General features: G+C 47.4%; 1 protein-coding gene across 5 annotated transcripts; it reads left to right on the forward strand.

Annotated features, from left to right (window-relative positions):
- Positions 1 to 538: 538 nt before the first annotated feature.
- LOC308061731 (solute carrier family 12 member 7-like) lies at positions 539 to 78,679 on the forward strand. Of its 5 annotated transcripts, none has more exons than XM_080382122.1 (25): positions 587 to 834; positions 18,188 to 18,282; positions 23,223 to 23,345; positions 32,401 to 32,547; positions 33,282 to 33,336; positions 37,212 to 37,342; positions 40,880 to 41,121; positions 43,544 to 43,755; positions 45,271 to 45,438; positions 46,824 to 46,922; positions 47,632 to 47,689; positions 50,144 to 50,318; positions 53,570 to 53,688; positions 54,858 to 54,956; positions 57,182 to 57,301; positions 59,307 to 59,411; positions 61,657 to 61,825; positions 64,688 to 64,883; positions 65,197 to 65,366; positions 65,517 to 65,648; positions 67,367 to 67,474; positions 70,456 to 70,572; positions 72,786 to 72,967; positions 77,096 to 77,229; positions 77,688 to 78,679. In XM_080382122.1, exons 1-25 carry the CDS (start codon positions 711 to 713, stop codon positions 77,777 to 77,779), a joined length of 3,372 nt encoding a protein of 1,123 aa, XP_080238248.1. In that variant the 5' UTR covers positions 587 to 710; the 3' UTR covers positions 77,780 to 78,679. The 5 variants fall into 5 exon arrangements, with proteins under 5 accessions (XP_080238252.1, XP_080238248.1, XP_080238250.1 ...); XM_080382125.1 differs by lacking the exon at positions 587 to 834 and adding an exon at positions 1,686 to 4,712; XM_080382123.1 differs by lacking the exon at positions 587 to 834 and adding an exon at positions 10,674 to 10,815.
- Positions 78,680 to 142,902: the final 64,223 nt, after the last annotated feature.

Below are 142,902 nucleotides of genomic sequence, written 5' to 3' on the forward strand. Positions count from 1 at the left end.
TTCTGGGAACCGTCAGCATCTCCCGGTGGTCCCAAGGCGCAGGCGGGCCTTCTCCGCCACCTGTCCGAAAAGCGACCCACACAGCTCCTGCTCGGGCCTTCCGCCCGCTGCCATCGCCTCAGGGCCGGGGGTCAGGGCCCCGCAGCCCGGTCTGGTTGCCTTTGGCAGGCTGTCGGCTGGGACGCCCGGCGCAGCCGCCCGGTGCTGCCAGCCTACCTACAAGGCACGGTTTGAGAGGAGAGGCGGCATTTTCTGTGCCCCACAGCCGCAGCTGGAAGCCGACAGCACAGCCCCGGGCGGCTCGGGCCCCCTCGCCCCCCGCCCCGCGGCAGCCTGACCCGCGGCCGAGGCTTCTCCCCGCCGGAGCCCGCCGCTCCCCTGCGCGGCAGCGCGAACCCTCCCGCCCACTCGCCGCGGCTCCGAGCGGGCAAGTTGCGTGTATGTAAACACGAGCTCCCCGCAGCACCCCCTTCCCCTTCCTCCTCGGCCCCGAGGGGGCCCCGCCGCGACCCGGCCCCCGCCTCCCCCCGGAGCAGCGGCAGCGCCGTCAGTCAGGCGGCGAGGGGCGGGGGCGGGCGGGGGCTCGGTGCCGGCCGCCGCCCCCCGCTGCGTGAGGAAATGGCTCTCACGTGAGGCAGGCGGCAGCGCCCGCCGTACCCTGCCTGCTGCCCGGGGAGGAGGCGCCAGCGGGTCCCGGGGCCGGCTGCGCCATGCCGACCAGCTTCACCGTGGTGCCGGTAGAGGCGCAGGGCGAGGAGCGAGGGCCGGCGGAGCGGGATGGGCAGCGGCAGGAGGAGGAGGAGGAGGAGGAAGACGAGAGGGACCGGGGCTCCGGTGAGCGAGGCGGGGAAGTGCTGGGGGGCAGCGCCCGAGGGCAGCGCCGGCGCTCGTTGCGCGGGGGAGCGGGGCGGGCCGGCCGGCCGCCGGTGGGCCCCCGGAGCCTCCGGGGGGATCGCGCCGCTTCCCCGCGGCGGGCGGTGCCGGCGCCACCTGCCCAAGTGGAGAAGTGCGCTGGGGAAGAGGGCGAAGGTCTGGCGCCCGCGGTGGCCGGGAGCTTGTTTCTCTTTGTTTCCACAAGCGCTCGCCGCTGGCCCAGAGGAGGAAGTGCTCGCGGGCGGCGGAGCGAGGCAGCCCGAGGGCGGCGTGGGGCGACCCGGCCGCCTCCCGCCTGCCGGAGCGAGCCGGGCCGGTCGGTGCCGCTGCCCGCGCAGGTCGGGAAAGACCTCCGAGTTCGTCAGGTCCAGCCGTTAAGCGCTGTTTAGAAGCCCCGTCCCGCTGGCGCTCACTAGAGAGGCGGGAGGCCAGCGCGGACTGCCCCGGGTCCCTGTGCTCTCGCACCGGCGGCCGTGCGCCGGGCGGGGTGGGCGCTCGGTACCTGGCGGAGCGCTGGGAGCCGCGCCTCCTGCCAGGCCTTGCCCCTGGGGCCGCCGCGGGGGCAGAGCGGAGCCCGCGGTGGAGCTGGGTGGGGGCCTGGCTGGAGGAGCCCCCTGTAGCGGGGTGCCGGGCTCTGCCCGCCCGCTGGGGGGCGGGAGCGGCGGTGCCGCGGTGCCGGGGCGCTCCCGGGAAGCGGCGGCTTGAGCTCAGCAGCCCCCGCGCTCCCCCGCCGGCAGCGGGGGCGGGGCAGGGGGCGTGGCTTCCGCGGCGGCGGGCGCGTCCTGCGCGGCGGGTCGGGCGCTGTTACAGGCGGCGCTCCCAGGGGTTTGGGGTGTTTCTTAGGTGATCGCAGGGGAAAATGGGATTTTGCAAAAGGCGACTCCTTGTAATGATGGCTTCTTTTTGTGGTATAGATCACAGATAAGTAAGGGTAATACCATGTGATGTAGGGTGTGAATGTAAAGTGATGAAAACGGGTGTTTGACGAACAATATATTTACGTTATTTTAACTTCATTTTGCGTAAAGACTCCTTGGGAAGATGGTCCAGTAAAGCACCAAGCTGACAAAGTTAGGTTGTTTTCTCCCCCCAGACCCCTATCTACCTATGAAAGATATATACACTGTGTAGTTGCATTTCCTTTGGTGTATTCAAGCAGTGAGCGAGTGTCCTAATAGCTGCCACTTTTTTCTTTCAAACTAAATGAAATAGAAAAAAACCAAAATAGTATAAACTGTGGCAACAGTTTGTTTCGTGTGCTGGATGGATGACTGCAGCGCAGTGTGAATCTGTTTGGGCAGCCACCCTCATGTTAGAAGAGCTGGTCAGAAAGGCGTGGATTGCGGTGTTTGCTCAGATGACATCTCAAAATACAGGCGTAGTTAGACAGGAGTTGTTAGAACCTGTGTGTATATCAAGCATTTGGAAATCTTGGGAGACTGAGGGTAAGAGTGGTACTGGCACTCTTATAGTGGCTTATTTCTAACCTTTAGAGTGGTGGTTAAATAAAGAAAAAATTCTTCATGCAGTCAAGTAGAATTTGTGTGGACTAGCAGTTACATTTGTACAATATATTTGAATTATCTCCTGTTCTGGATCTGTATCATGTGAATGGATGTATTTATGTATGACTTCCTGTTAATGTGCCTGTAAAACAGGGAGTAGAGAGGAAGATCTGAAAGAGAGAAGGCATCAGCTTGTAGACAAGATACAGTCAGAGAGCTCTGCCTTCATTACGAGATTAAATGCTATACTCAGATGCAGAGGTTTAGGACATACTGAATGTTGCCTTGGGTATTATATGGATGTTTGTGGTATGTAAACCTGTAATACATAATATTGTGAAGGTAATGCTGTGTAATCAAATAATTCTCCTTGACTCATTCTTCTGAAAACTGTAAAGGATCCTAAAATATTAGTATAGCTAAAACCAGTTGCAGTTAAGCTCATCTGAAAGCCTGCTGCTTGGAGAAGGAGTATTTGCCTTTCTCCTTGCTCCAGCCTTAAGGAAAACGCAAGGGAGTAAATCACTTCCTTCCCAGGGTGCCCTTCCTTTTTCCTACATTTGACCTTGGTGCTCATCAGACACTTTGCTGGGCTGGTTCAACGTGCTAAACTGGCAGAAAACTAAACTGCAGAGGGAAAGACATGCTTCCCCTGTTCGGGAGTTGAGGTGAGCGAGCACTGCAGAAAGTCTGTGAATGGCTGGACTTGTGTCAAGGTGGGAGGCAGGTAAGGCTGAGAGCAGAGGTGGAGATAAAAAGGAGGGAGAATGGGAACATCCCCTTTGGCTCATCCTTTGCCTGTATAGCGCAGTGTACAATTTTGTTCCAGTTGTTCAGGAATCTAGAATTTTGTCCGTTTTGATTGAATTGTCTGGCTTAAAACCCAAGTAGTTCTGGAATTCATTTGACTGCACTAGTACCTTGTTTAAAAAAAAAAAAATAATCTACAAAGCCAACCAACCAAAACCCTAAACCAACCAAAACCCAACAACAAAAAAACACAGCAGGTTGTGTATGTTGTTTAACCATTAGATCACCAGTAAAGTAGCTCTGGTATCTTACCATTCCATGCATTTATCCCCTTTCACATGTTCTTATCTGATACTTACCTCTTACCTATGTGATAATGGAGTAAATTGGGATGTTCTTACTCTATGCTCTTCACTCCTTCATAACCAAAAAAATAGAAGGCTATAGAATTTGAGATGATTATGTGACACCCTCACATGTGTGAAGGAGGGGAAGACATGGGTGAGTGGCTCTTTGGCTGGTTATAGCACTGGCCAGAGTAGTACTTCGGAATAGTAGGGAGGTAGAGTGTTATGCTTGGACTGAACCATGTCATTGAGTGTTGGAGCCTGCTGACTCAAATATGCACAAAATTTCAGAAGGCATATGTGCCTGTGCAGAACCATATGTACCTGTGTCTTTTCATGTGTTTAAAACACACTCCCAGGGAAGGGTATTCAGGAAATAGTAACTGGCTGAAGAGGAGAAGGAAACAGGTGGTAGGTGATAATGGATGAACTTTTGTGAGAAATTCTGGCTTTAATTTGTGTTGAGTTTTTTGTTTGTTTTCTTCTCATGTGTCAGTAACGACTATTGGATAACTGGCAAAGCTTTGTAAAGTTAATCAAATCTGTCTTTCACTAGCAGGTCTGCATGTCAGCTGTTTCAAAGCATAACTAGTATTTTTAGAATCTCATAGTATTATTTACCTAGCCACAGCAGTGTCTGTTTTAGAAACCAATAAGAGAACTAACTCCTGCAAACTCTTTTAAATTGAAGACCCTCGAATACAAAGCATATCAGTGATTAACCTGTTCATCTACCAAGAAGTCATCACGTAACTAAAGTAGCATGAATGCTGTGAATTCCTGTAAAATGCTAATTCCTGGAAAACCAGAAAATGGTTGAGGCAGGTGTATATGCAACAGAGGGAAGACAAGCTAATCTCACTGAGATATCCAGTATACTCTGTTGGCTTCTGCTCAAACATAGAACCAGTCTGTAGTTCAGAACTTCATCTGTACAGAAAAATAGGGTTTTACATGTTTCCCTTCATCCCATTGCAGTTTGTCCAGTTTTCTGTACCCTGAAAAAATGCAAACTGATGTCTTCACTTTTTTCTTCTTTAATCTCTCCCCAGGTTAGTTATCCCTCTCTGCCTTGCTCATCTGCTTAGCCAGCTAAAGGTTCAGGTCTAGGGATATGCATGCAAGCATGAGTTGGCAAATATGATACTGTTTTCCACACGTTCTTCCAGGCTTTAACAACTTGTGGGCCAGAAAAAGATGATCCTTCAATGAAACTGGATTTGTTTCTCATTTTTTGGTGAGTTTAGAGTGTGTTCTAAGTGTTTGTATTCTAAACACAGTCAGTGAATTTTTCTTACGTTGTCTATGTAGTCGGGAATTAACATATGTTTTTGGCACTTGAGAAACTGTGGCAGTAAGATCTGCTGCTTAAAGGCAAGTTACCTCTTGTTTGTTTTCTGATCCAGTCATCAGATTAAGGGCATCAAATCACGTTAATACTTGTCAGGTCCCTCTCCAGATCACTCAAGATTATTAACCTTGTCCCATCTTAACACTATTATCATTTTTCCAAACTGAAGACTTTTTATTTGATCATTCTTTGCATGGAAGCTATTCCATACTTAATTGTTCTACTTTCTGTCTTCCTCTGAACTTTTTCTCACTTCTGTTCATTTTGAAATGGGGGAGGTTCCAGAATTGTGCATGGTAATCAAGTTGTGAACAAGCAGTGATACATTTTTTTTTTTATTATTTCCTCTCCACATCTTTGTCTAACATGGACTTTTCCCTCATTTCATTCCCAATGTTCAGACTGTGGTTTGAAAAGTGATTATTGAACTAGTGTTTTTATGAAACAATCACAATGAGACTATCTCATTCATGAGAGGTAACAGTCAGTTGGAGCCCAGCTGGTTTAGGATTGCATTCCTTCACATATGCATATATCTACTCTTAAATTTCTGCATCAGATTTTGCCTGTTGGTTTAACAGTCATTTAGTCTTGGAGATCTGCACCTCTCCACAGTCAGCCTGTACCTTGACTATCCTAAATAACTTGAAATGGTTTCACTGTCACATCTCTGGCACCTCATGTTTTTTTATTTTTGTTACTGTTTTTTATTAATGTGTGGAACGGCATGTGTCCCAGCACAACTTCAGTGACCATCTCCCATCTCTGAGAGTAGACCATATTTGTCTTCTATTTTCTTACTCGGTTATTTACCTCTGCCTTATCTTATATCTTCTCTCTTATTCTATGGCTGCTCTATTGCCCTGAGTATGTTCAGAGAAGGACTTAATCAGATGTCTTCTGGAGATCTTGGCAAACTGTATAAATTAGGTTTCCATTATCCATGTGCTCGTGGATTCTTTCAAAGAACTCTCTTAGACATGTGAGATGGAATCTCCCTTTACGGAAGCTCTGTTGGGTGTCCTTCCTCACCACCCTGGTGTCATCTTGTGTAATACAATGTTGGAATGGAAAATATTCCTGTTGCAGATAAACGCACGGCTGACATTTGATCACAGGCATGGGAGTTATACATAGGGATTTTCTTGGCTTTGAGGGGCATTGCCTGTTCTGATGTATGCCCAGCTCTGCCAGGGTGCTGTAGTTGATCCTTTCACTGTTGAATACAGCTGTATATATCATCGTGAATATAAGTGTTTCTGTTAGCTATTGATAGCCTGAAGGGAAATGGGGGCAAATAAAGGAGGCAGAATTAACTAACATCGCTGTGGAGTAAGTGGTCACTTAGCATTTTGTAACTGGTCAAACACTTGTTTTAGACCATTGCAGTTTTGACAGTTTTTTTGTGAAGTAGGGGATCTTAATAACTGAAACGGAATAAAAATAATGATTTATATCTCTTGTGTTAATTTTTTGTGAGTGAAATGCTCATGTTCTTTTACTGTACTTATTGCTTAAAGAGCTAAATGTAAATAATTCTAGTCATAAAGTAACTTTAAAATAGTATATTCCAGGAGAAAGGAACATCAAATATAGTGATGTCAACCCTCATAATTTTAAGTTCTCTGATCCTGTAATGAAAATATTATTACTGTGATCTCTTATTGCTGACTTCTCTTTTGGTGATAATACTTTTGCAGCCATCAGAATGTGGTGAGTAAACGTCTTCTGGTGTAACTGGTTTTTACTGGTTTTCATAACAGAACTTTGCTTGTAATGTGGTGTTAAAATTGTGACGTGACCCTGTGAAATGCTCACAGGTAGTGTTGTAAAGGTTGCTTTTGGTAAGGGGTGTAGTTTGTTACTGCGTAGCAGCAGATTTTATTAGCTGCTGCTGGGGAGAAAAAGTATTTCTAGTCCCTCTAGTGCTACTGCTTGTGAACTGTTTTAGGGAGCCAAATTGGCAAAAAACTAGCTAATGACAGAAAACCAGTTGGTTTTGAAAAGATGTTTGAAGAGGCTTTATTTCCTTCAATCAGCTCATTGCAAAAAACCAGTATTGTTTCAGCCCAGCCCAACACAGAAGAACACTCTTTTGGCAGCACTGTCCTGAGTAATTTTTCCTGCATCTTTGAACTCTGTTGTTGCTTTACATAAAAATAGATACTAAAGCATGGGGAATGAAACAATTAGCACTATTTTTACTTGCTCTCCAGACTAATGAACTATAGAATGTTATCACAGGGGACATATTTTCTGAATCTGAGTAGAAATATTAAAGCTTGAGTGTTCCATTCTGCTCTACCCCCGCAATGCGTTGCTTGGTTAAAATGAATTCTGCCAATTTAAATGGTTTCTCCTACCCGTTTTTCTTTTTGTACACTCCAGACATCCCCCCCTGCTTCCTCCTTCCCCCAGCTTTGTGCTGAGCATGGTGTCCTATGCGACAGACCCTATGCATGGGTCTGCTGGGGGCAGCTGTCCCAGCCGTGCCCCTCCCAGCCCCTTGTGCCCCCCAGCCTGCTCGCTGCGGGTGGGGTGAGAGGCAGAACAGCCCTCGGCTCTGTGCAGGCACCCTCAGCAGTAATGAAAACATCTCTGCCTTATCAACGCTGTTCCCAGCACAGATCCAAAACATAGCCCCGTAGTAGCTGCTGCGAGGAAAATTAACTCTGTCCCAGCCACAACCAGCCCAGGCAGCAAAGACAAATTCCATGGAGAAGGTGTCATTGCTCCTGGCAGTGGTTATGAGCATTCTTTCCTTCCCTGCTGAAACAAAAATACATGGTGAAGTGCATTGGGTAGCGGGGGGGCTACAGGGGTGGTTTCTGTGAGAAGATGCCAGAAGCTTGCCCCCATGTCACACAGTCAGTTTTGCTGGCTGCCAAGAGGGGCCTGCCACCAGCCAAAGCTGAGCCCATTGGTGATGTTGGTAAGAAAAGGTAAAAAAAAAAAAAAAAAGCTGCACAACAGCATCTAAGAGAGAAGAGTAATATGTGAGAGAAAGTCCCCTGCAGACACCAAGGTCAGTGTAGGAGGAGGCAGGAAGTGCACCAGGTGCCAGAGCAGAAGAGATTCCCCTGCAGGCCATGGTGAAGGACCATGGCGGTATGATGCAGGTTGTCCCCAGCAGTCCATGGAGGCCCACGGTAGAGCAGATATCCCCCCTGCAGCCCACGGAGGACCCTACACTACAGCAGGTGGATGTGCCCTGAAGGAGGCTGGAGCAGGCTTCTGGCAGGAGCTGTTGGCTGTGGAGAGGAGCCCATGCCAGAGCAGGTTTGCTGGCAGGACCTGTGACCCCAGGGGGGACCCACGCTGGAGCAGTCTGTTCCTGAAGGACTGGTGACCCTATGGAAAGGACCCGTGCTGGAGCAGTACTTGAAGAACTACAGCTTGTAGGAAGGACCCTATACTGGAGAAGGTCATGGAGATCTGTCACACCAAGGGTGAGCAGGGGAAGAGCGTGAGGAGGAAAGAGCGGCAGAGATCCCGTGTAATGAACTGACTGCAATGCCTGTTTCCTGACCCCTGGTGCTGCGCAGGGGGAGGAGGGAGAGAAATCGGGAGTGAAGTTGAGCCTGGGAAGAAGGGAGGGGTGAGGGGAAGGTGTTTCTAGGTTTGTTCTTATTTCTCATTACCCTGCTCTCTTATTAATTGACAGTAAATTAAATTCATTTCCCCAAGTCAATCTGTTTTGCCCATGACTGTAATTGCTGAGTGATCTCCCTGTCCTTGTCTTGACCCACGAACTTTTTAATCTTATTTTCTCCTCCTGCCTTGCTGAGGCGGGGGGTGGGGATGGGTGATGGAGCAGCGTGGTGGGTGCCTGGCGACTAGCCAAGGTCAACCTATGCATGAAGTCTATGAAAACTGCAGTCTCTGATTTGATATGCAATTTTTCAATAGTTGCAAAACTGGACAAAGTTTTGATGCATTAGGTTGTGCGACACTAGGTTCTTGCTATGCTGCCCTGACCCTGCTTTGCAGGAGGTGTAACTGTTTCTTTGGCAGCTTTTCAACCTTCAAAATTGCCATCCTTGAGTTTTAGGGCATCAGAAGTGTTACCTACTTATTTTTCAAGGTCTGACGGTAATCATCAGAAATGGATTAATGAGCAGTTAACAGTATATGAACTTAAAAGGTGGTCCCTGAATCACAGAAATGATTGCCCTAGAATCACAGCTATAGGAAAGTGTGGCTTAATAATGTTTGTGTCAATTGGACAGTATTTATTATCTGCTTCTTGATTTCAGCAGCTAGCATTCTTAGTCAGGTACCCTAATTAGCTGTATCCTTTAGCTAACCCATAGCAGCCAAAAATAAGCAGCATTCAACCTGTTTAGGAGGTCATTCTGGGAGTTTTTTGGAGGCAAGATGTTGAGTGGTAACTGCTGTGCAAAAATTATTATTAATTGTTTTTAAACTTTTATCTTCTGAAAAAAATCCTTTCCCTTTCAAAGAAGAAATTGAAAACTTGTCAGAAGGCAAGAAATAGAACAAGGGACACGCAAGTTTGAAACTTTTAAAAATTAAAAGCATCTTCCTACAAACTTATTTTATGAAGAGAATAAAACCTTTAGGAGATTAATTCCAGTCCTGAAGGATAGGAAGCTTGCATGTTTTTCTTCTAGCTTCAGAAAGGAAAGTTTAGAACATCCTTGAAAATACATCAGAACTTCGCTTTGTTACCTGTAGAAATGTCCTGATAGAAACTTCCCAGGACATGAAGATAAACAACCAGATAGCTTGCTGCCATCGATTAGTGACCAGTCCCATCTCTATCCCTTTACTGGCCTTTCTTGCTTTGTGGAACATCTGCTGAGGAGTTGCACAGGCCACTATATTTTTCTTAGTGAGGGACAAGAAGCATTCCCGGGGTGGGGGGTGGGATCCAAAAAATCAAGATGGGAGGTACATGGAGGCAGGCTTCTGCAGCATTGGTGAGTTAAAGCAGCTCTCTTAGAGGCTCAGCAAGCACCAGAGCTGGTTCTAGGATGGAGGAACTTTGGAAAGTGGGCTTGGAAGGAGCCTTCAACCCTTTCAGCCTTTCCACAGTTGACCATGCTTGTGGCATAGGGTGTTAGGATCACAGAGAAAAGCAGATTTTGGATGTAATTCAAAGATTTGCCTACAGGAACTAGCCTGTTCTAAGCAGTAACGTCCCTTTAATAGAATCAAAACAGGTTGTATGATATTGTTTAAGTCTGGTATAGAATGTGTGAAATAGATTAATGCATAAACTGGAAAATGGGGATATGTCTGATTTGAAAGAGAATTAACAAATTACGCAGCCAGTCTTAAAGAGGACCCTTTATAATATCAAAGTACTTGATTTTAAAAAGAATGCTTACAGAGTTGCTAGAATTATAAAGTGCTTTTTATATGCTACATCTTAATTGCAATTAATGCAGGCTCTTTCCTACATAAAATCAATGTTTAGCAGCTATATTTACAGTTAACTTGCTTAAGATTTGGCAGTATATACTTGATGAATAAAATGGGCTTTTTTAATAGTAGATAGATCTTTCAAATAGGTTAATACTACTTATTGCTAATGTGTCTTGATCTGTTTAGTGGAAGTATTTTGAAGTGAATTTATTTGATAGAAAGAAAACTTTAAATGTATTTAATATTAGGTGAAGACGTGGGATGTTTTAGTAACTTGATCCTGCCCGTTTTACTAAGCATAGTGTTTATTCCTGACGGAAATCCTCCAGCTTAATTCTCTTTAGAGAGTTCTGTGACTGTCATGTAGTTCTGTGTCATGTGCATGCTTCACGCTGCGTAAAGCCTTAATGACTTGTTTCAGGATTAATCCAATACTAGTAAGAAACAGGATTTAAGGTCTTACACAAAGCTGAGAGGAAGCAACTGTCAGTTCCCTGTTTCAATTCTTGATACGTGAAGAATCAGCAGAGGGGAATGACTTGATTTTTTTCCTTAATCATGAGTGAACAAGACTATGAAGAAAGTGGGCCAAATCCAAGTGAGTCTCTTTTTAAAAGACAATACCACAGTTCTAATGACTCTTCTTCTGAAATAGCAGGGTTTGTACTTCCAGCTATATTAGAAAGAATTTATAAAGAGCTTTTTCAGTATGTTTTCATTAGAAATAGGCTGTGCTTGATTATAGTAGTAGCCTAAGTAAAGGAAAGCTAAATTTTAGTGATGTTGATAAGGTAGGTGATGGATGTAATATTAGAATCCTCCATTATGTAAAAGGGTTTATAAGGAGCTTAAGTACACCTTGTTCTGCTTTTCAGGATAACTTACATAAATTGCACTCGTCATTGATAAAAATAATACAAGAAATTGGTGATATAGTAAACATATTTAGACATTTCTTTACTGAAAAACCCAGATAACCTACAACTTTGAAGTAGATTGCACTGAATTCTTAAACTCATCTGATACAAAAATTCAGAGGTAAGATTTGTTCAAAGTTATTCCTGCCTTTTCATAATTTGAATTAAAGCGAGGTCAAGTTGGAAAATTTGAGTTTATGTTAAAGCTCTAACGAATACTTCTATATATGTTTGGATTAGGAGTGGTAGAAAGTTACATTTTCAGGATTGTGTGAGTTCTCTTTAGTTGCCTGCCAATCAAAAATTTGGGCATATAGGAAATATGCATGATAGAGAGCATGGAATTACAGTTTTTGCCACAGGCAGCTTTCTTGGACGTGACGCTTCTATATGTCAGTTTTAGTGACTTGTAAGTTAGGTGCTTTTTACTTTAAAAAGTTTATTTACATTAATGGTAAATGCTTGTTTACTCTTGCGCGGACCGGATCTCATGTTCATATTCTTGGTCTGTAGTGTATTCTAATGTGACCAAATACTAACTTAATGAAAATGCTACCATATTTTTTATTAACTGTTATTTTTCATCTGTATCTGGCTAATCAGAAACCAGAAACTACTTCAAGGTACATTGAGTGTAATTGAGTTGCTCTTTAGAAACTATGAAAGGTTATGACTTTTCTGCGAAGTAGTATTCTTCAACTGTGTTCTGCTTTAGACAACAGCATATAAAGCTAGAAATTTCTAGTGGAAAGCAAAGCTTTTTAGTTTTACACGTGTGCTTGTTTAGAAAACAGTTACACCTTATCTTAGCCAAGCTATCTTATTTCAGGCCATGTGGTTCAAAAGTTTAAGATCCCTCTTTCTTCTTTGAATACCACCTGTAATCTTTTGTCATATAAAACAAATTCGCTTTTATTTTTCAGATGTTGAATTCTTACAGCATGACAAGAGACAGATGCTTGCTTTTTTGAACAGAATGTGTTTGAATGCAAAGGGAAATAGGAGCACTTATTGAATGTGAACAGTAATGACAGCTACAGTGTGGGACAGTGAGGAAGCAGTGAATCTGGGAAGGATTTAGGGGTCAGACTGGAATAGAATAGCATGAGCTTGGTTTAATACTGTGGTAAGGAGGGCTAGCTGATCCTTGGGAGTAGAGAGGTGATGATTATACTTCTGTAAATAGCATGATTGAGACTAGTGTTAGAAGGCTGTGTTTTGACTTCTGAAGTTTGAATTTTATTTTATTTTTTTGCTTAACTTAAAAACTGGAGAGATTGCTGCCAAAAATTATTGAAGGTTAGGAAAATGTTTTATGCACAGAAGTGTTTCAGTTTTTCAAAAGGAACCTCAAAGTGATTTGATAAGTATTGTTAGTTTCACAGATAGAAAATATTAAGTGCGAGTGGTTAAAATTTGGAAGGTGTACTAGGATGTTATAGTTACAAGTTTGAAAAAAGCAAAATTTAAATAGAAATAAGGAACAACTTGTTTGAAATTTTTCAAGTAATTAAGAAAACCTTAATCTTTATAAAGATAAATTGATAGATTTTTTTCCTTCTTATTTCAGTTCTGGAAGCATCAAGAGATACACTGGTCAGTTTTCAGTATTTTTTTTTCACAGTTATAGAGCCTAATGCAGAAATTAAATTCTGCGACCAGTGGAAAGACAGGAAATCAGATTAGATGGTCTAACATTTTTGTCCTTAATCTCTTGAACAGGCATCCTAATGCAAATTTAGGATCACTTGATCATTTCCTTCTTTTACGCCAAGGCCTGCTCCACTTCTCTTTAGACACCTTGTAACTATTTATTTATTTATTTATTTCATACTCTACCTCCTTTGATTCAGGGGCCTGGGGAGGAGTGGGAAAGGGAGAAACCCAACCACTATAGTTCTGTGATTTAGTAATATTGGTATCAATGCTAAGGAAGTAGCAGCAAGAATAAAACCAAAAGCAAAGCAACTCCCTCCCAACTCAGCATTAAGAACACACCACTGTTGCACTTAGAATGAATAGTTCTGTTTGTGTGAGGAAGTGTGATACGGGGATGCAAATGGGTGAGTAGGAAGTGAGAGGGCCGCCTCTTTGGCAAAGGTGGCTTCTGCCTGTTTAAGCTGTATTGTTGGGTTCCGTCCTACACTGTATAAAATGCATCAGTTTGGATCAGCTTAGCAACTGTTAACATAACTCCAAGTATTCTACCTGTCAGTGTTTGTGAGGATCATTGCTCTGAAACTTCTTGAGGAATTTGAACGAAGTGCTGTCTTCTGCCTGTTTGACCAACACTTTGAACTGTGACACACAGACATATTTCTGACGTAAGTTTTGTTTGGTATGTGGACATGTTAAGGAGAAACCATCTAATGGCATTGGCAGTTCTAAACTTGCAGCTAGTGTGAGACTAGGGTGATAGCTTGTGTGGGTTACGGTTCATCAGCAGTCGGGGGGCTAGGGTATGTGGGAGTGAACGTTGTGATCATCTACATGAACATTCTGAATATTACCTCCCAAACAAGACGTATCTCCTGCCTTCTCTGCTTACAGCTGTGTATCTCATGTAGCAAATAGAATATTGCAGCTAATTTCTATGTAAATATAGTTACACTGGTGGCAGTGTTTGAGTGTCTCTAGAAATCAAGAGTAGGAGTTTTTGCGTGTCCCATCAATACAGAAAATGCCAGACAGGCTTCTAGGAAAAGTACACTAGTTATGACTTTACTTTGTCTGCTGGTCCATCAGTAAGCACAGGGGTTGTGTTACAGTATGTGAACATACCATAGCAGATTAAGAAATAGTAATAATAATTTTTAAGTATGTATTTCGGGGGGGACGGGACACAGATTTATTTCTGGAGCTTAGGCTTTGGTCACCTTACGTTGGGTGGAATGGAGTGGCACATCAACAGGTGTGGGTTTTGTGTGTTGTAAGACAGAGGAGACATACCATAATCAAGCCCATGGAAGACTGTTGTTGTTTTAATTTGCCTTTCTTATGAATCTCTTGATACCAGTGGTGGTCCCAGATGAGTGGCTCAGATGGGCTGGTAATCTAATTCAGATTTAAGATTTCTGCCTGTAAACCCTCATAACATGAATTACTTTCAGTAATCAAGCAACAGTAAGTATAGATTTTTTTGGAGTGCTTTAATTGCAGAAGGTGTAGTTGGATTCCAGAAGATGCATGCATCTTAGAGGAACGTCTAAAGCTACATTGGAAGTTACAATTTTTTTTGTATGTTTAACTCGCCTCCATGCCTGAGAAGAGTTTAAGTTGGCGCAATTTCAAAGAAGCCTGTGGGAAGGATGATTTGCTTGTCAGGCATTGAAACCGGCTGCCCAGGAAAGTGGTTGGGTCACCATCCTTGGAGGTATTTTAAAGGATCTATAGGTGTGGTGCTTAGGGGCATGGTTTATTGGTGGACTTGGTAGTGTTAGGTTAATTGTTGGACTCTGATCTTAAGGGTCTTTTCCAACCTTAATGATTCTATGGTTTGATTGTCTTTAAGCTTCCACGCAGAACTTGAGGGAGTAGGGTTAAAACATAAAGCTATAAATGGCTTGAGACTGGCTAGTGGAATGAAATACGTATTTCTATATTCCATGTTACCTCTGTGGAAGCAACCAAAACAGTTTTTTCTGTTTGTTCATTTCCACTTGATGCACCAGAGGTGATGTTTACCGCATTTGTGGAAACTGTAAATCCTGCCATTTTTTTTTTTTTTTTTTAGTTCTGGTTTTCAAATGAATCCCTTCTTTTGAAGAAGGGATGACCTGAAGATTGGGATAGCTTATTTTGTTAACTTCAATATATTGTTGACTTTGTGTTGAGGTCCTAAAACTAGTTCTTTTTACTGGATGGTGTAATACATCGCTGTTTGAGTTACATGTTTTTAAGGCTCACTGTATGTCTAAGCATATTAAATAAATGTGCTCCCAAAGGTAGTGTTTGTTTTAATTTACAGTCAAATATGATTTTGTTGACAACAATGCTGAAAACTCAAAGGAGCTTGTTCATAGGTGTTCATAATTGTAGGATTAGTCAGCCAACTGCACATGAGAGAGTACTTGTCAGTACATTTTTGTGGTTGCTTTTCCAGTATTGATCCTCTTTCAAATAGCTGTACCAAACATTCACAAAATACAAAAAGAGACAACTGTAATAAATAATCAGAAGACTTCTCCAGAGCCTGGTGGTGACATGCTATTTTGAAGACTAGCATTAGAAAGCTTTAAAATAGGTAGAACGTTGGTGGGAAACACTGGAAAAGGATTTGAAGAATTTGAAACCTGAGTTCTGTGGCTTTTCCATGTGAAGTCTTAGGTGCATTTGACAAGACTTGTTTGTTAAGAGACCTTGTGCTCTGAGCTCTTTCGTATTGGAGCAAAGCCAAGTAACTGTTTCAAAAAACCAAGCATATAAGACTTCACTATTCTACCTACAATTTAAAATGCTTAAAAATTAGCATCTCGGTACTGTGCCTCCAGAAAGTGTATTCTTTAACCTCAGAATTGTGAATACTCATTCGCATTATTCATTTGCCTACCCTTCTGATGTTTTAGATACCTGCTGGAGGAGTAACTTTAGTGACATTACACTCTGTATGAGAGAAAAACAATACTTGAAATTCCCCAGCTCACTTATTGAAGCGTAATCCTTTCTGAAGGGGTTGGAAGTACCCCAAAAGGAGTACAAATATTTAATAAGTACAGCTACTGGCTGTCAATAGGTGAGAAAGTCAATAGAAGTGTAGTCTTAGCAGGACAAATATCAAGCAACCTTATTTTTATTTTAACTTGGAATGTGCTTTTTAATGAATGTTTTCTGAAAACTTCAACAAAAATAAGGCAGATTCAAGGAATGGAGCTAAAAGAAATACATTGTTCCAAAAATCTTGGGAAGAAACTGCAGTGTCTTAACTAGGAAGTTCTAGTGCTCGTACACATTAGCAAAATGATGAGAGGAATCTGTATGTATTTGCTTGGGTACAGAGCTATTTTTTGTTGCCTATGGAAAACCTAACAACCTTCTGAGTACAGTGGAGCTGATTAAAGGAGAAATACCAATTTCTCGGGTAATCTCGTGCCAAACCAGCATGTTTCATGCACTGTGAAACATCTCAAGGTGCTGGTCTGTGAGGGAGATTCTTCTGTGTTCACAGTGTTCCTTCTTCTGGCCTTGTATTAAGCATTGTTGGAGGAGGGGGACCTACCCAGGCTGTAGGACTCAAAGCAATGGGAAACCAATTAATGAACTGTAGAGAAACAGAAAAATGAAAGCTGAAAGCTATGTGTGGGAGGAGATACATTGGATAAGAACAGTAGCTGTGAATGAATTCATCAACAGTTCTTCTCTGGATCATGGAATTAATTCTAGAGCCCTAATAGACAATAGCTGTCTCTTGAGTCTTTTATGATAGTGTGCGGCAGCTTTGTCATGATACCAGTAAGTATAGTGATACTATGGAGAGTCTATTGGACAAGGGAGTTACGGAGAGTGGTAGGAAATCTGTTGGGGATCTAGTCACTTATCTGCTCGAGGGACTGAGATCTATTTCTGTCTTTATTAGAAGATAATACTTTGTGCTGAGACTTGTGTCCATGTTTGCGAGAGCTTTGTTCTGGGACTTCATGTGGGGGGAAGTGTCCTGGAGGGGGCAGAGTGGGGGACACAGGGAAAAGAGTACAGCTTGTCCTGCGGTTTCTTAATTCTATAGTGAAGAGGTTGTGTAGGTGCTATTGATGTAACTTGTGAATATAAGGGCAAAAGCAGCCAGGTGAAGTGGCGTAGGCAAGCACTTGAGACTGCTTGGAAATGCCAATGTTGTAACAGCATTGGCATGTAACAGCTTTTGTATTACGTGGGCTGGAAGGCAGTGAAAGTGTGCTGTGTTTTGTGTGTGGCTTTGGTTTTTTGTTTGTTTTTTTTTTTTTGTTTTTTGTTTGTTTGTTTGTTTTTTCCCAGAGGTGTGCCAAAGCAGGTCAGGTTTGCTGCAGCTTAATGAGATTGATATTTCAATAAGGAATAGAAAAAAATGTGTCCTGGTTTCATCTGGAATAGAGTTAATTTTCTTCCTAGTAGCTGGTACAGTGCTGTGTTTTGGATTTAATATGAGAATATGTTGATAACACACTGATGCTTCAATTGTTGCTAAGTTGTGCTTATTCTAGATCAAGGACTTTTCAAGTTTCCCATGCTCTGCCACTGAGCAGGTGCACGAGAAGCTGGGAGGGAGCAGAGCTTGGGCAGCTGACCTGAACTAGGCAAAGGGATATTCCATACCATAGAACCATGCTCAGTGTGTAACTGGGGGGAGGGTTGGCTGGGGTGGGCTGATCGCTGCTCAGGGTCTGGCTGAGCATCGGTCAGCAGGTGGTGAGCAACTGAGTTGTGCATCACTTGTTTTTTCATGGGTTTTATTTTCTCACACACACCCTTATTTTTTTATTTCAATTATCAAATTGTTCTTATCTCAACCCATGAGTTTCACCTTTTTCTGATTCTCTTCCCCGTCCCAGAAGATTGTGTGTGTGTAGGGTGCGTGAGTGAGCAACTGCGTGGTACTTAATTGCTGGCTGGGGTTAAATCATAACAATATTAGCACATCATGGAGAGTCCCCACAAGCTTTACAAAAGAATTCCTTTTACATGATTTTTAAAATAAATCCTGGCTCAACTACTGGAGCTTGTTTTGAGAGAGTCAGCAGTAATGAAAAGGTAGGTTGTTCTTGCTGCCCAGAAAGATTATGTGAAGTTCTGTTATCAAGTGCTTTTATTTTAAGCAACCTAGAAAGGTGGGAGAGGGGAGATACCAGTATATGTATTGAGGAGTAGTAAGTAATATTTAAAAGGCAGAACACTATACAGTGATCAGACTGGTAAACTTATTTTCCTTAAATGAGGACACTGAGCCCATGTGTCTGGGCTGAAGACATAGTGTTTGGCAGCCACCTCCAGTATTAGATAGAATAAGTTCTTACTATTCCTTTTATGGTATACCTCGTGTTTTTTCTTTTCCTTTTGTTTCTGATTGTTGCGCTCTTCCACCAGGGGATGGGATTGCCAGGGAAAGTAGTCCGTTTATTAACAATGCAGAGATGGACAGAGAAAACATGTATGAAGGAAAGAATATGGCTCTCTTTGAGGTAAGTTAAATATCCCCAAAACATATTTCACCTTAGATTGAGGTTCTGCTAGTAAGATGAAAAAATGCAACACTGTTTTCTTTCTCTTCTGAAATTTAGTGGGGGGAAAATCATTTGAATAACATTTCAGTAGTTTGGTAACATTGCTTTTCAGTGAATTTGCGTGATGTAATGATGTGCTAAGATATTTTTTTTTCTTCCTTCTATGTTTTAGTTTATCGGTATAGGCAAGTACAATAATTTTGATATGCATTAATGTGAAGATAAGCATTTCTATGGTAGGATCTAGAAACTGTTATTGGAGAAGGTTGCTGAAGCTTAAATGTAGTGTGTTTAACAAAGCAGTATCCAGTTTTAAAAGGCATATCAAAGATATTATATTGAACAGCGGTAAATAAAGACTTTTCTTAAAGCTGCAAAACTATAAACCAAACTGGAACTGCAATAGGCCATGACTTAGTTGTATTGTCCAGTTACAGTGTAGAGCATACCACAGCTATTTCTACTTTCTAATAGAAACATCTGCCTTATCATGCAAGCTTAATACATGTTTAATTCACTGAATGATTGCAATCATTTACATGAAAAAAAAATCGATATGGTATATTTAAGTGCAACACTTGCAATGAAATAGTACTTTTAGTGAAGTTTAACTCAAGTTGATCTGCTCTAGCAACATCAGCTGGTCTTGCTTTGATGCTTGCTATTAACAGTAAACAAGGTCCTTCCAACTTGGTTTGCTTAGCCATCCTGCTGTTGTATTCTGCCCACTGTTTTCTTGTAGACCTCTTCATAGAATGGTCAAGGTTGGGAGGGACCTATGGAGACCCATCTAGTCCAACCCCTGCTAAAGCAGGTTCATCTAGAGCAGGTTGCACGGAAACGGAACCAGGTGGGCTTTGAATGCCTCCATTCACTCTGAGGAGGAGACTCCACAGCTTCTCTGGGCAGCCTGTGCCAGTGCTCTGTCACCCTCACAGTGGTTTTCCTCATATTGAGATGGAACTTGCTGTGTTGCAGTTTGTGCCCACTGCCCGTTGTCCTGTCACTGGGCACCACTGAAAACAGCCTGGCCCCATCCTCTTGACACCTACCCTTAGGGTATTTGTCGGCATTGATTAGCCTGGAGAAGAGAAGACAGAGGGATCTTAAGACGCTCAGGTCTTTCAGCCTTTCCTCACAAGGGAGATGCTCCAGTCCCCTCATCCTCTTTGTAGTCATCCACTGGACCCTCTCTAGTAGATCCCTGTCTCTCTGGAACTGGGGAGTCCAAAGTGGGACATAGAACTCCAGATGTGGCCTCATCACGGCAGAGTATAGCGGGAGGATAACCTCCCTTGACCTGCTGGCTGTGGTCCTCCTCATGCACCCCAGGGTGCCATTGGCCTTCTTGGCCACCAGGGCACACTGCTGGCTCGAGGGCACCTTGCTGCCCACCAGAACTCCCAGGCCCTTCTCCGCAGAGCTGCCTTCCAGCCCAGGACAGCCCCAGCCTGTACTGGTGCAGGGGCTGTTCCTCCCCAGGGGCAGGACCTTGCACTTGCCTTTGTTGAACTCCATTAGGTTCCTCTCTGCCCAGCTCTCCAGCCTGTCCATGTCTCGCTGAATGGCAGCGAAGCCTCCTGGTGCATCAGCCACTCCTCCCAGTTTTGTATCATCCACAGACTTGCTGAGGGTGCACACTGGCCCCTCATCCAGGTCACTGATGAGTAAGTTGAACAGGACTGGACCCAGCACTGACTGCTGGGGAACACCACTGGCTACAGGCCACCAGACAGACTGTGCCACTGATCACAACCCTGTGAGCTCTGCCCTTCAGCCAGTTCTCAGCCCGCCTCACTGTCCACTCATCTACCACACTTTCTGAGCTTCTCTACGCTATGAGGATGTTATGGGAGATAGTGTCAGAAGCCTTGCTGAGGCCAAAGTGAACAACCTCTACCACTCTCCTCTCATCTACTCAGCCAGTTATTCCATCATAGAAGGCTATCAGGTTGGTCAGGCATGATACCCCCTTGGTGAATGCATGTTGACTACTCCTGGTGATCTGCTTTTCGCCACATGCTTTGAGATGACCTCCAGGGATGGAAGTGGAGTTGATTGGTCTGTAGTTTCCTGGGTCCTTCTCCTTGCCCTTTTTGAAGACATGAGTGACACTGGCTTTCCTCCAGTCCCCAGGCACCCCTCCTGTCTGCCATGACATTTCAAAGATGGAGTGGCTTGGCAGTAACATCTGCCAGCTCCCGCAGCAGTTGGGGGTGCATCCTATTGGGAGCCATGGATTTGTGGGTGTCAGGTTTGCTTAAGTGATCTCTAATGTCATTCTCCTCAATCAAGGGAAAGTCTTCGTTTCTCCAGACTTCCTCTCTTGCCTCCAGGCTCTGGGAAAGCAGAGCACCAAACTGGATAGTGAAGACTGAAGCAAAGACGACATTCAGTAGCTCTGGCTTCTCTGTGTCCTTTGTCACCAGGGCACCCACCTCATTGAGCAGCAAGCTCGCGTTTCTCCAATCACCCTTGCGCTGCTGATGTTCTTGCAGAAGCCCTTCTTGCTGTCCTTGAGATCCCTCTACAGATTTAATTCCAAACAGACCTTAGCCTTCCTTGTCGCTTCCCTGCATGTGCTGACAGCATCCCTATATTCCACCCAAGTGCCCTGTCCCTTTTTCCACATACTGTAAACTTCCTTTTTCTCTTTGTGCTTTGCCACTAGCTCCTTCCTCTTCCATGCAGGCCTCCTGCCACCTTTGCTCCATTTCCTGCTCATGGGGTTGCAGCTATATTGAACTTGGGGGAAGTGTGCTTGAATATTAGGTAGCTCTCTTGGACCCTGCTACCTTGTAGAACCCTAATGCATGGGCTTCCTCCAAGCAGGTCCTTGAAGAGGCCAAAGTTAGCTCTCCTGAAGTCCAGGGTTGCAGTCCTATTTATTGCCCTACTTCCTCCATGCAGGATTCTGAACTCCATTGTCTCGTGGTCACTGCAGCCAAGTCTGCCCCTGACCTTCACATCCCCAAGCAGTCCCTCTTTCTTTGTGAACATGAGGTCTAAGAGCACACCTCACCTCTTTCGTTCCCTCACCACCCGTGTCAAAACATTACCAGCAGTGCTCTGCAGAAACCTCCTGGGCTGCAAGAACCTAGCAGTGTTGTCTTTCTGAGCAGGTATCGGGGAGGTTGAGGTCCCCCATGAGAACGAGGGGCTACCTCCAGTTGTTTGTAGAAGGTCTCATCAACTTGCTTTTCCTGATCAGGTGGCCTGCAGCAAACGCGCACAACAGTGTTCCCCGTGTCTGCCAGCCCCTTAATCTTTAGCCATAAGGTCTTGACTCATTGTGAATCCACCCCCAAGGAAAGCTCAATACAGTCCAGTTGCTTCTTCACATAAAGAGCAACTCCACCCCCTCTTCTTGCTGGCCTGTGTCCTAAAAAGTATGTAGCAATCCGGTCATGAGCTATCCCACCGTGTCTCTGTAATAGCAGTGAGATCATGGCACTGTGACCCTTTATGCTGTTTTCTTCTTCTTTTTACGTATCTTTGCACAGAAGACGTGATCTTTCAGTTCCTTCTTTCTGCGTGACCCAAATAAAGTAGTCTCACCATTTCTCACCAAGTCTTAGAGAAGATTGTGCTAAGGGTCAAAGTCATGTTGGTCATTAATTTTCTTTATTTGTCACGTATGCAATTTCTTACTATTTCTGACAGAAACCATGGTAGTGGAGTTTTGTCACTGAATTTCTCTCATTCAGGCTGTACTCTGTAAAGCAATGTCCAAAACCTGTTGTTCAAATTAGCTGCTGTGTTCCTCAGTGTTGATTAAATTGTTATAGCTGCTTTTTGTCTTTAATCTCCTTTGAATATATGCTTGCATCAGCTCTTTTGAATAGCGGCTGGTATTAAATCCTCAGCTGATGGTATAACAATGACTATCTTTTGCATATCTCAGACAGTTACAGTGTTGCCTTCAAAGCCTTCTGGTGACTTAATCACCATTGCCGTAGTAGTGGTAAATATTTTTTGGTAGTACATATGTTTCACAGTGGTTTTCCTGCATTCTTATTCTTCTCATGTTTTCAGCTAACCTATGTTTTGAACTTTTGTATGAATGTTACAAAGAAGTTTGGTTATTACAAACATGATTATCATGACCTAATGCCTCAGACAGAGATACCCTGGTTCTTGTCTTTCTGTTTGCAGCCCTGATCTCTTACCTTCCTTCCAACATTTGATCTTGTGTGCTTGGTTAATTCTTCGGTTCCACTTTTCTTGGAATAGTTTTATTGTATATGCTTCCTCTGGATTTATTATTTGTTTTAGCATGTTTTTGTTTTGTAGCAGAGGCTTGGCTAAAGAAAGATGGGCTGATTTCTGTGTCAAGTAATATTATATACATGCAATTATATATGATATGTATATGTACCAGTATTTTCAAACAGTGAATACTTTGGAAGTAGTATGCGTGGTTTAAGGTAAAATATATATAAGTCTGCAACAGCAGGTTTGAGAGTGATCCTTAAGTATCTTGCTGCTAGAGAGAATCATTTGAGGACACTCTCTAGACATAAGCAAGATGCTGGAAAAACACTCTGACTCAACCCTGCCAGTACAATCCCCTAAAAACTGTATTGTGATAGGAATAGATTTTTACAATTAACAATGGCTCTTCTCTAGATTTGCCTTATATTCCAGCTGTACAAGCTACACATTGTAAGACAGTGTAAAAAAGTGAAAGAAATGTTGCAAGATAGCCATGTAGCGTTAGACTTCTAGAAAGATTTAGAACTCTTGTGGGTTGAAAGCTGATGGTATTTTGTCATGCTAATTTTTTATTTAGGTGAATCAGGGTTGACCTGTTAAGTATGTGTTTGAAGTATTATCATAAAATTATGATGATTAAAAAAACCTATTTAATAAATGCAGTATTCTTAAAATCCCAACAGGAAGAAATGGATAGTAATCCCATGGTGTCATCTCTTCTTAATAAACTAGCAAACTACACAAATCTAACTCAAGGTGTGGTGGAACATGAAGCAGATGAAGACAGCAAGCGAAAGGAAGTCAAGGTATTTAAACTTCTAATGTGTTATTGAGACAAAGGTGTCCACAAATATGAGCATTTTACAACCTAAAAGGAAAATATGTGGATGCCTAAAACAGGAGTAAGGTTTTTAATACTGTATTTAAAATTGAAGTGTTTGGAGTAAAGCTTGTGTTAAATCAGTGTTCTTGTTAGCATGTTTTTAGCAAGACCTTGCTGCAAAAGCCCTAGCTAAAATGTGTGCAGAGCTAGGATCTGAAACATGGAGTGCACCCAGTTTCATCTTCCTTTCTTTTTTTCTTCCTTCTGCCCTTGTATGAGCATCAGTACCTTCTGTCTACTTCTAGTGTGGATACAGTATGATATTTTTTTTACTTAAAAAATATTTATTTTATTTAATGAATTGGATTTTTACCTAAAGGTGGGATTTAAGAAAAACTTGAGATGAAGCAAATCACACTCTTAAATCAGTGGGCATATTTGCTCCTGTTCGCACGATAGCAGTTTTTTCTGAGTAGCTCTCTGGTTTCTGTGTGTCAGACTAAGTATTTTTAAAACTTAATGGACACATTCCAAGAAAACATTTGTTGCATACTTCAAAAATATGACACTTGTTGGGTGTGTGTGGCAGCAGTGGCAGGCAAAGGCTGTGTTTGGTACGTACCTAAATTCACTTGCTAGAAGACAGCAAGTGTATTCTTCAAGGGTTGTCTACTGGATACAGAAAGTACCTATCTAGGCCTCTACAGAAATGGAATGTATGCATCAGACTCTGCAATGAGATGTTGGATTGATTCCCTCTGAGCCGGGAGTTGTTTTGGAAGGAGAAAGCCTGAATCAAAAACATATGATCTGACAGAGTACAAAAACCTCCAGGCAAGGAGGAATGATGAGCTGGAATTGACTGGATGAACATGGTAACTGAAACTAAGAAACGTAGGGTAGATGGTAGGAAAAGGAGGGTGCTGGGAGCCCGTGTGTTTTTGTGTAGGAGAGGAGGGGTGCTGCTGCTGAGCTTGTATGCTGAGCTATGGAGAAAGGAGAAGCACATAAGCATGAATATAAGGAAATGAACACGTAGCAGAAGAGTGATACGGAAAGGTACTTTTGAAAATAACTTTAGAACTGGAGCTCATTCGACTGGAAGAGAGATTTATGGTGTAGTACCTGAATATTTGCAGTAGAACTGTTTGTATTAGGACTTTTCTAGTGTAGGAAGTTGGTACCAGGACAGTGAGCAAGGGCAAGGAATAAAGTCCTGCTGTTTTAGCTTTTTGCTTAACCCCACACACAAATAGACACAGGATGCTTTTCGTTTGTCTCATTGTGCTTGTTCTGTATTTCTTATCTGAAGATACAGCTTGAGAGATGAGAAGACAAACGCTGATGAACTCACACTTTTCTTAGTGCAATCCATGTCCTCTGTTCAGCGGCTGTGCAGTGCATTTTACTAGCGCAGCACAGTGTTAGTCTCCCTAGAACAGACTAGCCAAATGAACGCTCCTGTGCTCACTTGCACTTGATCTTATTTGAGCACTGTATGGTGGACTGAAAATGTGATTCCTATGTATGTCTCTCTTTTAGTTCCATGTCTGAAATCAAGTGATGGTTAACTAGTAACCTTAGTAACCTGGAAAAGTAGCGTTTTAATGGCGTAATTGAGGCAGTAGCATCGATATCCCTTATGGATATTGCCCAAGATGTTAAAAACAAAAATTATAGTCTAAATGGCAATCCATGGTTCTTTATAACTACTTTGAAACCCGGTGTTTTCTTAGCAATTCTGCTAACTCTATCCCAGCCAAAACCAGGACAATGAGTTAATTTTCTTCTTAGTAGCTGGTACAATTCTGTGTGTTGAATTTAATATGAGAATATATTGATAACATGCTGATGTTTCAGTTGTTGCTAAGTTGTGCTTATTCTAGATAAGGACTTCTCAAATTTCCCATGCTCTACCACTGAGCAGGTGCACAAGAAGCTGGGAGGCAGCAGAACCTGGGCAGCTGACCCGAACTAGGCAAAGGGATATTCCATGCTATAGAACATCGTGCTCAGTATATAGCTGGGGGAGCTGATTGCTGCTCAGGATCTGGCTGGGCATCGATCAGCCGGTGGCGAGGAACTGAATTGTGTATCACTTGATCATTTTGGTTTCCCTCCCACCGCCCTTGGGTTTAATTCCCCTCTCTTTATTTCTCATTCCTTTTCATTACAATAGTTGTTGTTGTTACTGTGTTTTCCTTTATTTCAGTTATTAACTTGTTCTTGTCTCAACCCACAAGTTTCACCTATCACTGATTTTCTTTCCCATCTCCCACTGGGGCAGGGAAAGGAGTGAGCAAGCAACAGCATGGTACTTAGTTGCTGGCTGCAACAATGCTTTTTGGCACCTGACATGGTTCTCGAAGGATTGAGATAATGACAGATCTGACCGGAGTATGTTAAAACAAATTTGATAAAAGCATTCTTTGTATTGGTTTAATAGTCACTGGTAGTAATGTTTATTTGTTTGCTCTGAGTTGTTAAGCTTGGTCTCATATTTGTATTATGTTAGCAAACATATGCTGCAATTAAGCTGTTGATTTGGTATTTATCACCCCTGGGGCCTGGTTTTCATCTTTTTTTACTTTGTGATACTGGCATGTGATCTGCTGTGATCTCTGATCATGAAACTATTCTGGTGGGAGGACTCGGTATTGTCCTCACTTCTGTACTTCGGGAGCCATCTAGTGGAAACAGTTAGTGATTACACCTTTTGATTTTTCTCGGAGAGCCAACCTATGGGGGAGACATCTTTCTACATTTCCCCCTCCTCCAGGCTAATTACAGAAGCATTTAAGAAATCTGAAAGTCTTGGGAACATCCTTGGGATGTTGAAAACACCCTGTTTCTGGTCCTGATCCTATTGCTAGGAATGCTGAATGTGGTGGTTCCAATCTTGTTTAGAGTTAAGCAACTAGCTGCAGCTGCTTAGGTCTCTGTGACTGGCATGGCAACTACTCAGGCCCTTGGTGATGAGTGATGCAGAGAACCAACCTGTATTGGTGTAATTTGCCCCTACATGCAAGAAGAACTGGACATGAAAATAGACTCATTCAGTAAAGGACAGAGCAGGGCCACCACAGGAACAAGAGGAAGAGACAGATCACTATCCCTGAATGAGTCACAAAATATGCAAAAAGATTTTAGCTGTCAAGCAGGTGAGCGTGTTATCACCTGGCTGTTCCAATGCTGGGATAATGGGGCTAGTAGCTTTGAATTAAGACAGTGAACCCAAGCAGCTGGGATCACTTTCTAGGGAAGGGGGCATTGACAAGGCAATTGGAAGAGGGATATAATCCTCAGTCTCTGGAGACAACTCCTGTCAAGCATGACGGAAAGATATCCATCACTTCAAGGAGGATATTACATGGGGCCCAGGCAAATCTACTGAAATAGAGAGAGGTATCATGTTACTGAGGGAATTACTCATACTAGAGATGATTTATCATGACCTGAACAATGCATAGTTATCCACAGATTCAGATGAAGTCAAATGCCCGTGACCCATGTGGTGGAAATTTGTATGGAGCACACCAGCATCATATGTCAACTTATTGGCAGTAATGAGCTGGAGAGACAAAGTGGCATCAATGGTGGATGAAGTGGCTCGCCAGCTATGCGAATATGAAGACAACATCTCTTCCTCCCTCATCTTGACTGTGGAGAAAGAGGTCCAGCAACTCAGAGGATAGTTCTTACCTCCTCACCTGTACAGACCCTTGTCTTTTGGCTGTTAACAGTAAGTGTCCTGCTCAAGAGGGAGAGTACAGGAGATGGACACCCTGGGGTTTTACCTGTGGAACCATAGAGATTACGTGAGGAAGTGGGATGGAAAATCTGCCTTGACCCTGGAGGCATGAGTACATGAATTGCAAGGAAAAACAATCACAGCTGGGGGTTCTTTCATGAAGGTTGCTGCTCCAGTCTCTAGTGGACATTTTCCTAGGGAGATTGGAAGGGCTGATCTTACTCCAGAGCCTATAGAAAGGAATTCTAATCCATTTTTGCAAGACTGTTCCACGTTACAGCTGCTCTGCACCACTTGCTGCCCTGGTGGAGAATCCTATGACCAGAACTACAGGGGCCCTGCCCCCAGCAGGGTAGAGGGCAGGGACAACTGAGTTTACTGAACTGTGTGGATCCAATGGCCTGGCATGTCAGACTGACAGCAGTGTAAGGTTCTAGTAGATACTGGTGCACCGCATACCCTAATGCCATCAAGCTATGAAGGGGCAGAACACATTAGTATTTCTGGAGTGACAGGGGAGTTCAACAGCTAACTGTTGGAGGCTGAAGTGAGCCTGACTGGGAACGAGTGGCAAAAGGCCCCATTGTGACTGGCCCAGAGGCTCCATGTATCTTTGGCATAGACTATCTTAGGAGAGGGTGTTCTAAGGACCCAAAAAGGTACCATTTGGCTTTCTGTATAGCAGCTGTCTTGGAAATGGACAAAATTAGGCAGCTGTCTACCTTGCCTGATCTCTTGGAGGATCCTTTTGTTGTGGGGGTTGCTGAAGGTCAGAGAACAACAGGTGCTGATCGCTACACCAGCGGTGCACTGATGGCAGTATCACACTAGCTGAGACTCCCTGATTCCCATCCATAAGCCGAGTTGTTGACTGGAGAGCTAAGCAATGATCAGCAGGACTTGCTCCCCCTTTACTAGCCTCATATGGCCAGTGCAGAAGTCTAATGGAGAATAGAGACTAGCAATAGATTGTCGTGGCCTGAATGAAGTTATGCTGCTGTACCAAACATGCTAGAACTTCAGTGTGAACTGGAGTCAAAGGCAGCCAAATAATATGCCACTGTTGATTTCACAAACACATTTTTCTTAATCCCTTTGGCAGAAGAGTGCAGGCACAGTTTGCTTTGACTTGGAGGGGTGTCCAACACACCTGGAATCAACTGCCTCAGGGATGGAAGCACAGCTCTGCCATCTGCTATGAACTGATCCAGACTGCACTGGAACAAAGTGAAGGTCCAGAACACCTGCAATACATTGATTAAACCATCATATGGGGCAATAGGGCAGAAGGAGGCTTTTGAGAAAGGGAAGAAAATAGTACAAATCCTCCTGAAAGCAGGTTTTGCCATAAAGCAAAGTAAGATCAAGGAACCTGCACAGCAGATTCAGTTTTGGGGAATAAAATGGCAAGATGTACATAGTGAGATCCCAGTGGATGTGATCAACAAAATACTAGTTGGTGGAGACATAACAGTTAAGAAAGAAACAGAAGCTTTCTTAGGCATTTTGGGTTTTTTGTGAATGCACATTCCAAACTACAGTCTGATTGTAAGCCCTCTTTTTCAAGTGACCCAGAAGAAGAACTATTTCAAATGGGGCCCTGAACAATGGCAAGCCTTTGATGAAACAGGAGATAGTTCAAGCAGTGGCCCTTGGGCCAGGCTGAACACAGGGCAAGATGTAAAAAATGTGCTCTACACCACAGCTGGGGAGAATGGCCCTACCTGGAGCCTCTGGCAGAAAGCACCAGGGGAGACTCAAGGCTGACCCTTGGGCTTTTGGAGTAAGGGATACAGAGGACCAGAGGCCCGCTATACTCCAAATGAAAGAAATGTTGGCAGCTTATGAAGGGGCTTGCGCTGCTTTAGAAGTGACTGGCACGGAAGCCCAGCTCCTCCTGGTACCCTGGTTGCCAGTGCTGGCCTGTGCATTTAAAGGGAGGATTTCTTCTACACATCATGCAACTGATGCTATGTGCAGTAAGTGGGTTGTGCTGATCACACAACAAGCTCAGATAGGAAATCCCAGTCATCCAGGAATCTTGGAAATGATTATGGACTGGCCAGAAGGTAAACAGAATATCACCAGAGGAGTAGGTGTCACATGCTGAAGAAGCCCCATTGTACAATAAATTGCTGGAACATGACAAGCAATATGCCATGCTTACTGATGGGTCCTGCCATATTGTAGAAAAGCGTAGGAGATGGAAAGTGACTGTATGGAGTCCCCTACAACAAGTAGCAGAAACTGCTGAAGGAGAAGGTGAGTCCAGTTGGTTTGCAGAGGTGAAAGCTATCCAGCTGGCCTTAGATGCTGCTGATTGAGGAAAATGGCCAATACTTTACCTCTATACTGACTCATGGGTGGTAGCAAATGCTTTGTGGGGGTGGCTGCAGCAATGGAAACAGAGCAACTGGCAAACAGAGGTAGATCCATGTGGGCTGCCACATTGCGGCAAGATACTGCTGCCTGGGTGGAGAACCTGGCTGTAAAAGCATGTCACGTAGATGCTCGTGCACCCAACAGTCGGGCCACTGAGGATCATCCAAACAACCAGCAGGTAGATCAGTCAGCCAAGATTGAAGTGGCTCAGGTAGATTTGGATTGGCAACATGAAGTTGGATTATTTATAGCTCGGTGGGCTCATGACACTTCATGTCATCAAGGAAGAGATGCAACACATGGCCTGAGACCGAGGGGTGGACTTAACCATGGATGCTATTGCAGAGGTGATCCATGAATGTGAAATGTGGTGCAATTAAGCAAGCCAAGCAATTAAAGCCTCTTTGGGTTGGAGGACAATGGATGAAATATAAATATGGGGAGTCTTGGCAGACTGACTGTATCACACTCCCACAGACTACCAAGGCAAGCACCAATGTGCTTACAGTGGTGGAAGCGACCACTGGATGGCTGGAAACATATCTGGTGTCCCATGCCACCACCTGCAACACTGTCCTGGTCCTTGAAAGACTGGTCTTGTGGTGACATGGCATCCCAGAAAGAACAGAGTCGGACAATGGGACTCATCTCCAAAACAATGTCATAGACACGGGCCAAAGAGCATGGCATTGAGTGGGTATATCACATCCCTTATCATGCACCAGTCTGAGAAAATGGAATGATACAATGGTCTGTTAAAGACTATGCTGAGAGCAGTGGGTGATGGGACCTTCAAACATTAGGGTACGCATTTAGCAAAAGCCACCTGGTTAGTCAACATTAGGGGATCTGCTAATTGAGCTACCCTGCCCAATCAAAGCTTTTACGTACTGTAGAAGGAGCTAAAATCCCTGTAGTGCACCTTTAAAAATACACTGGGGAAAACAGTCTGGGTCATTCCTGCCTCGGCCAAAGGCAAACCCATTTGTGAGGTTAGTTTTACTTGAGGACCTAGGTGCACTTGGTGGATAATGTGGGCGGTCAGGGAATTCAGATACATGCCTTGAGGACTTGATTTTGGGTGGAAATACCCGATAAAGTAAGTCGTGTGATGTTAATTGCTATACATTGCTGTATATATAAGTTATCATTTCTATATGCCCATCGGTGTGCAGGGTACATCATGGTGGCCATCTCTGCTGCTCTGGGTTTGGAGAGCTGAACCTGACTCCCTCCCAGCTGCCACATTAATGAAGAATGAACCTTGATGAGACAGGACCAGCGCAGTGGTGATGGAATCAGAACTGGCTTCAACATGCAGCAATCCAACACCTCATACCATCTTTCTTGCCTTGAAAGACTGTTACAACAGATGGAGCTCACCTTGTGGACAAATGAATTTAATGAATTTATAGAGGGGTGGTCCACAGACTAAGGGACCGATATCTCTGTGTTTATATCAAAAGACAGGAAAGTGTGGCATGACATACATAAATAGTATGAAGTAAGGGAAAGCTACTGTCCTGGTTTTGGCTGGGATAGAGTTAATTTTCTTCCTAGTAACTGGTGTAGTGCTGTGTTTTGGATTTAGTATGAGAATAATGTTGATAACACACTGATGTTTCAGTTGTTGCCAAGTAGTGCTTACTCTAAATCAAGGACTTCTCATGTGTGCACCTGCTCAGTTGCAGAGCATGGGAAAAGAAGCCAAAGGGATACTCCATACCATAGAATGTGATGCTCAGTATATAAACTGGGGTGAGCTGGCCAGGAGGGGCCTATCACTGCTAGGGCACTGGCTGAGCATCAGTCAGCAGGTGGTGGGCAATTGTATTGTGCATCACTTGTGGGTTGCTTTTTTTTTGTGTGTGTGTGGTCTGTTCCCCCCCCCCGCCATGAGTTTAATGCTTTTGTCCCTTTCTCGCTCCTTTTCATTACAGTTGTTGTTCTTATTTTAAGCATATGTTACTTTATTTCAATTATTGAGTTGTTCTTACCTCAACCTACAAGTTTTACCTATCTCTGATTCTCCCCACCCCATGCCACTGCCGTGGTCAGGGGGAGGGAGGGAGGGAGCGGCTGTGTGATACTTAGTTGCTGTCTGGTGTTAAATCAGGGCACTTAGAGAGCACCAATACTTGCTGCTTTATTTAAATTGAATGCCTTTTTCACAGCCTGAGTTGTGATCTAAGAAGAACTTCTTTATCTGGAAACCTACTGTGTATAACTGTTGTTTCTAAGCTGAATATTTCAGGGCCTGATTTCTTCGTAAGTGTAGAAGGCTGGAATTTCAATGAGGCATGAATATTTTTGTGTGTGTCTTGACCCATGATAATCACCAGCAGATAAAAACTACAAACAAATATACTATGTTCTGGCAGGTTTTACAGCTTTTGAGGAAACAAATTGTAGTCAGCTCTGCATTTCTCCTGGCCTTGTCATAATACTTTGTTTGTAATTTTTTTAAAAATCGAGAACATGTATCTTGGAATTATCATTTTGTGGGCCAGCTACAGGGCAATGGATGGTCACGTTTTTGCAGAACATACTTGATACTTTGATTGTGGCAGTAACTTCTCTTCAATGGTAGTCGGTAACTGGTATTTTAGAAAACGGTTTGTAAAGCTTTGTAATCAACAGATAAAGGGGCATCCTATCCTTATCAGGGTTTTATCCTAATTCCTGTGGAACAAGAGAGTTTGCTATCACAAGTAGTTTTCTGTTTTTTCAGGGATCTTTCTGCATAAGTAGCCTTAGAATACTTGTAAAGCTGGACGCTCTGAAGCTACCAATTTCACTTGGCATTTGTTCATGGAGCATTTGTGATAAGTGCTTGTGGAATAAAGTACTTATGGGTTTAAAGTGTTCAGTGCAAAGGAATTAAACGTTCTGATTTCATTTTCAGGTTCCACGTATGGGCACTTTTATTGGTGTGTACCTGCCCTGCTTGCAAAACATCTTGGGAGTCATCCTTTTCTTACGTTTAACATGGATTGTGGGAACAGCTGGAGTTCTAGAGTCTTTCATCATCGTGTTCATGTGTTGTGCTTGTGTAAGTTAACTTTTTTAAAAAAATATGGGCCAAATTCTCTGTTACAAGAGTACTGCTGTCCTCTAATGTATGAACAGCAAAGAAAGGTTTCTCCATATCTGTTAAATATCAGTGCAATTGAGTCACATGGGGTGTGTGTCGGTGAGTGTGTATTTATCTGTATCTGCACCGAGTGTCATGTCATTCTAGCCTGTGTGAAGCCTACATCTTCTGAGTTGGAGTAAGCTTTTTCCTGAAGTGTTACATGGATTTTATTAAACTTGATTTTAGCAAGTATTTCATGATTTACATTGAGATTTGAACTGTTCTGCTTTTCGCAGAACAAACTGGAATATAAACTAGAAATCAATCCACAGCTTTACATCTATAAACTAATATTTTGAAATGTGAGACCTAGTAGATGATATTGTCATAACAGTGACACTTGGTCAGGTTTTCACTACTACTTAATCGGAATAATGAACATCTTATTTCAAGTACATTCTGTGACCTGTATTCTTCAAGTTCTTGCAAAAAACTGTCTCAAACATCTAAACTAACCGAATCTTCTACTGAAAAACTTAGTATTTAATTTATCTGGATATCCCTAACCAAAGTTATGATTATTTTTAGTTGCTGTGACATCTTATGTAAAAAAAAAAAAACCCACCTTTTTTCATTTGATCACTTTCTCTTGCCCCATCTTTCAAAAAACTTTCAGTATTTTAAATTTCCTCTATTTCATCTTTCCACAGACTATGCTAACTGCAATTTCAATGAGCGCAATAGCAACAAATGGTGTAGTTCCAGGTAATGAAGAATTTTATCTGAAATAGTGAATGATCAAATGATGGAAGTTTAAAGCTGGGATAAGAAATTACTGTAGTCTGAGATATCAAGAGTAATGCCTTTGTGTCAAGTGCATATTTTCTTTTAACTGATTTAGAAATTACTTTTTAAGGTGAGATGCAATCTTTTAACTGGACTTTCTGGGAATTATGAGCTGTAGCACACATTTGTCATCAATCACTTAATTCTGTTTGAATGAAAGATAAGATGTTATAACTTGAACTCACGGAGACTTGTCTTCATGCAAAGCAGATTTCTTCACACTTACAAGTAAGGCTGCTGTTGTTTCTTCCCCTGCCCCCAAATTTGCCTGGACTCCATTTCTAAACACTGGAGCTACTTATGTTGTTTCCTGCAAGAATAGCAGCCAGTCTTAACAGCAGAAATCTTTGTCTATATAAGCACTCTAGGTTATGCTTATCTCCTTAAATTTTCAGGATAAATACATAAACCTGTTTCTCTTCAGTTATGAAGCTGATATGTTTTTTTTAGATGTAAAATCAGTTAGCCTTTGAAACTCTTGCCCTTTTCAGTTTCTCAATATGCTTATTGGTAATACTGGTGTTCAGGCATTGTTATGAACTCTGTACAGCTCAGTAAGGGGTTCCAGAACAGATATGTAAGTTGTTGAGCAAAAGCAAATGCTATAACTTGTACAGGGTGTAGAATAATTGTATTTCATGGATACAGTGTCATATAGGAAATATAAGTACAATAAAAATGTTTCAAATACTTAAACTACACTTCATTATTAGTTTTATTCTAATCAGTATCCAGATAATGAAAATGTACTGCTCTTTTCTCCCCCCCCCCCCCCCCATATTTTTAAAGTTCATAGTAAAAGCTTTGCTTAATATCTGAGTGTCACAGGACTCTTTGAAGTTTGCAGGTCTTAAACTAGACGGGTCTTAATTTTCACTTTTTTGTTGGTGGTGGTGGTGCCAGTTTCAGAGAAACGCTGCTTCTGCTGGAATATATAGAGGAGGCAGAGAGCACAGACAGGAACCTAGGATTGAAAGAGACCTTCTGAGCAGCAGGATCTTGTCTCTTACTGTTCATATGACAGCATTATATTTAGCAAAAGGATTGGTGATGGATCATAAACTTTTTTTTTGTCTCGTTTGTTCATATTGAAGCATGGAATCATTTAGTTTGGAAAAGATTCTTAAGATCAGAGTCCAACCATTAGCCTAACACTACTAAATCCACAACTAAACCACGGCCCTAAGTGCCAAGTCTATGCGGGTTTTTTAAACCCTAGGGATGGTGACTCTGCTGCTTCCCTGGGCAACCTGTTCCAATGCCTGACCACCCTGTCAGTGAAGATTATTTTTTTTCCTCGTATCCAATCTCTGGTACAGGTTGAGGCCGTTCCCTCTTGTGCTGTCGCTTGTTACCTGAGAGAATAGACTGACTCCCCCTGTCTACAGCCTCCTGTCAGGTAGTTGTAGAGAACAGTAAAGTTCCCCCTGAGTTTCCTCCTCTCGAGGCTAAACAGCCCCAGTTCCCTCAGCCATGCCCCATCAGACTGGTGCCCCAGTCTCTGGACAGGTGCCAGCATCTCTGTGTCACTGTTGAAGTGAGTGTCACAAAGCTGAACGCAATATTTGAGGTGCAGCCTCACCAGCGCCCAGTGCAGGGGGCCGATCACTGCCGTGGCCCTGCTGGCCACACGGTTTCTCATACGAGCCGTGATGCTGTTGGTCACCCGGGCACACTGCTGGCCCATGCCCATCCACCTGTCAGCCACCCCCGCCCCAGGCCTTCCCTGCTGGGCAGCTCCCCAGCCCCCTGCCCCAGCCCACAGCTGCCGGGGGCTGCGGTGCCCCCCAGACAGGGCCCGGCACAGAGCCGTGTTGCACCTCGATCACTTGGCCTTGGCCCATGGGCCCGGCGTGCCCAGACGCCCCTGCAGAGCCCTCTGCCCCCCAGCACATCCACACTCCCCCCCCAGCTCGCCGTCGCCCACAAACTGATGCGTTCAATCCCCTTGTCCAGGTTGTCAGTAAAGATACTAAACAGGACGGGGCCCAGCATGGAGCCCTGGGGACACTGTGACCGGCTGCTGATTGATGTAACTCTGTTCACCAGCACTCTTTAGGCTCAGCTGTCCAGCCATCTTGAAAAGCAGTTTCAGACTTTGCCCTTTGATTATAAGTGTATATCTTATTTGCAGACTAATTTTATACAAGGCTGGTGTATATTTGTTTAAAATCATAGAATAGTTTGTGTGGAAGGGACCTTAAAGATAGCCTAGTTCCTGCCCCCCCTGCCCCAGGCGGGGACACCTCCCACCAGCCCAGGCTGCTCCCAGCCCCGTCCAGCCTGGCCTTGGGCACTGCCAGGGATGGGGCACCCACAGCTGCTCTGGGCAGCCTGTGCCAGCGCCTTGCCACCCTCAGAGTGAAGAATTTCTTCTCAATATTTAATTTAAATCTGCCCTCTTTCAGTTTAAAACCATTCCCCCTTGTCCTGTTGCTACAGGACCTACTAAAAAGTCCCTCTCCAACTTTCTCGTTGGCCCCTTTAGGTACTGGAAGGTGCTCTGATGTCTTCCTGGAGCCTTCTCTTCTCCAGGCTGAACAACCCCAGCTCTCTCAGCCTGTCTCCATAGGAGAGGTGCTACAGTCCTCTGAGCATCCTTGTAGCCTTCTGTGGACTCATTCCAACAGGTCCACATCCTTCTCGTGTTGGGGACTCCAGAGCTCAAAACAGCACTCCGACTGGGGTCTCACAAGAGTAGAGCAGTGGGGGAGAATTGCCTCCCTTGACCTGCTGGCCATACTTCTCTTGATGCAGCTCAGGATTCGGTTGGCTTTCTGGGCTGCAAGCATATGTTGCTGGGCCATGTTGAGCTTTCTGTCCACCAGCACCCCAAGTCCTGCTCCTTGGGACTACTCTCAGTCCATTCTTTGCCCAGCTTGCGTTGATGCTGGGGGTTGCCCTGACCCATGTGCAGGACCTTGCACTGGGCCTTGTTGAGCTAAATGAGGCTCGCCACAGGCCTGCTTCAAGCCTGTCAAGGTCCATCACTTCTTTTCTTTGTCTCCTCTTTCATCCTCAATTGTCCTGAGTTGTACAAACATCATGAATTCAAGAGGAGATAGAGGAGAGCGTGCCTTGAGGGGGTTGGAGGGAAGTCAAAATAAAGAGCTTGAAACCTAGAGCCTTATTGAAAGTGCAATGGTACAATGGAAATAAGACTTGTAGTTTATGACTTAAAAGAAAGATGATGCACGTATATGGGAAGTATGAGTGAGAATAATTGAAAAAATCAGGGACAAAATGAATAGTATATGAGTAGACAAGAAAAAGTAATCCCTACCTAGCACTTTGAAATGGTAGTGAAATTAATGCCTGTATTAAATGTGTTAATGGTTTCACATACAGAAAAGAAAAATAACGTACGGTAGTAAGACAAATTCGAATTTGTCCTTATCTTGTAAAGAAATTATTCTGGAAGTTTATTGTTTGTTTGTGAACAGCTTGAGGTTAACAACTAAAGATTGATTGGCATCTATTTATACCTGTATATCCTGTTGTTAATTTACTTTTTGATTGTTTTACTTGTGGATTTGTTCTTTTTTTTTTTTTTTTTCCCTTGGTGTTTACTTCATTTCCCCAGAAAATGCACATAAAATGTATGTTTCAAAGTGAATCTCCCTAACTGCCTAGTTGGTATAGAGATTGAATAGTTTTGCTATGAACTTTTCAATGGAGATGCATGCAGTAGTTATCTTGATTAGGTTGATTGAATTATTCAAACTTTTGCTGTGTACTGCTGTCCTTAATCTGAAGGGCTGGAGTCTTTTTTTTTGTTGTTGTTAAATTCACAGCTGGAGGCTCTTACTACATGATTTCAAGATCTTTAGGGCCAGAATTTGGTGGAGCAGTGGGACTTTGTTTCTACTTGGGTACAACCTTTGCAGGAGCAATGTACATTCTTGGTACCATTGAAATTTTATTGGTAAGTACTAGTTTCTCTTAAGATTAAATGTATTTGAACTGTTTGGGGAGGTTGTGGAGGAATGTATTTGGCCTAAAATGCATCCTAGTTTGGTGATTTTTAATGTTTTGATACTGTTGTTTCCAGTATGTCAATTTATTCTTACTTTATTTTTGACTGTTAGAAGTCCAACAAATTCTGATCAGCAATACAAAAACAAATAAAGGGCTGTCTGATATAAGTTTGTTCTACTTAAAGTAGGAACCAAACAGAATTCGGTAACTGATAATTACTAATTTGTGCTAGGTGCAATATATATGTTTTCTCCTCTTCATAACATGTTCAAATAGCAAATGTCCCATAAATAATGCCTGTGCTACTGTATGCCTACAGAATTGCAAGGAAAACTATTAATTTTAGTAAGGCATGCCTAAAATTCCAAAACTAAAGGTATAGAACTAAACTAGACCTAAAAAACTGGAGACGAAAAATAAATATTTCAGAAGGTTTTGTGGAAAACAACATCAGATCGACAGGTAAAATTTGGAAACGTGTTGAGACAATTTGGTGATTTTGATACTAACTTAAAACTATGACTTTGGTATCAAATGACAGTGCCACAAGAATTAATGCAGTCCCACAGTAGGTTGCATGTGAAATTATAGTTGACAGTGCTTGTTTTCAGGGCCTCTGAAATGTCATTTGAGTTTAGTAATGCCAAGTTATTTTAGGTTTTTTTTAAAATAGTGTGTTTATAAGTGTGAAGGAATTAATTTCTTCTTTAAACATTTATCTGCATATGTTCACGGTGCACCACAGCAAACTTACAAAAGGTTTGGTCCATGTGTTATGCTGCTTTTGTGTTGTATGTCCTCCTCTCTTTCTAAACAAAAATACAGTTGCACATAACGCTTTCTTTAGGTCATCTTAGACTTGGAGTTGAAAAGCTAAAGATTCTGTCTTGAGAGTCAGTTTATCTTTTTCCCTTTGGACTCTTCCTTTATTTTGACTCTGAATGAAGTCTTACTCATTTTTCTTCTTTCATCTAACATGAGAGGGTTTTGGTTCCTTTCCTTGTGACTCACAAATTTTAACAAAGGTGTGGATTTCATGGTATTACCCCTCCTTTGTCTTTTCAACAGCTTTTTTCTTTTTTTTTTTCTTTCTTTTTTCTTTTTTTTTTTTTGTTTTGCTGTAACTTCTCAACATATATCTTATTTCACTTTTCCCAGGCTGTATACCTCTGAGCCCTGAATCCTGTAACGAGCTCTTCAGGGGAGCTTCCACTTATTTTGTATCTACTGGAATTAATTTTACATTTTACTATTCTGGTTTTCAGATCATGACTGTAAGACTTTAAATCTGGCACCTACTTACAGTAAACAGTCAACACACCTAGTTTGCTCTATGTTTCTATTAAAAGAGCTGTTTACTCTAGGTAATTAAAGTGTAAGTCCTTTTTTAAGCCATGTTTTCTTAAGGTCTAGGACTCCCCTCCTCCTTCCAAATCAAAGTCTGTGGGCCTGGCATCAGGCGGCATTGCCAGGATAACTCACAGGAGCTTTTCAGCTTCTGCAGTGCTCGGCAGTGCCATGTGCACTGGGGAAAGCTGCTGCCCAGTGAAAGGTTATTGAGAACATGAAAGGCACATTTATGAGGCAGGAATTAAGAATCTATTCCTCCTTTTCAGAATACTGGCTTTGAAATTCCATATTCCTGTAAAGGTGCTTGTGGAAGACTGCCTGTACGGCAGTGGCCCAGCTGCTGTGGCTTTGCTTCATCCAGGAGCGGCCAGACAGCTAGTGGTCATCATACCAGAGACTGTGTGGGTATGCACAGGAGGTACTTCAGGATTCCTCCTTCTTGTTACTTACTATGACCAATGTCATAAATTCAAAAAAGCCTGGATTTGAAATTAAAGAGATACTGCGCACTCGCTACCACTAGCTTCTGAGCTATGAGCTGCATTAACACCACTAGCACTGTGTCAAGTGGTGAATTGGATTTGGTGCACTGCTCTCTCTACGTAAATGCTTACTTTACGTATTGCTAATAAACAGGTAGGGTATGAAATTTGAAGTGAAAAGTCTCCTAGGATGTCATAGCTGGCAGAAGACCTCAGAACAGGCCCCTGTCATAGCCACAAAGCACCAAGTACTGATTTTGATTTTTTTCTCCACTGAAACACGGGTTATTTGGAGGGGCAGAAATCAGTCAACTGCCTATGACTTTGCTCAGCAAAAGCTGTGAACAGCAGGGCAACAAAGCACATGAGAAAACCTTCTGGAGTACCTCCATACAGAGCCTGATAGTTCTGCAACATTACAATGTAGGATTTTCTATCAATATGGAAATACTCTATCTGTAATCAGGTTTTCATTTTGCTTTTTTTTATTTCATGGTGACATGACAGTTTTAATTCCTTCTAGCATTCTAGTAAGTATCAATTTGCTAGATTTAAATTTAATTTAAAATTAATTTAATTAAATTTCAAGAAAATTCTAGCAAAGAATTGCCTAAGTCTGTCTTTGTATTTTGGTTCTGGACATATCAGGATAGCTTCCTGCTCAAAGTTTCTTCCTGCCTGTAGAAGTTAGTTTTAAAATGGGTAATTTAACAGTTGTTTTGAAGGAGTGGAGTTGCCTCAAGCCCCAGTGCTCCCCTGACAGCTGAGCAGACTAACATTTTTTTATGTAAAGGTGTTAGTAGAAGCAATAAAGATACCTTTATCATGCAGTGTTGTACACAAACATCTCAGAACTATAGGTCAGATTTTGTCTTTTCATTTGTGTTTATCGGTATAAGTCCTATAAGATGTGCTTCCAACTTCTTTTTGGGTAGAACCCAGAAAAAAATTACATGAAATAGAGATCTGTAAGTGAATCCTATCTGAAATTACAGTTGCTTAAATTGTCTGTTTTAGCACGGGACTGAGCTTTGTCACATTGATCTTAAATTGTGCTGTTGCAACTTCAGATTAAAAGTTAAAAACACTTATCAAGGTATGATGCTTAAGATATCTTTCTTTGAATTTTACGAAATGTAGTGCAGGGGTGATAGTACTGAAAATGTTTTCAGGTGTTTTTATGGTTTTGATTGACTTCATATTTGGTCTCCGTCAATGGAATTATTAATCGGCAAATGCTTCAGATGAATCTGAGGATATATCTGGTTTGAGATAGTGTATATGGTTTATAGTTTTGGCTTTTTCATCCCAATTTTGTTGCTAGTTCCCCAGCCACCCCAACCCATCCCCCTGTCCTTAGTGGTTTTTCCTGTTTAGCAGAGGCATGGATTTAAGGAGTGGGAACTTACAAAGAGGAGAGAAGAAGCTGGATCAAAAGCATACCTCATTCTCAAAACACATTTTTCTTCATCTCGGTCTCTCCCTTCCTTTTACTTCTATGTTTTCTAAATGCCCATGGCATCTGGTTGAACTGGTTTGTGAGAGAATAAAACTGATATTGTAACAGAAGTTTAGATTTTGAAGTTCAAGTAAATTGTTCCTTAAAAAGTTTTTGCTATTATATGTGTGATAGTGTGCCATATCTCTTGCAGACCTACATTTCTCCAAGTGCTGCAATATTCAAAGCAGAAGAGGTTGGTGACGAAACAGAAGCTATGCTGAACAACATGAGAGTTTATGGAACGTGTATTATCACTTTGATGGCCATAGTAGTTTTTGTGGGAGTAAAGTATGTCAACAAACTTGCACTGGTATTCCTTGCCTGTGTGATTCTTTCCATCATTGCCATATATGCTGGAGTTATTAAGACTGCTTTTGACCCACCTGACTTTCCGTAAGTGCAGTATCTTTAAGTAGAGCGGGGTATTTAAAAAAAAACAAAAACAACGGGGGAAGGGGAATAGCTACTGTAATAATTTCACCTTTTAAGCTAAAATTCAATATACAAGCACATTGGCTTCACTAGTAGGTTTTTTGTGTTTTAGGCAATTATGTGCTCATTTGTTACTTTGAAATACCTATCTGAATCTTTCTTGTGTTGTTCATAAGACATGATACTCTGGAAAATTTTCTTTGGTACTTAGTTACTGGCTGTTATTCCATCCACCCCTAAGGAACAGGAAGGTATTTTTTGCTGACAGTAAATATGTCTGCTTTATCTAAAGAATTAAACTCAAAATGTGTAAGGTGAAAACTTCAAGAAAACTGTAGCTATGAACCATAGTTATGAAAGAAATATACTTTAAAACTTTTTGTCATGAGGAAATCTTTGAAACTTCCGTTTCTCCCTACTTAAAATGGAGACATTGCAGTGTTAAATTCATTTGTGTTTATGAAGGCTTTCTGCCCTCTTGTTAATCAAATTTTATTATTGTCACACGTGGCATATTGCTTCTCATTGCTTCTAACTTGTACTTGTTTTAGCTCATTATTAGCCCACTAAGAATTATTTCTTTTGCCCAGTTATCAGTATATGGGTTGGTTTTGTACATCATTTTCTGTTTGGAGAGAAGACAAAATGATACTGCTCAACACATTGGCAGAATAGCCTGGTAACTTTTGTTACGAAGTGCCATCTGTTAATGCAGGACTAAAGCTGTCCCTTGCTGTAGGATTGTTACAGATTCCATGTTTGAAGTGTTGCTGATGACATTATGAATTGAGCATTAAAGCAGTATTTGATGACTGTACTGTAAAATGATAACAGGTCTTCCATTGGAAAAAATAAAACTATATTCAAAACTGTCATTTTTTCTAAAGAAAACTTGAATTTCTAAGAAACTAACTTCTAATAGGAAAATACTTGCTTTAGTCACCTGTATAGGTAAAAGAGGGCTTATCTGGATATATAGCATGGGTAAGACTTACTACCAAGTTCCTGGCAACCTTATTTATAGCAGCTACTGTGCTGTATTATTGTTTGAGCTAAACAAAAGGTTATTTTCCAATAAAAGTTCACATGTTGACCAGTCTGCCTCAACATGAGAAACTCAATTGTGGTTTTATATTATGGTAAAGCTGATCTGGTGGTGAGCTGGTCACCAAAAAGACCAGCTTCCACTTAAGTGGTTGGTTAGTTGGCATCACTAAACCTCCATTAGGTTTGACCATTGTGCAAGTGATAAAATAAGTTTACCTCATGATCTCCCAGTTGAATCAAACTGGACGAAGTTTCTATGCATTCAATCAATTCACCCTGCTGCTATAGGGTCACCAAATCAATAGCAATTACAAAAGAAAATGAACAAGGCAAGTAGCAAGATGATCTTTTTAGCAGCAGCTTTGTGTTAAATCTGCTCAGCTTCCCTGTGATGCTGTACCCTGAAGCTGTACTGGTGTCCTGGCATCTACTCCTAACTGCTGTCACAAACAGGACATTGTACTAGGTCTGTACTTTGCTTGGCTTGGTATACTTTTAATGACAGGTGATATGTTTACTGTTGTTATCAGCTTCTTAACTGAGCTCCTTCAGAATGTCAGATATGTGCTATGCGTTCTTTGACTTACCTAACACAAATGTTGTATTTGCTGTTCAGTCTTTTGTCTTCATAGGTATTCTGTATCATTTCATTATTAAGGAAGCCTGGAATGAATATCTCCTGAACTTTTTTTTTCTGATGTAGCTTAGTAAAAGTATGTTCCTAGATCCTTAATATTCTTTGCTGTTAGGAATTTGCTTTCTGGAAACTTCTGAGTTTTAAATCTTGTATTTCTGAGTGTTCTAATTGCTTCCAGCTTCATGATTCTTGAATTTGTACTCCAATCAGTGGTTTTAAATTTCCCTGGTTTTAAATCTTGGCTTATTTTCTACCTTTTGGATTTTAGTATTTTTGAGGACCATCTGAAATATTTATGCTAGAAAAAGGCATGACATACTTGCTTAATCTTACTTTTGTATTTTCTTGGTCAGGTTCCTCATTATATTAAATATTACTTAATTTTACTACTTTCTTGTAGGACTGAATGAATCATGATCTCTGTTATTTAGTGGCCAAGCTGCTTGAGTTGATTGTGTTTTCCAAAGAATTAATCAGAAGGCAAAATAGATAGTAATACCTTAAAGTAGAAATGCTTGATTGGTGTTTCAAAGATTATTTATTATTTTATATGCAGAAACTATATAGTGTTTTAGTAAATGCAGTGCAGGGAGTAAGATAAGTACTATAACAGGTTTCTGAAGAAGTCGAATGGACAAAAAATAGTTTAATGCACAGCACTGTATTGAAGGACCGCTGTTTTTATTTTCCTGTTTATAGTATCTGTCTCCTTGGAAACCGTACATTGTCAAAACGCACCTTTGATGTCTGTGCCAAATTTACTGAAAGCAATAATGAAACAAAGACTACAACTCTGTGGCACCTATTTTGTGATAGTCCTTTTCTTAATGCTACATGTGACGACTACTTTAGTCTCAATAATGTGACAGAAATTCAAGGAATTCCAGGAATAATGAGTGGAGTTCTAACAGGTAAGTTGGAAAGCACTGTGATTTAAAAATTTTTGGATGTTATTGATTTGGTCTATACTGTTCAGTAATGTACTGGTCTAGCCTGTCAGTACTGCTTTAGCTCTAATCTGTTTGTGTGAAAGATTGCTACCTGGAGCATGCTTCCTCCTATAAAGTTTGCATCTGATTTTAGAATTTTAGTATCAAATTTTAATTGGAGTTTTATAGGCACTCTTTCAGAAGCTATTGTTCTATTAAAAAAAAGTGATTTTCACAGCTAATGTGGTGCTGTGTTTTTTTAAAGTGTTTAGCTCTTTTGTATGCCAAAGGCTTATTTCAACCCTAGTCGTTCATAATACATTCTTAAACTCTCCTGAGGGAGAACCTGTTTCCAATTTACAGGTGGTGTGTTGAGGAATGAGGTCCTGTGGCTTGTTCAGTGTGATACAGAAAGTTAGTGATGTGTTTGGAGAAAAGCAGTCTTTCTAGCTTCCAATCTAGTATTTGGGCAGGAGATACATCTAAAAAATGTATAGATTTACTTCTGTTTACATTTTTGTATGGTTGTGGCAGCTTGGGATTCCAATTGCATTGGGTAACAAGATTAATTTTGAACATGTAATAGATTGGATTGTATACAAATAAAGAATATTTCTGGGGATGACATGGATGTTCTGATACCTCTTCCCTGCTTCCCCTTAAAATAAGGTTTGATGTATATAAATATGCAACTCTTCATAGGGACACTAGGTAATCACTGCTGCCATAGTAATTAAGACATGAAATATAAAGTCACAAATACTATGTGTTTAGTATTTGTAACTTAGTATTTTAGTATATTAGTATTTTAGTACTTACAAAGGTACTAAATGAAGCATAGGTTTCTGTGAATCTAAACTTGTATGTTTAAAAAACTAACTTAATTTCCGTAATGAAAAACTAATCTTTTTCAATTGAAATGTTTGTAACAAGAAATGTGATTTAGGATTTGTTGTATGCAGGTGCATTTCCTTGTTCTCCTGTCACTGTTGTCCAGGGTTAGTCTGTACAGTGGGTCTCAAAGAAGTCAAGTTACTACTAAGCCGCATTTCTTTTTTGACCTGCACCTCAAAATATAAGAACAGGAAATAGAAATGTATGCTAAGATTGCCTGAACCTGGAGATAATAGTTTCATTATTTTTTCACAATGCATCCCGATAATACATCTACATGTCTGTGCAGTGTAAGTGGTCATTCTACAAGTATATTAGAATTGAATTCTATAACTATTTTTTTCTTTAATAGAAGAGAAAACCTTGCATGATGCATCCCATACGCTGCTGCACTTCCACTGGCATACAGTGGTAATGCCCACCAGTTACAATTGGTATTGATCATATTGCTGCTGCATTATTGGCTTTATAAGGAAACGTTGGGAATTGTCATGATTTTTGTGTAAGAGAAGCCATCTGATTCATAAGATTATTGCGTTCCCACTACTTTAGTATCCTGAAATGGAGAAATTACACTGGCACTTGTTTTTTCTCCCCTTGTAGATAATCTGTGGAGTAGCTATTCAGAAAAAGGATCAATAGTTGAGAAAAAAGATCAGCCATCAGTTGCTGGATCAGAAGAGACAAAAATGAGTGGTCTCCCTTATGTTTTTACAGACATCATGACCTACTTCACAATGCTTGTGGGGATTTATTTCCCATCTGTGACAGGTAGATACAGCTATTTTTCGTGACTGAGTATGTGTAGTTACAGCTGAAAAAAAGATTGTGTGCGTGTGTGTGAATGTTTGTTGCTGACAATGATACTGCTGGTGTTGTCCCAGGGTTTACATACCTGAAAAATTCTGGTGCTACAGACATAGCCGGTGGTTGGTTATTTTAGGGGGTTATAAGACTTAAACAGGGAATAATTTTAAGTGCTATTTTGTTTTCTGGGAAGAAAACAAAAGCTCCACGTGTTGTTAAATGCTTATTCAAATTAAGATGCATAACTTTATAATGTTTTAATCTTCAAATGCATGAGAGAACAGTTTAGTATTAAGGTAATGTTTTCAGGTATTCAAGCTGTGAACTGCCTGTGATTTGTTTAAATGTCCAATATTTTTTGCAACAGTAACTAGTCGAGACTTTTGGTTCAAGCTTAAAGGTTAGGTTAGATGTATATAGCTTTCCTCAGGTCACATTTGACTGAAATATCCAGAGAGATTTTCCTTCCTAAGTTCCCAGCTCAGTAATTGCAATATCAAGTAACAAAACAGAAATCGGGTCAGAAGTTATTTACTAGTAGGATACCGGGCTGGGGTGTTCCTTTGCATTCTTGTCCCCTGCTGTTCCCATTTCTCTACTTCAGGCTCTTTTTATCAACGTCTCATCGTATCAGAGCCTGTGGTTAGGGTTTCTTGCATTGTGTGGAGTTTGCCCATGCTTTTGCACTGGAACGTCTTGACATTTAACTTCCATGTTTTTGCCTCCAACAGTGGTCAGGGCAATTCTAGGAAAGATGGCAGAATAAGTTACTATATGATTTTTTAATTTATTTTTTTTTGTCCTTCCTGTCACAGTATGTGATAGAAAATATTTTTGTTCTCCTGTTAAATTAAACCAGGGATGTGTACATGTGATTTCCTAATCATTCTTCTTGTATTTCCTGCCTACTCTTTTTTTTTTTTTTTAATTCTCTATTATTTAGTTTATTGATTTGTTTGCATATCTTATTATCTACTGTCTATTTAATAGAAAGTTAGTGCATTTGGTCACGCTGGCTAAAATTGCTAAATTCCCATTAGTTTGTAACATCCATCCCCAACATTTTGCTATTTCTGTGTATTTCCCCATTTCAAAAACAATTCTGAAGTTATACTTGCGAAATATTTTTTTTTTTATCTGTCTCTTTCCCGAGTTTCTGGAATTTGTTCAGTCAACAAAGGATGGTAACACAGATTTCTGAATGTAGTTATGAATGAAAGTATAGATTGAGGATTTTTGCGGGGTTATATGTTAAATAACACTTAAATTTTAATGTTCCTATTCTATTAGTTATTTACAAGGAGTTAGTTTTAATTGGTTTTGACATATAAATTTAATCTCTTTTTAAGGTATTATGGCAGGTTCAAACAGATCTGGAGATCTTAAGGATGCTCAGAAATCTATTCCTACTGGAACAATTTTGGCTATTTCAACGACGTCTTTTATTTGTATCCTTTATGCTGTGACTCCTTTGTTTTTTTTCCCTAGTGTGCATTCTGTAGGTATAATAGCATAGTTTTTTCATTGAGATGTCATTAGTTACCCGAGTATAAAATGAATTAAATCTAAACTGAAAATAAATATTTTGTATTTGTCTAAAATACAAATAATACTTATAAATACTGTTTAAAATCTGATTTTATTTTTATATATAAATATTTATATATACATTTTATATTCCAGCAGTACTTCAAATTCCAAGATATAATTGATGTTTTTAGTGATGGGATGTAGCTGTTTTTAGCTTCATGCATCAGCTGGAAGATTGCTTTGTTGTTATGCTCAGCATAACCACTGAAAAAACTTAAAACTACCAGCAATAGAAATTGTTGGTCGTTCAATACCTAGAAAACACAAATGCTTATTTGTATGAGAGAAGTATCTATTCTGTTGCATGATGCATGAACCGGCTGCTTCCAATACTTCACAAATCAATTGTATATCAAATGCAGTTGTAGAGAACATAAACTAAAAAAATTGCAGCAGGGAAGTTTTAAAAAAAACAAACCACAGAACAAACAAAATGACAACCACACACACTAAAAAAACCCAAACGTTTAATTGTCATGGACACTTTCATCCCTAGGTGAAAAATTGAATGTTTTCACTCTCTATGTATATGATTATAGTGTAATCTTCCTTCAGTCTCAGTAATAGATCTCTCCTGTATAGTGTTGTTTGGTGCCTGTATAGAAGGTGTGATATTAAGAGATAAGTAAGTTGTATTCAGCTTCTAATTTTACAGGGAAATGTTTATGTTAATAGGACTTTTATTAATGGCTCTTCTAGGAAATATCTGTGAAACATTTTTCCCTTAGGTTAAAACCTATTTTTTAGGAAAATCTATTTGTGAATCTGAGATGACTACAAAAATGGTCAGGTTATTAGGCTGTATCCCTTCAAGAAGTAGAAACAGAATTTAAGATAAATGTTTGAAGTGGAACTGGCTGTAATAAAACATGCTTAAGAAAGGAAATCATAGTTACTACTTGTGGAGCTGATGGATGGGGGTAAGGGGCATGGCATTACTTGGTAGAAGTAATATACTACTGAGGAACAAAAACAGAAACAGATTGACACTTACATGACAAGGAAAGTTCATGAGAGAGACTGCAATGCATCATCAGGACTAAGATTTCCACTGGATTTATGACTTTGTTGTAAAGCTTCAGTTGTAGATCAGGAGTCATGTCAGTTTTCACCCATGTAATATTTGTGGATATTTGAGGTGCAATATGAAGCATGATGGGAATAAATGTAATGGAGATAAGCATGAACAGAATTTCCTGATCTTGATAAATTACCACCTTGGGAGAAGCTGAGTTGACAAGATGAAGCTGTTGGCAGGTTTCACGTTTGTTTCCCTGCTGGTATCAGGTTCTCTTTTCTACTGAGGCCCGGTTTGCTCTTGGTGATAAAGCAGTGGCATTGAAGTATTGTTTGGAAAGTGATGGAGGTGATGTTGAGACAACTTATTTGAAAACACAGTCTTTTACTCTAGAAGGAAAACCATAAGTTAAAAGCTGGATTCTGATTAAAGCTAATACAAGAAGCAGCGGGGAATAATTTTTACTTTAAAATGGTATTGCTGCATATGGGAAAATCTCAGATTTCCTTTTCTTCAAAGTAAATGCGCAAACCAAATCAAACTGATGCTTATGAAATAATAAATTAATTATAAATTGTAAATTAATTCAGAAGCAATACCTCATTAACTCACATTTTCCAATGTAACATATTTGAAATTTACTGGGGAGGGGTGGGAGTGGAATTTTGCATGCTCTGAGTACAGATGATCTGTCAGTAGAGCAGGATGCAGTGGAGCAGGGGCATTGAATCAGTGTTCTTCCCTTTCTACTTCTGCCAGTTCTGTTAGGTTGGATTTCAGCCAAACAAGTAAAATGTATCTATCTTGGTCTGATTTGAAGACCAGGGGGTTTAGGTTTTTTTCTTCTCATTATGGATTGTCACCTCTGCCATGGGAAAAAGTAGGTTGTACATCTTTCTGTCTTTCATCTTTTCAAGTTGGTCCTACCCTCTGTTTAATTAAAACACAGACATTATAATTTTAATTAATAAAGAATCAATGTGCAGCTGTATAAGTGTCGTCATAGAAGCATAGTATGTTTTTTCCCCTGCATTTCCAAAGAGTTTGGTTTGCTCTTTTTCTGTTTGTTGAAAATAGCATGTAGTCATGCATCCAAGCTTGGGCATATGCAAAAATCTGAACATTGGCTTATTATATTAACCTGATTTTTAAATTTCTTGACCCTGCTTAAGAGCAGATCTGAACAGTCATAACACATGCAACTTTTCTTAGTCTGTAACCTTCTATTTTCTCTGGGATTTATTTTGAAGAAACTGAAAACACTGCAGGGGGAGAGGCAGGGGGGATCTATGCTATCACAGTGTAGATAGTCTTAAAATAGATTTTTGGCTGCTTACTAATAAAACTAAGATGAACTACAGGAAGATTACCCGCTTTTAAAATAAACATCAGTTTGAGGGGAAGGCAGAACGGAGGGGAGAACCTTTTCATAGTTTACCCAAGATGTCCATACATGAGCATGAAGTTAATTACCAAAAAAAAAAAAAGGCAGTGTCATTGGATGGAACATTCAAGACTGTAATTAAAGCACCTTTTCCTGACTTCCATCTGCTTTTTGCCATAGTCATAAAACAGTGCATCACGTAGCTTGACAGTCAGAAGGCAAGTGGATAACCTGAGGTGGTCGTGTCTAGCAGTTTCTCCTTTACAAAAGGAAAGGCTGATACTTTGATTTGCCAGTCTCCTGCTTATGCCCCAGGGTATACCTGTATTACTTGCAGAACAGACTTCTGCAGTCACAAGGATTTAAAGGATGCATGTGTAAATACTTTTGATATTGCTGTTAGTTCTGTGAAGTTTGCCAAGATACCTGTAAACTGTTATGTGTCTACTTAGAAGCAGTACTTATAATGAATCAATTACAGTATGTTTACTTTAAAACAGCACAATAAATAGAAATTGTTGGGAAACCCTCTAATGCATACTGTGACATGGTGTTTATTCTTGAAAAGTGCTGCTGTTCAAAAAAAATGGAAATGTGGGTGTTGAAGCTATATTAAAAGTCATTTTAATGCTTACTGATTTTTATATTTTTTTTTTTATTCCTCCCCCTTCCCTAAGGTTTGGAGAAGCAGTTAATGGAAATCTAGTGGTCGGTACATTGGCTTGGCCGTCTCCATGGGTTATTGTAATTGGTTCATTCTTTTCAACGTGTGGTGCTGGTCTCCAGAGTCTCACTGGTGCACCCCGTCTGTTGCAGGCCATTGCAAGAGATGGCATTGTACCATTTATTCAAGTAAGAATTATTTTTTTTCTTTACTGTGCTTCAAATATGGCTTATGTTTTCACAAACACAATGAGGCATTGTTTCTGCTATTCCTGTTGAACTGTGGGGAAAAGATTTGGAGCTCAGTTCTAATTGTGTATAATAATAGATCAAGCTATTGTAGGACAGAGTTGGAATGTGTTTATTTCTGTGCAATGCAATTTAATTATTTTTGTTCTTGCACGTAGAAGGTAGTGGCTCAAAGCTGAGAATATAAGTCTTCTATAAATGGAAATGAATGAAGTAAGAAGCAACTAACTACTGAACTTCTTGACTCCAGGCTGTGTTTACAACTTGTATTTGTGTATTTGTGAGCAAAGTTGATTTAATCTCACTATGGAACTCATATCGTAGAGATACAATTCTAATTCTTACTCATTTTTGTAAGCTAAATGAAGTCAACAAAGGTGTAACAATAGCGTTCTATCCCTTGACTCTGAACATTAAGATTGCTCTGACATCCCTGTGCATGTTTTAAAAACAGTTCCTTTGAGAAAAAATTAAGGGAGCTAGCAAACAAAGATTAAGGGAGCTAGCAAACAAAGATGACAAGAGGAGTCTTGTTGGAAGTTATTTAACACAATTTCTGGGCTGCATCTGCAAAAACTAGACAACTAGACTTGAGTAAAAAAAAACAAACCAAAATTCCAAAAGTTGATAATGTCTAAACAACACTGTGGTTTCAGTGCTGAAGTTTGGCATTTGAAAGCTTATCTCAAACTGCCAAGAACAGCCAACAGTTGCACAGCACAACGATAACCTGCCAAGAACAGATTCAAATGCCAAGAACAGATCAAAAGAAAAGGATTATGTCTGAGTAACTATGAGTATTTTGGGAACAGAGTTAGGGGACCATTGTCAAATTTGGCACAGAGAAAGAAATTGACACTGAAGGTAGCTAGGGCTGAATTTAGGAGAATAGGGTGTTCTGTGTGGAGAGGGTCCTGAGGAGGATTTGGAGTACTGCTTTGTTTTTGTGTATCTCTTTGGGAGGTTTATATCATTATTTTGATACCTAAGTTATGTGACCAAACCTATAAGTATTCCCTACTTCACCACACTTACCTCTAGAGGCTTGATCAGAAGTGTGCTCTAGGTCACAGTCTGACATCTGAGGTCGGTGTAGTATGTTATGTTAAAATGGGCTATTACTTGGTGCGTAACTTAAGACTCCATTCAGAGATACCTATAATCTGTCTCCAGTGAGGGCTAGCTATGGAATAGCAGCAGCTTGGTTTGATTCCTGAGTTGCCTACAATGAGTCAGCACATTGATGTGTGACTTGAGGAGAAGATTCCTCAGCGAGGACGTGCCTCGGACTATTAGGAATGCTGGATTAGCTGGAGAATTTGAGTGGGGTTGGGGGGAAACATCAGGGAAGGGGTATGTGCAGAATATGTGGGAATGGGAAAATGACGAGAGGGGACTTGTGAAGAGGAGGAAGGAGTACATAGGGAATGGGTTAGAGGAGATGGTTGGAAAAGTCGAGAAGCAAAGCAAAATGGAAGAGGTAATGCTTTGCAGAGGGGTTGTTTTTTGTTGGTTTTTCTAAAGGCAGATCGTACTGCTGTTGCCAGCTTTTCTCCTCGGTCTTTAATCACTTGGTTCCATGCCACTGCTTCCCTGGTCTTTCTGCTAGTGCCTAGTCTCGGTAGGGCTGTATCCTTGGTATTTTCTCTTAGGTCTTTTTCTCGTCTTGGGCTGGAGGGCAGAATGGTCACTGGAAACATATGCTAGTATGGCTGCAGGAGCCCAGGAGCGTTAGTGAATCTAGAAGTAGACAAAAAGACAACAGCTGCTGCTTCTGTAGCCTCTCTGCTGCCTGAATGTTCTGCGAGCAGCACTGTAGCAGTGCTACTGCTAGTGGGAAATGCAACTGCTGCATCCTCAGCTTGACTGGCTGGGGCTGCTCTGCACGTACAGTATTGGCAGCTTGTTCATTGAGAAAGTTCTATCACTGTTCCCTTGGTTTAAGAGCACCTTTTCTACCAGGGGTGGAAAAGATGTTGAGGATGTGCCAGAATATTAAACATGATGATGCTTTGTTTCACAGTTGAGAGCAGTGGCATGTTCTCTGACTTGCAAGATGTATCTGTAACTGGAATACACTAAGTATGCTGGGGTGGGGGGACAGAATCATGATGGAGTTTGACTTGTGAGTGGGAAGGGACTGTAATGCAATAAATTGTAAATGCTGGGTTGTGTTGAGAGACAAACAAAAAATTTCACTTTTGAAGTAAAAATTTGGTATTTGGTTAAAGGGTGACAGTATGATTCTGTCTTATCGGGGTTAGATCTAAAAGGAGTGAAGAATCGGAAGAAAAAAAATTACATGGTTTGGGAAGTGAGTGACAGGGAATCCAGGATAAGCAGGATGTTTGAAGAAAGATTTGAGACTTGAAAAGTGCTTGCAGTTTTGGAGTGATATAGCTGCTGCATGGTCAGTCAAGAAAATGAATGCAAGGAGATTAATATAGGTGCAAAAGTATGACATGTTTAAGAAAAAAAAAAACAAAAGATGAAACAGGAGCAGAAAATACAGCATTTTAATGCATTGAAAGGAGGATTGGTGGATGGCAGAAAGCTAAGGGAAGAACACAGTATGGAGAATGAGTGAGGTGAAGAATGCAAGCGTTTGGAAAGGAAGCCATTATGGAAAATGGGAGTGAGGGTTTAGTCTTTATAATTGTATGGAGGAGTGTAAATGCAGCTGGAACTTCAGGTGAGGCATTGTGCCATCTATCACCAGTATAGCTGGGTAGAATTCTCCCCAAAGGAAGTTATCACACGCAAAATGATTTTTTGGGTGAGCTCTGTGCAGGATCATGGGCTTACTGAAGTCCTTTTCAAAGATCAGTATTTGTGTTTGTAAGTACTGAGTTGAAGCCTATTTTATGTTGCAAAAAGTACTACCTTCAACTACATTGGCTTTTTATAGACTAAGCATAAGTCTCTGATGCATGTGGATTTCAAGTTACTTAGGATTATTTCAACAGCAGCTTCAATAAAGCTTTAACTTTATGCTTGGTTTATCAAGTATTTTTCATATTGGAAATGTGTGGTTTTGCAGTTTTGTGCTTTTTGTACTATAGTTTACTTCATTATCCTTTGTAACAAATGATTGTTCTTTCCAGTTAGAGTTTGTTCACGATCTGCACCACATTTCATAACTGTGTATTGAACAGTTTTCCTTATTCTTACTGTTTACATGAATTAACTAGGTATTTGGTCATGGAAAAGCAAATGGAGAACCAACTTGGGCTCTGCTTCTCACTGCTGGTATTTGTGAAATAGGAATTTTGATAGCCTCATTGGACAGCGTAGCACCAATTCTTTCCATGTAAGTGTGAATGTGGTGGGTTTTGTTCTTTAGTATTTTATTTTTAAAGTAACTAATGATTTCTCTTTTTTAAATAATAAATGCTAGATTTTGTTTTCTAACATGTTATATTCATTCGATCCTGGAGCTAACATGAAACAACAAAATGTTTTGGCTGGAACCAATTTCTAGGCACAAAAAACTCTTTCCACAACAGAGTTCTCAAATGCTAGTAAAAATATGTTCAACTTGTAAAAACCTGGATTTTAAAATAAAAATTCCTGCTATCTTAGCAGGTGCCATCTAATAGAGACACACAAAACAATGTATTGTTTTAGGGTATGAACTGAACTTTATTTTATTGACTTTGTCTTGCAAGTTTGTCCCGTGTGGTACGGGTTGACCCTGATAGGCAGCTCAGCCCCACACATCTCTCACTCCCCCCTGCCACAGTGCAATGGGGTGAGAATCCAAAGTGCCAAAGTGGGAGAACTCAGGAGTTGAGGTAAAGACATTTTAATAGGTAAGGCAGAAGCTCTGCACACAAGCAAAGAAAAAATAAAGGATTTGTTCACTATCAATACGCAGGTGCTTAGCCATTTCCAGGAAAGTAGGGCTTCACCATGTGTAACTCTTACTTGGGAAAACAAACACTATTACAAATGTCCCCCCTTCTTCCTTATTTCCCCGAGCTCTTACTGCTGAGCATGATGTCAGGCAGTGTTGAATATCCCTTTGATCAGCTGTGTCCCCTCCCCAAGACTATGTGCTGGCAGGGCAGCTGGAAAAACAGAGGTGGCCTTGATGCTGCGTGAGAACTGCTCAACGAGAGCTACAACATCCCTGTATCCCTGCACGGGGTTGGTTGCAAATCCAGAATGTAACACCATATAAGCTAATATGAAGACAACTAACTCTATCCCAGTCAAAACCAGTACACTGTGATTGTCAGTTGTTTGCTATGTTTTCTGTGAAATCTTTGAGGCTTTGTATTATGGTAATGCCATATTTGAGGCCTAATATTCTACAAGTATTAATTTTGTCTATATCTTGTGTTCTGTTGGCCACTGTGAACGCAGTGTGCAAGTTCCTCCCCTTTTTTGAATTGTGTTCAGCCTTTTATTGCAAATCTGCTAGTTAATTGGAAAGTGTTCTTAGTGTTCTTTTTTTCTTTTTTTCTCTATTAACAGGTTTTTCCTTATGTGCTATATGTTTGTAAATCTGGCTTGTGCAGTTCAGACGCTTTTACGGACTCCCAACTGGAGACCTCGTTTCAAGTATTACCACTGGTAGGGAATATTCCTTCATTCAGAAGAGTTAAAACTAATTATGCAGCCCTAAATTGTTGATGTTTTATTATTGCAAGAAAAATCTCTCTTTTCTGATTTGAATAAGGTGATCCATTCACTGAATACTCATAACAGCAATGGTTTTTTTCATGTGCTTGGAATAGGGCTAGGAATAGCTGTGATCACAAAAACGTGGTGGGTTTGGGAAGGGGCTAGAGGATGACATTTAGTATGGCTTATAAGCCAAGTTCTTCTGAATATATGAGAATGAAGATGAAAAAACGTATAATCTGTCTTTTATATATTGATAAGGAGAACTGGTGAAAATGTTCAGGAAGGTTCATATGATTTTCATTTTGGTTTTGTAGATCTTACTGCATAACTAAAACCTGTACAGAAGAAGAATCTTATTTAATATACATCATTTGGCTCTTTAATGATACGATCACTGTTTTCAAAATATATCACGCTTTGGACATTGCATTTGATAACTGAAGTAGACAAGTGGATACTTGACAGTCGTTAAAGATCAAATATACAAAAAATGTGTGGGGGGGTGTTTTTAATTAGGTTTTTTTTTAAGCGTTCAAACATTTCAAACTAAGATTGGGAAACTTTAATTTTTACCAAATGTTTAAAATTACTTATGTTTGTTTAATTAACGCTAATTCTGTTGAGAGATATTAGTGCTGAAATGCCTTGAAGACTAGAGCCTTTAGGAGGTAAGATGGCCTAACACTAGGATGTAAGTCGCTTATTATTTTTTTCTTTTAAAGAATTGAGTGAAAATGAAATGTCACTAGTTTAGCCCTAGAAGATCTTTCTGAATCTGCTCGGTAGGCACTTAGTATTTTGGCACATAAACCTTCAAATACCTCAGAGCCTGTCTCCCAATCTATCACTGCAAACACCTAGTAGTGTTTGCAACAGCAGGAAGGAAAATGGGGGACTGCTGTCTTTTGGTGGGTTTTTTTGTTTGGTTGGGGTTTTTTGTTTGTTTGGTAGGGTTTTTTTGTTCCACCTCTCCTGAGCAGTCTGGTTGTACCTCCTACTGTACTTCCACAAAGTAGCTTAAAACTTAAGGCAGGTGGATAAAATGGAGGTAGCAAGATATACGGGATGGACCGTGATGAGGAAGAAAAAGCAAAGGGTTGTGGTATGGCAGCAGCAGAGTTTGTAACCGTTAGGCAACAATTCTTTTTTAGCTTATTTTTTTCCCCCAGATTGATCAGTGAGCCAATGGATGACTCAGTGTGTGACTGTGTAGTCGCTTCTTGCCAAAGCAGGTGTCAGAATGCTTGGCCAGAATTGGGATGGGACTTTATTTTTTGAGTGGGAGTCTTAGGTTGGCTAGTTCAAGCATGAAAGAGCAGCTGCTGTTCTTTTAGACATTTAGAATGATGTCCTCAGAAATGGTAGAAGGCATTTCTTCGGTTTAAAACTGGACGTGTTTGGACTCAATACTTGGCATGGTACACAAACTCAAGGTACCAGTCAAAAGCTGGGTCTGCCAACACTCTGTCAATACAGTGGCAGCTAGCTCTGATTTGGAAATCGGGTGAAAAGACATTTGGGGTGTTATATGTGACAAAAACTATTCACAAAACTGTCTGGTTCTGAGCTGACTTACATCTATCTTGAACAATAGCGTAGGCAAACCAGGCACATAAACTTTAATCTGATAATGCTTCTGTAATTTTTTCAGCTCACAATTATTCTTTCTTTATAGTCTTTGAAAGATTGTTTTCTGTGTTATCTTCTACTGTCCTGTTCTTTCTGAAGAGACGGGCCACAGTGGAAGTGGAGAATGAGTCAAGTTTAATTACGTAATCAACTGTTTTTGCTGGAAGTAACATAATGTTGTTTACTATTGTATAAGAATTATTTAATTTTTTTTTAGCTTAAATTCAAATCGACTCTTAAGTGATAGCAGTGTGTTTTGAAACTGATCTTAACTTGGAGGTGCTGATAGAGTTTCAGAACTGACAAGTGCAGTACATCTATTGTTATATCTAGTTCAACTGTATTATTTATGTTACACAAAGTTTGAGAATGTAATTTTCTTGTAAATTAAAATTGGGACAATGTATTTTTATTTATATAGTAGCTATGAAGTGGCCTTTGAGGAAGAAAGGCCTTTCTGGGAGTTAACTTAAATAAGAAATTGACTTTGTAGAACATTCGCATGCCTATTTAAAAAAATGGAAAAAAATGGTTTCTTTTAGGACTCTCTCATTCCTGGGGATGAGTTTATGTCTTGCCTTGATGTTCATTTGCTCTTGGTACTATGCTTTGATTGCCATGCTAATCGCAGGATGTATATACAAATACATAGAATATAGAGGGTAAGAACATATATCTTATTTATTCTATATATAATATCTTTAACATTCAGCAAAAAGCACTTTTGTATAACATAGATAAAACTGAAGTAATAGAATTGAGAGTATTCCTTGAAACAAGGTAAGATCCCGTCTCTTAAGGGCTGTAAGTTTTCAGGTTCTAATTTGTCTGGAAGCTCTGTTCCAATCTTCTTGACAGCCAGAACTGATCAAAATAAGAACCAATACAGCTGGGAAACTTCCCTCTCAGCAGAGGTTATGGTACTTCAGGAACATCAGCTTGTAATATCAAGCAACAACTATTAAAAACCTGTTACCTTAGAATTAACTTGTGCTAAAGCCCAAAAACTCTACTCTTGTGTGGACTTAAGCACTTTTTAGAATGAATCATACTGAACAATGCTGAGCACCCACTGAAAATTATTTATTTTCTGAAGGCTTAGGTAATCTTTAAACTGCAACGTACTTTTGTATTGTATGCGTTTGACAAGGGCTACATACAAAGTCAGACCTGTAAGAAATACTGTGCAAGTAGGAGACTTAAAGAGCATGCTGGAGTTCATTTAAAAAACAAAACACCACCACCCCACAACTAAACAAGGTATCCAAACACTAAAGGTGATTATGATCAGTAATGTGTGTGCTTTCCCTTTCTAAGGAAAGATACCAGATGCTGAAAGATTCCAGTCAAGAAAAACAGTAAGGCTTTGGAGAAGGAAATTGAAGCGAGGCCAGCTGTTTTGATGAGTGATTAAGCGCAGGTCTTAAGTGGATCAGTTGGTATAAACTGCTCCACCTTGTGGGTTCTCCATCTTTTAATATCTCCATTTCCAGATTAGGTGCTTTCCTGGTTTATAACAGTTCCATTTATTGTGTTAATTACAAGGAAATTAACTTGCCTGTTTTAGCCAGGAATTAAGATCAGGTGATAAGTTCTGCTTGTGTGTATGTGTGTAGGATTGCACATACATGAAGTTATATGTACATCTAAATTCATATACAGGCTCTACAAATGTTGGCACATAGCCAGCATGTCTACCCGGGAGAACAAGTTCTTTTTTGCAGTTTTCTGCCTGCCTTTACAAATGCAGGAGCTGATTTGGCAGTGGGCAGAAACTCACCCTGAAATGTTATAAAATCTGTTCTCTGGAGACAATCCCTATTTCTGTTTTAATTTTTGGATAACTAAGTAAAAGAAACTTACATGATTGTGCTGTCTGTCAGGGTACATTTTAATTGCCACATTGTTCTTTAATAGCTTTTTAATTCAGTTTGGCTTATTTCATATAAATTCCAAAAGAAGGCTAGAGGTAACAAGTTCAGTAAGCATGCATGAATGGAAAAAAAGAGGGAGGCGGGGCAGGCAAGTGGGATGACCCCTTGCCATAGTAGAATCCCCACAAAGGAAAATAATGTGTTAGCCTAACAGTTTGTTCTTGTTTGGTTGGCCACCTGGTGTATAGCACAGCTTTGTGTTGGGAGAAAGAGGAGTGGAAGAAGTATGGAAATTGAAGGTGGTTGGGAGGGCAGATAAAGCTTTAGGCTCACCCGGGAGAGAAGCTGGGAAGGAAAGGAACTGGAGAAAGCTGTGGTAATGGTGTTTGGGGGGCGGAGATAGAACACAGTAATCCATGTAAAGACAGCACTCATTCTGCTGCTTTAAAAGTTACTACTTTTAAGTAGCCCTCACTTGTTCATTCCAGTGCTTAAAAGCAACTTAAGTAGCTCTTATGATTACAAAAAAGCTTTTGAGGTATCACCAAAATAGACCATAATTGACTATTAATAAGTACTTAATAAATAGTTCTCTTGATGGGACCTGAGACTGTTTCATCTTGGTTCATCTTCATTCTTGATTTAAATCTGCAAGATGAGGGTTTTTTTTCATGCATTCATGCATATAAGAGCGTTTATTTTTATGTCCATTGTCCCTTAATGTGAGCAAAATTTATTTTATTTGTATAAATAAATGGGACCGTGTTAATTGAATTTCTTCTGCACCCTGAAGAGCGGAAAAAGAATGGGGCGATGGAATCAGAGGGCTGTCTCTGAATGCAGCTCGCTATGCTTTGCTTCGTGTTGAAGATGGTCCTCCTCACACCAAGAACTGGAGGTAGGTTCTACTCATTCCAGGGTCACACAGGTCTTGAAATATGTAAATCTGTTGGGAATACTTCTGGTAAAGCTAATGGCCAAAGTGAAATTCACCATTAAAATAGTATTTTAACTTGAGGAGGGTGATGATGTCATTGCAATAGTAGTATTTTACTGCAGTAGAATGTGACATATGGTCAGCATGTAATCAACTTGGGTGGGAGTATGGGCAAACTAACTTGAACTTAAATCCATGTGGTGTTGACTTAGTTCTCCAAAGTGCAGAAGAATATTAATGTTTAATTATTTATAGATTTTCAGAGGAACAGTTATCAGTCCCGCTATCTCTATAGGAGAAATGCTGCAATTCCATAAGTGGGTGGTTTGGGTTTTTTTGCTTTTATATATGTTCCATCTGAAATAGATTGTTTACAGAGGATCCATTATTTGTTTAAATTAATTTTTTGTGGCAATCTTTTATATATATATATATCTTCATTTAATAGTAGCGCTTTCTAAATTGCTTAGATATCATTAAAACAAAAATCTTATGTTGGCTGTCCATTCATATGTAATGGGGTTAGATGTCCACAACTATTTTTGCAATATAATCTTTTTACTTGTTAATGTATCAACTTTCTCAAAGCCAACACAAAAAAATTACCTAGTATTTAAAAATGAAAGGATGTTTGCACACTGTCACTTATGATAAGTGTAATGCAAATCAGAACTCTGATCAGTTGAATGCACAAAAATGAGATTGTTGCCAAATGTGATACTTTTAATTATAATTGCTGCTCTGTGATAGTACCCCTGGGTGCATACACATACCATGTGCTGTTGCCCGTCAGTATAATGGCATTATTTTACCATTTGTCAATGGGACTGATGCACATAGGTAGTTATGGAAAACATGAGCCAGTGCTTTTACCTGTGTCTGAACTGGGCGTCTCGGAGGCACCGATGTAGTATCTGACAAAGAGCTTTCCTGTGAAATATCTAATGTTGCTTCGGTTCCAGATGAGTTACCCTTCTGTTGTGTCAACGTATTTCCTAGAACTGGACCTTCTTGTTATATCTTAAACCATGCTGGTTTTGAAGGAGGAAGTAACGCTCCCAGCTCTTTGTCATTCTTTTGAATTTGTAGTAATGACAGGGAAATCATAAAATATTGGTTTGGAGAAAGTAAGCAGACTGGATATTGATTGAAGGCAACAGAATGCATCCTCAAGTGTGCAGCTGAAACTGAACTTGGAGCGCTGTCAGTACGGTTAAGGCTGTGACTGTCCTTTTGGAAGGACCTATGCAGGTAGAGGAATGGGTTGACAAGAACATCATGAAAATCCAGAAGGATATGTGGGAAGTCCAGTACCCGGGACAGGCTTGTCCAGTGCAATGGTACAAGGCTGGGAACCTGCTCTGGTGAATAGGCTCTGTGGTTCCCAGTAGATGGTAAGCCAGCAGTGTGCCTTGGCAGTGACATGTGTTGGGCTACGTCAACAGGAATATAGCTAGTCCATTGAGAAGTAAATATACTGGGAAATAATATTCCTCTTTGTTCAGCACTCATTAGACTCCATCTAGAATATTTCATTGAGTTTTAGGCACCCAAGTATAGGAAAGACATTGATAAACTGGAGTGAGCTCCGCAGAGGACCATCAAGACGATGGTTGGGCCACAGGAGCATATCTCCTGTGGGGAGAAGCTGAGGGAGCTGTGCTTATTCAGCTTTGAGGAGCCTTAAGAGGAGCCTAAGAGCTCGTATAACTAACTAGTAAATATCCAATACCTAAAAGGTCAATGAGAAGATAGAGTTGGACTGTTTACAGCAGTGTATGGTAGAAGACTGAGAGAACATGGTAAAATGGAGAAATAAAAAAATCCCACCACTTTTGAGATGATGGTAATTAAGCATTGAAGAGATTATCTAGAGGTGATAATTCTGTCCCTGGAGATCTTAAAAATCCAACTGGATGGAGCTATAAACAATCTGGCATACATTCAATGTTAAACTATTTCAAACAGCAGGTTGCAGTAAGAGGACCTTGGAAGGGCAATCATTTTTTAATTCAGTAACTTTCTTGGTAAAACAATTCTTTAAGGTAGCTTTTCAGAATGATGGTATGGTGGGTACATATTCTATATTTGATGTGTTGTTGCTTTGTTAAATGATGACTTCTTTGCTTCATAGTTGAATGTTTTCCATTGAATTAACCACTTAATCTGCATTTTATTAATTGTTAATATATTTTTTTTTTTGCAGACCTCAACTTTTGGTCTTGTTAAACTTGGATAGCGAGCAGTTGGTGAAACATCCTAGATTGCTTTCTTTCACCTCTCAGTTGAAGGCTGGTAAAGGGCTGACTATTGTGGGCTCTGTGCTTCAGGGAATCTTCTTGGATAAATGTACAGAAACTCAGAAAGCTGAAGAGGTGTGTAAAAGCTTATAAACACTTGTAACTTCAACTAGTACTTAAATGTTGGATCTGTATAACTCATCTTGAATTAGAACAGACTGCTGTAAAGTATTGAATAAAATGTCAAATTTTTTCTATCAGCACAGTCAATGATTAAATATAGAGAACAGGTTGGTGTGTGTAGCAAAACACTTTATAAAATTTCCCAATAGGATGAGACAAGGCTGATACTTCTTAGCTTTTTATTTTCTTTAATGTTGAGAGCCCTTGGCTCAGAATCAGATCACGTTCGTGGGGGGAAAAAAAAAGTAATAGATTTTTAGCAAGTCACCCTATAAAGAAACCAGTTTTATTTAGCAAAAAAATTAACATTTATCTAACAATTGCAGATGTGTTTGGTATAATTTCATTCTCTGGATGTATACAGGGTATTGTTTTCTACATTGATATAGAAATATGTAGCAGAGCTAGGATTAGGAGCAGTCTTCACCAGAACCCTACTCTGTTGCTTAACTATAAACAGCATCCTTTTTGAGATCCTTTACTTTCTTTCTATTTTCTTTTCTTTCCTATTTTTCCCATATCTCTAGAGAAGGTAGGATGAGGTAGGAAAAAATAGTAAGTTGCCATGTAATTTAAGGTGATATCTAACTGTGCTACAAACAAAAGTGAACTTAATTTGAATGTTTCTTCCCTTGCCTTGCCCCTCTCCTTCCCTGACAACTTGTCAGTATTTGGCTGTGCTACCTGATTGGAAATATATAGACATTTTTGTGGGAAGCCCTTGAAAATACCTGAACGTAATTTTAAATTGTCCCGTGAAGGAAAAAGAGAAGTTAATAGACTGAGCTGCTGAAGATCCGTTGTTTGTACAGCTTGCACTTTTAATGTAAAGCAAGTTTTACCTTTTTGTTTGGTCTTAAATCGTGTGCTTCTTTGTTTAATCCATTATTGGGGTAACTTGGTACAGGTAACTGTATTTGCTTACCTCCACAAACTCTCCAAATTTTACAGAGTGGGGAAACATTTTTAGAATATATCATGTTTCATGTAGTTTATTGAATACCATTAAAAAATCTAATGCCTTTAGAAAATACTACAAAGCCTACTCCAAAAGTAGTCTCTGATTGCCACTAGATCGTGCAAAAATGGTTAATGTCTTCAGTGTTATTGAAAAGAGTATTAGTTGAAATGTCTACTGTTCTGATCCAAGTAATCTTAAAAGCTATATAAACACACTTCAAATCTGATATCTCTAAAATAGGTGAGCATTTGAAATATGGAAATGGACTTAACAAAGCTAACTGCCCTTTTTCTGCCAGCTTTTCTTTTTTTCTCCCTTTTGGTATTCAGACCTGTCCGTAGTGTTTTTTGAAATAACAAAGTATGAATTCAGATGGCCTAGCTGATAGCACATGAAAAGGCTCCAAGAGACCAGTTAGTTTGAAAACGTGGTGGAAAAGTGTAGCAACGGTGTGTTTGGAAGTAATTGTTAATAAGCTGTTGTTATCAGCAAGTGTGAGTAGAAAACAAGATAGAGAATACAACCAAGCCTCTGAAATAAAATGAAGAAAACCTTTAGACAGAAACTGTTTACCCATGAGAATATGAAATGTTACCTACAGTTGGCTTAACTTGAAGTCAACTATATTTTCCAGAGATGGAACAGAAGTGAATTTAAGGGAGACCTAATTCCTAGGTTCTCTAGACAGTCAGACCTGGTGTTAAGCGTGAGGCAACTATTGCTTTTAAAGTAGAAATGAAGATGAATTTTAGAGGTTTGAGCATCTGGAGGCCTCGCTGGTTTTGGAAAATCTGGACTAGAAAATGTTTCTAGAATATTTGTAGGAAATGAAGTTTTCTCCTGTATTTTACAAGAAAAAAGCATCTTATTAAACTGATACACCCTCACAGATATTGTTTGCACATAGTTGTTAGCTCTACTACCAAATTCTCTGAAGATTTTCTTTCTCTACTGAACAGAATTTCTGATGTGAAGCCACACTGAGCCAGCGCCAAGTGTTCTGTGGTCAAATCTGTTGGTTTTGATAGGAATTTTGGAGCTTCCAAAATTGCAAATTTTGATGTGCTAGCTCTTCCTTCTGAAACCATGCTGATCTCCTGCACAAGTCATTGATACTGATGAGATTTTTAAAGTCATGCCATCAAAACCTAGTAAATGCCAAAGCTGATGTTCCCTAGCTGACCTTGTGCCATTTTGAATACTACTTCTAAATTACTTATGCAATAAATAAATTATGCATCTGTGTGTTTGTTGTTAAATGAAAGGGAGCCATGTTGAAATTAAAGAGGTGTGGGAGTTTAAATGTAGTCTGTTTATCTTGTCATTATTCAGCCAGTTATTCCAATTGTCTCCTGCACGTATATATTTCCATGTTGGGAGCCGATAAATACAATGTCAGCCTCTTAATGTCAAATTTGTTTAAGGAGCTTTGGTGGCCTCATCTGCTGAAGTCCTTGGCATCCCATTTTTCCAAACCCTTCCAACTCCAAAAGAAAGGACTTGTCATTCCAAACATACGGTGTTTTGTCAATCAGCAGTTTTGACTTTAGCTGAAGCAGTGTTACTTTATCTATCTTTGTCAATGTGGTTAAACTCATATCTTGTTCATTCTTCCTTAGAAATAAAAGACTGAATAATTAAAGTAATGAAAAACCTGTGTGGTGTCTTTTGGGGAGGTGGTTGTTTTGGGTGTTAGTTGTCATAGAATCATGTTTGCTCTTTTGGAATTGGCGATTTGTTGGTTGTACATTGTAGCTCCTGTTTTGCTGTTACTTAGTGCTGTTACTCCTCATAGTGATTATTACCATGCTGATGACTGCATTTCCCTGTGTGTGATCTTCTTCCATTTGCAGAACGTTAAATCCTTAATGGGAGTAGAAAAGACTAAAGGATTTTGCCAGATTGTGGTGTCTCCTAATTTCAGAGATGGAATATCCTATTTGATTCAGTCAGCGGGTCTAGGAGGGATGAAGCACAACACAGTCCTGATGGCATGGCCACAGTCATGGAAGCAGACAGAAAATCGTTTCTCATGGAAAAATTTTGTTGGTATGTGTTTATTGTCTTTCTCCTATGCATTTGTAATACCACTATGTAACTACTGTATTTGCTATGTGGAGGAAATGTGATGCTGAACATCCAGTGGACAATCGAGTATTTCATGTGGGGTGGGTTTTCTTAGCCCTGGGTCTCTTCAGCCATAGCTTCTCCTGTTCTTCTCCTAAGCAGGGTAGTCACTAAAGCCAAGATGTTCCTCTTTTTCCTCAGCAGAATCTGGGAAGATTTAAGCTTTTGAATGTAGAAGAAAAGCTGTGAATGGTAACTAGAAGTTCTTGATCAGATGTCTTGCTTTCCCTTGCAGACACTGTACGAGAAACAACAGCAGCTCAGCAAGCACTGTTGGTGGCTAAAAACATCGACTTATTTCCAACAAATCAAGAACGATTTACTGAAGGAAACATAGATGTGTGGTGGATTGTCCATGATGGTGGTATGCTGATGTTACTGCCTTTTCTCCTTCGACAGCACAAGGCAAGGACAACAGAAAATGCCTGGGATTTCATTTTCTAACAATGAATACTTCTATGAGTTTCTAATGAAACACCCTTTCACCTTGATGGAGTTACTCATGGTGATAGCAATCATTGTGTTACAAATTTTTATAATGTGTCTTTTTGATAGGTTTGGAGAAAATGCAAAATGCGTATCTTTACTGTGGCTCAAATGGATGATAATAGCATTCAAATGAAGAAGGACCTTCAGATGTTCTTATATCATCTTAGACTGAATGCTGAAGTAGAAGTTGTTGAAATGGTATGTTACTGCATGGTTTTTGGGGTTTTTTTAGATGCAATTGAGACTAAATTTGGAAAATGGACTTAGCATTTTTGAAACTAAGAGATGTTAGCCCAAACGTGCAAAGGGAAAGACTGTGGGCCCACCAAGAACAAGAAGTTTTTTAAAGCAATGTTATCTTACGATGTCACAATGCTAGTGTATGTGGTAGTGAGCTTAATAGTTTTGTCAAGTAGAGTTGAACCGTTTTGGTGTATTAATGCCTGCTTTATTTGCGAGGACTAGTCCATAGGGATAGTTCATTCAGGTAGGAAAAAACTTGGAATTTTAGCAGGCAGTGAAATGGAAGGCTGAATGTGCTTAATCTAATAAGCCATGGCATCCAGCATGAGCGAGGATGAACAAGTCAGTCTCCAGCTGCTGTGTGATTATCTCTCCAGAATAAGGAATCTCCAGGCCCCCATGAGAGTATGTCAGTTGTTTTTTGGTGTTGCCAACTTCTTTGGCACTGGAGAACAAGATAGCAACATATAGCTACAAGTTCCCAAGTTAAATATTGAGAAAATTAATTTTGTAATTTTTTTCCTTTTTTAAATACTGGTCATAAACTGCTAAAGAAAAGGGCTAAAGTCGTATTCTGTCTAGACCCACTTTGTTTGGCAGCTAAGGAAGAACTTCAGGACTCAAAGGTGACTAGCATAGTGTCCAAAGTAAGACAAAAAAAACCCATGAAACTCCCCCAGCAAAGCAAAACCAAAAACCCACCACCTTTTAAACCTCATTTTGAAGTGCGTTGAAGAAGGTGAGTCAGCTGGTTCAAAAGAAAATCCTACCACCAGTTCCTGGAATGAACACAACCTCTCAAAAAGATTTATCATGCTATTCAGGTGTAAAGCAAACTTTATGGAATCATTTAAATTATGAAAAAAATTACTTACAAAAAATTTGGTTAGTATTTTGAACTAGGAAGTAAGAGAAATCCTTTCATTTAATTTTATTTTTGTTTGCTTAGAGTACTGAATGTAAAAGACTAAATCCTGTGGCATGTGCAGGTGAAAGAAGACAGAGTACCATTAAAAAAAGGCTCAGCCTTGGTTGGGTTTTGAGCAGAAGACAGTGTAGGAAGCACAATGAATTCTTATGCAGGTCATATTTAACCCTGAGATTCTTCCAAAAGATCAGAGGCATGTTAAGAGTCAGTGACAACACAGATGACTGCTATAGTTTTTTATGTTTTATTTTAGCTTAGTGCTGATGTGAGAATATATGTTAGAGTTTCTTCATAAATGCTCCTGTTGCTGAACCTTTCTCACTGGAGAAAGGGCAATGTGTTATTTTGTGGCTCTAGACATTTTTTGAGCAAACAAGTATGCACACGTGCTCAGGATGCAGCAATGCAGACCCATTTTAAATAAGCGCTTTCAACCCTTTCTCACTTCTGCAGCTTAGTCGGAACAGAACGATGGAAAATCTGTCCCGAGTACCTCACATTTAGATAAAAATCACATTGATGTTGGTGTAGTAGGATAGTTCATTGTATGAGATTTGCTGTTTGGAGATGAATTTTAAGAATGAGGACAGACAGAATTGATGGGTTATATGCTTGGGATTTCTCTAATGCTGTAAATATGTCCAAGACTGAATGAATGCAGGAATGAAGGTGGTACACTGGCTGAATGTTGTTCTTCTGAGTAGTACTTTTCTTCTGATATTTCTAATGCCAATGTCTTTTGCAGTTTGAAAATGATATTTCTGCGTTCACATATGAGAAGACACTTATGATGGAACAGCGATCTCAGATGCTAAAGCAGATGCAGCTATCAAAGAATGAAAGGGAAAGAGAGGTAGGAACTTTGGCTTGGCAGAGATGTTCTGTGAAAAATCAGTAGCGTTTCTTGTCTGTGGCTTCTAATCAAATTTTTCTAACTAGTCAACGTCTTTTATAACTGCATTCTGTGTTAGTTTCTCTACAGCAGGTTTCACGTGCAATTTTATAATAATGTGGGGGAAAAAGAAAATCCTTTTTTATTTGAACAGGTGTTTAGAGTTTTCCTGTTCTTGTTAAGATTAGTGCAAGTATTTACTAGCAAAGCATTTGAGCATCAGTGTGGACTATATCCAGAGCATTTCAAAACCTGATATACATCAGTAGCTAACGTTGATGGTTACTCAACTGGGCTGATGAGATTTGACTTGTTCTTACTCAATTCACAACAACTGTTTTTTAGTTTCTGCGTTATTCTGAATGGTTTATGTATCAACTAATTATTGTTTCTGGAGCCAACTAACCTATAATGCTATGCTATCCGGTGGGAAAGCTGTGTGCGCTGCTCCCCTACCCTTACTAGTCCCTGGTGGTATTTTGCACGTTGTAGTGACAAGCTTCACGCAACTGTATTTTCATGAATATTTGTAAGTTCAAGATTTTTTTTGTTTCTCTTTTGGCTTGTGCTTCTGCCCCCTCATTTACCTGGTTAACTGTCCCGTTATTATCAACACTTCTTAGTGATGTAAAAGATACTGAATGCTTTGGCTTTGCTGTCGCTTACAGTGATTTCCCTCCCATGCCAAGTAAGAGATCTCTACTGCGTTTAACTGGTCATTTGTAAAATAACTAGAATTTTTTATTATGGCTTTTTTTCTCTACTGATAATTGTAACACTTTTTATGCCTAAATTTTTCTCGTGTTAATCCTACAAGTCCATGCAGGCTTTTTTTTTTTATCTCTCCTTATTTATTCTTATTTCCGTTTTGCAGGATTTTTTTAAAGCTCCTAAAGATGCCTTATATTGCTGCAGCACTGTGCTGCTGTAAATCCTTTCTTCCAATGTGTGTTACAGTAGTTCTCTTTTGATCTGAGCCTGCCTAACACCTTTTCAGTAAAACAAGCTCTTCTGTACTCCTTACTCAGTGTTTTTAAGGTTTTTTCCACATTTTGTTATTGAACACTGGTATTTTTCCAGTGGATTTTGTGTGGCTTAATCTATGGCAGGTTTTTAAGGATTTAACTTTCTCATGAATGCTTTACCAGTAGCCCAAGGACCTAAGGCTCTGTAGTCTATAGCATGTAAATTGTAGTGGAGACAGAATAATTTCTTCTCAGCTCTGTGAGTTGGTCTAAATCTGCACTGCTTCAGAGTGCTGTTTGCTTGCAAATTTTAATTTCTTCCTACCCCACCCCTGGTTTTGGTTTTTTTAATAGTATTCGTTTGTTTTCTTGTTTGGTTTTTTTTTTTAATTACTCACTCTTACCTGAATGTAGCCATCACCATTATAGCTTCAGTTTTTTCCTTTGTATCATGCAAGGTAAAACCTGAGATGTTCAAAATACCACTGAATTTATTTCATGGTCTTAAGTAAAATCCTTGCTAATTCCAAGAACATCTAGTACGTACTTCCTGCCTTGTCCAAGAATAAATGCCATATCCATCTGTTGTTTACGATTTCAATATCTTAATCTACCTTGTTCTTTTATACTTTCATCAGAAAATGTCTAGCTATGCTTTCACTTCCTCTGGAGCTGCAAGTTGAATATATGCACTCAGCGTGACAGGTCATCTTCTCTTAAATGAGCCAAGCCATCCCCTCCAGTTTTATGATGACCTCCAAAATATTTTTCTCATTAGTATCACTAGTTCAAATCAGCATTGCTTTTATTCTCATTATCTGTCTCCAGCCATTCAAATATAAACCTGATATTCCAGCTTTGAATGGTGTTTGTTACCATGAAGATCAGTTTTTTAACTTCACTTTCGTGCTTGTACCTCTTCAAACCAGGCTCTGACCTTCCTGAAGGGGAAAATTTGGTTTTGTACAGCATTCTTTTGCTATTTCCCTTGTAGGCATGCTCTTATCCCTGAGGAATCACCCTTACCCTCCCGTTTTCTGTCAGTTTTTTAAAATGGAACTTTATTTGATCTTGTGCCTGGTTTTTCTTGTGGAACTGAGGCAAAAGAACTCATCAGATTTTTGTTTCCTTTTTTGAGAAAGCTGGTTGATTTGCTTCCATTCAAGTGTAAATATAACACATGCATGCGAAGCATAAGATCTGCGGACTTGGGTGCAACTGCCAAACATTTATTTATTTGACTTTGACAATAGAGCTGCAGAAACAAAATGTAGAGCTTTGTTCACTTCCTTGCTGCCCTTCCTGGTGGTCATTGGCTTCTTTCTGTGGCTAGTCCTGAGTAATAACTGTTGGGCTGGGCACTGGTATTGTTGGACCTGTGGGAAGGCAGCCACCCATCCCGCTGCTCTTTTGTGCTGGGTTGTGCAGGGAGAAGGCAGCATCCATCCCACCGCTGTTTTATGTTGGGTTGCGCAGCACCAGTGCTGCTGTTAGGTAAGATTGGCAGAAATGTGGGTGCATGTAGGCGAGGAGCACAATTATACTTTGTATATCACTGGGAAATAAATCAGTGCTTAGAGATGGAAAGCAGCTTTCTCATCTGCTTGAATTTTTTTTATGCTATTGATTGTAACAGAATAAAATAAATTCATCTGAATCATCATGTATATGATGGGATGTGACCCTCACAAACAGGGGAATATTAGAAGTTCCCATATAGACGAAAGGATTAAATTCATCTCATGTTTTCACAAGTCTCTGTAAAAAGCAGTAACCAACTGCTAAACATCCAAAACAGCACCCCATAGTATATATAAACAAGTGACGTTTGTGAAAATAAAGCAAGTCTATAACAAGCTGTGATACCGAATCTCATGTATTTAAATGAAGACAACTTTTATTTTGAATGATATGATCATCTGCTTTTTTCTGTAGACTGTTGTGGTTTTTTTGTCCTTGGTAACATTTTTGTCTCAGATTCAGAGCATCACTGATGAGTCTCGAGGCTCAATCAGAAGAAAAAGCTACTCCAGTCCACAGTCCATTGGCCAAGATGCGCAGGCACTGCTGACTAATGATTATCGAGAGGAGGAGGTAGTTGGACGTAGTACTGACTAGATATATTTTCCCATTGCAACACTTGGAGTGCCACTATTGCAAACTGAACTACAAATGAACAACTTGATCATTCATTGTTACAGAATAGTTCTTCAAAGATTTTAATTTTTACTGTAAATTCATTATCTTACTCTATATTTTTTCCTCTGGATGATGCTTCTGTGACAGGAATTACATCCTATTTTTCTCACACCTATTTTCCATAGAAGAAACACTTGTGTTTCTGAGAATGCCTGTTTTACTTTAGAGCCAGAAGCAAGGATATTTCTCTGCCTCCTATCTTTTAAAGTCTTAATAGCATGTGTTTCATTAATAAGCATATTTCATGCTTTCACAAAGCATTGCCTTCCTTTATTATTCCTTTATTGAAGTACTGAAGCTTTTCGGAGACCATATAGATACACTAGGGGGACGTCTATGCTCATTCACAAGCCATTATTAACCCATAAATGTCATTAGTATTTTCTTAGTGGTGAGTTGGAAAGAAAATGAACTAATGTGATTAATGGCTTTAGTGTACACTTGAAGTGTTGCTCATATCTAAAGATGTGTAGCCTAGTTTGTAGAAATGCTGTAATACCTTCGTGTTTCTCTTTCCTCATGAAGTGTGAGAAGAACATGTTGTATTCCATATAATTAATTTAGTATCAAAACAGCACTAACAAAAATGTGCTTTTGTTGTCTTTGCATTATCATGAACGTGTGCTATAGCTCCATTTTTTCTCTTGGCTCACTGTCTTTCTAAAAATGGCAAACTGTCTTTCACTGAAGCACAGTTGTATTGGACTCATCTTACAGTGGTTATTTCAAAATTTTAGCTCATTGGATACTGCCATATGGCACGTATGCTGTCTGCATGTATTTGTAAGCTTTTTCCATTCTCAGGATAGAACTGTATTCATGGTAACTTCTGATTCATGGTCTTGACTTGTTTAATCTTCTGTGGAGATACGAAGGCCATCAAACAAATAGATAGTTACGTAAGCCTCAGAATTGAGCTCTAGGTTTTGGGAATCTACAAGAATAGGGACTTGGAGAAATTAGGAGAAATACAGCAACTTAAGCATTTACGAACAGCTGCAACTACAGTTTGTGAACCACTAGGGGAATTGCTGTTCAGAGATAGAAAGTAGTTTTCTCATCTGCTTTGATTCTATTAATGCTTTTGGTTGTGACCTGAATGAAATTGCTTCTTTTGAGTCATCACATATATGGAGGGACGTGACCATCACTAGCGTGATAATTGAGGTTGCCAAATAGAACAGGAGCTTCAACTCATGATGTAACAAGTCTCTGAAGACCCTTCAAAACTGCTAAAGATCTTAAACAAACAAACAAAAAACCCTCCCAAATGCCAACCCCCTGAAAACAACACACCAAAACACAAAAACAGTCCTCCTCCCATACCAATTCACTTATGATTTTAAGTCTAAGGTGCTTTGTGTTGCTTTTGATGGGAATACAGAAGTGTAAGGACAAGGTATTATGAGAGAGAGTAAGTAAATAACATACGTTAAATATTTTTCTTTCCTCAAGAGGAGTGAGGGGAATGGGAAATGGAGAACACAGAAGTGCATGTACAAGTGGGAACAACAGTACTGTGTTCCTAAAGTTATGATTTCAGCTTCTGGTATTATAAGTGATGAGAGGGCCCCTTCATGGTTAGATTGATTGGCTTTTGTTATGTGATATGCACCTGCATGCATAAAGGAATGTAGCTAGCCTTCAATTTGGCCGGTCCAGCCTTGTGTTACCGGGACCATGAGTCACACTGGTAGTTCAGCTAAAGGCATGTGTAATGGTCAGTGTTCATGACAGTATCTGAGAAAATAGTAATGTCACTGATGAAGCATGAGAGCATGGGCTTTCATGTTTTTCACTAGCAAAAAGCCATGGTGTCAATGAAGTACCCTCTGGCTGGATTCAGCCTCACTTTTATTTAATGACAAAAATAATGTCCAGCCCAGATATAATCCTGCAAATGTAAACAAATAACTACCTTTTAACAAGCAGTTTCCTTTAGTGATGAAGTCAAAACAGTCTGATATTTGCCCACAAAGTAAGGTGAATTTTTCTGTGCCTTCCTTTGTTCCACTGCTGTGAAATTCCTGTTCAAAATTTTAATGAAATATAATCTACAAGTACTCTTTTTGGCTGAATCTTGGGGTGATTGATTGTTTTGTCACCAGGCTCAGCTGATCCATGATAGAAACACTGCCTCGCACTCAGCTCCAGTGGTCAAAGCAAGTGTGGCTGCTGCTGTGCCAGAAAAAGTGCAAATGACGTGGACTAAAGAAAAATTTGTAGCTGAAAAGCATAAAACCAAAGATTCAAATGTGTCTGGCTTTAAAGATATTTTCAACATGAAGCCGTAAGTATACCTGTGATGTTTGGAGTTTTGTATTTGATTGTGTGTATTGTAGTGGGGTGGGGGTTTTTTGTTGTTGTTCTGGGTTTTGTTTTTTAAGAGATTAAGATGATTATTTAAAGTTTAGAGTACAAATTTGCTTTTTCCATGCAGTTCACTTAGATGCCATTCTTCTGAAACTAGCATGGACTTGGGTGGAACAACAATGGCTGTAAAGTGTCATTCAAAAGAATGTTGAGTTTACAGCTTAGTCTGCCATATTTAAGCATTTTAACATCTCTGCTTTCTGGTAGAGTTTAGAAGTTGTGAATGAAGCTTAATGGTAACTTCTGTTTTTCTCTCTTCCTGTGGGTAACAAATTGCTGTGTATCATTTCCCTGCCTCATTTACTGTGTTTTGTTGGGGTGGAGAGAGTACCAAAGATGCAGATAAGACTCTTCCAAGACATTTAGCTTATGTGTTAGTTTTCGTTTGTTTTTGAGGGGGAAGGGGTGTGTGAGTGTTTGAGTTGGTTTTTTTTCTTTTTTTTTTTTTTTTTTTGAAACAGAAACTCTGCCCTCATCCTGTAAATAAAAGTAATATAAAATTTGTGCTTATAGGTATGTCTTGTTATATTAGTGTTTCCCGTTGAAATATTCTTTAATGTCTTTCTCTTAAATAGAGGTGACTTAATAGATAAGAGCTACTACCTATGTCAAGCCTGATGTAGACACAAAACCTATGACAGAAAGGTGGCAGCTTGTTTCCTTCTGCATGTTGTGATTCAAGCACATACATGCATCTTTTCCATGTTTTGAAAGAATGTAGTTAAAGCGTGGCCTGGCCTATTTTCTGCATATGCCCAAAGCAAAACTGTGAATGTCAAGGGAAATTTTAATATCTAAAGGAAATCTATCTTAAATCTAGGGCTCGTAGACAGTAGCATTAGAAGGTATGATTAGAATCAGCACCTTCATCCTAAGTTGTTTTGAGGATCTGCTCTGAGCTCTTTAGAAACAGTTTGTCTTCTGCAAACCGCAAACATTTATCTCGTTCATGCTCTAAAGCACCGTTTTTGTTCTGGGCTGCATTAGATGCTAATTTTTTATTTTATTTTATTTATTTATTTTTTTGGGGGGGTAACATCTTGGAAATATTTCCTGTTACTACTTTAGAATTGTGCAAGATACAGACTTAAGATATTATTATTTCAAAACTGCTATGTGTGGTTGGGGGTGGAAATTACAGTTCAGACTTGGTGTGCCTGTACAGTATATTAATATTGTTGAATTTAAAATGTGCCTGATGGTGTAAATATTTTTTCCCTGAACATTTGCTTCCCTTCCACATAGAGAATGGGGAAATCTGTAAGTCCAAGTTTCATTTCACTTAAGCAATGTAGGCTGTTCCCTGGTTCTTGTGGTCTTGTATGTTGTATGTGTGTTACATGAGTTGCACTGTGTATATTCTTTTGTGCCTTTGTTTATATACTGTGATGATGCATTTATCACTGAAAAAATATTCTTCATGACTTGTTAATGTTTTCTTCTAAATATTATCAACTTTCCAGTCGAGGTAAGTCACGTAACATGTATTTTAGTTTCTGTAAGTATATAAAATTTGATAGTACTCCTCTGCACCAGTGTAATATTCAGTTTTCTAGTTAACTACATTAAAAAGTAAATACATTTCTGTTCTGGAAAAATAGCCCCCATTGCGATATAAATACTTGAACAATAAAGCTGAATTTGTTCACAGAGGGAGCTTTCATACTTTGTCAAATGCCAGTTCTTGCCTCCCTTTCTACTAACCCATGCATGTGTAGGAATAACAAGGTCGGATATATATTGGATATGACCGCATACAAAAATATGACACTCCATCTCTCTTTCTTCTTGGGTGGAACTGACTCTTGACTGCTCTGCTTTCTTTTCCGGAGCCCACTGTTACCTTCATTTGTCTAACAAATTTAGTTTCTTACGAAAATTTAGCTTATTTTGTATACTATGTGTGATTTCGGTCCTTCCAGTGCTTGAAGGCTAAATGAAGTTAGTCAGCCTGGGTTCACGTTGTACACAATATACCTTTAGTTAATTTGAGCCTTTATTTCAGTGCTTAGTTCTTGCCGCTTCATCACAAATTTATATCCTCCTTATTTCCCCTTGCATTTTATCTTTAGTTTTACAATGTTTCTACTTCAACATTTATACACCTCTTCAACTACACACTATTGCTTCTCCCTTCGTAGTTCTTCGGTCTTCTCAACCCACTGTTCTGCTTCTGAAAAACTGAGCTTCACGTATTCTTTTGTTCCATGTATAGTTTTTGTACAGTTGGTTCTTAGGACAGATGGCCACTGTGACAGAAAATCCTCCAGGAGAGACTGATAAACTCAATTTTGGAAATGTTGTGGTCTTGGGGGGAAAACGCCAGGAGTGGGGAGGGGAGTGGAGAGAATCAGCTGAAATGGATGTGTCCGGTCTCCACTGGCTACTAAACTTCAGGCCAAATGCTTTTTTTTTTTTTTGTTTTCCTTCCACTTCCCCCTAATTGTCCCTGCAAAATCAAGGATGAAAATGCAATATGAGACATGCTACACCTGGTACTATCCGCTTAATGGCTATTCCCTTCATAGAAAAAAAAAAGGGGGGGGGGGGGGGGACTTAGTAGAACACAAGTATGTATGCTCCCTGCATTCTCCATCTTGGTACCCTGTGTTTAAATGAATCTGTATCTGGCTGCTGTTCTCAACTCTATGCTTACTTATATAAACTGAGGGTAGCCTCATATTTCTAGAAGATTCTAGGATTAAGTGTTGGTGTGGTCCCCTGAAGAGACCTCTAGTAGTAGAACAAAGTTGTGTGTTTCCTTTTATGAATTTTGGCTTCCTAAATCTGGGAAAAGAGATCTCTTTAATTTCCATTGTTTACTTGAGCTGAAACAGTGCTGAGGCTTGTGCTGCAATTTTGATTGCTGTCAGTGGAATTCAGAAGATGCCAGACTTGATCAGGCATTTCAGAGGATGCCTTATGTCCTGCTGCTACTAACGTGCCAGTCCTCCCTCTGTAGGACAGTGTGTGAGCCCAGCGGCGCAGGGTGCTGTTGTACTTTTACTGTGAGACCAGTAGTGACAGTGCTAAGAAAACTGCGCCAGGTAGAGTGATCTGAGTGTCTTATACCAGCACACTGGTATCTGTCTCCGTTCTTGAGATGTGCTGTCACCTGGTGCTTCTGAGCTTCCCTTTGAAGTGACTTGTTTCACTTGTAAAGAATCTACTTTTGGGCGGCAGATCTTTTGGATAAATGGGTTTGCTTAGGTAGAGTCTGAATATTTCTTTTGCACTGCAGCATATGACTCATTTTCAGTCTTGGCTAGTTTTACACAGATAGCTGTTTCTCAGGGACTGTGAGGGAACTGTTCTTTTGTTTTGTTTGGAAGAGAACTGAATCGTCCAAGGTGGTTCCTAAAATAAGGAAATCTCTGAAGTCCTAGCAATTTTTCCCTTTTGCGCATAAATTTACAAGCAAAGCAGTAGTTAATATTGATAACATAGAGGCAGAGGCTCAGTTGCAGTTCATTGCTTACTGCCTTACTATGTGACATGAGAAACTAGTAATTTTTTTCATAAATTTTGTACTGTTTCTAAATTTTCTTAACCAGACATAAAATAATCTTGTAACGTTTCCAAAGGAGCATGAGGGAAGTCCTGTACTGTACAACATAAATGCTGCAATCTTTGCATTGCATTGCTGTAATTCCTTTGGGATTTCTTGTACAACTCCAGTTACATTTTTGTGTAATTCAATAAACTGGATTCTCAGTGGTTTTGACTAAATTTAAATAGAAATCAATTTTTATTAAGTTTTTGCATCATCTTAATAAAAGATAACTGAGAATTGGAGGATTTGTGCATTTTGGCAATCCACTTAGATTTGCTTGTATTTCAGAGTTAGATGTTCTTTTCAAAGGAAAAAAATCTTTTAAACCTAGGTATTTTCTCAAATGTTTTTTGAATGAGTACAAATACTGGTGTCCATGAAAATAGCTTATTCTGCATTATATATATTAAGCTTATAAATTCAAATACATAACGTATAATTCAAATGCACAAGTATTGTGACAGTACTAAAAGATGTTTGTTTGCATGCTAGGAATCAGTCAAATGTAAGAAGAATGCACACAGCTGTGAAGCTCAATGGAGTAGTGCTTAATAAATCACAGCATGCTCAGCTAGTTCTCCTGAATATGCCTGGACCTCCTAAAAACAGAAAAGGGGATGAAAACTGTATCCTCTGTTATACTGCTTCTGTATTTCTTGAAATTGGGAGGGGTTTTTTAGTGATTGTGCAGTTGTCCACTTGTCGGGTTAAGTATTAGTAATCATGGTAAGCATAACTTTCACTTTAAGAAAATTACTTTTGATTCCACAGTGTTTTAAGAAATGTTGATAGTGGTTTATTTTTTTTAATTGATGTAAAGCATTCCCCTGTATTGAACTCACTCTGAAATCTCTATATTTTCCATAGGTGAGTAGGTCAGAACTAGGAACTTTTCCCTAAATTAGGCCTTGCTTTCACTTGAGCCAAGCAGGTGGATTAAGCAATGGGACAGTAAAGGGAAACGGGAAAACTCCTTGATCAAATTGTTGAACTGGATTTCTGCATTACATGTCAGGCTTCTTGTGAGATTAATGGCTATTTTGTTTCCTTTCTGAATGAATTCCTTGACTTAATGGTATTTCAGACATGGAGTTCTTGGAAGTTCTGACAGAAGGTCTGGATAGAGTTCTCCTAGTTCGAGGCAGTGGACGTGAAGTGATCACCATTTATTCTTAACCCGTTTGCACACTTTATTCAACAGCCTCCCACACCCCAAATTAGAAAACGAAGTTATTTGCCATAATTTGAGGAGCTTCATTAGGAGTTCTAGTGCATTGAAAATGAGCTTGCAAGCTGAATCTTCTGATGTGTTCTGGTTTTTCTATTAAAGAAGTTATATTTAAATTATATTTTAAGAAGATAGATTTATGTAGATGAAAACATTTCTGTAGTGCATTAATGAATGGTGGTTGGGTTAGGATATTTATACATAGCATATTCTGACACCTTGTTAAACTGTGGTGAAGCACAAGAAAAGAAATAGTAATGCAATAGGTTTTTTTAACCTATAGAAATGTAAGCAATTTTTCATTATTTTAATCTTTGTTCTGTATCTAAATAAAAGGGAAAGGTTTTAGGAGACATTGGCTTCCTCCCTTACCAAAATGCTGCTATATTGCTTCTGTTGGGATTAGGCCTAGTTCAGGAAACTTCATTCAGAAATGTATACAACCACTCAAATTTGTATATTATGTGCATAAAGTATTTCCCTAAAGTTCACCATTTGCCACACATTTTATATAACATTTCTCTAATTAAAATACTTCATCAGATAGCTGAAGCCTCCAGGTGATGGTAACAGTAAATAGACAAGTTTTGTGGGTATTTTTTTTCCCCTGTGAACTACTGGCAGTTAGTGTATTGCATAATTATACCAGTGAAACCTAAGAGCATCCAGCTCCCAGGAAGGCTATGATGCAGTAACTCCGCCTGTTTGCAAATATAATTGTAACAATTGATAAACCACAGCAAGTTGGTTAATGAAGTACAGTCTTGTTTTCAAATATGTATATTTTGAAAATGTTGTATGTATGTGCTGCTGTTTAAAATAAAATCTGCTTTTCTGAACTGAAAAACTCTTTAAGTGTGCTTCATTTGTAATCCTTGAACAGTTTAGCTTGGGTGCTCAATAGAAATGTCTTGCTTTTGTCAGAATTCTGTCCCTTTTCAGACACTGATAGTTCTGTAAGTGTTGTTTTAAGACCTAAAGTGTTCATTGGGTAGCAGGAGATTACTCTAAAAAGAATGGTTTTATTTAAACATATATTAACTATTATAATACAATCAATATCTCTGCTCAAACTGGGACAGCAGGGGCTAAATACCTGACTCTGCTCAAGACCAGCACTTTTATCACAGAGTGCTCAGGGAGCAAAACAAAGTTATAAAGAGCTGACAGCGGCTGTTAGCAGGCCCCATTTGTTGCTGTGCATTAGAGGGAACACAGAAAGATAGTCAGGCAACCCAGTGAACTTTAGATGGAGAGAAGGCAGCTGTAGACCACTGGGCATTGGTATAGATTATTTAGGCTTTGGGGTGGGATTTGAAAATTTGAAAGTGTCCGGCTGCTCCCACAGAGGTGGTGCCAGGAAGGAATTCTCTTGCTGTCCCTCATCTTCCCTTTACAGCCATAGAACTGCTGCAACATAACTTGGAATATGAGCCCAGGATTCCCACATATTTTAGGATGAGCTTTGTCACAGCTGCCCCAAGGACTGGGACACACCTCTGCTCTCTAGCATCTCCAAAATCCAGCAGGGATGTAAAATGTAGGGCACAGGTATGCTCAGCCACCTGCTTCCCTGTGGGATGGGGATGCTCAGTGCCTGGCACTGCGGCACCCTGTGCTTCACCCTACCACACCAGGGAGGGGGCCAGGAAGGTGCCCCCCCAGTGGGCTATGTCCCTGGCTCCCCTCTGACTGCTGCAGGAGACTCGTGCCCAGTTCTGCTCTTTACCCACAGCCCCAGGGAACCAGCTGTGGCCACAGCAGGTGCCCATACCTCAAGCACAGGGCACCAGCAGGCAGGAGCTGGGCTGCCCCAGCTGCGGGGCTGAATTTTGGCACCTTGTCTCACAGGAGGCACCTGATGCCCCACCAAGCCTGAGGTCAGGCAGAAACCAGGCACAGCTCATCACACATGGCTTCAGTACCATCGAGGTAGAGACCTGGGCTCGATGAGGCAGGGCTGTAAAACCCCACAGCCCCGGGGCAAGCACAGCTGACCCTCCCCAGAACATCTCGGCTCCCCTGCACTGCCTAGGCACCCCCAGACCCCTGCCTACACCTGGTGAAGAGCTCTTCCTCACTGGTGCAGGGCTCCCCTGCACCCCAGGGGCTGGGTTCCCACGTCCCCAACCTGTGGCTGTGGTGCCGTTTGTTCCAGCTTGAGGACAGTATGGGGGCAAACAACCCACCCTGGCTCAAAGCAGCACACCAAAACCCACAGGCTTGTACCCCACAACACCCTACTGCCCTTGGGGAGAGGCTCCCATTCCCCCGTGGAAGGACAGGGCTGTGGCGAGCCCTTGGCAGGGTCAGACCCCCCAGGCAGACACCCTCACACCTGCGCCCAGCAGGGCAGTGCCAACACCCATCTCCCCCTGTCCCACCCACATAGCTCCCCGACGCACCGGTGCCGGGTGCTATTCATGGGCCAGGCACTGGCATGCTGAGGGGCCGGTCACAGGACACACAGTGGAAATGGGCAGCAGCGTGCGGGGGGTGGGGGGCGCACCAACAAAAGGGCTGGTGAGCTGTCGTGGGGGGCATGCAGCCCTACCTACACACAGGCAAGCAGCTTGTGGGCAGCAGCAGGGTGCTGGGCACTTTGCTGTAGTGAGTTATGGCATTTTTTTGGAGGGAACAGTGAGGTTCTGAACCTGCTTTATCCCTCACCACCCCTGCAAGGTCCCAACCTACTGGCTGGTTATAAAATAAAGTGGGTACAACGGGAGAGTCGTTGGCTGTGGGCTCCCACCTGAGAAAAAGCTCCACCTCATAATAGGCACTGGAGAATCCACAGAGGGGGAGTACCCAAAACCCACCACTGCCGTGGGAAGTACTGCCATGGGCCCCCACAGCACCCCAGCCCCATGGGAACAGATGGTGCTGCCAAGGGCAAAATGGGGGGGATGCAAATCCCAGCCTGGGAGCAAAAGCCAGGCCTGCAGCATGCAGGAGTCCCACCTTTTTTAGGATAAGTTTTGTCACAGCTGCCCTGAGGACAGGGACACGCTTCCCTCGGCCTCACTGGCACCTCTGAAATCTGGCAGCTGAAACTGAAATCCTTGTCCTTTTGACTATGGCTGCAGTCTCTTCCACCGAGGTCCCTGAGAGGACACCGGTTCCTTACAGCCACAACACCCTGTTGCCTCCTCCCCCACCCTCCAGAGAGCCTGGGACAAGTCCTGCCACTGTCCCACACTTGACAGCACACTCCCCACATCTCACTGCTCCCAGGAAGAGCCCTGAGCATCCTGCGAGGGGAAGGGTCCCCACTCCCAGGCTATGGTTTCAGCACTTGAACACCCTGCTCGATGAGACATATCAAGGGCTTTCAGAGTCACCTGAACATTTGATTACCAACCTGCAAGCAGTGCCTCTCACTGCTGCAGCACAAACAATCAGGCTGCAACAAAGCTTTTACCTGCGGCCAGATTCTACCATCCATGCTGTTTCCCCTTCCTCCAGAGGCCAGACCACACTGCTCCTCCTCCATCCAAGCACCCCTCCCACACTCCTCAGGGCTATTTAACTACTTAGCAGGAACGAGCTACAGCTGCACATCATTTGTGTCACCCACCGTCCCTGAAGCAAACCCATGGCTGTATATTATCAATGTTAATTAACCCACTGCCTTCATTCCTCTACATCTGACTTGCTGCTTCACCTGCTCCCAGGGACAGGGACAGGGACCGGGACCTCGTCTCCTCATTCCCTCCAGGTCTCTTCAGTCACGGCTCTCAGTGGACCCCACTAACACCCTCAGAAACTTGGAGGTTTCCTGCTGACTTTCACTTCTCTCGAGGCCAGGTCAATCTTCTTTCTGCAGCTCAAGAACGCGGCACCAGAGGGCCCACGAGCATGCCCAGTGCCCAAGCCAGGCCTCTGGGCATGATTTTCTTGATTGCTCACTTCCTAGGGGATTAATTAGAGAGCCTTCAAAACTGAAAAGATTTTCTTCTGGTTTTTTATTACTGAAATCTTTCTTTTTCCTCAACATTTCTTCATTTTTCTGCTTAGACATTAAGAGTTAACAGCAATTTCCAGCTGATAACTGGAACTGAACATTTCCAGTTTCCAATGGAGTCTGATTATGTACGAAAGTCAAGAGCCTATTGTTATGTCAGACACTCCATGGGCAGTGTTTGTCCCTACCTCCAACCCCACATGTCTCTCATCAGGCACCTAGGACTTGCAGCACCTTTGTTCAAGTCTGAGCTTTCTCTATTATGGTCCCTAGCTACACATTTCAGATACATTCCTTAACTGCCAGAAGCCAAACCCATATGAATGCATGGTTTAATAGAAAATAAAATACATTCCTCTGCTGTATATTAAGTCCATCATACCTCCTCTGAAGTCCACTATCCACTCAAGCACAGACTCTAAGAACCCCCAAAGACATCTCTGCCCTGGGTTCTGTCCATATGCGCTCACAGGGAGTCATACTCCAGAGTCATGAGCTCTCTGAATCCACAGAGGGAAGCAAAGAGTCAAAATGGATGAAAAGCTCTCTTTTGAATAGCCTGCACTAATCCTAACGTACCTGGGTTACAGAAGTGTCTCCAGGTAGGCTCTGTCACATCTAGATACACTCATTCCTCATTCTCCTCCAACATCAGGCAGCTCGGGTACAATTGCCCAGGCTTTTCTTTTTACACAAGGGAGAGGAATAAGTTGTCTCAACCAAGATGCTTTGGCTTACCCTGCTTGTCCACCAGCTCCTGCTCCATAAATGTTCCTATCAGTCCTGGCTTGTATTTCTCAATCACATGTGTGGGCTTCAGCTACTCCCAGGGACATTGGAAGCAACAGCCACCTCTGTATGGGCAACTGCATCAACCCCTGAACAGAGATCTTAGGCAGAGGTTGAAACATATGCAGAAAAGATGCTGCCGTAATGAGCACGTAAGAAATCTTCATGTTCAGTGTTTTGATGCTGGTCTGTAAATTCTCATAATTTTTTTCATACATCCAGTCCCTTTTGCCTGCTAACCTTTGAGTTCACTCAAGTAGCCCCTGCTTTGATTCCTACTTACCATTGGCCGTTTTCCTCTAGAGTCCTGCCTTGAGGCACTAAGGCTGGGAGACCTTGCTGGAGATCACCGACTCAAGGAGAACATGAAATATCACAGATCCATTAACACCTACTCCTATGCAATTTTGCAGTGATCCCATACTACCTGTGCTGCTGTTTTAACTGTCCCCGAATTAGTAACAGCTCATTACAGAACCCTTGAATTTACTTTCAGATTTTAACTGAGATTTGTTATAGACCACTGCTGAGCTTGGAGGATGCTGTCCCTGAATGTCACAGCACTATCCAAACTAACCAGCTGCAACAAGGCTTTTACCATCACATACCAGCTTAACTTCAATAAGTGGTTCCTGCACCTTGCCCTGGTACAGCCACCAATTCCCCACAAGGTTTCACAAGGTCATCTACTCTCCATGCCCCTCCTTCATCTAGGGTGCCTCCCTCTGCTTCTTCCAGGTCTCTCTTTTTCCAGAGCTTCTCATCCTTCAGTCCTCCCCTTCCATACCCCTTAGAGCTATTTAACTACTTAGCGGGAACCAGCCACAGCTGCACATTACCCACGTCAGCCAACCCACCGCCCCTGAAGCCAGCCCACAGCTTGTCTAATTTATTTTTTTAAATTTCCTGTAATTATTACTACTTTTGCAAAGATTACTATGTACCCTAAGTTTTTCAGCTTGTAATTTAATCCCCATTCTTGTGTCCTGAATGCTGTGAATGTACACAAAAGTTTTTCTTTATAGCTACCTTTTAGATGTTTAAACATCGTTACTTTGCTTTCCCTTTCCGCTTTCCAGCTTAAGCAGCTTTTTCTCAACTTATAGGTTGAAGTCAGACTTCTGTAGGTCATGGAGCACCCTCCTGGGCTTCCTGCAAACTCTCACCAGTTATATTACACTCCTGAAATGCAGTGCATCATCTGGAGGGTTCAACAGCTAATCCGTACCAATATAATGGTTCAGAAATAATAAATGGATGTTGTGACTCAAGTGTGATGTGTGACAAGGAATCACTGGGCCTTTTTAATTAGTGAGAAATGGTACCTAAAAACTAGGTGACAGAAATGGGACATGAGGCTGGCATACAGGTCTGCAAGGTTGCAGTGCAGCTCCATGTGCTGTGGGTGGCTAAAGAAAAGCGTGAGGCACAGGAAAGAGCTAATGCTGGATCTTAGTGAAAGACGGTAAATGCTTTGGAGAGAGGTTTTCAGCGTGAGAAATGAGAGTCAAGTGCCCAGTTCAAAACTGCCTGTGAAATCATTGTGCACTTCCCTCGCTTGTGTAACTCTGTTGTATGTTGTCTGGCAGCTTTTATTGCAAAGTCAACAGTTATGCTGGTGTGATGGGTGACGTTATGATTTCATCATACTGGGCATAATCCAAGTCATGGAAAATGTCAGAATTGAAATGGAGCCATGATAAATTGTTAAAAATTCAGACAACTGTCACTTACCATGCCTTCCCTGTTACAGCTGTCTTAATCGTTGATGCTGTTTCCTCAGACCGTGAGCTGTAATATCTGGTTTTTGTTTCGGGGTGTGTTATGAAGCTGCCAATGGCACTGCCTTAGCCCTTTGGCTAAAAAGATTAGCAAATGATTTGTGAATTATCAGCAGTCTAACAGCATTCTTTTCAAATCAATGGGCAAGAAAGTTGCACCAGTGTGGCTTCCCTAATCCCTCAGTGTGGTCTTTCTCACATTTATTAAACCTTTTTATTTTCCTCCTTGTTCAGGGCCAGTTGAGGGTTGGAGCAAACTGTCACATCTTTGGAAACTGCTGGTAACCATGGAAAAGAGATTGGTTGGTGTCCTCGTGTGATAAGTAGACACTGTAGAAATTTTAGGTTCTCATCTCTAAATAAGAGATAGGAATTAGATAAGAATGTGTTACTGGAAAATAAAATAGAACTGGGCCCCTTGAAATAGAAGTGTGTTGATGAAATCATGTAGTAGTATTAATCAAGACACAGTGAGTGTTTTATCAGCTAACAAACAGTTACTATGTTAAAATAACCTTTGTTCCAGGTAATTCTAATCAGTCTCTCAAAGCAATGGCTTTGCTTTGCAAATGAGAAAGTGTGGACCTAGATATTGAAACAGTAAGGGATGTTTTTCTTCTCCATTGCAAAACTGGCATGGAAGAACGTATGTAGTTTCCAAATTAGTAGCAGCTCCTTCACCTGCTCCTCAGTGCACAGAGCTGAATCAGTGCTTTCTTCTCCTGTATGAGTCCTGGGAGAACCTTGGTTGCACTCATTCACTTGTTGGAAAAAAAAAAAAAAAAAAAAAAAAAAAAAAAAAAAAAAAAGAGATGTTGATCCAGTGCAACTGTAGCATACACTTTCTTTGCTTAAACAATATCAAATTTTCCAGCAGTGGTATTAGAAAAAAACAAAACTTGAAAAAAAATACTTTAAGGATTAAGCTGCAAGATTCCTTTCAGGAGAAAAATAGAATAATGAATAGAACGTAGCTTTAGAGAAAGAAATTTTCATAGCACTTTGAGGTGAGGAAAAATAGCTGTCTTTCCCCGCTGCAGTGTGGGGTCCCTCCCGTGGGAGACTGTCCTTCTCCAACCTCTCCAACACGAGTCCTTTCTGTGGGCTGCAGTTCTTCACAAACAGCTACAGCGTGGGTCCTTTCTGTGGTGTTCTGTCCTTCAGGATCAGATTGCTCCAGCATGGGTCCCCTGCAGGGCCACAGATCTTGCCAGAAGCCTGCTCCATGATGGGCTCCTCTCCACAGGGCCACAGCTCCTGCCAGGAGCCTGCTCCATGATGGGATCTCCACGGGGTCACAGCTTTCTTCAGGGCACATCCACCTGCTGTGGCATGGCTTCCTCCATGGGCTGCAGGTGGATGTCTGCCCCACCCTTAACCTCTATGGGCTGCAGGGGGACAAGCTGCATCACCAGCTCATCAGGGACAACCTGTGTCATGAGCCACACAGGAGTCTGTGCTCCTGAACCTGGAGCACCTCGTCCACCTCCTTCTTCGTTGACCTTGGTGCCTGCAGTATTTTCTCTCCCATATTCCCACTACTCTCTCCCAGCTGCTCTTGTGCACCAGTTTTTCAGCCTTCTTTCTGGAGTATGAGGCATGGATTTTGCAAAGACGGTGAAGCAAAGACCTTTATTGTTATTTGCAGCTTTTATAAGTTCATACACTGTACGGGCACTGCTAAAAGCTTTATTATTTGTCAAACTGTACTGTCCACGTACCCAGCCGCTGTTCACTATAGGCTACTCTGATGTTCATGCTCTTTATCTTCTAGAGGTGAGATCACATGCCTCATATGTTTCATCCAGGTTTATTCTCATACTCCCTCAAACTTACGTACTTCTTTGCTGCAGGATCACAGCTGTATATCGTTAAAGCAAGATCACAGCTGCCCATTATTAAATGTCAAACAACCCACTGTCTCCGCACTCTATGCTTAGAAAATTTATTATTGTGGAGGTGCCACCACAGTTGCTGATTGGCCCAGCTTTGGTCAGTGGCAGGTCCGTCATGCAGCCACCTGAAACTGGCGCTGAACAACATGGGGCGGCACTGACTGGCATCTTCTCACAGAAGCCGCCCCTGCAGCCCCCCTGCTACCACAACCTTGCCCCATAAACCAAATACATTCCACTCCTCACCTCTGTGAATCAAGTGTTTTCAATTCACAGTCATATATGCCCTTCTCAGACAGTCCACAATGCTCTTCCCCTTACACCAGCAGGCCACGGCCAGGGCACAGGACACTGTGCAGATCGCGTCCACAGAAGGATTACGCCATTGTGGTTGGTCATGCTTTTAGAGCATTCCTCACGCTGCCTTTGCCTGCACAGGACTCTGCGGCCCAGGGCTGGGGCTGCAGAGGCAGCAGAAGGCAGGCTCTGAGGCTGCTCCCCGGCACCCGCAGGGCAGCGGGGGCTGCCGCTTCCAGCCGCGGAGCGGGGAGGCAGCTCTGGAAGCTGCTCCATCTCCCGGGCCGAGGCCCCGCTGCTGCCACAGGCCGCTGCGAGCCCCCGAGCGGCGCCGGCGCCGGGCTCAGCCCCGGGGCGGAGCTGGCGGCGGCGCGGAGCAGAGGAGGCGGAGGAGAGGAGGCGCCGCGGCCGCCGCCCAGAGCCGGGGCTGGCGCGGGGCAGCGAGGCGCGGGCGGCGGAGCGGCGGCATGCGGCGGGGCCGGGGCGCAGGGCTGGCGGGGCTGGCCGCGCTGCTGCTGGGTGCGCGGGGCTGGCGGCGGGGGGCGGGCCGGGGCTCGGCCTGCGGGGGCCCCCGCGGGGCTGCCGTCCCCTCGGGCTTCTGCACGGAGCCCTGCCGCCGCGCCGGGCTCGCGTCCCTCCCTCCCTCTGCTGCCATCCCGCCTTCCCTCCGGAAACTCGCCGTGCTCTCGCTGTCCAGCCCTGCCCGCTGCCTCCTTCCCTCCGCCTTCTGCCGCGGAGCGCCTGCAGCCGCTCCTTCCCCGCTGCTGCTTCCCCCCGGGCTCCTTCCCTTTGCTCCTTCCCCGCCGCTGCTTCCCCTCGGGCTCCTTCCCTTTGCTCCTTCCCCGCTGCTGCTTCCCCCCGGGCTCCTTCCCTTTGCTCCTTCCCCGCCGCTGCTTCCCCTCGGGCTCCTTCCCTTTGCTCCTTCCCCGCTGCTGATTCCCCTCGGGCTCCTTCCCTTTGCTCCTGCCCCGCTGCTGCTTCCCCCCGGGCTCCTTCCCTTTGCTCCTGCCCCGCTGCTGCTTCCCCCCGGGCTCCTTCCCTTTGCTCCTGCCCCGCTGCTGCTTCCCCTCGGGCTCCTTCCCTTTGCTCCTTCCCCGCTGCTTCTTCCCACCGGGCTCCTTCCCTTTGCTCCTTCCCCGCCGCTGCTTCCCCTCGGGCTCCTTCCCTTTGCTCCTTCCCCGCTGCTTCTTCCCACCGGGCTCCTTCCCTTTGCTCCTGCCCGCTGCTGCTTCCCCTCGGGCTCCTTCCCTTTGTCCCTGTTTTTCTCCAGTGACTCCACCTGTCACTCTCGCGTTCCTATGTCTGCCAGCCGTTAACGGACACCTCCGTTAATGCACCTGTAGACATCCTCTGGGAACTCTTCTCCCCCCCATGCCCGAATGTTCCTGGCTGGGATTTGCCATGGCGAACGGCAGGCGGGGCTGGGCACAAAGCAGGTTTTGAGGATTCCCCCTTCTTTTTCTCCTCGGCAGTGGCTGTGGGCAGAGCCCAGGTACAGCAGGAGCCGTCGGCAGAGACCACCGAGGACACTGGCATCGCCATCAGCTGCTCACACCCCAGCATACAGAACAATGACTTCATCCGTTGGTACCGCCAGCTCCCGGGCCGAAGCCCCGCATTCATCACGAGCGGTCACAAAGGGTCCAGAGAGGTGCAGGACCCTCCGGGGCGGCTGTCGGTGGCGGCAGACCGCCGGTCCAGCGCCCTGTGGCTCGCCCGGCCCCGGCGCAGGGACGCGGCGGTGTATTACTGCGCCGTGGGAGACACGGGGCTCGGAGCCGGGGCTGCGGCCGGGCACGAACCTCCGCGGCCGGGGCCGGGCGTGTGTGTCGGGGGCGGGGGGACAGCCCCGGCCGGCCCCGCCAGGGGGCGCTGCCGCCTCGCCCCGCCCGGCCCCGGGCGCTTCCCGCCACCGCCTGCGGCACCGGCCCCGGGATCAGCGGGTGCCCCTTGCAGTCGCTGCCCGGGCTCAGCACCTCTCCTCCTTGAGGGCTGCTGCGCATCGGTGCTCCGAGGCAGCAAACAGCCGCGTTTGGGCCGCGCTGCACGGGGAGCCTGAGAGGGTCTGTGCAAGGCAGGGGGGCGCAGCGTGTTTCCCACCACGCGCTCGTGCTTGCCCAGCACGGGGTCAGAGCCTTGCGGGTACCGTGGCGTCCTCTGGCCTGTCTGAAAAGGCCTGCCGGCATTGTCCCGCAACGCCTTCCCAGAGGGGACCGATTCCCATCCAGGCCACCTCAGGCTGCTTCTCCTCTTGCCAAGGATGCTGAGCTCTTCATGACTTTTAGGAAGGCCAAGTGACACCTCTGGGTCCTCCAAGTGCTGCCATGGCACAGGGAGTTCACGATGTCAAGAATAAAGCGAACGCAAATGCTCCAGCACGATGCTCAGCTTAGTGGGTGTCTCACCTTTGCCTGGCTGCCTTGGGCAAACACAGCAGCAGCTTCCACCCGGTAATTTTCCCCATCCCAAGGACGCACGCAAAGATCTCAGCTTGGAGTTGTTAGTAACACTAACAAGCTCCCTGGGCATTCAAATCAGGCAATTCCCTGCAGATCCTTGTGCGTTTCTTCCTGTCAGGCTTTCCTTCTTGGAGATCTGCTGTGTCACCACCATCATCCCCCAGATGCTGCCCCAGGATTCCTTGCCAACAGAACAATCCTTTGTGTTTCCTGCTGTTATTTTCCTGCTTCTTCCTGGCTATGACTGAGTTCCCGATCCTCTCAGCCATGGCCTTCAGTCATGGTGTCACCATACGCAAAGTGCTTGGCAAAAAGCACTGTCATGACAAAGGAAGTCTGCTCTCTGCCAGTGCGGGGAGTGTGGGCAGTGGGCTTTTTGGTCACCTCCTCCCAGGTGGCTCTGCTGTTGCCGCATCCCCTTTTGCACCAGGAAGGTTGTTGGCCATTTCTACTGCTCTACTGGGCCAGCATGAGCATGGCGTGTTGGGGTTGGGTTGACCTTGCCTGGCTGCAACGTCTCCCCCACTCTGCTCTATCACTCCCACTACTCACCAGGATGGAAAAATAAGAAGGCTCATGGTTTGTGGCAAGGACAGGGAAATTTTGACCCAGCAGTCGGTGTCACAGGCAAAACAGGCTCTGCTTGCAGAAATTAATTTCTTGCCAATCAAATCAGAGTAGGAGAATGAGAAATGAGAATACATTTTAAAACACTTCCTTATGCCTGGGCTCACCTTCCGTCCTGACGTCCCTAATTCCTCCCCCAGAGGAACACAGGAGGATGTGCAATGGGTGCTGCAGTCAGTTCATAACTCATTCCCTCCGCCGCCTCTTCCTCCTCATGCTCTTTCCCTGCTGCGGTGTGGGGTCCCTCCCGTGGGAGACTGTCCTTCTCCAACCTCTCCAACACGAGTCCTTTCCGTAGGCTGCAGTTCTTCACAAACCACTACAGTGTGGATCCCCCATGGGGCCACAGATCTTGCCAGAAGCCTGCTCCATGATGGGCTCCTCTCCACAGGGCCACAGCTCCTGCCAGGAGCCTGCTCCATGATGGGATCTCCACGGGGTCACAGCTTCCTTCAGGGCACGTCCACCTGCTGTGGCATGGCTTCCTCCATGGGCTGCAGGTGGATGTCTGCCCCACCCTTAACCTCCATGGGCTGCAGGGGGACAAGCTGCATCACCAGCTCATCAGGGACAACCTGTGTCATGAGCCACACATGAACCTGGAGCACCTCATCCCCTCCTCCTTCTTTGCTGTCTTCAGTGCCTGCAGAGTTGTTTCTCTCCCATATTCTCATTCCTCTCTCCCACATGCTCTTGTGCACCAGTTTTTCAACCTTCTTAAATGTATTATTGTGGAGGTGCCACCACCGTCACTGACTGGCCCAGCTTTGGTCAGTGGCAGGTCCGTCTTGTAGCCACCTGAAACTGGCTCTGTACAACATGGGGCGGCACTGACTGGCATCTTCTCACAGAAGCCACCCCTGCAGCCCCCCTGCTACCACAGCCTTGCCCCATAAACCAAATACATTCCACTCCTCACCTCTGTGAATCAAGTGTTTTCAATTCACAGTCATATATGCCCTTCTCAGACAGTCCACAATGCTCTTCCCCTTACACCAGCAGGCCACGGCCAGGGCACAGGACACTGTGCAGATCGCGTCCACAGAAGGATTACGCCATTGTGGTTGGTCATGCTTTTAGAGCATTTTCTTCCATTGGAAACAGATCTGACATCATTGCTACTGTGAACCACCACAAGCCGGACAGAAGTCGATTGCAAATCAGCAGGTAGTAGCAGCTGGGACATCCTGAGTTCTCAGGGTATAAATCAAGGCAATCAGCAGGGGAGTAAGAGAGGTGTAAAGAACCATGGCAGCTCCATCAGTAGGTGGTTTAAATCACCATCAAAAAACCCCAGAACCTCTGGCAGCAACGCCCTTAGTTTGGACTGTAAAACCTGCATGGATTCTGTACCGGTTTCCTCCATGTCCAAGATCTCCTCGGTTGGGCAGGCAAACCAGGGGGCATGCCAAGGGCCAGGAGCAGCGCTTTGGCGGTGCTGTGGCCAAATGGCCTCCTCGTCTGTATGGAGAAATGCCATCCCTCCCTCTTCTACAAGGACCATTGCAGGTGCTATCCTCATCAAGAAGGACCTCCAGCTTATTACAGGGTTTACTGTGATTGGGTTAGGAAGTGCAGCTGTGCTGCTGCAGGTGATGGTTCCTTGTAGCACAGCTAGGGAAAAAGGATTTCAGACATGCAAGTGAAATGCCCTGATAAAACATTGCCCTTCAGTCGTGGTCCCTGGCGAGGAGCAACTCCTCTTGGGTCCGCACAGGGAGGCAGGCAGCAGAGGTCCTCCTGCCACATGAGCCGGGCATTGCTGCTGCTCAACAGGCAGGGGCTGGGGATCTCTTCCACCCCACTAACATAGCCAGGCCCTGTTAGAACAGAAAGTCACAACTGAGACAGCCTGGGGGCAAGCCATTGCTTTGAATCCACAAGGAGAAGTGGTTTCTTGCTGGTACCTTTGTAACGTTGGCTCAGGCACACAATTACAAACTGGCTGCCCCGGCTTCACAGTCCATTTCCAGCGTGCTCCTGCTGCTGTGGGAAGGCCTCCTGCAGAGAGGTGTTTTGCCATAGACCGGGTCAGTACAAAGAAAACAGACCCCTAGTTAAAGAAGTGAGTTTAGCTTTACTTACATTTTAAAAAATAGAATAGGGAGTGAAACAAGTAGTAAGTGAAAGGATACAGCAAGAATAAAACAAGGCAATGCACCTAATCACTGCTGCCTATGACAGGCTACAGCGGTTAAGAAAGATACATCACCAATTGCCTTAATACTTTACCGTCATCCGGGTCCACAGTTGCTGGGAGCCCTGGTTACAGCGAGGATTTGGAGAGCCTGTCCCGGCATTTGGGAGGTCCTACACAGGGCATCCACTCGTAGGTGAGGTCTCCAAAGTCACTGTCAGAGGGTCCAGCTCTTATAGTGTTGAATAAACAAGATCGCCTAATTTCAAATACAGAGACATCTGGTTTCACTCTCCTCTCAGATCCCACCAAAGCCTGGCCAGGGCTACCAGGAGGAACCAAGGGAGCCTCCCTTACCTACTTGATTTTAACCACCGGTTTCCATACAAGGCCGTATATCTGGTTTCACAATCTTGGCCACCTGCCTCCAAGCAAGGAAGGATGCACTCCATCTTTGCAAATGATTATATTCTATCTAAGCTACATCTTTCACTAATGATCATGCGTATTTTACCAATGATTGGATACGAAATACATATATATATATATGTATATATAACATTTGGTTGGCGTGTTCATCTAGATGTCAAAGTTGGCTCCTGGTCCCAGCCAGTCCCCAGTGAGGCCGGTGCGGCTGCAGGAGCTGACACAGCTGTGAAAGTTCATGTGCACAGGCTTGAGAGGCAGAGGGGAAAGGTTCAGCCCTTCGTCCTGCCTCAGCTGGGGACTGTGGTGGCAGCTACAGTGCATTACCAGGGAGCCCCTGGCAGGTTTGCAGACATTGGAGAGCAGAGGGCAGCCCACCGTCCCTCTGCCACGGCCTCGGCTGAGCAGCAGGACCCTGAAGGCCTTGTGGGAGCGGGGTTGTGAATGGGGGCTGCTGCGCTCACCAGCTGTTTTCTGCAGTCCCTGCCAGCTGTGTGAGCCAAGGGCCCTGGGTGAGAAGTGGCAGAGGAGCCCTGCTCCAGGAGCAGGAGGCAGTAAAATCGAGCAGCCCTTTGGCTTGCCTGGGTATAGCGGTTCTGGGGCCCAGGGTGGGACAAGCACCTGGCGCCTGTGGCTAATGTGGGCAGGTGAAGGGACACAGGGGGACTGCCTGTACAACGCAGAGCTGTGTGCCAGTGTCCTCCCCCTGCCCGAGCGCGGGAGCGTGCCTGTCCCTGTGCGGCTGGTTTCTGCAGCAGATGCTCTTTACAGAGATGTTTCTCTTCAGGTTCCTGCTCCACGGCCAGAGGGGAAGGGAGAGTGTGCGACACCTGGGTCCGGGCACCTCAGCGTGTGCCTGCTCCTCTCTCCTTCCAGACAGTCCCAGGAACAGGGCGGGCATGGGTGGGTGCAGGGGTGCCGGCTCCATCTCCTGCAGAGCCGGCTGCTGGCCTGTGCAGCTGCCTAGGGGGCCGATGCCAGGAGAAGATCACCAGGGATGCCATTCCCTCTGATGGACGGTACCTACACCACGAGGCTCTGGAGAGCGTTCTGGTGGTAGAGGCTGGGGGACAGGTGCAACGAGGCCTGCCTGGAGCAGCAGGGAGAGAGTTTTGCTCCACCCTCTGGGCTGTGGTTTGGAGGCCTCTTTGATCGGGCAGAGGCAGAGGCAGAGGTGAAGTTGCAAGCATCAGGTCCCTCCGGCTGGCAGGTGCCTGCACACCCCGTGAAGGGAGAGCGTGACATGGCCCTGATTGTGCTGGCAGCCCTGGCGGGACTGGCAGCCTTTGGTGAGATGCCGCTTCCAGGCTGGGGTGAACGAGGCAAGAGTTTGCGCAGCTGGTGGTGGAAGCACGGAGATGTCAGTCCTGACTGCCTGGGGGATCAGGGAGTGTTTCTGTAGGGAGAGCCGGGGCTGCAGGTGGGTATGGCAAATAATGTGGGAGATGTCAGGAGTAACGAGCATAAGAGGAAGGACAAGACTTTACCCTGCATTTGCGGGTACCGAGCATTCTTGAGTGTGCTGCTAATACAGCCCAAGCCCGAAAGAGGGAAGACGCTGGGGAGCGGAGCTGTGTGGCATCTGGGAGCTTCTCTCCTGGGTGTGCTGGAGAGAAGGTTACCGGCCTCTGCAGGGCTGTCTGTAAACCTCGGGGGACAAACAGAGAAGGCTAACTAGAGTCAAGGAGAGCTGAAATGCTGTACAGGGACAGGGCAAGGGCAGAGGACGTGGTGTGTCATATGGAGGAGCTTCGCTAGCAAGAAGATACAGTCAGAGGTGGGAGAAGGACAGCTCATGGCTGCTGCTGCTGAAGGAGACAGCAGCAGTTAACATAGCTCAGAGGCAGATACGGAGAGAAAGAGTGGCTGGAAAGACATGTGCGCGCTGCTGGAAAGCAGGATGATCTGGGCGGTGAGGAGTGGCAAGAAGCTGCAGAAAGAAGGGTGCAGGGACAAGCAGCTCAGCAGCTCAGAGGCTGGGAAAAGTGAGATGGAGAGCGGGGACAGTGAGCAAGCCCAGGAAGTGATAGATGGACTGGTGCACAGGCAAGCAAGGCTGAAAGATGTTTCTGGCTTTACAGGTCGTGCCCAAAAGGACTCTGTGCTCCAGTTCCCCGCAGAAATGACCATCCAGACGGGACACAGCACAGCTCTGCGCTGCAATTTCTCCACCAGTTCTGCCAATCCCTACATCTTCTGGTACCAGCAGCGTCAGACGCAGTCCCCGCAGATGCTGCTGCAGGGAGTGTACAAATGGAAACCGCAGGTGGATTCAGGGAGGTTCTCGTCTTCACTGTCTGTGGAGACCTCCCAGGTGGTTCTGCATGTGCGGGATGCTGAGCTCCAGGACAGCGCTGCCTATTTCTGTGCGCTGAGCCCACAGTGGTGCCCACAGCACGCAGCAGCGCATAGAAACATGGGCGGTGCTGTGAGGGGCAGATCCCTCCCTGCCACTGCTTGCCTGGAGCTCTGAGCTCAGCCTGCTCAGCAGCAGCACCTGGGGGCTGTGGTGAGGCTGGGCCTCTGCCTCCCCAGCCTGTACTGCTGTGAGGCACAGGCCTGTGTGACTTGTGCAGCTGCGTCTGGATCCAGGCTCTTTGATGATGAGAAGCGCTGGAGAAAGCACCGCAGAGTGGACGTTTCCATGGCCCTTCCAGATATCGAGCCTGTCCACATCTCAAGCCTATGTGTGGGGGATAATGTAAAGCTGGAGAACATCCCCTTTGCTGCAGCCACCCAAAGAATTCCCATGGTACCAGGAAAAGAAAGGAAAAGAAACATTAAATCCCTCAGTGGTAGCAGCTCCCGCCTGACCTTGGTGATCTCCTCAGGGGTCTGGGACCAGCCCCTGCCCTTGCAGAGGGAGCAGTTCCACAGTGACACACTCATGTGGCCGCAGAAGGGGTGTGTCTGGGACAAGCCAGACTCCCCTTGGGCCGCAGACACTGAGGCTGGGGCATCAGAAGTGATGTAGCAGTGAGCCTGTCTCTAGGCTCACGTGAAGGCAAATACCCTCTCGTGTAAAGGCAGAGAAAGGCAGGAGCAGCATTAATTTACAGAGCAGCTGAGCAAATGGTTTGGCTGCCCTGTGAATGCTCACGCATTCTTGTTATTTTTCCCCTCTTTTAATTGATGTGCTGGCCTTTGCTCGGCTGCTGTTTTGCCTGCAGGTGCGGGTGCGGTAATTGCCCGTAGCAAGAGGGAGCTGCCAGCAGCCTCCTCTGTGCGCCTTGAGCTGGCTGGCTTTATCCTGCAGACACAAAACAGGTTTTGCACATAACCATACCAGGGTAATGACAGTGCACGTGTTTCACCTAAGGCTGTGGTAGCGGACGGGCTGCAGGGATGCCTTCTGTGAGAAGCTGCCAGAAGCTGCCCCCATGCCAGAGCCATAGACAGAGCCAATGACAGCCGGCTCCAAGGCGGTCCTGCTGCTGGCCAAAGCAGAGCTGATCAGCAGCGCTGGCAGCGCCTCTCTGATAACATATGCAAGAAAGGGTAAAAGGTGCTGTGCATTGCCTGGGAGAGAAGAGTCAGAAAATGTGAGAGAAACAACTCGGCAGGCACCGAGGTCTTTGAGGAAGGAGGGGGAGCCGGTGCCTGAAGTGCCAGAGCAGATGCTCCCCTGCAGCCACGGAGAAGACAATGTTGACACAGCTTGTCTTCTGGCAGCCCGCGGAGGACCAGCTTTACAGGCCAGCCCAGGTTCCTGAAAGGCAAATGTCCCTGCTGGACAACCCCAGGCTCTAGGAGTTTTTGCGAGCTGAGTGGATGTGGGAGGAATATTTTCCCCCGCTGGATATGGAAAGCCTTCCCTGCTAAGGGATCGCGGCCTGTGATATGTAGCAGGGCACTCTGGAAGCCCACCCCAACTTGTAAGTAGCTCGTTTCCTGCTGGCTGCAAGGTTAGAAAGACTTTTGGAGACAACTCTTCTGCCTCTCCCCCCAACAGCCCCTTCCCAACTGTGTTACCGGTCACTGCTTTCATCTTGGGGTGATGGTGCAGATCGCCATGAATTAGGGTTACTTCTGGCCCAGTATCCAGCAGAGCCGTAACACGGTGAGTGCTGTGCTGGCTCCGCAGTGTCACAAGCAGAACTCAAGGGCTGTGTTCATTCCCGCCCCTGGCCAGCCCTGTCCCTGCCCCAGTGCTGAAGAGGGGACACCCCTTCCCTGGGCTGGTTTGCAGGTGAGGAGGGATGCCACCCCGTGTGCCCCCTGCTCTGTCTCTGCTTCACTATTGAATAATGGGCCATATACGATTTATTTAAAGAACATGTGCTCATGTTTGTCTGAGGAGACCCTTATTGTTAACTTGAGGGTGCACTAAATCCTTGAATGGGTGACACAGGGAGTGGGCTAATTGTCCAGGCATGAGATATGTTAATACTGTTAACTTGAAGATGTACTAAATCCTTGAATTTGTGACAGAGGGAATGTTGTGCTAATTGTCCAGGTGTGAAATATGTTAATGAGTTCATGGAAAGTTAATGAATAGACATGAGTGACTTGTATAAAGAAGGGGCTGAGAGGTTCCCTTGCTGTGCATGACTTTGGTGGAGCGATCCCCCATGCACCCACCGCTGCCAAATAAAGATAACCTGCGCTTGCTCATATATTGCTAGAGTGATTCTTTAAATCACTGTCCTTCCCCTGCAAAGGCATTTCCCACGGGGACCTGCCAGCTGCACCAAACGTTTTGCACCAGGAGCTGCTGGTTTGATTCCCAGTGGAAAGGCACCCGGACTCTGTAAATGGCCATTTCTTATCCCAGAGAATGTCACTGAAGAAAGAGATGGCAGTACAGATAATCCTGTGTCCTTCAGATGCTGGGAGCCCTAAGCTACGTGCTGTCAAATAGGCGGCTCCAGTCAGGGCACAGCACGCCACGCTCGTCCTGCCCATGAAAAGGTCACCCCTTCTTGGTCAGTCAAACTCTAAGACGATTGTCATGAAATAAAACAGCTCTATTCAGCATTTCTGCTGCGAAACAGAAGCCATGTTCACATGAGACCTTCCTGCTGCACTTCAGATACAGGCAAGGACACAAGGGCAGTGCAATCACTGGCACCAAGCAGAAGCTGCCTGAAAGCTCATCGGTTGCAATGGACGGGCTGAGTTTGTCCCCTGGCCAAGGGATCTGTGCAGAACAACACGGGCCTGAAGGCCAGGCTCTGCTTGTAGCAGGGCACAGCAGAGGCCAGGGCCTCCTCGGGATACCTGGATCACCAACTCCCTGACCTACGGTGATGTGGGGGTGAGGGTGATGGCACCCTGCTGGTTGTTTCCTTCATGTGAAGAAATGCCAGCTCTTGACCCTGCTCAGAGCAGCAGCTTTCACATCCTCCTTTCTTAGGGTGTAAACCAAGGTGTTGAGCAGAAGAGGAAGAACCACGCAGAGAACAGCCGCTACTCTGCCCAGTGACCTTTTCTAGGGGGCTCCCGTGTAGGTGAAGACACATGAGGCATAGAACCAGGCCACAGCAGTGAAATGAGAAGCGCAGCCTGAGACAGCTCAGTGCCCGTCTTCTGCACAGAAGAGCTGCAGCATGATTTAAATCTCCATTGGAAAGGACAGCCGCTGGCAGCAATGCCCTTAGTTTGAGGTCTAAAACTTGGGTGGATCCTGTGCCCCTTTTCTATCTTTCCATGGTCTCCGTTGGGCAAGCAAACTAGAGGTCGTGCCAAGAGCCAGTAGCAGCGCTCTGGCAGGGCTTTGGCAAAAGGCCTTACTTGCCAGGCACGCAACAGAAACGCCCTTATAATGGTGTTGGCCTTTTCATATTTTTGCTATGCTTGTATGTGCTTCATTAGCCATAATCCCCTCTCGGTGGAGGACAGGGATGTAGGGATTTCCATCCTTCCACTTGTACACTTTTGCCAAGACACTGGGATTTTCATGGAGGAAATAGGATATGAGACTGTGGTGGCTGACAAGAGACAATTCCATCTCCCAGAAGGGATGAGATTTACAGGTAAGGGGAATTCTAGGTATGTTCCCCCAGCACTGCAGCCAATTCCTGAGCACAAGGTCTGTGGTGGAGAGGAAGCCTGCATGGCTCTAGTAGCTCACTCAGCTGTTCAGAGTCCACGTTCTTGGGCTTCAGAAGCACAGAGGAAAACCTGGTTTGTGCAGCGGCAGAGGCCCTCGCCGTGAACCGGTGGTAAAGGATCCCTTCTCCAGGCATTCTTTGCATGCGGTTCAAAGCGGCCAGCCAGCACGCTTGCCTCAGCGGTGGTGGCCTGGAGCCCCGGGCAGCACAGGCCGCCAGGGGTTCTCCAGGTGGGTACTTGGAGGGATGGATGAAGCCTGGCTGTAAAGCAGAGGGCAACATGGTGCTGTGGGCTGTGGTTAGGCTGGGCGTGTGCCTCCCCAGCCTCTGTGCCAGTGAGGAAAGCTGTAGAGATTGGTATGGGGGTGACTTTTTCAGCCAAGTCCAAGCCCAGGGGCTTGGAACACAGGAGTGAACCCTCAGCAGAAGGATCCTACTTGTCTTGCTCCTAGGCTCCCCCCAGCATCCACCGAGAGTTGCCGTTGGAGAGAAGGGTTCTAGGCAGGAGGCATGATCGTGCTCGTGACTTATTTCCTGGCCAAATGAGCCCAAGGAGGGAAGATCCCCTCCTTGCCTTGCACCTGGGGGTTGGCTGAACCCTGAGCCTGCAATCTCACCCTGTTCAGATGCATGGATCAGCCTTTGGCAGCTTATAGAAAGCGAGGTGGAGCATGAGCCCAGTGCCAAAGCTGACAAACGGATAGATACGGCGGACACGGAGCCAGGCAATGCTGAAATACCTTTCTGGCTTGACAGATCACAGGCAGAAGGAATTTACGCTGCACTTCCACCAGAAGCGACCATGCAGGTAGGACGCACCAGAAGAGGATTGTTCTCCAAAGGCCTGAGCCATGATCGAGCACTTCCTCCGGGGAGAGGCACCTTTCAGCTTCTGGGTGGCGCTGGGACCGTGCTGTAGACACAGGTTGTAGGTCAGGCAGCTGGGGAGGCAGGGGATGCCTGGTGGCCAGTGGCTGAAGGTGAGTCAGCAGTGTGTCCGTGTGGCAAAGCACACCTACTGCGCTCTGAGATGCCAGCGAAAGCGGAGCCAGCACAGGCAGGGAAGTGATCCTTCTCCTCTCTTTGGCGCTCCTGGGACCATGCCTGGGCTCCTGCGTTCAGCCTGGGGCTCCTCGGTGTGCAGGAAAGGTACAGGCGTGTTGGAGGGAGTCCAGCGGGAGGCCCCAAGGCAGGCAGGGAGCTTGAGGACATGATGCACTCAGAGCCTGAGCGAACGAGGCCTTAGCAAAAGAAGGCTCCAAGGGAGACCTTAGGGGTGTCCACAGCTACGTGCTCTGAGCACGTGGAGAAGACGAAGCCAGGCTCTTCTCCAAGTGCACGGTGCCGGTAGGCCGCGAGGCCACAGACACAGTTTGGAACCTGCGGAATTCTACTGACGTGTGAGAACCTTATTTTCCAGTTCTTTTTGACCCTGAAAAAGCTCAAGGACTGGAATGCACTGTCCATAAATGTTGTGCAGGCTCTGGCCTTGGACGTTTTCAAGACTCGTCTGGACACAGCCCTGACCGGCCCTGTCCAACCTACATCATGCTATGGGGAGAGCAGAAACAGTTTGGCAGGTTTGTTTGATGGGACTGGAAGTAAGGGCAGGACAGCTGGAGATCCAGCTGGTTTGGAGGAAAGGGAAATTGGCAGGGTTACGGTCATCTGGAGAGGCTGTGTGGTGTTGGGTGAGCTTTGCAGAAGCTGATTTGTAAGAGGGGTTGAGCAGCGGGGCACAAAGCTTCATGTGTTGCTTCCTCGAGTACCGATCTTCTTTTGCATAGAAGGAGAAAGTCCACAGTGCCTGTGGGGCTGAGTGGGACAGTTGGTGTCTGCAGGGCTTGGGGGTGTTGAAGATGATGTTTGTAAGAGCTGCAGCCTTGGGCTGTGCTGACAGGAGCTTGGCGCTGGGCACCGTGAAGGCGCTAGGACAGGCCAACCCCACCAAGGCCTTGTGCTGTGAGAGAGAGGGCACAGGCATCAGGGAGGGAGAGACTCCCACGACATTGCATGGGAGGATGTGTCAGAGAGGTTGGTCCCCAGCTGCAGGCCTATCGCCCCTCCACCCTGGCAAGGCAGAAGCTGCTGAGTGCAGGAGCAACAGGGGCCACTGCTGGAGGAGGCAGGAGCACAGCACAGGCATTTCAGGCATGCTAAGAACAAGAATTCTCTCCTCCCTTTCTCGTTCTGGGTTCCCCTGGCAGAGTCATTTCTGGCAGCTCTGCTCTCTCAGAGCTCCTGGTGGGGACGCGGGCGTTCTTTGAGTCGCTCTCACACATGCAGGACGATCCATCTCAGCATGGTCCTTGCGTATCTCGTCATCGCTGACTTCCTGAGGCAACCGCTGGGTAAGCCTTGGCTTTGACTGACGGTACGATTCCTCGTCTGCTCTGGTACCAGCAGAAGAAAGGCTAAGCCCCACAGCACGTCTCGTAGCAGGCAGCGGGTACTCCCAGGCAGAGCGGCCATTTCACCACGTTGCTGAACAGCACAGGGAAATAGAGCGTCCTGCAGCCAGCGCAAGTCGAGGTCTCGGCCAGTGCCGTGCACCTCGCTGCTGTGCAAGACACCCTGGCACAGGGAGATGCTCCGGCTGTGCAAGGAGCCAGGGGAGGGAGGGGACGTGCCTGTGCAAGGCTGAGCTTGGGGGAAGGGGCCCTCAGGTGTCCCCGGGCAGCGCTCCTTCCCCCGTCCACCCAGAGCTCTGCGGGCCAAGACCCTCTCCCAGGGAGGGCCGGTGTCAGTGGCCTGAGAGGCAGCAGAAGGCGGTGAAAGAATCTGAGGTCCCCGTGCCTTCACTGTGGCTTACCTGAGTATTCTGCCCAATGGCTCTGCTGAGGCGACAGGCAATGCAGGAGATCAGCGCAGTTTCTGCATTGGTGCCTTGCTGCTGCTCTTGGCTTTCTGGTTTCCCTGCGGCACATTGCTTCTTCAGGTATTCCTGCAGGCCTGTCTCTTAGAGCAGCTGCTCGAGGATGCGTCCCTCACAGGTCAGAGCTCAAGGTAAGAGCAAAGGTACATAAGTAACATGCCACGTGGCAATGCTCCTTCCTGGAACTACATGATGACAAGGATTTTGGAAAACCCTCCGGCTGCTGTGTGTTGGGACCCTGAGGAAGCCTCTTCTCAGTGCGCTCTGTCCGCCCCTGGAGCCTTTCTCATGCCCTACCTTGTGTGCTGCCCTCAGCCCTGCCTCATCTCTTCTGCAGCGGGACCATGCTGTACAAGTCTATCCAAGAGCTGAATGGGGGAGCAGACCAGCAGGCAGAGGTGGGCAACATGTCCTCCAGGAGAAGAGCTGGCCTGGGGGAAAGCTGCTTCCTGCCTGGGGGAAGGCCAGGCAGCACAGAGCGGCTGTGGGGGCTTGGGCACTGGGTGCCGTCGTCTGTGGCCTGGCCAGGCTGACTTCAGCATCAGCCTGTGAGTCGCCTTAGCCCTGCCCATGCGTGCAACTGCCGTGCTGTGCAGGGAACTGTTTCTGGGATAGAGGGTGTACAGGTGACCTGCCCTTGCTATCCTTGCCCTTGGGTGCAGGCCATGGACCATCATTATGGGGACAGGTGGGAGGAGGGGGAGGAGGAGGAGAATGTCTTGGGCTCTTGTAAATGCTTTTTCCTCACTCTAGCCCCAATCCTGCTTCCTTTGGAGCATCTTCAAATGACCACGGTGACTGGAAGACGTGCCTGAGCACTGGAGGAAAGCCAGTGTTGCTCCTTCCTTCAAGAAAGGAAGAAGGAGAATCCAAGGAACCACAGGCTTTTCAGCCTCACCTAAGTCTCTGTGAAGGGGATGGAGCAGGTAATCCCAGAAAGCCTGATTAATGCAGGCATGATAGCGATGAGAAAGCCACCATGAGTAGTCAGTATGGCTTCACCAAGGGGAACTCATGCCTGACCAAGCTGGTAAGCTTCTGCGATGAAGAGGCTGGCTTGGGAGATGATGGGAGAGCAGTGGATCTCATCTGGCTCCACTTGAGCAAGGCCTTTGATGCCGTCCTCATTAAAGAAGCCATTGACATAGAGCGCTGCATGAGCAGACGGTGAGGTGGATTGAAAACTCTCTGAATGTCCAGGCCCAGCGGGGGCCGGTCAGTGGCGCAAAACTGAGTCACAGGCCACTGAGTAGTGGGTGTTCCATGGATCAATAGTGGGCCCTGTTCAACCCCTTCTTTAATGATCTCTAGGATGGAACAGAGCGTGCCCGCAGCAGGGTTGTAGAGCACCCCAAGCTGGGAGGAGTGGCTGCTGTTCCAGCGGGTCTGGCCACTGTCCACAGGGACCACACCAGGCTGGAGAAATGGGCTGATGGGAACCTCATGCAGTTCAACAAGGGAAAGGGAAAAACTCCCGTCCTTGGAAGAACAGCAGCACGCTCCAGGGCAGCCCGGGGTCACCCATAGAGAGCAGTCCTGTGCAGAGAACAAACTAGGCTTCTGGTAGACACCAAGCTGGCCATGAGCCAGTACTGTGCCCCTGTGCCAAGGAGTTCCAAGGGAATCCTCGGCTGCCTCAGACAAAGCATTGCCAAGAGGTCAAGAGAGGCGATTGCTCCCCTTTTCTCGGCACTGCTGGGCAACAGGTGGAGTGGCATCTTCTCCCATACTTTGTTGATCCCCAAAGTGGTGACAAAAGGGATCAAGAAGAGGTGAGTAGCAAAGGGCCTGGACTAGCAGGCTCCAGGAGTTGTGAGCAGTGGTGCAAAGCCCAGCAGGCAGACAATAGCAGGGCCTCTCAGGGATAGGCAGCAGGACCCACACTCCAATGTTTTCATGAATGCCAGGGGAAATGGAAAGGAGGACGCTCGCCACAAGTTTAGGGATGAAAGCCAACCACAGGAACAGACGGTACCTCTGTGGAGCCAAAATTGTTCCCAGCAGGGGCAGGATCTACCTGCTCAAAGGAAACAGAGAAGAGGGACTGCACTCGGGAAGTGCTCTGCAACAGAAGCCGAGGCAATGAAGAACTGCTGGAACACGGGGAGGCGTGCTTAAGCAACAGGCCAACAGCAACAACAAGAACTGGAATGGATGTGCCTGGACGTTTCTGCAGTACCAACCTGAGCGAGCCTGTCCAAGGCTGGACTGACTGTGACCTCGCGTAACCTCATGCAGTGGGCATTGTTGCAAGCAGGGGTGGATCTCGATGAGCTCTGGCGGTCCGTTGTGCCCAACACTGCGCTTCCCCAACACCCCTGCTCAGCCTGAGCCCCGCACGCCCCTGGGCACACGCGTCCTCACGCTGCCTTTGCCTGCACAGGACTCTGCGGCCCAGGGCTGGGCTGCAGAGGCAGCAGAAGGCAGGCTCTGAGGCTGCTCCCCGGCACCCGCAGGGCAGCGGGGGCTGCCGCTTCCAGCCGCGGAGCGGGGAGGCAGCTCTGGAAGCTGCTCCATCTCCCGGGCCGAGGCCCCGCTGCTGCCACAGGCCGCTGCGAGCCCCCGAGCGGCGCCGGCGCCGGGCTCAGCCCCGGGGCGGAGCTGGCGGCGGCGCGGAGCAGAGGAGGCGGAGGAGAGGAGGCGCCGCGGCCGCCGCCCAGAGCCGGGGCTGGCGCGGGGCAGCGAGGCGCGGGCGGCGGAGCGGCGGCATGCGGCGGGGCCGGGGCGCAGGGCTGGCGGGGCTGGCCGCGCTGCTGCTGGGTGCGCGGGGCTGGCGGCGGGGGGCGGGCCGGGGCTCGGCCTGCGGGGGCCCCCGCGGGGCTGCCGTCCCCTCGGGCTTCTGCACGGAGCCCTGCCGCCGCGCCGGGCTCGCGTCCCTCCCTCCCTCTGCTGCCATCCGGCCTTCCCTCCGGAAACTCGCCGTGCTCTCGCTGTCCAGCCCTGCCCGCTGCCTCCTTCCCTCCGCCTTCTGCCGCGGAGCGCCTGCAGCCGCTCCTTCCCCGCTGCTGCTTCCCCCCGGGCTCCTTCCCTTTGCTCCTTCCCCGCCGCTGCTTCCCCTCGGGCTCCTTCCCTTTGCTCCTTCCCCGCCGCTGCTTCCCCTCGGGCTCCTTCCCTTTGCTCCTTCCCCGCTGCTGCTTCCCCTCGGGCTCCTTCCCTTTGCTCCTTCCCCGCTGCTGCTTCCCCCCGGGCTCCTTCCCTTTGCTCCTGCCCCGCTGCTGCTTCCCCTCGGGCTCCTTCCCTTTGTCCCTGTTTTTCTCCAGTGACTCCACCTGTCACTCTCGCGTTCCTATGTCTGCCAGCCGTTAACGGACACCTCCGTTAATGCACCTGTAGACATCCTCTGGGAACTCTTCTGCCCCCCATGCCCGAATGTTCCTGGCTGGGATTTGCCATGGCGAACGGCAGGCGGGGCTGGGCACAAAGCAGGTTTTGAGGATTCCCCCTTCTTTTTCTCCTCGGCAGTGGCTGTGGGCAGAGCCCAGGTGCAGCAGGAGCCGTCGGCAGAGACCACCGAGGACACCGGCATCGCCATCAGCTGCTCACACCCCAGCATAGGGACAGGAGACATGATACTGTGGTACCGCCAGCTCCCGGGCCGAGGCCCCGCATTCATCACGAGCGGTTACAAAGGGTCCAGAGAGGTGCAGGACCCTCCGGGGCGGCTGTCGGTGGCGGCAGACCGCCGGTCCAGCGCCCTGTGGCTCGCCCGGCCCCGGCGCAGGGACGCGGCGGTGTATTACTGCGCCGTGGGAGACACGGGGCTCGGAGCCGGGGCTGCGGCCGGGCACGAACCTCCGCTGCCGGGGCCGGGCGTGTGTGTCGGGGGCGGGGGGACGGCCCCGGCCGGGCCCGCCAGGGGGCGCTGCCGCCTCGCCCCGCCCGGCCCCGCCAGGGGGCGCTGCCGCCTCGCCTCGCCCCGCCCGGCCCCGGGCGCTTCCCGCCACCGCCTGCGGCACCGGCCCCGGGATCAGCGGGTGCCCCTTGCAGTCGCTGCCCGGGCTCAGCACCTCTCCTCGTTGAGGGCTGCTGCGCATCGGTGCTCCGAGGCAGCAAACAACCGCGCTTGGGCCGCGCTGCACGGGGAGCCTGAGAGGGTCTGTGCAAGGCAGGGGGGCGCAGCGTGTTTCCCACCACGCGCTCGTGCTTGCCCAGCACGGGGTCAGAGCCTTGCGGGTACCGTGGCGTCCTCTGGCCTGTCTGAAAAGGCCTGCCGGCATTGTCCCGCAACGCCTTCCCAGAGGGGACCGATTCCCATCCAGGCCACCTCAGGCTGCTTCTCCTCTTGCCAAGGATGCTGAGCTCTTCATGACTTTTAGGAAGGCCAAGTGACACCTCTGGGTCCTCCAAGTGCTGCCATGGCACAGGGAGTTCACGATGTCAAGAATAAAGCGAACGCAAATGCTCCAGCACGATGCTCAGCTTAGTGGGTGTCTCACCTTTGCCTGGCTGCCTTGGGCAAACACAGCAGCAGCTTCCACCCGGTAATTTTCCCCATCCCAAGGACGCACGCAAAGATCTCAGCTTGGAGTTGTTAGTAACACTAACAAGCTCCCTGGGCATTCAAATCAGGCAATTCCCTGCAGATCCTTGTGCGTTTCTTCCTGTCAGGCTTTCCTTCTTGGAGATCTGCTGTGTCACCACCATCGTCCCCCAGATGCTGTCCCCAGGATTCCTTGCCAACAGAACAATCCTTTGTGTTTCCTGCTGTTATTTTCCTGCTTCTTCCTGGCTATGACTGAGTTCCCGATCCTCTCAGCCATGGCCTTCAGTCATGGTGTCACCATACGCAAAGTGCTTGGCAAAAAGCACTGTCATGACAAAGAAAGTCTTCTCCCTGCCAGCGCGGGGAGTGTGGGCAGTGGGCTTTTTGGTCACCTCCTCCCAGGTGGCTCTGCTGTTGCCGCATCCCCTTTTGCACCAGGAAGGTTGTTGGCCATTTCTACTGCTCTACTGGGCCAGCATGAGCATGGCGTGTTGGGGTTGGGTTGACCTTGCCTGGCTGCAACGTCTCCCCCACTCTGCTCTATCACTCCCACTACTCACCAGGATGGAAAAATAAGAATGCTCATTGTTTATGGCAAGGACAGGGAAATTTTGACCCAGCAGTCGGTGTCACAGGCAAAACAGGCTCAGCTTGGAGAAATTAATTTCTCGCCAATCAAATCAGAGTAGGAGAATGAGAAATGAGAATACGTTTTAAAACACCTTCCCTGCAACACTTCCTTATGCCTGAGCTCACCTTCCCTCCTGACGTCCCTACTTCCTCCCCCAGAGGAACACAGGAGGATGTGCAATGGGTGCTGCAGTCAGTTCATAACTCATTCCCTCTGCCGCCTCTTCCTCCTCATGCTCTTTCCCTACTGCGGTGTGGGGTCCCTCCCGTGGGAGACTGTCCTTCTCCAACCTCTCCAACACGAGTCCTTTCCATGGGCTGCAGTTCTTCACAAACTGCTACAGCATGGATCCCCCGTGGGGCCACAGCTCCTGCCAGGAGCCTGCTCCATGATGGGATCTCCACGGGGTCACAGCTTCCTTCAGGGCACATCCACCTGCTGTGGCATGGCTTCCTCCATGGGCTGCAGGTGGATGTCTGCCCCACCCTTAACCTCCATGGGCTGCAGGGGGACAAGCTGCATCACCAGCTCATCAGGGACAACCTGTGTCATGAGCCACACATGAACCTGGAGCCACCCCTGCAGCCCCCCTGCTACCATAACCTTGCCCCATAAACCAAATACATTCCACTCCTCACCTCTGTGAATTAATTGTTTATCAATTAACAGTCATATATGCATTCTCAGACAGTCCACAATGCTCACAAACTTCCCCTTACACCAGCAGGCCACAGCCAGGGCACAGGACACTGTGCAGATCGCGTCCACAGAAGGATTACGCCATTGTGGTTGGTCATGCTTTTAGAGCATTTTCTTCCATTGGAAACAGATCTGACATCATTGCTACTGTGAACCACCACAAGCCGGACAGAAGTCGATTGCAAATCAGCAGATAGTAGCAGCTGGGACATCCTGAGTTCTCAGGGTATAAATCAAGGCAATCAGCAGGGGAGTAAGAGAGGTGTAAAGAACAGCGACAGCTCCATCAGTAGGTGGTTTAAATCACCATCAAAAAACCCCAGAACCTCTGGCAGCAGCGCCCTTAGTTTGGACTGTAAAGCCTGCATGGATTCTGTACCGGTTTCCTCCATGTCCAAGATCTCCTCGGTTGGGCAGGCAAACCAGGGGGCATGCCAAGGGCCAGGAGCAGCGCTTTGGCGGTGCTGTGGCCAAATGGCCTCCTCGTCTGTATGGAGAAATGCCATCCCTCCCTCTTCTACAAGGACCATTGCAGGTGCTATCCTCATCAAGAAGGACCTCCAGCTTATTACAGGGTTTACTGTGATTGGGTTAGGAAGTGCAGCTGTGCTGCTGCAGGTGATGGTTCCTTGTAGCACAGCTAGGGAAAAAGGATTTCAGACATGCAAGTGAAATGCCCTGATAAAACATTGCCCTTCAGTCGTGGTCCCTGGCGAGGAGCGACTCCTCTTGGGTCCGCACAGGGAGGCAGGCAGCAGAGGTCCTCCTGCCACATGAGCCGGGCATTGCTGCTGCTCAACAGGCAGGGGCTGGGGATCTCTTCCACCCCACTAACATAGCCAGGCCCTGTTAGAACAGAAAGTCACAACTGAGACAGCCTGGGGGCAAGCCATTGCTTTGAATCCACAAGGAGAAGTGGTTTCTTGCTGGTACCTTTGTAACGTTGGCTCAGGCACACAATTACAAACTGGCTGCCCCGGCTTCACAGTCCACTTCCAGCGTGCTCCTGCTGCTGTGGGAAGGCCTCCTGCAGAGAGGTGTTTTGCCATAGACCGGGTCAGTACAAAGGAAACAGACCCCTAGTTAAAGAAGTGAGTTTAGCTTTACTTACATTTTAAAAAATAGAATAGGGAGTGAAACAAGTAGTAAGTGAAAGGATACAGCAAGAATAAAACAAGGCAATGCACCTAATCACTGCTGCCTATGACAGGCTACAGCGGTTAAGAAAGATACATCACCAATTGCCTTAATACTTTACCGTCATCCGGGTCCACAGTTGCTGGGAGCCCTGGTTACAGCGAGGATTTGGAGAGCCTGTCCCGGCATTTGGGAGGTCCTACACAGGGCATCCACTCGTAGGTGAGGTCTCCAAAGTCACTGTCAGAGGGTCCAGCTCTTATAGTGTTGAATAAACAAGATCGCCTGATTTCAAATATAGAGACATCTGGTTTCACTCTCCTCTCAGATCCCACCAAAGCCTGGCCAGGGCTACCAGGAGGAACCAAGGGAGCCTCCCTTACCTACTTGATTTTAACCACCGGTTTCCATACAAGGCCGTATATCTGGTTTCACAATCTTGGCCACCTGCCTCCAAGCAAGGAAGGATGCACTCCATCTTTGCAAATGATTATATTCTATCTAAGCTACATCTTTCACTAATGATCATGCGTATTTTACCAATGATTGGATACGAAATACATATATATATATATGTATATATAACATTTGGTTGGCGTGTTCATCTAGATGTCAAAGTTGGCTCCTGGTCCCAGCCAGTCCCCAGTGAGGCCGGTGCGGCTGCAGGAGCTGACACAGCTGTGAAAGTTCATGTGCACAGGCTTGAGAGGCAGAGGGGAAAGGTTCAGCCCTTCGTCCTGCCTCAGCTGGGGACTGTGGTGGCAGCTACAGTGCATTACCAGGGAGCCCCTGGCAGGTTTGCAGACATTGGAGAGCAGAGGGCAGCCCACCGTCCCTCTGCCACGGCCTCGGCTGAGCAGCAGGACCCTGAAGGCCTTGTGGGAGCGGGGTTGTGAATGGGGGCTGCTGCGCTCACCAGCTGTTTTCTGCAGTCCCTGCCAGCTGTGTGAGCCAAGGGCCCTGGGTGAGAAGTGGCAGAGGAGCCCTGCTCCAGGAGCAGGAGGCAGTAAAATCGAGCAGCCCTTTGGCTTGCCTGGGTATAGCGGTTCTGGGGCCCAGGGTGGGACAAGCACCTGGCGCCTGTGGCTAATGTGGGCAGGTGAAGGGACACAGGGGGACTGCCTGTACAACGCAGAGCTGTGTGCCAGTGTCCTCCCCCTGCCCGAGCGCGGGAGCGTGCCTGTCCCTGTGCGGCTGGTTTCTGCAGCAGATGCTCTTTACAGAGATGTTTCTCTTCAGGTTCCTGCTCCACGGCCAGAGGGGAAGGGAGAGTGTGCGACACCTGGGTCCGGGCACCTCAGCGTGTGCCTGCTCCTCTCTCCTTCCAGACAGTCCCAGGAACAGGGCGGGCATGGGTGGGTGCAGGGGTGCCGGCTCCATCTCCTGCAGAGCCGGCTGCTGGCCTGTGCAGCTGCCTAGGGGGCCGATGCCAGGAGAAGATCACCAGGGATGCCATTCCCTCTGATGGACGGTACCTACACCACGAGGCTCTGGAGAGCGTTCTGGTGGTAGAGGCTGGGGGACAGGTGCAACGAGGCCTGCCTGGAGCAGCAGGGAGAGAGTTTTGCTCCACCCTCTGGGCTGTGGTTTGGAGGCCTCTTTGATCGGGCAGAGGCAGAGGCAGAGGTGAAGTTGCAAGCATCAGGTCCCTCCGGCTGGCAGGTGCCTGCACACCCCGTGAAGGGAGAGCGTGACATGGCCCTGATTGTGCTGGCAGCCCTGGCGGGACTGGCAGCCTTTGGTGAGATGCCGCTTCCAGGCTGGGGTGAACGAGGCAAGAGTTTGCGCAGCTGGTGGTGGAAGCACGGAGATGTCAGTCCTGACTGCCTGGGGGATCAGGGAGTGTTTCTGTAGGGAGAGCCGGGGCTGCAGGTGGGTATGGCAAATAATGTGGGAGATGTCAGGAGTAACGAGCATAAGAGGAAGGACAAGACTTTACCCTGCATTTGCGGGTACCGAGCATTCTTGAGTGTGCTGCTAATACAGCCCAAGCCCGAAAGAGGGAAGACGCTGGGGAGCGGAGCTGTGTGGCATCTGGGAGCTTCTCTCCTGGGTGTGCTGGAGAGAAGGTTACCGGCCTCTGCAGGGCTGTCTGTAAACCTCGGGGGACAAACAGAGAAGGCTAACTAGAGTCAAGGAGAGCTGAAATGCTGTACAGGGACAGGGCAAGGGCAGAGGACGTGGTGTGTCATATGGAGGAGCTTCGCTAGCAAGAAGATACAGTCAGAGGTGGGAGAAGGACAGCTCATGGCTGCTGCTGCTGAAGGAGACAGCAGCAGTTAACATAGCTCAGAGGCAGATACGGAGAGAAAGAGTGGCTGGAAAGACATGTGCGCGCTGCTGGAAAGCAGGATGATCTGGGCGGTGAGGAGTGGCAAGAAGCTGCAGAAAGAAGGGTGCAGGGACAAGCAGCTCAGCAGCTCAGAGGCTGGGAAAAGTGAGATGGAGAGCGGGGACAGTGAGCAAGCCCAGGAAGTGATAGATGGACTGGTGCACAGGCAAGCAAGGCTGAAAGATGTTTCTGGCTTTACAGGTCGTGCCCAAAAGGACTCTGTGCTCCAGTTCCCCGCAGAAATGACCATCCAGACGGGACACAGCACAGCTCTGCGCTGCAATTTCTCCACCAGTTCTGCCAATCCCTACATCTTCTGGTACCAGCAGCGTCAGACGCAGTCCCCGCAGATGCTGCTGCAGGGAGTGTACAAATGGAAACCGCAGGTGGATTCAGGGAGGTTCTCGTCTTCACTGTCTGTGGAGACCTCCCAGGTGGTTCTGCATGTGCGGGATGCTGAGCTCCAGGACAGCGCTGCCTATTTCTGTGCGCTGAGCCCACAGTGGTGCCCACAGCACGCAGCAGCGCATAGAAACATGGGCGGTGCTGTGAGGGGCAGATCCCTCCCTGCCACTGCTTGCCTGGAGCTCTGAGCTCAGCCTGCTCAGCAGCAGCACCTGGGGGCTGTGGTGAGGCTGGGCCTCTGCCTCCCCAGCCTGTACTGCTGTGAGGCACAGGCCTGTGTGACTTGTGCAGCTGCGTCTGGATCCAGGCTCTTTGATGATGAGAAGCGCTGGAGAAAGCACCGCAGAGTGGACGTTTCCATGGCCCTTCCAGATATCGAGCCTGTCCACATCTCAAGCCTATGTGTGGGGGATAATGTAAAGCTGGAGAACATCCCCTTTGCTGCAGCCACCCAAAGAATTCCCATGGTACCAGGAAAAGAAAGGAAAAGAAACATTAAATCCCTCAGTGGTAGCAGCTCCCGCCTGACCTTGGTGATCTCCTCAGGGGTCTGGGACCAGCCCCTGCCCTTGCAGAGGGAGCAGTTCCACAGTGACACACTCATGTGGCCGCAGAAGGGGTGTGTCTGGGACAAGCCAGACTCCCCTTGGGCCGCAGACACTGAGGCTGGGGCATCAGAAGTGATGTAGCAGTGAGCCTGTCTCTAGGCTCACGTGAAGGCAAATACCCTCTCGTGTAAAGGCAGAGAAAGGCAGGAGCAGCATTAATTTACAGAGCAGCTGAGCAAATGGTTTGGCTGCCCTGTGAATGCTCACGCATTCTTGTTATTTTTCCCCTCTTTTAATTGATGTGCTGGCCTTTGCTCGGCTGCTGTTTTGCCTGCAGGTGCGGGTGCGGTAATTGCCCGTAGCAAGAGGGAGCTGCCAGCAGCCTCCTCTGTGCGCCTTGAGCTGGCTGGCTTTATCCTGCAGACACAAAACAGGTTTTGCACATAACCATACCAGGGTAATGACAGTGCACGTGTTTCACCTAAGGCTGTGGTAGCGGACGGGCTGCAGGGATGCCTTCTGTGAGAAGCTGCCAGAAGCTGCCCCCATGCCAGAGCCATAGACAGAGCCAATGACAGCCGGCTCCAAGGCGGTCCTGCTGCTGGCCAAAGCAGAGCTGATCAGCAGCGCTGGCAGCGCCTCTCTGATAACATATGCAAGAAAGGGTAAAAGGTGCTGTGCATTGCCTGGGAGAGAAGAGTCAGAAAATGTGAGAGAAACAACTCGGCAGGCACCGAGGTCTTTGAGGAAGGAGGGGGAGCCGGTGCCTGAAGTGCCAGAGCAGATGCTCCCCTGCAGCCACGGAGAAGACAATGTTGACACAGCTTGTCTTCTGGCAGCCCGCGGAGGACCAGCTTTACAGGCCAGCCCAGGTTCCTGAAAGGCAAATGTCCCTGCTGGACAACCCCAGGCTCTAGGAGTTTTTGCGAGCTGAGTGGATGTGGGAGGAATATTTTCCCCCGCTGGATATGGAAAGCCTTCCCTGCTAAGGGATCGCGGCCTGTGATATGTAGCAGGGCACTCTGGAAGCCCACCCCAACTTGTAAGTAGCTCGTTTCCTGCTGGCTGCAAGGTTAGAAAGACTTTTGGAGACAACTCTTCTGCCTCTCCCCCCAACAGCCCCTTCCCAACTGTGTTACCGGTCACTGCTTTCATCTTGGGGTGATGGTGCAGATCGCCATGAATTAGGGTTACTTCTGGCCCAGTATCCAGCAGAGCCGTAACACGGTGAGTGCTGTGCTGGCTCCGCAGTGTCACAAGCAGAACTCAAGGGCTGTGTTCATTCCCGCCCCTGGCCAGCCCTGTCCCTGCCCCAGTGCTGAAGAGGGGACACCCCTTCCCTGGGCTGGTTTGCAGGTGAGGAGGGATGCCACCCCGTGTGCCCCCTGCTCTGTCTCTGCTTCACTATTGAATAATGGGCCATATACGATTTATTTAAAGAACATGTGCTCATGTTTGTCTGAGGAGACCCTTATTGTTAACTTGAGGGTGCACTAAATCCTTGAATGGGTGACACAGGGAGTGGGCTAATTGTCCAGGCATGAGATATGTTAATACTGTTAACTTGAAGATGTACTAAATCCTTGAATTTGTGACAGAGGGAATGTTGTGCTAATTGTCCAGGTGTGAAATATGTTAATGAGTTCATGGAAAGTTAATGAATAGACATGAGTGACTTGTATAAAGAAGGGGCTGAGAGGTTCCCTTGCTGTGCATGACTTTGGTGGAGCGATCCCCCATGCACCCACCGCTGCCAAATAAAGATAACCTGCGCTTGCTCATATATTGCTAGAGTGATTCTTTAAATCACTGTCCTTCCCCTGCAAAGGCATTTCCCACGGGGACCTGCCAGCTGCACCAAACGTTTTGCACCAGGAGCTGCTGGTTTGATTCCCAGTGGAAAGGCACCCGGACTCTGTAAATGGCCATTTCTTATCCCAGAGAATGTCACTGAAGAAAGAGATGGCAGTACAGATAATCCTGTGTCCTTCAGATGCTGGGAGCCCTAAGCTACGTGCTGTCAAATAGGCGGCTCCAGTCAGGGCACAGCACGCCACGCTCGTCCTGCCCATGAAAAGGTCACCCCTTCTTGGTCAGTCAAACTCTAAGACGATTGTCATGAAATAAAACAGCTCTATTCAGCATTTCTGCTGCGAAACAGAAGCCATGTTCACATGAGACCTTCCTGCTGCACTTCAGATACAGGCAAGGACACAAGGGCAGTGCAATCACTGGCACCAAGCAGAAGCTGCCTGAAAGCTCATCGGTTGCAATGGACGGGCTGAGTTTGTCCCCTGGCCAAGGGATCTGTGCAGAACAACACGGGCCTGAAGGCCAGGCTCTGCTTGTAGCAGGGCACAGCAGAGGCCAGGGCCTCCTCGGGATACCTGGATCACCAACTCCCTGACCTACGGTGATGTGGGGGTGAGGGTGATGGCACCCTGCTGGTTGTTTCCTTCATGTGAAGAAATGCCAGCTCTTGACCCTGCTCAGAGCAGCAGCTTTCACATCCTCCTTTCTTAGGGTGTAAACCAAGGTGTTGAGCAGAAGAGGAAGAACCACGCAGAGAACAGCCGCTACTCTGCCCAGTGACCTTTTCTAGGGGGCTCCCGTGTAGGTGAAGACACATGAGGCATAGAACCAGGCCACAGCAGTGAAATGAGAAGCGCAGCCTGAGACAGCTCAGTGCCCGTCTTCTGCACAGAAGAGCTGCAGCATGATTTAAATCTCCATTGGAAAGGACAGCCGCTGGCAGCAATGCCCTTAGTTTGAGGTCTAAAACTTGGGTGGATCCTGTGCCCCTTTTCTATCTTTCCATGGTCTCCGTTGGGCAAGCAAACTAGAGGTCGTGCCAAGAGCCAGTAGCAGCGCTCTGGCAGGGCTTTGGCAAAAGGCCTTACTTGCCAGGCACGCAACAGAAACGCCCTTATAATGGTGTTGGCCTTTTCATATTTTTGCTATGCTTGTATGTGCTTCATTAGCCATAATCCCCTCTCGGTGGAGGACAGGGATGTAGGGATTTCCATCCTTCCACTTGTACACTTTTGCCAAGACACTGGGATTTTCATGGAGGAAATAGGATATGAGACTGTGGTGGCTGACAAGAGACAATTCCATCTCCCAGAAGGGATGAGATTTACAGGTAAGGGGAATTCTAGGTATGTTCCCCCAGCACTGCAGCCAATTCCTGAGCACAAGGTCTGTGGTGGAGAGGAAGCCTGCATGGCTCTAGTAGCTCACTCAGCTGTTCAGAGTCCACGTTCTTGGGCTTCAGAAGCACAGAGGAAAACCTGGTTTGTGCAGCGGCAGAGGCCCTCGCCGTGAACCGGTGGTAAAGGATCCCTTCTCCAGGCATTCTTTGCATGCGGTTCAAAGCGGCCAGCCAGCACGCTTGCCTCAGCGGTGGTGGCCTGGAGCCCCGGGCAGCACAGGCCGCCAGGGGTTCTCCAGGTGGGTACTTGGAGGGATGGATGAAGCCTGGCTGTAAAGCAGAGGGCAACATGGTGCTGTGGGCTGTGGTTAGGCTGGGCGTGTGCCTCCCCAGCCTCTGTGCCAGTGAGGAAAGCTGTAGAGATTGGTATGGGGGTGACTTTTTCAGCCAAGTCCAAGCCCAGGGGCTTGGAACACAGGAGTGAACCCTCAGCAGAAGGATCCTACTTGTCTTGCTCCTAGGCTCCCCCCAGCATCCACCGAGAGTTGCCGTTGGAGAGAAGGGTTCTAGGCAGGAGGCATGATCGTGCTCGTGACTTATTTCCTGGCCAAATGAGCCCAAGGAGGGAAGATCCCCTCCTTGCCTTGCACCTGGGGGTTGGCTGAACCCTGAGCCTGCAATCTCACCCTGTTCAGATGCATGGATCAGCCTTTGGCAGCTTATAGAAAGCGAGGTGGAGCATGAGCCCAGTGCCAAAGCTGACAAACGGATAGATACGGCGGACACGGAGCCAGGCAATGCTGAAATACCTTTCTGGCTTGACAGATCACAGGCAGAAGGAATTTACGCTGCACTTCCACCAGAAGCGACCATGCAGGTAGGACGCACCAGAAGAGGATTGTTCTCCAAAGGCCTGAGCCATGATCGAGCACTTCCTCCGGGGAGAGGCACCTTTCAGCTTCTGGGTGGCGCTGGGACCGTGCTGTAGACACAGGTTGTAGGTCAGGCAGCTGGGGAGGCAGGGGATGCCTGGTGGCCAGTGGCTGAAGGTGAGTCAGCAGTGTGTCCGTGTGGCAAAGCACACCTACTGCGCTCTGAGATGCCAGCGAAAGCGGAGCCAGCACAGGCAGGGAAGTGATCCTTCTCCTCTCTTTGGCGCTCCTGGGACCATGCCTGGGCTCCTGCGTTCAGCCTGGGGCTCCTCGGTGTGCAGGAAAGGTACAGGCGTGTTGGAGGGAGTCCAGCGGGAGGCCCCAAGGCAGGCAGGGAGCTTGAGGACATGATGCACTCAGAGCCTGAGCGAACGAGGCCTTAGCAAAAGAAGGCTCCAAGGGAGACCTTAGGGGTGTCCACAGCTACGTGCTCTGAGCACGTGGAGAAGACGAAGCCAGGCTCTTCTCCAAGTGCACGGTGCCGGTAGGCCGCGAGGCCACAGACACAGTTTGGAACCTGCGGAATTCTACTGACGTGTGAGAACCTTATTTTCCAGTTCTTTTTGACCCTGAAAAAGCTCAAGGACTGGAATGCACTGTCCATAAATGTTGTGCAGGCTCTGGCCTTGGACGTTTTCAAGACTCGTCTGGACACAGCCCTGACCGGCCCTGTCCAACCTACATCATGCTATGGGGAGAGCAGAAACAGTTTGGCAGGTTTGTTTGATGGGACTGGAAGTAAGGGCAGGACAGCTGGAGATCCAGCTGGTTTGGAGGAAAGGGAAATTGGCAGGGTTACGGTCATCTGGAGAGGCTGTGTGGTGTTGGGTGAGCTTTGCAGAAGCTGATTTGTAAGAGGGGTTGAGCAGCGGGGCACAAAGCTTCATGTGTTGCTTCCTCGAGTACCGATCTTCTTTTGCATAGAAGGAGAAAGTCCACAGTGCCTGTGGGGCTGAGTGGGACAGTTGGTGTCTGCAGGGCTTGGGGGTGTTGAAGATGATGTTTGTAAGAGCTGCAGCCTTGGGCTGTGCTGACAGGAGCTTGGCGCTGGGCACCGTGAAGGCGCTAGGACAGGCCAACCCCACCAAGGCCTTGTGCTGTGAGAGAGAGGGCACAGGCATCAGGGAGGGAGAGACTCCCACGACATTGCATGGGAGGATGTGTCAGAGAGGTTGGTCCCCAGCTGCAGGCCTATCGCCCCTCCACCCTGGCAAGGCAGAAGCTGCTGAGTGCAGGAGCAACAGGGGCCACTGCTGGAGGAGGCAGGAGCACAGCACAGGCATTTCAGGCATGCTAAGAACAAGAATTCTCTCCTCCCTTTCTCGTTCTGGGTTCCCCTGGCAGAGTCATTTCTGGCAGCTCTGCTCTCTCAGAGCTCCTGGTGGGGACGCGGGCGTTCTTTGAGTCGCTCTCACACATGCAGGACGATCCATCTCAGCATGGTCCTTGCGTATCTCGTCATCGCTGACTTCCTGAGGCAACCGCTGGGTAAGCCTTGGCTTTGACTGACGGTACGATTCCTCGTCTGCTCTGGTACCAGCAGAAGAAAGGCTAAGCCCCACAGCACGTCTCGTAGCAGGCAGCGGGTACTCCCAGGCAGAGCGGCCATTTCACCACGTTGCTGAACAGCACAGGGAAATAGAGCGTCCTGCAGCCAGCGCAAGTCGAGGTCTCGGCCAGTGCCGTGCACCTCGCTGCTGTGCAAGACACCCTGGCACAGGGAGATGCTCCGGCTGTGCAAGGAGCCAGGGGAGGGAGGGGACGTGCCTGTGCAAGGCTGAGCTTGGGGGAAGGGGCCCTCAGGTGTCCCCGGGCAGCGCTCCTTCCCCCGTCCACCCAGAGCTCTGCGGGCCAAGACCCTCTCCCAGGGAGGGCCGGTGTCAGTGGCCTGAGAGGCAGCAGAAGGCGGTGAAAGAATCTGAGGTCCCCGTGCCTTCACTGTGGCTTACCTGAGTATTCTGCCCAATGGCTCTGCTGAGGCGACAGGCAATGCAGGAGATCAGCGCAGTTTCTGCATTGGTGCCTTGCTGCTGCTCTTGGCTTTCTGGTTTCCCTGCGGCACATTGCTTCTTCAGGTATTCCTGCAGGCCTGTCTCTTAGAGCAGCTGCTCGAGGATGCGTCCCTCACAGGTCAGAGCTCAAGGTAAGAGCAAAGGTACATAAGTAACATGCCACGTGGCAATGCTCCTTCCTGGAACTACATGATGACAAGGATTTTGGAAAACCCTCCGGCTGCTGTGTGTTGGGACCCTGAGGAAGCCTCTTCTCAGTGCGCTCTGTCCGCCCCTGGAGCCTTTCTCATGCCCTACCTTGTGTGCTGCCCTCAGCCCTGCCTCATCTCTTCTGCAGCGGGACCATGCTGTACAAGTCTATCCAAGAGCTGAATGGGGGAGCAGACCAGCAGGCAGAGGTGGGCAACATGTCCTCCAGGAGAAGAGCTGGCCTGGGGGAAAGCTGCTTCCTGCCTGGGGGAAGGCCAGGCAGCACAGAGCGGCTGTGGGGGCTTGGGCACTGGGTGCCGTCGTCTGTGGCCTGGCCAGGCTGACTTCAGCATCAGCCTGTGAGTCGCCTTAGCCCTGCCCATGCGTGCAACTGCCGTGCTGTGCAGGGAACTGTTTCTGGGATAGAGGGTGTACAGGTGACCTGCCCTTGCTATCCTTGCCCTTGGGTGCAGGCCATGGACCATCATTATGGGGACAGGTGGGAGGAGGGGGAGGAGGAGGAGAATGTCTTGGGCTCTTGTAAATGCTTTTTCCTCACTCTAGCCCCAATCCTGCTTCCTTTGGAGCATCTTCAAATGACCACGGTGACTGGAAGACGTGCCTGAGCACTGGAGGAAAGCCAGTGTTGCTCCTTCCTTCAAGAAAGGAAGAAGGAGAATCCAAGGAACCACAGGCTTTTCAGCCTCACCTAAGTCTCTGTGAAGGGGATGGAGCAGGTAATCCCAGAAAGCCTGATTAATGCAGGCATGATAGCGATGAGAAAGCCACCATGAGTAGTCAGTATGGCTTCACCAAGGGGAACTCATGCCTGACCAAGCTGGTAAGCTTCTGCGATGAAGAGGCTGGCTTGGGAGATGATGGGAGAGCAGTGGATCTCATCTGGCTCCACTTGAGCAAGGCCTTTGATGCCGTCCTCATTAAAGAAGCCATTGACATAGAGCGCTGCATGAGCAGACGGTGAGGTGGATTGAAAACTCTCTGAATGTCCAGGCCCAGCGGGGGCCGGTCAGTGGCGCAAAACTGAGTCACAGGCCACTGAGTAGTGGGTGTTCCATGGATCAATAGTGGGCCCTGTTCAACCCCTTCTTTAATGATCTCTAGGATGGAACAGAGCGTGCCCGCAGCAGGGTTGTAGAGCACCCCAAGCTGGGAGGAGTGGCTGCTGTTCCAGCGGGTCTGGCCACTGTCCACAGGGACCACACCAGGCTGGAGAAATGGGCTGATGGGAACCTCATGCAGTTCAACAAGGGAAAGGGAAAAACTCCCGTCCTTGGAAGAACAGCAGCACGCTCCAGGGCAGCCCGGGGTCACCCATAGAGAGCAGTCCTGTGCAGAGAACAAACTAGGCTTCTGGTAGACACCAAGCTGGCCATGAGCCAGTACTGTGCCCCTGTGCCAAGGAGTTCCAAGGGAATCCTCGGCTGCCTCAGACAAAGCATTGCCAAGAGGTCAAGAGAGGCGATTGCTCCCCTTTTCTCGGCACTGCTGGGCAACAGGTGGAGTGGCATCTTCTCCCATACTTTGTTGATCCCCAAAGTGGTGACAAAAGGGATCAAGAAGAGGTGAGTAGCAAAGGGCCTGGACTAGCAGGCTCCAGGAGTTGTGAGCAGTGGTGCAAAGCCCAGCAGGCAGACAATAGCAGGGCCTCTCAGGGATAGGCAGCAGGACCCACACTCCAATGTTTTCATGAATGCCAGGGGAAATGGAAAGGAGGACGCTCGCCACAAGTTTAGGGATGAAAGCCAACCACAGGAACAGACGGTACCTCTGTGGAGCCAAAATTGTTCCCAGCAGGGGCAGGATCTACCTGCTCAAAGGAAACAGAGAAGAGGGACTGCACTCGGGAAGTGCTCTGCAACAGAAGCCGAGGCAATGAAGAACTGCTGGAACACGGGGAGGCGTGCTTAAGCAACAGGCCAACAGCAACAACAAGAACTGGAATGGATGTGCCTGGACGTTTCTGCAGTACCAACCTGAGCGAGCCTGTCCAAGGCTGGACTGACTGTGACCTCGCGTAACCTCATGCAGTGGGCATTGTTGCAAGCAGGGGTGGATCTCGATGAGCTCTGGCGGTCCGTTGTGCCCAACACTGCGCTTCCCCAACACCCCTGCTCAGCCTGAGCCCCGCACGCCCCTGGGCACACGCGTCCTCACGCTGCCTTTGCCTGCACAGGACTCTGCGGCCCAGGGCTGGGCTGCAGAGGCAGCAGAAGGCAGGCTCTGAGGCTGCTCCCCGGCACCCGCAGGGCAGCGGGGGCTGCCGCTTCCAGCCGCGGAGCGGGGAGGCAGCTCTGGAAGCTGCTCCATCTCCCGGGCCGAGGCCCCGCTGCTGCCCCACGCTGCTGCGAGCCCCCGAGCGGCGCCGGCGCCGGGCTCAGCCCCGGGGCGGAGCTGGCGGCGGCGCGGAGCAGAGGAGGCGGCGGAGAGGAGGCGCCGCGGCCGCCGCCCAGAGCCGGGGCTGGCGCGGGGCAGCGAGGCGCGGGCGGCGGAGCGGCGGCATGCGGCGGGGCCGGGGCGCAGGGCTGGCGGGGCTGGCCGCGCTGCTGCTGGGTGCGCGGGGCTGGCGGCGGGGGGCGGGCCGGGGCTCGGCCTGCGGGGGCCCCCGCGGGGCTGCCGTCCCCTCGGGCTTCTGCACGGAGCCCTGCCGCCGCGCCGGGCTCGCGTCCCTCCCTCCCTCTGCTGCCATCCCGCCTTCCCTCCGGAAACTCGCCGTGCTCTCGCTGTCCAGCCCTGCCCGCTGCCTCCTTCCCTCCGCCTTCTGCCGCGGAGCGCCTGCAGCCGCTCCTTCCCCGCTGCTGCTTCCCCCCGGGCTCCTTCCCTTTGCTCCTTCCCCGCCGCTGCTTCCCCTCGGGCTCCTTCCCTTTGCTCCTTCCCCGCTGCTGCTTCCCCCCGGGCTCCTTCCCTTTGCTCCTTCCCCGCCGCTGCTTCCCCTCGGGCTCCTTCCCTTTGCTCCTTCCCCGCTGCTGCTTCCCCTCGGGCTCCTTCCCTTTGCTCCTTCCCCGCTGCTGCTTCCCCCCGGGCTCCTTCCCTTTGCTCCTGCCCCGCTGCTGCTTCCCCTCGGGCTCCTTCCCTTTGTCCCTGTTTTTCTCCAGTGACTCCACCTGTCACTCTCGCGTTCCTATGTCTGCCAGCCGTTAACGGACACCTCCGTTAATGCACCTGTAGACATCCTCTGGGAACTCTTCTGCCCCCCATGCCCGAATGTTCCTGGCTGGGATTTGCCATGGCGAACGGCAGGCGGGGCTGGGCACAAAGCAGGTTTTGAGGATTCCCCCTTCTTTTTCTCCTCGGCAGTGGCTGTGGGCAGAGCCCAGGTGCAGCAGGAGCCGTCGGCAGAGACCACCGAGGACACCGGCATCGCCATCAGCTGCTCACACCCCAGCATAGGGACAGGAGACATGATACTGTGGTACCGCCAGCTCCCGGGCCGAGGCCCCGCATTCATCACGAGCGGTTACAAAGGGTCCAGAGAGGTGCAGGACCCTCCGGGGCGGCTGTCGGTGGCGGCAGACCGCCGGTCCAGCGCCCTGTGGCTCGCCCGGCCCCGGCGCAGGGACGCGGCGGTGTATTACTGCGCCGTGGGAGACACGGGGCTCGGAGCCGGGGCTGCGGCCGGGCACGAACCTCCGCTGCCGGGGCCGGGCGTGTGTGTCGGGGGCGGGGGGACGGCCCCGGCCGGGCCCGCCAGGGGGCGCTGCCGCCTCGCCCCGCCCGGCCCCGCCAAGGGGCGCTGCCGCCTCGCCTCGCCCCGCCCGGCCCCGGGCGCTTCCCGCCACCGCCTGCGGCACCGGCCCCGGGATCAGCGGGTGCCCCTTGCAGTCGCTGCCCGGGCTCAGCACCTCTCCTCGTTGAGGGCTGCTGCGCATCGGTGCTCCGAGGCAGCAAACAACCGCGCTTGGGCCGCGCTGCACGGGGAGCCTGAGAGGGTCTGTGCAAGGCAGGGGGGCGCAGCGTGTTTCCCACCACGCGCTCGTGCTTGCCCAGCACGGGGTCAGAGCCTTGCGGGTACCGTGGCGTCCTCTGGCCTGTCTGAAAAGGCCTGCCGGCATTGTCCCGCAACGCCTTCCCAGAGGGGACCGATTCCCATCCAGGCCACCTCAGGCTGCTTCTCCTCTTGCCAAGGATGCTGAGCTCTTCATGACTTTTAGGAAGGCCAAGTGACACCTCTGGGTCCTCCAAGTGCTGCCATGGCACAGGGAGTTCACGATGTCAAGAATAAAGCGAACGCAAATGCTCCAGCACGATGCTCAGCTTAGTGGGTGTCTCACCTTTGCCTGGCTGCCTTGGGCAAACACAGCAGCAGCTTCCACCCGGTAATTTTCCCCATCCCAAGGACGCACGCAAAGATCTCAGCTTGGAGTTGTTAGTAACACTAACAAGCTCCCTGGGCATTCAAATCAGGCAATTCCCTGCAGATCCTTGTGCGTTTCTTCCTGTCAGGCTTTCCTTCTTGGAGATCTGCTGTGTCACCACCATCGTCCCCCAGATGCTGTCCCCAGGATTCCTTGCCAACAGAACAATCCTTTGTGTTTCCTGCTGTTATTTTCCTGCTTCTTCCTGGCTATGACTGAGTTCCCGATCCTCTCAGCCATGGCCTTCAGTCATGGTGTCACCATACGCAAAGTGCTTGGCAAAAAGCACTGTCATGACAAAGAAAGTCTTCTCCCTGCCAGCGCGGGGAGTGTGGGCAGTGGGCTTTTTGGTCACCTCCTCCCAGGTGGCTCTGCTGTTGCCGCATCCCCTTTTGCACCAGGAAGGTTGTTGGCCATTTCTACTGCTCTACTGGGCCAGCATGAGCATGGCGTGTTGGGGTTGGGTTGACCTTGCCTGGCTGCAACGTCTCCCCCACTCTGCTCTATCACTCCCACTACTCACCAGGATGGAAAAATAAGAATGCTCATTGTTTATGGCAAGGACAGGGAAATTTTGACCCAGCAGTCGGTGTCACAGGCAAAACAGGCTCAGCTTGGAGAAATTAATTTCTCGCCAATCAAATCAGAGTAGGAGAATGAGAAATGAGAATACGTTTTAAAACACCTTCCCTGCAACACTTCCTTATGCCTGAGCTCACCTTCCCTCCTGACGTCCCTACTTCCTCCCCCAGAGGAACACAGGAGGATGTGCAATGGGTGCTGCAGTCAGTTCATAACTCATTCCCTCTGCCGCCTCTTCCTCCTCATGCTCTTTCCCTACTGCGGTGTGGGGTCCCTCCCGTGGGAGACTGTCCTTCTCCAACCTCTCCAACACGAGTCCTTTCCATGGGCTGCAGTTCTTCACAAACTGCTACAGCATGGATCCCCCGTGGGGCCACAGCTCCTGCCAGGAGCCTGCTCCATGATGGGATCTCCACGGGGTCACAGCTTCCTTCAGGGCACATCCACCTGCTGTGGCATGGCTTCCTCCATGGGCTGCAGGTGGATGTCTGCCCCACCCTTAACCTCCATGGGCTGCAGGGGGACAAGCTGCATCACCAGCTCATCAGGGACAACCTGTGTCATGAGCCACACATGAACCTGGAGCCACCCCTGCAGCCCCCCTGCTACCATAACCTTGCCCCATAAACCAAATACATTCCACTCCTCACCTCTGTGAATTAATTGTTTATCAATTAACAGTCATATATGCATTCTCAGACAGTCCACAATGCTCACAAACTTCCCCTTACACCAGCAGGCCACAGCCAGGGCACAGGACACTGTGCAGATCGCGTCCACAGAAGGATTACGCCATTGTGGTTGGTCATGCTTTTAGAGCATTTTCTTCCATTGGAAACAGATCTGACATCATTGCTACTGTGAACCACCACAAGCCGGACAGAAGTCGATTGCAAATCAGCAGGTAGTAGCAGCTGGGACATCCTGAGTTCTCAGGGTATAAATCAAGGCAATCAGCAGGGGAGTAAGAGAGGTGTAAAGAACAGCGACAGCTCCATCAGTAGGTGGTTTAAATCACCATCAAAAAACCCCAGAACCTCTGGCAGCAACGCCCTTAGTTTGGACTGTAAAACCTGCATGGATTCTGTACCGGTTTCCTCCATGTCCAAGATCTCCTCGGTTGGGCAGGCAAACCAGGGGGCATGCCAAGGGCCAGGAGCAGCGCTTTGGCGGTGCTGTGGCCAAATGGCCTCCTCGTCTGTATGGAGAAATGCCATCCCTCCCTCTTCTACAAGGACCATTGCAGGTGCTATCCTCATCAAGAAGGACCTCCAGCTTATTACAGGGTTTACTGTGATTGGGTTAGGAAGTGCAGCTGTGCTGCTGCAGGTGATGGTTCCTTGTAGCACAGCTAGGGAAAAAGGATTTCAGACATGCAAGTGAAATGCCCTGATAAAACATTGCCCTTCAGTCGTGGTCCCTGGCGAGGAGCAACTCCTCTTGGGTCCGCACAGGGAGGCAGGCAGCAGAGGTCCTCCTGCCACATGAGCCGGGCATTGCTGCTGCTCAACAGGCAGGGGCTGGGGATCTCTTCCACCCCACTAACATAGCCAGGCCCTGTTAGAACAGAAAGTCACAACTGAGACAGCCTGGGGGCAAGCCATTGCTTTGAATCCACAAGGAGAAGTGGTTTCTTGCTGGTACCTTTGTAACGTTGGCTCAGGCACACAATTACAAACTGGCTGCCCCGGCTTCACAGTCCACTTCCAGCGTGCTCCTGCTGCTGTGGGAAGGCCTCCTGCAGAGAGGTGTTTTGCCATAGACCGGGTCAGTACAAAGGAAACAGACCCCTAGTTAAAGAAGTGAGTTTAGCTTTACTTACATTTTAAAAAATAGAATAGGGAGTGAAACAAGTAGTAAGTGAAAGGATACAGCAAGAATAAAACAAGGCAATGCACCTAATCACTGCTGCCTATGACAGGCTACAGCGGTTAAGAAAGATACATCACCAATTGCCTTAATACTTTACCGTCATCCGGGTCCACAGTTGCTGGGAGCCCTGGTTACAGCGAGGATTTGGAGAGCCTGTCCCGGCATTTGGGAGGTCCTACACAGGGCATCCACTCGTAGGTGAGGTCTCCAAAGTCACTGTCAGAGGGTCCAGCTCTTATAGTGTTGAATAAACAAGATCGCCTGATTTCAAATATAGAGACATCTGGTTTCACTCTCCTCTCAGATCCCACCAAAGCCTGGCCAGGGCTACCAGGAGGAACCAAGGGAGCCTCCCTTACCTACTTGATTTTAACCACCGGTTTCCATACAAGGCCGTATATCTGGTTTCACAATCTTGGCCACCTGCCTCCAAGCAAGGAAGGATGCACTCCATCTTTGCAAATGATTATATTCTATCTAAGCTACATCTTTCACTAATGATCATGCGTATTTTACCAATGATTGGATACGAAATACATATATATATATATGTATATATAACATTTGGTTGGCGTGTTCATCTAGATGTCAAAGTTGGCTCCTGGTCCCAGCCAGTCCCCAGTGAGGCCGGTGCGGCTGCAGGAGCTGACACAGCTGTGAAAGTTCATGTGCACAGGCTTGAGAGGCAGAGGGGAAAGGTTCAGCCCTTCGTCCTGCCTCAGCTGGGGACTGTGGTGGCAGCTACAGTGCATTACCAGGGAGCCCCTGGCAGGTTTGCAGACATTGGAGAGCAGAGGGCAGCCCACCGTCCCTCTGCCACGGCCTCGGCTGAGCAGCAGGACCCTGAAGGCCTTGTGGGAGCGGGGTTGTGAATGGGGGCTGCTGCGCTCACCAGCTGTTTTCTGCAGTCCCTGCCAGCTGTGTGAGCCAAGGGCCCTGGGTGAGAAGTGGCAGAGGAGCCCTGCTCCAGGAGCAGGAGGCAGTAAAATCGAGCAGCCCTTTGGCTTGCCTGGGTATAGCGGTTCTGGGGCCCAGGGTGGGACAAGCACCTGGCGCCTGTGGCTAATGTGGGCAGGTGAAGGGACACAGGGGGACTGCCTGTACAACGCAGAGCTGTGTGCCAGTGTCCTCCCCCTGCCCGAGCGCGGGAGCGTGCCTGTCCCTGTGCGGCTGGTTTCTGCAGCAGATGCTCTTTACAGAGATGTTTCTCTTCAGGTTCCTGCTCCACGGCCAGAGGGGAAGGGAGAGTGTGCGACACCTGGGTCCGGGCACCTCAGCGTGTGCCTGCTCCTCTCTCCTTCCAGACAGTCCCAGGAACAGGGTGGGCATGGGTGGGTGCAGGGGTGCCGGCTCCATCTCCTGCAGAGCCGGCTGCTGGCCTGTGCAGCTGCCTAGGGGGCCGATGCCAGGAGAAGATCACCAGGGATGCCATTCCCTCTGATGGACGGTACCTACACCACGAGGCTCTGGAGAGCGTTCTGGTGGTAGAGGCTGGGGGACAGGTGCAACGAGGCCTGCCTGGAGCAGCAGGGAGAGAGTTTTGCTCCACCCTCTGGGCTGTGGTTTGGAGGCCTCTTTGATCGGGCAGAGGCAGAGGCAGAGGTGAAGTTGCAAGCATCAGGTCCCTCCGGCTGGCAGGTGCCTGCACACCCCGTGAAGGGAGAGCGTGACATGGCCCTGATTGTGCTGGCAGCCCTGGCGGGACTGGCAGCCTTTGGTGAGATGCCGCTTCCAGGCTGGGGTGAACGAGGCAAGAGTTTGCGCAGCTGGTGGTGGAAGCACGGAGATGTCAGTCCTGACTGCCTGGGGGATCAGGGAGTGTTTCTGTAGGGAGAGCCGGGGCTGCAGGTGGGTATGGCAAATAATGTGGGAGATGTCAGGAGTAACGAGCATAAGAGGAAGGACAAGACTTTACCCTGCATTTGCGGGTACCGAGCATTCTTGAGTGTGCTGCTAATACAGCCCAAGCCCGAAAGAGGGAAGACGCTGGGGAGCGGAGCTGTGTGGCATCTGGGAGCTTCTCTCCTGGGTGTGCTGGAGAGAAGGTTACCGGCCTCTGCAGGGCTGTCTGTAAACCTCGGGGGACAAACAGAGAAGGCTAACTAGAGTCAAGGAGAGCTGAAATGCTGTACAGAGACAGGGCAAGGGCAGAGGACGTGGTGTGTCATATGGAGGAGCTTCGCTAGCAAGAAGATACAGTCAGAGGTGGGAGAAGGACAGCTCATGGCTGCTGCTGCTGAAGGAGACAGCAGCAGTTAACATAGCTCAGAGGCAGATACGGAGAGAAAGAGTGGCTGGAAAGACATGTGCGCGCTGCTGGAAAGCAGGATGATCTGGGCGGTGAGGAGTGGCAAGAAGCTGCAGAAAGAAGGGTGCAGGGACAAGCAGCTCAGCAGCTCAGAGGCTGGGAAAAGTGAGATGGAGAGCGGGGACAGTGAGCAAGCCCAGGAAGTGATAGATGGACTGGTGCACAGGCAAGCAAGGCTGAAAGATGTTTCTGGCTTTACAGGTCGTGCCCAAAAGGACTCTGTGCTCCAGTTCCCCGCAGAAATGACCATCCAGACGGGACACAGCACAGCTCTGCGCTGCAATTTCTCCACCAGTTCTGCCAATCCCTACATCTTCTGGTACCAGCAGCGTCAGACGCAGTCCCCGCAGATGCTGCTGCAGGGAGTGTACAAATGGAAACCGCAGGTGGATTCAGGGAGGTTCTCGTCTTCACTGTCTGTGGAGACCTCCCAGGTGGTTCTGCATGTGCGGGATGCTGAGCTCCAGGACAGCGCTGCCTATTTCTGTGCGCTGAGCCCACAGTGGTGCCCACAGCACGCAGCAGCGCATAGAAACATGGGCGGTGCTGTGAGGGGCAGATCCCTCCCTGCCACTGCTTGCCTGGAGCTCTGAGCTCAGCCTGCTCAGCAGCAGCACCTGGGGGCTGTGGTGAGGCTGGGCCTCTGCCTCCCCAGCCTGTACTGCTGTGAGGCACAGGCCTGTGTGACTTGTGCAGCTGCGTCTGGATCCAGGCTCTTTGATGATGAGAAGCGCTGGAGAAAGCACCGCAGAGTGGACGTTTCCATGGCCCTTCCAGATATCGAGCCTGTCCACATCTCAAGCCTATGTGTGGGGGATAATGTAAAGCTGGAGAACATCCCCTTTGCTGCAGCCACCCAAAGAATTCCCATGGTACCAGGAAAAGAAAGGAAAAGAAACATTAAATCCCTCAGTGGTAGCAGCTCCCGCCTGACCTTGGTGATCTCCTCAGGGGTCTGGGACCAGCCCCTGCCCTTGCAGAGGGAGCAGTTCCACAGTGACACACTCATGTGGCCGCAGAAGGGGTGTGTCTGGGACAAGCCAGACTCCCCTTGGGCCGCAGACACTGAGGCTGGGGCATCAGAAGTGATGTAGCAGTGAGCCTGTCTCTAGGCTCACGTGAAGGCAAATACCCTCTCGTGTAAAGGCAGAGAAAGGCAGGAGCAGCATTAATTTACAGAGCAGCTGAGCAAATGGTTTGGCTGCCCTGTGAATGCTCACGCATTCTTGTTATTTTTCCCCTCTTTTAATTGATGTGCTGGCCTTTGCTCGGCTGCTGTTTTGCCTGCAGGTGCGGGTGCGGTAATTGCCCGTAGCAAGAGGGAGCTGCCAGCAGCCTCCTCTGTGCGCCTTGAGCTGGCTGGCTTTATCCTGCAGACACAAAACAGGTTTTGCACATAACCATACCAGGGTAATGACAGTGCACGTGTTTCACCTAAGGCTGTGGTAGCGGACGGGCTGCAGGGATGCCTTCTGTGAGAAGCTGCCAGAAGCTGCCCCCATGCCAGAGCCATAGACAGAGCCAATGACAGCCGGCTCCAAGGCGGTCCTGCTGCTGGCCAAAGCAGAGCTGATCAGCAGCGCTGGCAGCGCCTCTCTGATAACATATGCAAGAAAGGGTAAAAGGTGCTGTGCATTGCCTGGGAGAGAAGAGTCAGAAAATGTGAGAGAAACAACTCGGCAGGCACCGAGGTCTTTGAGGAAGGAGGGGGAGCCGGTGCCTGAAGTGCCAGAGCAGATGCTCCCCTGCAGCCACGGAGAAGACAATGTTGACACAGCTTGTCTTCTGGCAGCCCGCGGAGGACCAGCTTTACAGGCCAGCCCAGGTTCCTGAAAGGCAAATGTCCCTGCTGGACAACCCCAGGCTCTAGGAGTTTTTGCGAGCTGAGTGGATGTGGGAGGAATATTTTCCCCCGCTGGATATGGAAAGCCTTCCCTGCTAAGGGATCGCGGCCTGTGATATGTAGCAGGGCACTCTGGAAGCCCACCCCAACTTGTAAGTAGCTCGTTTCCTGCTGGCTGCAAGGTTAGAAAGACTTTTGGAGACAACTCTTCTGCCTCTCCCCCCAACAGCCCCTTCCCAACTGTGTTACCGGTCACTGCTTTCATCTTGGGGTGATGGTGCAGATCGCCATGAATTAGGGTTACTTCTGGCCCAGTATCCAGCAGAGCCGTAACACGGTGAGTGCTGTGCTGGCTCCGCAGTGTCACAAGCAGAACTCAAGGGCTGTGTTCATTCCCGCCCCTGGCCAGCCCTGTCCCTGCCCCAGTGCTGAAGAGGGGACACCCCTTCCCTGGGCTGGTTTGCAGGTGAGGAGGGATGCCACCCCGTGTGCCCCCTGCTCTGTCTCTGCTTCACTATTGAATAATGGGCCATATACGATTTATTTAAAGAACATGTGCTCATGTTTGTCTGAGGAGACCCTTATTGTTAACTTGAGGGTGCACTAAATCCTTGAATGGGTGACACAGGGAGTGGGCTAATTGTCCAGGCATGAGATATGTTAATACTGTTAACTTGAAGATGTACTAAATCCTTGAATTTGTGACAGAGGGAATGTTGTGCTAATTGTCCAGGTGTGAAATATGTTAATGAGTTCATGGAAAGTTAATGAATAGACATGAGTGACTTGTATAAAGAAGGGGCTGAGAGGTTCCCTTGCTGTGCATGACTTTGGTGGAGCGATCCCCCATGCACCCACCGCTGCCAAATAAAGATAACCTGCGCTTGCTCATATATTGCTAGAGTGATTCTTTAAATCACTGTCCTTCCCCTGCAAAGGCATTTCCCACGGGGACCTGCCAGCTGCACCAAACGTTTTGCACCAGGAGCTGCTGGTTTGATTCCCAGTGGAAAGGCACCCGGACTCTGTAAATGGCCATTTCTTATCCCAGAGAATGTCACTGAAGAAAGAGATGGCAGTACAGATAATCCTGTGTCCTTCAGATGCTGGGAGCCCTAAGCTACGTGCTGTCAAATAGGCGGCTCCAGTCAGGGCACAGCACGCCACGCTCGTCCTGCCCATGAAAAGGTCACCCCTTCTTGGTCAGTCAAACTCTAAGACGATTGTCATGAAATAAAACAGCTCTATTCAGCATTTCTGCTGCGAAACAGAAGCCATGTTCACATGAGACCTTCCTGCTGCACTTCAGATACAGGCAAGGACACAAGGGCAGTGCAATCACTGGCACCAAGCAGAAGCTGCCTGAAAGCTCATCGGTTGCAATGGACGGGCTGAGTTTGTCCCCTGGCCAAGGGATCTGTGCAGAACAACACGGGCCTGAAGGCCAGGCTCTGCTTGTAGCAGGGCACAGCAGAGGCCAGGGCCTCCTCGGGATACCTGGATCACCAACTCCCTGACCTACGGTGATGTGGGGGTGAGGGTGATGGCACCCTGCTGGTTGTTTCCTTCATGTGAAGAAATGCCAGCTCTTGACCCTGCTCAGAGCAGCAGCTTTCACATCCTCCTTTCTTAGGGTGTAAACCAAGGTGTTGAGCAGAAGAGGAAGAACCACGCAGAGAACAGCCGCTACTCTGCCCAGTGACCTTTTCTAGGGGGCTCCCGTGTAGGTGAAGACACATGAGGCATAGAACCAGGCCACAGCAGTGAAATGAGAAGCGCAGCCTGAGACAGCTCAGTGCCCGTCTTCTGCACAGAAGAGCTGCAGCATGATTTAAATCTCCATTGGAAAGGACAGCCGCTGGCAGCAATGCCCTTAGTTTGAGGTCTAAAACTTGGGTGGATCCTGTGCCCCTTTTCTATCTTTCCATGGTCTCCGTTGGGCAAGCAAACTAGAGGTCGTGCCAAGAGCCAGTAGCAGCGCTCTGGCAGGGCTTTGGCAAAAGGCCTTACTTGCCAGGCACGCAACAGAAACGCCCTTATAATGGTGTTGGCCTTTTCATATTTTTGCTATGCTTGTATGTGCTTCATTAGCCATAATCCCCTCTCGGTGGAGGACAGGGATGTAGGGATTTCCATCCTTCCACTTGTACACTTTTGCCAAGACACTGGGATTTTCATGGAGGAAATAGGATATGAGACTGTGGTGGCTGACAAGAGACAATTCCATCTCCCAGAAGGGATGAGATTTACAGGTAAGGGGAATTCTAGGTATGTTCCCCCAGCACTGCAGCCAATTCCTGAGCACAAGGTCTGTGGTGGAGAGGAAGCCTGCATGGCTCTAGTAGCTCACTCAGCTGTTCAGAGTCCACGTTCTTGGGCTTCAGAAGCACAGAGGAAAACCTGGTTTGTGCAGCGGCAGAGGCCCTCGCCGTGAACCGGTGGTAAAGGATCCCTTCTCCAGGCATTCTTTGCATGCGGTTCAAAGCGGCCAGCCAGCACGCTTGCCTCAGCGGTGGTGGCCTGGAGCCCCGGGCAGCACAGGCCGCCAGGGGTTCTCCAGGTGGGTACTTGGAGGGATGGATGAAGCCTGGCTGTAAAGCAGAGGGCAACATGGTGCTGTGGGCTGTGGTTAGGCTGGGCGTGTGCCTCCCCAGCCTCTGTGCCAGTCAGGAAAGCTGTAGAGATTGGTATGGGGGTGACTTTTTCAGCCAAGTCCAAGCCCAGGGGCTTGGAACACAGGAGTGAACCCTCAGCAGAAGGATCCTACTTGTCTTGCTCCTAGGCTCCCCCCAGCATCCACCGAGAGTTGCCGTTGGAGAGAAGGGTTCTAGGCAGGAGGCATGATCGTGCTCGTGACTTATTTCCTGGCCAAATGAGCCCAAGGAGGGAAGATCCCCTCCTTGCCTTGCACCTGGGGGTTGGCTGAACCCTGAGCCTGCAATCTCACCCTGTTCAGATGCATGGATCAGCCTTTGGCAGCTTATAGAAAGCGAGGTGGAGCATGAGCCCAGTGCCAAAGCTGACAAACGGATAGATACGGCGGACACGGAGCCAGGCAATGCTGAAATACCTTTCTGGCTTGACAGATCACAGGCAGAAGGAATTTACGCTGCACTTCCACCAGAAGCGACCATGCAGGTAGGACGCACCAGAAGAGGATTGTTCTCCAAAGGCCTGAGCCATGATCGAGCACTTCCTCCGGGGAGAGGCACCTTTCAGCTTCTGGGTGGCGCTGGGACCGTGCTGTAGACACAGGTTGTAGGTCAGGCAGCTGGGGAGGCAGGGGATGCCTGGTGGCCAGTGGCTGAAGGTGAGTCAGCAGTGTGCCCGTGTGGCAAAGCACACCTACTGCGCTCTGAGATGCCAGCGAAAGCGGAGCCAGCACAGGCAGGGAAGTGATCCTTCTCCTCTCTTTGGCGCTCCTGGGACCATGCCTGGGCTCCTGCGTTCAGCCTGGGGCTCCTCGGTGTGCAGGAAAGGTACAGGCGTGTTGGAGGGAGTCCAGCGGGAGGCCCCAAGGCAGGCAGGGAGCTTGAGGACATGATGCACTCAGAGCCTGAGCGAACGAGGCCTTAGCAAAAGAAGGCTCCAAGGGAGACCTTAGGGGTGTCCACAGCTACGTGCTCTGAGCACGTGGAGAAGACGAAGCCAGGCTCTTCTCCAAGTGCACGGTGCCGGTAGGCCGCGAGGCCACAGACACAGTTTGGAACCTGCGGAATTCTACTGACGTGTGAGAACCTTATTTTCCAGTTCTTTTTGACCCTGAAAAAGCTCAAGGACTGGAATGCACTGTCCATAAATGTTGTGCAGGCTCTGGCCTTGGACGTTTTCAAGACTCGTCTGGACACAGCCCTGACCGGCCCTGTCCAACCTACATCATGCTATGGGGAGAGCAGAAACAGTTTGGCAGGTTTGTTTGATGGGACTGGAAGTAAGGGCAGGACAGCTGGAGATCCAGCTGGTTTGGAGGAAAGGGAAATTGGCAGGGTTACGGTCATCTGGAGAGGCTGTGTGGTGTTGGGTGAGCTTTGCAGAAGCTGATTTGTAAGAGGGGTTGAGCAGCGGGGCACAAAGCTTCATGTGTTGCTTCCTCGAGTACCGATCTTCTTTTGCATAGAAGGAGAAAGTCCACAGTGCCTGTGGGGCTGAGTGGGACAGTTGGTGTCTGCAGGGCTTGGGGGTGTTGAAGATGATGTTTGTAAGAGCTGCAGCCTTGGGCTGTGCTGACAGGAGCTTGGCGCTGGGCACCGTGAAGGCGCTAGGACAGGCCAACCCCACCAAGGCCTTGTGCTGTGAGAGAGAGGGCACAGGCATCAGGGAGGGAGAGACTCCCACGACATTGCATGGGAGGATGTGTCAGAGAGGTTGGTCCCCAGCTGCAGGCCTATCGCCCCTCCACCCTGGCAAGGCAGAAGCTGCTGAGTGCAGGAGCAACAGGGGCCACTGCTGGAGGAGGCAGGAGCACAGCACAGGCATTTCAGGCATGCTAAGAACAAGAATTCTCTCCTCCCTTTCTCGTTCTGGGTTCCCCTGGCAGAGTCATTTCTGGCAGCTCTGCTCTCTCAGAGCTCCTGGTGGGGACGCGGGCGTTCTTTGAGTCGCTCTCACACATGCAGGACGATCCATCTCAGCATGGTCCTTGCGTATCTCGTCATCGCTGACTTCCTGAGGCAACCGCTGGGTAAGCCTTGGCTTTGACTGACGGTACGATTCCTCGTCTGCTCTGGTACCAGCAGAAGAAAGGCTAAGCCCCACAGCACGTCTCGTAGCAGGCAGCGGGTACTCCCAGGCAGAGCGGCCATTTCACCACGTTGCTGAACAGCACAGGGAAATAGAGCGTCCTGCAGCCAGCGCAAGTCGAGGTCTCGGCCAGTGCCGTGCACCTCGCTGCTGTGCAAGACACCCTGGCACAGGGAGATGCTCCGGCTGTGCAAGGAGCCAGGGGAGGGAGGGGACGTGCCTGTGCAAGGCTGAGCTTGGGGGAAGGGGCCCTCAGGTGTCCCCGGGCAGCGCTCCTTCCCCCGTCCACCCAGAGCTCTGCGGGCCAAGACCCTCTCCCAGGGAGGGCCGGTGTCAGTGGCCTGAGAGGCAGCAGAAGGCGGTGAAAGAATCTGAGGTCCCCGTGCCTTCACTGTGGCTTACCTGAGTATTCTGCCCAATGGCTCTGCTGAGGCGACAGGCAATGCAGGAGATCAGCGCAGTTTCTGCATTGGTGCCTTGCTGCTGCTCTTGGCTTTCTGGTTTCCCTGCGGCACATTGCTTCTTCAGGTATTCCTGCAGGCCTGTCTCTTAGAGCAGCTGCTCGAGGATGCGTCCCTCACAGGTCAGAGCTCAAGGTAAGAGCAAAGGTACATAAGTAACATGCCACGTGGCAATGCTCCTTCCTGGAACTACATGATGACAAGGATTTTGGAAAACCCTCCGGCTGCTGTGTGTTGGGACCCTGAGGAAGCCTCTTCTCAGTGCGCTCTGTCTGCCCCTGGAGCCTTTCTCATGCCCTACCTTGTGTGCTGCCCTCAGCCCTGCCTCATCTCTTCTGCAGCGGGACCATGCTGTACAAGTCTATCCAAGAGCTGAATGGGGGAGCAGACCAGCAGGCAGAGGTGGGCAACATGTCCTCCAGGAGAAGAGCTGGCCTGGGGGAAAGCTGCTTCCTGCCTGGGGGAAGGCCAGGCAGCACAGAGCAGCTGTGGGGGCTTGGGCACTGGGTGCCGTCGTCTGTGGCCTGGCCAGGCTGACTTCAGCATCAGCCTGTGAGTCGCCTTAGCCCTGCCCATGCGTGCAACTGCCGTGCTGTGCAGGGAACTGTTTCTGGGATAGAGGGTGTACAGGTGACCTGCCCTTGCTATCCTTGCCCTTGGGTGCAGGCCATGGACCATCATTATGGGGACAGGTGGGAGGAGGGGGAGGAGGAGGAGAATGTCTTGGGCTCTTGTAAATGCTTTTTCCTCACTCTAGCCCCAATCCTGCTTCCTTTGGAGCATCTTCAAATGACCACGGTGACTGGAAGACGTGCCTGAGCACTGGAGGAAAGCCAGTGTTGCTCCTTCCTTCAAGAAAGGAAGAAGGAGAATCCAAGGAACCACAGGCTTTTCAGCCTCACCTAAGTCTCTGTGAAGGGGATGGAGCAGGTAATCCCAGAAAGCCTGATTAATGCAGGCATGATAGCGATGAGAAAGCCACCATGAGTAGTCAGTATGGCTTCACCAAGGGGAACTCATGCCTGACCAAGCTGGTAAGCTTCTGCGATGAAGAGGCTGGCTTGGGAGATGATGGGAGAGCAGTGGATCTCATCTGGCTCCACTTGAGCAAGGCCTTTGATGCCGTCCTCATTAAAGAAGCCATTGACATAGAGCGCTGCATGAGCAGACGGTGAGGTGGATTGAAAACTCTCTGAATGTCCAGGCCCAGCGGGGGCCGGTCAGTGGCGCAAAACTGAGTCACAGGCCACTGAGTAGTGGGTGTTCCATGGATCAATAGTGGGCCCTGTTCAACCCCTTCTTTAATGATCTCTAGGATGGAACAGAGCGTGCCCGCAGCAGGGTTGTAGAGCACCCCAAGCTGGGAGGAGTGGCTGCTGTTCCAGCGGGTCTGGCCACTGTCCACAGGGACCACACCAGGCTGGAGAAATGGGCTGATGGGAACCTCATGCAGTTCAACAAGGGAAAGGGAAAAACTCCCGTCCTTGGAAGAACAGCAGCACGCTCCAGGGCAGCCCGGGGTCACCCATAGAGAGCAGTCCTGTGCAGAGAACAAACTAGGCTTCTGGTAGACACCAAGCTGGCCATGAGCCAGTACTGTGCCCCTGTGCCAAGGAGTTCCAAGGGAATCCTCGGCTGCCTCAGACAAAGCATTGCCAAGAGGTCAAGAGAGGCGATTGCTCCCCTTTTCTCGGCACTGCTGGGCAACAGGTGGAGTGGCATCTTCTCCCATACTTTGTTGATCCCCAAAGTGGTGACAAAAGGGATCAAGAAGAGGTGAGTAGCAAAGGGCCTGGACTAGCAGGCTCCAGGAGTTGTGAGCAGTGGTGCAAAGCCCAGCAGGCAGACAATAGCAGGGCCTCTCAGGGATAGGCAGCAGGACCCACACTCCAATGTTTTCATGAATGCCAGGGGAAATGGAAAGGAGGACGCTCGCCACAAGTTTAGGGATGAAAGCCAACCACAGGAACAGACGGTACCTCTGTGGAGCCAAAATTGTTCCCAGCAGGGGCAGGATCTACCTGCTCAAAGGAAACAGAGAAGAGGGACTGCACTCGGGAAGTGCTCTGCAACAGAAGCCGAGGCAATGAAGAACTGCTGGAACACGGGGAGGCGTGCTTAAGCAACAGGCCAACAGCAACAACAAGAACTGGAATGGATGTGCCTGGACGTTTCTGCAGTACCAACCTGAGCGAGCCTGTCCAAGGCTGGACTGACTGTGACCTCGCGTAACCTCATGCAGTGGGCATTGTTGCAAGCAGGGGTGGATCTCGATGAGCTCTGGCGGTCCGTTGTGCCCAACACTGCGCTTCCCCAACACCCCTGCTCAGCCTGAGCCCCGCACGCCCCTGGGCACACGCGTCCTCACGCTGCCTTTGCCTGCACAGGACTCACTCTGCGGCCCAGGGCTGGGCTGCAGAGGCAGCAGAAGGCAGGCTCTGAGGCTGCTCCCCGGCACCCGCAGGGCAGCGGGGGCTGCCGCTTCCAGCCCCGGAGCGGGGAGGCAGCTCTGGAAGCTGCTCCATCTCCCGGGCCGAGGCCCCGCTGCTGCCCCACGCTGCTGCGAGCCCCCGAGCGGCGCCGGCGCCGGGCTCAGCCCCGGGGCGGAGCTGGCGGCGGCGCGGAGCAGAGGAGGCGGCGGAGAGGAGGCGCCGCGGCCGCCGCCCAGAGCCGGGGCTGGCGCGGGGCAGCGAGGCGCGGGCGGCGGAGCGGCGGCATGCGGCGGGGCCGGGGCGCAGGGCTGGCGGGGCTGGCCGCGCTGCTGCTGGGTGCGCGGGGCTGGCGGCGGGGGGCGGGCCGGGGCTCGGCCTGCGGGGGCCCCCGCGGGGCTGCCGTCCCCTCGGGCTTCTGCACAGAGCCCTGCCGCCGCGCCGGGCTCGCGTCCCTCCCTCCCTCTGCTGCCATCCCGCCTTCCCTCCGGAAACTCGCCGTGCTCTCGCTGTCCAGCCCTGCCCGCTGCCTCCTTCCCTCCGCCTTCTGCCGCGGAGCGCCTGCAGCCGCTCCTTCCCCGCTGCTGCTTCCCCCCGGGCTCCTTCCCTTTGCTCCTTCCCCGCTGCTGCTTCCCCCCGGGCTCCTTCCCTTTGCTCCTTCCCCGCTGCTGCTTCCCCCCGGGCTCCTTCCCTTTGCTCCTTCCCCGCTGCTGCTTCCCCCCGGGCTCCTTCCCTTTGCTCCTTCCCCGCTGCTGCTTCCCCCCGGGCTCCTTCCCTTTGCTCCTTCCCCGCTGCTGCTTCCCCCCGGGCTCCTTCCCTTTGCTCCTTCCCCGCTGCTGCTTCCCCCCGGGCTCCTTCCCTTTGCTCCTTCCCCGCTGCTGCTTCCCCCCGGGCTCCTTCCCTTTGCTCCTTCCCCGCTGCTGCTTCCCCCCGGGCTCCTTCCCTTTGCTCCTTCCCCGCTGCTGCTTCCCCCCGGGCTCCTTCCCTTTGCTCCTGCCCCGCTGCTGCTTCCCCTCGGGCTCCTTCCCCGCTGCTGCTTCCCCCCGGGCTCCTTCCCTTTGCTCCTTCCCCGCTGCTGCTTCCCCCCGGGCTCCTTCCCCGCTGCTGATTCCCCTCGGGCTCCTTCCCTTTGCTCCTTCCCCGCTGCTGCTTCCCCCCGGGCTCCTTCCCTTTGCTCCTTCCCCGCTGCTGCTTCCCCCCGGGCTCCTTCCCTTTGCTCCTGCCCCGCTGCTGCTTCCCCTCGGGCTCCTTCCCTTTGCTCCTGCCCCGCTGCTGCTTCCCCTCGAGCTCCTTCCCTTTGCTCCTGCCCCGCTGCTGCTTCCCCTCGAGCTCCTTCCCTTTGCTCCTGCCCCGCTGCTGCTTCCCCTCGAGCTCCTTCCCTTTGCTCCTTCCTCGCTGCTGCTTCCCCTCGGGCTCCTTCCCCGCCGCTGCTTCCCCCCGGGCTCCTTCCCTTTGCTCCTGCCCGCTGCTGCTTCCCCTCGGGCTCCTTCCCTTTGTCCCTGTTTTTCTCCAGTGACTCCACCTGTCACTCTCGCGTTCCTATGTCTGCCAGCCGTTAACGGACACCTCCGTTAATGCACCTGTAGACATCCTCTGGGAACTCTTCTCCCCCCCATGCCCGAATGTTCCTGGCTGGGATTTGCCATGGCGAACGGCAGGCGGGGCTGGGCACAAAGCAGGTTTTGAGGATTCCCCCTTCTTTTTCCCCTCGGCAGTGGCTGTGGGCAGAGCCCAGGTGCAGCAGGAGCCGTCGGCAGAGACCACCGAGGACACCGGCATCGCCATCAGCTGCTCACACCCCAGCATAGGGACAGGAGACTTCATCCAGTGGTACCGCCAGCTCCCGGGCCGAAGCCCCGCATTCATCACGAGCGGTCACAAAGGGTCCAGAGAGGTGCAGGACCCTCCGGGGCGGCTGTCGGTGGCGGCAGACCGCCGGTCCAGCGCCCTGTGGCTCGCCCGGCCCCGGCGCAGGGACGCGGCGGTGTATTACTGCGCCGTGGGAGACACGGGGCTCGGAGCCGGGGCTGCGGCCGGGCACGAACCTCCGCTGCCGGGGCCGGGCGTGTGTGTCGGGGGCGGGGGGACAGCCCCGGCCGGCCCCGCCAGGGGGCGCTGCCGCCTCGCCCCGCCCGGCCCCGGGCGCTTCCCGCCACCGCCTGCGGCACCGGCCCCGGGATCAGCGGGTGCCCCTTGCAGTCGCTGCCCGGGCTCAGCACCTCTCCTCGTTGAGGGCTGCTGCGCATCGGTGCTCCGAGGCAGCAAACAACCGCGCTTGGGCCGCGCTGCACGGGGAGCCTGAGAGGGTCTGTGCAAGGCAGGGGGGCGCAGCGTGTTTCCCACCACGCGCTCGTGCTTGCCCAGCACGGGGTCAGAGCCTTGCGGGTACCGTGGCGTCCTCTGGCCTGTCTGAAAAGGCCTGCCGGCATTGTCCCGCAACGCCTTCCCAGAGGGGACCGATTCCCATCCAGGCCACCTCAGGCTGCTTCTCCTCTTGCCAAGGATGCTGAGCTCTTCATGACTTTTAGGAAGGCCAAGTGACACCTCTGGGTCCTCCAAGTGCTGCCATGGCACAGGGAGTTCACGATGTCAAGAATAAAGCGAACGCAAATGCTCCAGCACGATGCTCAGCTTAGTGGGTGTCTCACCTTTGCCTGGCTGCCTTGGGCAAACACAGCAGCAGCTTCCACCCGGTAATTTTCCCCATCCCAAGGACGCACGCAAAGATCTCAGCTTGGAGTTGTTAGTAACACTAACAAGCTCCCTGGGCATTCAAATCAGGCAATTCCCTGCAGATCCTTGTGCGTTTCTTCCTGTCAGGCTTTCCTTCTTGGAGATCTGCTGTGTCACCACCATCGTCCCCCAGATGCTGTCCCCAGGATTCCTTGCCAACAGAACAATCCTTTGTGTTTCCTGCTGTTATTTTCCTGCTTCTTCCTGGCTATGACTGAGTTCCCGATCCTCTCAGCCATGGCCTTCAGTCATGGTGTCACCATACGCAAAGTGCTTGGCAAAAAGCACTGTCATGACAAAGGAAGTCTGCTCTCTGCCAGCGCGGGGAGTGTGGGCAGTGGGCTTTTTGGTCACCTCCTCCCAGGTGGCTCTGCTGTTGCCGCATCCCCTTTTGCACCAGGAAGGTTGTTGGCCATTTCTACTGCTCTACTGGGCCAGCATGAGCATGGCGTGTTGGGGTTGGGTTGACCTTGCCTGGCTGCAACGTCTCCCCCACTCTGCTCTATCACTCCCACTACTCACCAGGATGGAAAAATAAGAATGCTCATTGTTTATGGCAAGGACAGGGAAATTTTGACCCAGCAGTCGGTGTCACAGGCAAAACAGGCTCAGCTTGGAGAAATTAATTTCTCGCCAATCAAATCAGAGTAGGAGAATGAGAAATGAGAATACGTTTTAAAACACCTTCCCTGCAACACTTCCTTATGCCTGAGCTCACCTTCCCTCCTGACGTCCCTACTTCCTCCCCCAGAGGAACACAGGAGGATGTGCAATGGGTGCTGCAGTCAGTTCATAACTCATTCCCTCCGCCGCCTCTTCCTCCTCATGCTCTTTCCCTGCTGCGGTGTGGGGTCCCTCCCGTGGGAGACTGTCCTTCTCCAACCTCTCCAACACGAGTCCTTTCCATGGGCTGCAGTTCTTCACAAACCACTACAGCATGGATCCCCCATGGGGCCACAGATCTTGCCAGAAGCCTGCTCCATGATGGGCTCCTCTCCACAGGGCCACAGCTCCTGCCAGGAGCCTGCTCCATGATGGGATCTCCACGGGGTCACAGCTTCCTTCAGGGCACATCCACCTGCTGTGGCATGGCTTCCTCCATGGGCTGCAGGTGGATGTCTGCCCCACCCTTAACCTCCATGGGCTGCAGGGGGACAAGCTGCATCACCAGCTCATCAGGGACAACCTGTGTCATGAGCCACACATGAACCTGGAGCCACCCCTGCAGCCCCCCTGCTACCATAACCTTGCCCCATAAACCAAATACATTCCACTCCTCACCTCTGTGAATTAATTGTTTATCAATTAACAGTCATATATGCATTCTCAGACAGTCCACAATGCTCACAAACTTCCCCTTACACCAGCAGGCCACAGCCAGGGCACAGGACACTGTGCAGATCGCGTCCACAGAAGGATTACGCCATTGTGGTTGGTCATGCTTTTAGAGCATTTTCTTCCATTGGAAACAGATCTGACATCATTGCTACTGTGAACCACCGCAAGCCGAACAGAAGTTGATTGCAAATCAGCAGATAGTAGCAGCTGGGACATCCTGAGTTCTCAGGGTATAAATCAAGGCAATCAGCAGGGGAGTAAGAGAGGTGTAAAGAACAGCGACAGCTCCATCAGTAGGTGGTTTAAATCACCATCAAAAAACCCCAGAACCTCTGGCAGCAACGCCCTTAGTTTGGACTGTAAAACCTGCATGGATTCTGTACCGGTTTCCTCCATGTCCAAGATCTCCTCGGTTGGGCAGGCAAACCAGGGGGCATGCCAAGGGCCAGGAGCAGCGCTTTGGCGGTGCTGTGGCCAAATGGCCTCCTCGTCTGTATGGAGAAATGCCATCCCTCCCTCTTCTACAAGGACCATTGCAGGTGCTATCCTCATCAAGAAGGACCTCCAGCTTATTACAGGGTTTACTGTGATTGGGTTAGGAAGTGCAGCTGTGCTGCTGCAGGTGATGGTTCCTTGTAGCACAGCTAGGGAAAAAGGATTTCAGACATGCAAGTGAAATGCCCTGATAAAACATTGCCCTTCAGTCGTGGTCCCTGGCGAGGAGCAACTCCTCTTGGGTCCGCACAGGGAGGCAGGCAGCAGAGGTCCTCCTGCCACATGAGCCGGGCATTGCTGCTGCTCAACAGGCAGGGGCTGGGGATCTCTTCCACCCCACTAACATAGCCAGGCCCTGTTAGAACAGAAAGTCACAACTGAGACAGCCTGGGGGCAAGCCATTGCTTTGAATCCACAAGGAGAAGTGGTTTCTTGCTGGTACCTTTGTAACGTTGGCTCAGGCACACAATTACAAACTGGCTGCCCCGGCTTCACAGTCCACTTCCAGCGTGCTCCTGCTGCTGTGGGAAGGCCTCCTGCAGAGAGGTGTTTTGCCATAGACCGGGTCAGTACAAAGGAAACAGACCCCTAGTTAAAGAAGTGAGTTTAGCTTTACTTACATTTTAAAAAATAGAATAGGGAGTGAAACAAGTAGTAAGTGAAAGGATACAGCAAGAATAAAACAAGGCAATGCACCTAATCACTGCTGCCTATGACAGGCTACAGCGGTTAAGAAAGATACATCACCAATTGCCTTAATACTTTACCGTCATCCGGGTCCACAGTTGCTGGGAGCCCTGGTTACAGCGAGGATTTGGAGAGCCTGTCCCGGCATTTGGGAGGTCCTACACAGGGCATCCACTCGTAGGTGAGGTCTCCAAAGTCACTGTCAGAGGGTCCAGCTCTTATAGTGTTGAATAAACAAGATCGCCTGATTTCAAATATAGAGACATCTGGTTTCACTCTCCTCTCAGATCCCACCAAAGCCTGGCCAGGGCTACCAGGAGGAACCAAGGGAGCCTCCCTTACCTACTTGATTTTAACCACCGGTTTCCATACAAGGCCGTATATCTGGTTTCACAATCTTGGCCACCTGCCTCCAAGCAAGGAAGGATGCACTCCATCTTTGCAAATGATTATATTCTAAGCTACATCTTTCACTAATGATCATGCGTATTTTACCAATGATTGGATACGAAATACATATATATATATATGTATATATAACATTTGGTTGGCGTGTTCATCTAGATGTCAAAGTTGGCTCCTGGTCCCAGCCATTCCCCAGTGAGGCCGGTGCGGCTGCAGGAGCTGACACAGCTGTGAAAGTTCATGTGCACAGGCTTGAGAGGCAGAGGGGAAAGGTTCAGCCCTTCGTCCTGCCTCAGCTGGGGACTGTGGTGGCAGCTACAGTGCATTACCAGGGAGCCCCTGGCAGGTTTGCAGACATTGGAGAGCAGAGGGCAGCCCACCGTCCCTCTGCCACGGCCTCGGCTGAGCAGCAGGACCCTGAAGGCCTTGTGGGAGCGGGGTTGTGAATGGGGGCTGCTGCGCTCACCAGCTGTTTTCTGCAGTCCCTGCCAGCTGTGTGAGCCAAGGGCCCTGGGTGAGAAGTGGCAGAGGAGCCCTGCTCCAGGAGCAGGAGGCAGTAAAATCGAGCAGCCCTTTGGCTTGCCTGGGTATAGCGGTTCTGGGGCCCAGGGTGGGACAAGCACCTGGCGCCTGTGGCTAATGTGGGCAGGTGAAGGGACACAGGGGGACTGCCTGTACAACGCAGAGCTGTGTGCCAGTGTCCTCCCCCTGCCCGAGCGCGGGAGCGTGCCTGTCCCTGTGCGGCTGGTTTCTGCAGCAGATGCTCTTTACAGAGATGTTTCTCTTCAGGTTCCTGCTCCACGGCCAGAGGGGAAGGGAGAGTGTGCGACACCTGGGTCCGGGCACCTCAGCGTGTGCCTGCTCCTCTCTCCTTCCAGACAGTCCCAGGAACAGGGCGGGCATGGGTGGGTGCAGGGGTGCCGGCTCCATCTCCTGCAGAGCCGGCTGCTGGCCTGTGCAGCTGCCTAGGGGGCCGATGCCAG

This window comes from Falco punctatus, assembly GCF_963210335.1.
Source record: "Falco punctatus genome assembly, chromosome: 4".
In the NCBI taxonomy this organism is placed as follows: Eukaryota; Metazoa; Chordata; class Aves; order Falconiformes; family Falconidae; genus Falco; species Falco punctatus.

What these genes read in the sequence shown, in the direction of transcription:
- LOC308061731 (XM_080382122.1), top strand. Translation starts at nt 711, where the DNA reads ATGCCGACCAGCTTCACCGTGGTGCCGGTAGAGGCGCAGGGCGAGGAG. An exon ending in GCAAGCGAAAGGAAGTCAAG is followed by an intron (nt 23,346 to 32,400) that starts GTATTTAAACTT and finishes TTTCATTTTCAG; the next exon opens with GTTCCACGTATGGGCACTTT. An exon ending in AGAATGAAAGGGAAAGAGAG is followed by an intron (nt 67,475 to 70,455) that starts GTAGGAACTTTG and finishes TTTTTGTCTCAG; the next exon opens with ATTCAGAGCATCACTGATGA.